At 37.6% G+C, this 144,179-nt stretch overlaps 6 protein-coding genes and 2 long non-coding RNA genes across 11 annotated transcripts; 3 read left to right on the top strand and 5 right to left on the bottom strand.

The window, feature by feature from the left end:
- Window positions 1-7,228: 7,228 nt before the first annotated feature.
- LOC307005529 lies at window positions 7,229-36,591 on the bottom strand. 2 transcript variants are annotated; one of them, XR_013799286.1, is made up of 6 exons: window positions 33,837-36,591; window positions 23,426-23,908; window positions 23,093-23,199; window positions 13,444-13,525; window positions 11,942-12,092; window positions 7,229-7,759 (listed from the first exon to the last, which is right to left on the bottom strand). It is a non-coding gene; the product is annotated as an uncharacterized lncRNA (long non-coding RNA). The 2 variants fall into 2 exon arrangements; XR_013799287.1 differs by lacking the exon at window positions 7,229-7,759 and adding an exon at window positions 11,049-11,548.
- On the top strand, window positions 18,937-19,740 carry LOC307006008. The gene is made up of 2 exons (XR_013799376.1): window positions 18,937-18,988; window positions 19,482-19,740. It is a non-coding gene; the product is annotated as an uncharacterized lncRNA (long non-coding RNA).
- Window positions 36,592-68,180: 31,589 nt separating the features above from the next.
- LOC307005807 (uncharacterized protein) lies at window positions 68,181-70,626 on the bottom strand. 2 transcript variants are annotated; one of them, XM_079626277.1, is made up of 3 exons: window positions 70,141-70,626; window positions 68,505-68,548; window positions 68,181-68,438 (listed from the first exon to the last, which is right to left on the bottom strand). In XM_079626277.1, the coding sequence occupies exons 1-3, from the start codon at window positions 70,452-70,454 to the stop codon at window positions 68,209-68,211; spliced, it is 588 nt and encodes a 195-aa protein (XP_079482403.1). In that variant the 5' UTR covers window positions 70,455-70,626; the 3' UTR covers window positions 68,181-68,208. The 2 variants fall into 2 exon arrangements, with proteins under 2 accessions (XP_079482403.1, XP_079482402.1); XM_079626276.1 differs by having other exon boundaries at window positions 68,181-68,548.
- A 1,588-nt stretch (window positions 70,627-72,214) lies between these two features.
- Window positions 72,215-81,728, top strand: tbx20 (T-box transcription factor 20). 2 transcript variants are annotated; one of them, XM_079626977.1, is made up of 9 exons: window positions 72,215-72,346; window positions 72,450-72,636; window positions 73,617-73,860; window positions 74,105-74,269; window positions 74,630-74,738; window positions 75,375-75,533; window positions 75,844-75,920; window positions 78,836-78,948; window positions 79,817-81,728. In XM_079626977.1, the coding sequence occupies exons 2-9, from the start codon at window positions 72,510-72,512 to the stop codon at window positions 80,155-80,157; spliced, it is 1,335 nt and encodes a 444-aa protein (XP_079483103.1). In that variant the 5' UTR covers window positions 72,215-72,346; window positions 72,450-72,509; the 3' UTR covers window positions 80,158-81,728. The 2 variants fall into 2 exon arrangements, with proteins under 2 accessions (XP_079483103.1, XP_079483102.1); XM_079626976.1 differs by having other exon boundaries at window positions 72,243-72,636; window positions 78,833-78,948; window positions 79,817-81,684.
- Window positions 81,729-86,825: 5,097 nt separating this feature from the next.
- herpud2 (HERPUD family member 2) lies at window positions 86,826-93,246 on the bottom strand. The gene is made up of 9 exons (XM_079627157.1): window positions 93,076-93,246; window positions 91,920-92,289; window positions 91,232-91,309; window positions 89,934-90,035; window positions 89,678-89,817; window positions 89,469-89,594; window positions 88,344-88,667; window positions 88,121-88,223; window positions 86,826-87,092 (listed from the first exon to the last, which is right to left on the bottom strand). Exons 2-9 carry the CDS (start codon window positions 92,064-92,066, stop codon window positions 86,916-86,918), a joined length of 1,197 nt encoding a protein of 398 aa, XP_079483283.1. The 5' UTR covers window positions 92,067-92,289; window positions 93,076-93,246; the 3' UTR covers window positions 86,826-86,915.
- A 697-nt stretch (window positions 93,247-93,943) lies between these two features.
- On the bottom strand, window positions 93,944-95,504 carry pkdc (protein kinase-like domain containing). The gene is made up of 2 exons (XM_079626366.1): window positions 95,397-95,504; window positions 93,944-95,131 (listed from the first exon to the last, which is right to left on the bottom strand). Exon 2 carries the CDS (start codon window positions 95,128-95,130, stop codon window positions 94,165-94,167), a length of 966 nt encoding a protein of 321 aa, XP_079482492.1. The 5' UTR covers window position 95,131; window positions 95,397-95,504; the 3' UTR covers window positions 93,944-94,164.
- Window positions 95,505-98,668: 3,164 nt separating this feature from the next.
- LOC307006123 (uncharacterized protein) lies at window positions 98,669-102,410 on the bottom strand (the record flags this gene model as incomplete). Its single annotated transcript, XM_079626768.1, has 5 exons — window positions 98,669-98,819; window positions 99,062-99,344; window positions 99,498-99,652; window positions 99,757-100,054; window positions 102,407-102,410. 5 exons carry the CDS (start codon window positions 102,408-102,410, stop codon window positions 98,669-98,671), a joined length of 891 nt encoding a protein of 296 aa, XP_079482894.1.
- An 8,735-nt stretch (window positions 102,411-111,145) lies between these two features.
- On the top strand, window positions 111,146-127,863 carry smarcc1a (SWI/SNF related BAF chromatin remodeling complex subunit C1a). Its single transcript, XM_079625683.1, has 28 exons — window positions 111,146-111,419; window positions 112,341-112,460; window positions 113,229-113,314; window positions 113,446-113,527; window positions 113,696-113,788; window positions 113,880-113,949; window positions 114,071-114,140; window positions 114,384-114,459; window positions 114,608-114,733; window positions 115,020-115,135; window positions 115,550-115,677; window positions 116,122-116,181; window positions 116,291-116,328; window positions 116,533-116,651; window positions 117,059-117,130; window positions 117,295-117,408; window positions 117,875-118,028; window positions 118,119-118,229; window positions 118,347-118,406; window positions 118,499-118,757; window positions 119,955-120,116; window positions 122,871-122,926; window positions 123,180-123,321; window positions 123,972-124,135; window positions 124,300-124,434; window positions 125,465-125,723; window positions 126,116-126,259; window positions 126,383-127,863. Exons 1-28 carry the CDS (start codon window positions 111,234-111,236, stop codon window positions 126,481-126,483), a joined length of 3,303 nt encoding a protein of 1,100 aa, XP_079481809.1. The 5' UTR covers window positions 111,146-111,233; the 3' UTR covers window positions 126,484-127,863.
- The last annotated feature ends 16,316 nt before the right edge of the window (window positions 127,864-144,179 follow it).

Here is a 144,179-nt window from a genome sequence, read left to right as displayed (position 1 = left end):
CACCCGCCTCACTTCCCATTCTTGCACTGTTAGTGAATGAGTGCTGGAAACAGATGGAGATAGCAGCACACTCGATGTTTGTTTTCCCACCTCAAAGCGAGCAAAGTAATTGTTTAGTTCCTCTGCTAGCAAGGCATCTGTATTAGAGAGCGTGGAGTAGCTGCTCTTGTAGTTTATAATGTTTTTTACACCCTGCCATGTCCGCCTTGGGTCGTTCTCTGTGAAGTGATCTTCTATTTGTTTTTTATAATCCCTTTTCGCCTCCTTAATGGCCCTTTTCAGGTCAGCTCTAGCTGAGCTGTACCTGGCTGTATCCCCAGACCTAAATGCATCATCATCTCTGGCTTTTAAAAGTGTCCGTACTGTTTTATTCATCCAGGGCTTCTGGCTAGGAAAAACTTTGATATTCCTGTTCACAGTAACAGTGTCCACGCAAGCTGTAATGTAGAATAGCACAGTTTGGGTGTATTTATCCAAGTCTGGTTGTGCAAATATATCCCACTCAGTGTGCTCAAAGCAGTCTTGTAACTGTGCAAGAGCCCCCTCTGGCCATGTTTTAATAGTCTTTACTTCAGGCCTAGTTCTCTTCCTAAGGGGTCTATATGCTGGAATAAGGAGCAGTGAAATATGGTCAGATAGTCCCAAGTGTGGCAAGGGAACTGCCCTATATGCATGCTTAATATTTGAATAAACATGATCCAGTGTGTTTTGGCATCTGGTTGCACATTTCACATACTGGATGAATTCTGGTAGTACAGTTTCTAAGCGTGCCTGGTTAAAATCTCCAGCTATGATGTGAACGCCGTCAGGGTGGGCCCTCAGCTGTTTATTTATTGTGACGTGCAGGTGGGCTAGCGCTGAGCTAACATTAGCATCTGGGGATGCTCTTCTGCTTCAACGTTCGACATGTTGTGTGTTCAGAGATGCTCTTCTGCTTTAACGTTCGACATGTTGTGTGTTCAAAGATGCTCTTCTGCTTCAACGTTCGACATGTTGTGTGTTCAGAGATGCTCTTCTGCTTTAACGTTCGACATGTTGTGTGGTCAGAGATGCTCTTCTGCTTTAACGTTCGACATGTTGTGTGTTCAGAGATGCTCTTCTGCTTCAAGGTTTGACATGTTGTGTGTTCAAAGATGCTCTTCTGCTTCAACGTTCGACATGTTGTGTGGTCAGAGATGCTCTTTTGCAGACCTCGGTTGTAACGAGTGGTTATTGACCAGTGAGTATAGGCCTATATATATATATATATATATATATATATATATATATATGAATGTGTGTGTGATTTCTAAAGGATCATGTGACACAGAAGAGTAGAGTAATGATGCTGATGAAAATTCAGCTTTGCATCACAGAAATAAATACAATTTTAAAGTATATTAAAATATAAAAAAACAATGAGATGAACTTTATGAGCATAAGATACTTCTTCCAAAAACATTTTCTAAACTTTTGACTGGTACATAAATATTTAATAAAAAATATATTTATAATATATATATATATAATTCAAAAGTGACAGTAAATCCACTTACATAAAAACTTAACAAAAAATATCTTGAACTTTCTTTGTATCAGGGAATCCTGAAAAAAAAAGGATCATGATTTCCACAAAAAAAGCAACTAAATGCAGCCTTGGTGCACACAAGAAACTTATTCTTCCTTCAAAAAACTTTTTTCTTTATTTAAATTTTTATTTGTTTATGTTTGCACGCTTTTGGGGACTATTCAGAGTACTTGTGAAATGATTTTGCAGTTGGCTATTCTCTATAACATCAGTGGTTTGAGCGCAGTGTGTGGTGCAGTGAGGTAATTGCGTTGCAGCTCCTGACTGCCCGTCTGTGTGACATGTTTATTACTGGCAAGAAACACATGCTGTCAATGATCACTTATTCTTAGGGCTTCAGTTATCTCAACATTACGCCCCATTAGTATTCTCTGGAAACCAATTCAATTAGAGCCCTCCTGGGTCCCACAGATGCCATTTATCTCCGAGAACAGAGCATCAATCACTGTGAGAGTTTATCAGCTGTCTGAGCAAAGCACAAGAAAAGTGTGTCTGTGCCTAATTCCCTTTGCGACGTGCTTTGTGTATTATTATTCAATTGATTATTAACTATGATCTTCAAAATTCGTTCTTTTGTGAATAAATCTTGATAGAATGATCATTTTTATGTGAACTATTCCTTTAAGGCTCTCCAGGCACACCTGCTCCGACTGATGCAGACCTTGCTTTAATCCCAATACAGCGCTTTCAGGATTACTGTCCTCCCAGTGTGTTACAGTCACCTGATGCCTCTCCAAGGTGATCACACACATGTTGATATCAGTCTCTGCTCCCTGTCTTATCCATAAGATACACACACAGTCTCTTTGCGAGGATTTGGACATTTTTAACTTGTTTTAAAGGTGTGGTGTGTGTATTCTATAATTTCTTAGTAAACAGAGATAATACACACACACACACACACATATATATATATAATAAAACATTCATAGGTTGATTTGTTCTGTATTGTTGATGTTCTGTATTACGTTTTCTTGTTTATACAATAAAGGTCAATTCAAATGACAATTTTTTGAGTTTTTGATAGTCCTAATATTTTTAATAATGATTCTCAATACCCTGATAATTTAATTTAGTTTTTTATTTAATAAAATGATCCATAAAGGCAATATATGAATCACTAAAACACTAACACTTAAATATATATATATATATATATATATAACATTTATTTTAACAAATAATCTATAACTGTTTCAGATAGTCTATCATTTTTAATAATCTAAAAAAAAATTATACGGGTCCAGTGTTGTTTTGACTTTCGTCTTATGAATAAAAACAGCTTTGTTTCACATTAGAACATACTTCAGGCTTGCAATGACATAATGGGGAATAAAATGATGTCCGAATTAAAAAATTTTTGGGTGAATATCCCGATCCTAATCTTTACCCAAATGGCTAGAATCTGTGGCACATGCATACATCAAAACTTCTGCTAAGTTAATGCATTGTGGCGATAAAAACAGGCCCCTTTCAGTCGAGCATTTAATCAGAGTTGTATCAAAAGCACTTTGCGGGTATAAGATGTGGTTGGAGGTTTGCGAGAGGACATGATTGGCTTAGTCCAGTGCAGAAAGATTGTTTCCTTTGGCCCCGTTCAGTGATTTCCTGCCCTGTGATCATCTCTTCCATATGATTAGACCGATGTGCAGAACATGCCGTCATGTGATGGACTTATGCCACAGGCCGTCAGTGGGTGTGAGCATAAAGAGAAATGAACTGCAACAGGCTTTGCAAAGAGACAGGGTAATTACTGGGAGAGAGCAGTAAAAACCCAACATAATTTACCAGAAGATATTAACATTGGGCCTGATGCCGCAAAAGCAAAGATATTTCTGTCAGCAGCCTACGACAATATTATTTGTTGAAATAGCACAGAACCTCCTCCCCTACACGCACAGAAACACATATGGCACCACAGCTGAGACACACACACACACACTGGGTCAGTAATGCAATTACTCCGACGAGATGTCTTTTCATTCAAACACAACACAATACACAGAAGCTTTGCTACAAAGTTGCAGCTGCTCCTCTTTAGTTAATACAAGCGCAGAGAACAAACTGTTTAGTAGTGGGGTGGTGCGGACACCGCGAGCGAACCGGTCGAGGGAGGATTTCGGATTGAAATCAATCATTGGTCTGACATTGCTCCTTGAATTTTTTTTGCCTGCTGCGCATAGCAGCTAATTATGCCAAATATTTTTGCACTAAGCCTTTTACTCAAAGATATACCTGATCGTCTATAGATGGAAATGTGGAAAGCCAATTACTTTAATTAAAGTGGAGGGCCTGGGATGATCTAGAACCCCTTGGTGTGTGACGGCTTCAGAATGCTTTACACACTAGAAGAGACTCCCTGTCACTTGTCAACACCCAAATGTTTTAATCTTTCCTTCCTCGGTGCGTATTAAAAGATTATGAGCTTTCTGCATGGCCGGGCGGCGCACAGTCCCCTGTTTTGCAGCTTTCTAAAGGTCCCGGCACATGTGGAGGCCCAGGCGGGGCGGGGGGCAAGGGTTTTCAGTTCGACTTCAGATGGCTAGATGAGGAGAGAACTTGGAGAATTACACAGAAATATGGTCTACTCACACACACAAAAATCTAAATTATATTTTGAAGGTATAACGACTTTTTGAAGGCTGTTAGGCCATTTTGATGATTTGTATTGGCTGTTATTATTTATAGCAAATAAACCAATTTCACCCCAAATGTTGTTAGTTCTATTATTTTTAATAATGATTCTCATTATAGTAATGTATTTAAGGAGTTATTTAACTATTAAATTATTGTTTTAAACAAAGCAGCATAAAGGCAATATATCAAACACTAAAACAATGTAACACATATCCACATGTGTGTAATATATTAACACTATAGCCTACCTAATTAAAATTGCAATACAATCATTTGTAATTTCTCAAAAAAAATGTAGGGGCAAAAAGTACATAGTTGTCATGAAAATAATGTCACAAGGCAAAAAAAAGTTGAATTATCTGAAAATACTATTTTCTTTAAAAAGGCAACAAATAATAATAATGACATTTTATTGGACCCCCCCCCCCCATTCTCTTTTTTTGTTAGTCCTATTATTTTTAATGATTCTCATTGCCACCATATAGTCATTTATCTTATAATTATCAAATTATGCATAAGGCAAGGCAATAAGGCAATATATCAAACACTAACATAACGTACTTCCAAATTTTATTTAAAAAAAAAACCTATTTATTTTAACAATAATCTATAATAGATTCAATAATTTCAATAATTTTGTATTTCTTTATAATTTTATTTGTGATTATATATAATCATAATTGTGATTGTTGTAATCTTTTAAATCTTAAATAAAGTTTGTGAATCCAAGTCATAAAAGCAAGAAAAATAGTATGTTGGTAACACTTTACAGTGCAATAAGGTTCATTAGTTAACATTAGTTAATTAACTAACTAACATGAACTAACAATGAGCAATACATTTGATACAGTTTTTTAAATCTTTTTTTTAATGTTAGTTAATAAAAATACAGCTGTTCATTGTTTATTCATGTTAGCTCACAGTGCATTTACTCATGTTAACAAATACAACATTTGATTTCCATAGTAGTTACATATTGAAATGAACATAAACATAAAGATGAATAAATGCTGTAGAAGTATTGTTCATTCTTAGTTCATGTTAACTAAAGTAGTAGTTAATATTAGTGTTAGCGTGTGAGTCTCAGGATAAGTTTGTGTATGAAAACTTTGCCGCATTACTCCCAGATTCCACCCTGACACTAGCCTCGCTTGTTGGAGCCCATTGAAAAAAAGAAAAGTGAGAAAGTGAGAGCACAGGTTTGCATTAACACCCCGTACAGGTAGAGAGCAGAGGCGTAATAGGCTCTTTCAGCACCTAAGCGAGCCGGCGTGCTGCAGTAATCTTTCAGCAACTTGGCTCCCCGCTAACAGGCCTTCTCTGAGAGCGCCTTTCAATTAGCAGTTTATTATTGCAGAGGCCCCACAGCACCGGGCGCTGATAGCCACATGCCAATACTGCTACTGACACTTCAGGGGTAAGCGCTTTCACCGGGAGAGGGGGGACTGACACCTCTCAGAGTCACACACACCGTCCCTGGCATCTACCAAAGTCACACCTTCGTCTTTTCATTCGCGCTCTCGAACTTGCACGAATACACCTATCGTTTGATTGCATTTAAATGGCTGGCGAAACACTGCGCTTCCCTGTCCTCTCTCTGAGACACTCTCGCATAAACACGCGTGCAGACACAAACACGTGCACGGCGCTGTCCCTCTCCGTCCGAACCCTGGGCTTCTATCTGCCAATGCGCTTGTAGAGATATTGTTAGCATTCCATTTGCCATTTACATTTTCTCTGCTTGACATAATTGAAGAATGGATGCTCTTATGAAAATTAAACTTGCGGTCCTCCTGGGTTACTGTAACCCTGTTAAAATGTAATGAGATTCTTTATGCGTCTTCTCGTGATTTTTTATTAAATAGAATATCAGTATGACTAATTCCCCGAGCCTAAATGCAGACTGGGACACAGCATTATTGATAGGCCAGTGCGTAAGTGGTCTCCCATCCCCAGCCTCTAATGGTCTAATAATGCATTATACCAGTATCAGTGGGCCTGTGGCTTGCAGTGCTTATTGTCGTTATTGAAAACACCTGGCCGGACCATTCATCAAGGTTAAATCAAGAGGGCCCATTTGTTCATTAGCCTGTCACTAAACATCTTTATTTAGTTTTGCCGTCCGAGGCAGATCGCCGGCCCTGGAATCCTGAGCAGAGGAGTCCCGGAGAACGGGGAGCGATGCTAAACGGTGTCATTCCGGACGAATGATAAAGAGAAACAGATTATAGCTGTTCCCGGAACACTGGCTATTTCCCTGTATATGAATTCACCGCACTCATTTATCTGGCCGTCCTGTTTATACGGGAGGGTGAAAAACAGCCCGTCTCGTTCTTCTTCTTCTTCTTCTTCGGTTCACCCACACTAACATACAAGAAACAGTCTCTGAGAAAATATTTCCCTCGAAATATTGACACGTGTAATTAATAGAATTGATAATTAGCAGACGTTAATTAATTCTCCAAAATAAATGAGCAAGTCCTCGGAAGCCTATTATGAAATTACTGGCACTGACAACTGAGGTCATTAGTATTAATTATCTTGCCCACAAAGAGGATAGAAGGCAACCATACGAGCGTTTAAGAGCAAATTATATCTCCCTTTAAGCCATTTATTACGAATAAAATCAATAAGGTCATTTTTTATCGTCTCCACTATTCGCAAATGTAAGGCTTCTTGTAAGTTAAACTGCACTTTTTGTATTTATTTCTCTTAAATTTAGTTATTTTTATATCATATTCTCATGAGTGTGTGTGTGTGTGTGTGTGTGTGTGTGTGTGTGTGTGTGTGTGTGTGTGTGTGTGTGTGTGTGTAAATATGAACATTTGAATCTCTTCAGCTATATGCATAAATAGGCCTACAGTATTTTTTTGGGCAGAATAATACTTTTTCATAAACTTAATATAGCCAATTCTTTCTATGTGATCAGATAAAATCTTTAATATTTTATTAAGAAGATTGTCATTAGAATAAAGCTTATTGCAATAGTACAGTGAAATATTTTCATTGCGATGACAATATATAATGATATATTTATATTGTTAAGAAGGTTTCAAAACAGCAAGCCTAACTGGTTGTTGGTGACAGAACAGGATCTATTGTGTATTTCTGACACTTTGACATACGAGGCTAAATCTGCTGCGGTTCGATATACTGTACACTATTCTGTGTGTTTGATTGTCAATATGCAACAGTCAACAACAGTCAGTTCCCACTTCCGGGTTCACAGAAACCTGAACAATGGCATCATAAAACGGCAGCATTTCACAGAGACTGTAAATGTCATGAGCAATAAGAAAAAAATAATACACACTCACACCTTGGCTATATTAGGCGGAAACCCCGACACGTTAGGCAATGGAGGGGCACCGCGTTGACGAACACATGCGCTGGTCCGAACCCAGATGCCAGAGAGGGACATGGTGTGAACCCAGTTCACAGAACCATATATCTCTCATGACCGTGGCACACGGGCGTCCACCAGCCTCAGCCGTCTGTCAGTGTCCTGGGTCACACAGACCAAAGACAAACAAACACAAGCAGCTGGACCTGCACCTTTCTCAGAAACACACACACACAAAATCACAATTACGGTATACATCTTCACCCACATAAACCTCTGGACACATTTGGACTTGGTGTGTGTGTATGTGTTTTTGCACAACTGCTGATTCTAAATCTTGCAGAGACATATACATGTACGGTAAAAAGGGAAAAATGGTATGCAGCCAAAAGCTGCAGGGATGCGGGACATAAGTATATGTTACGAGATAAATGGCTAATATAAATAGTCACGAACATTAGTGAGCAGAATCACTAGCAAATGCACCGTTTGGGTTTCTGTGGTGTTTATATTGCAGTGAAATGCCAGTAACTCTGGGTGGAGACTGTTCTCATGGACAAGGGAAAAGAAAACGGAAAGAGAGGTTGAGCACAAAATCATGTTGGCAATTGCTGACCGTGGTTCATATCTCAGTGATATATCCCTTATATAGATGGATGTTATATAGGTGTCATGTGCTGTTCTTCAGTATCTTCTGAAACTTGAATGAATATGAATAGATTTGTACTTTTAGTTAAGGTTGTCTTTTTAGAAAAAGACTTTCAGAAATATGCTCTGGTCAAAATCAGACATTTTATTATACATTAATTGATGATGAAATTAAAAAGAATGAAAAAAAAAAACTGAAAAGGATTTCAGGAATGGAAATTTCAGGATGGAAATAAAGTGCTTTCATGTTTTGAAATGCGAAGTTACCAATGATTTCTGTATTCTTTCAAACACGAGGGAATGTGTTAAAGTAAGACAAGCCAAACTGATACAAAAACAGCTGCGGAAGGACAGAATGAAAAAAAAAAAAGTTATAGTTTTCACTGATATTTATACTGTTGCTTCCCACAAAAAAATTCACTTCCTGGAGAATAAAGTCAGTAAGGAATGGCTTTTGTTAGTAACTGATTTTACAAATGTCTAACAGAATTGAAAACGATTTTCATTTTCGTATTCTAATTGCATCACTTTCTCTCTTTTTTGGATTTAAGTACGAAAGTAGAAAAAGCAGGAATATTTCTTAATAAAATGATAATTTCCCATTCTAGATAGTGTAGTGTAGCAACCGGGAACATCTTCAAACCAAAGGGAAATTAATTAAAACTGAACCATTATTCACCATTTAATTGTGATACTGGAACTAATATAAACAGATTTTAATATTTCATCCAAACATATTAATAAATGTACTAAATCACTGCAGGAATGAGCCATTTTTATCCCTGTTACTTTACCAGACCAGACCCACAAAAATAATGACCGTAACGCCATAATAAAGGAAGACAAATGCCTCACGTTCGAGTGGCTGTACGGTGTTTCAGAGAAAAAATGCCCATGTTTCTCACTCCAATATTCAAGTCTAATAGACTTGATTGTCTGTCAAAAGAGGGAGAAAATGTTGTGGTGTGGATTCATTTAGTAAAAAGGAGAAAATTATTCTTCATTCCTTTTAACAATTTGGCATGCGCTTGATGCAGGGAGAAAATTATTTTCAATTGTCTGCATCACTCAAGAAGCCCGAGGAGCTATGAATGGCCAAAAGTGATTTGATTAGGTTGAGCCTAATGACTTGAATCCATCTTCACATTTATCCTCTCTACTTAAACAGAGACAATGTTCCTTGTCAGCAAATTTTTACAACTGAATGGCTGTCTCCTGTTTTTCTGGCGATGACAATGAGGTTTTTTGCAGGCCTGTATGTTGCAGCGCACAGTAGCAACCTCAGCCATCATCATCTGTAGCACCACTCTCTCTCTCCATCTCATGGTCAGCCTCTCTCTCTCTCTCTCGCTCGCTCAGGGTCAGGCCGAGGGCCTGGGAGGGTGGGAGAGCTTTCCCTCAGGACTGTTTATTTTAATTTGCGGGGTTGCCGGGGACAACGAACAGTGGTTAGTTGTATGCCTTGGCAGCTCTTTTTAAACAGCCTACTTGTCTGATGTCATGACAGGATTAGGGGTAAGCGTGCGAGTAACGCGTCGATGACGCATTCGTAATTGAACAGATCATAATCGGGTCCATATTGATCAACACCTTCATATGGGAAAACACATGGCGTGATCTAATCAGCAATAGATAAGTCTGTCAGATATAATTAATTTAGAGAATTTATCAAGATGAGATGAAGTATGCAAAAAAACAGTAATGCAAAGGGAAAAGCTCAAAGCAAGAGAAAAATAACTAAAATGTTTGTAATAGAGGTTAACAGTCGGGTTCAGGAAGTAAAAACTGCCAGCAATTTCTCCATAAGGAAATTGATTTTGAACAATAACTTATACACCTTTAAAGATAGACCTATTGTGAGCTATGAGGATGTTAATCTGTGGTAAACTGTCAGCCCGCATTATTGCACTTTTTTTTTTTTTTTCGTGTTTAACAGTGGAATTCCTGTTGAAAAACTACATTACCCATGGTGGTGTACAGAAAATTACACCAATCAGAGAGTAGAAAACACCCACTCCCATGAGTCACTGCAAATCCACTCGATCTCCCTCAAAATACTGAAACGTTTGTATATATATGCATATTTTGCAATAAATAAATAAAACGTTTTTATACATATAATCAACATTTGTAAGCAAGTATATTCCTCCCTACCTTTGTCCGATATTTTAAAACTGTTTTGCTTCAAATCAAAGTTTGTAGTATTGTGATTCACCTCTTGGTTCATGGTTTATAAATCCCAGGAAAAATGAAGGAAAAAAATACTTCTGGAACCAACGCTGCTGAAAAAGGGGACGGGTGCTAATGAAAATGGACAATTAATGAATAATTTATGATTTAAGAAGAGTAAAAAAAGAAAGAAAGTAAATTAATCAAATAAGTTTAAACAAACAAACAAATACATTTTAAGAAAGTTATATTTAATCAATCAATAATTTTTTGTCTGCTGTAATCAGTCGGGAAACACTAATACATATAGCAAGAAAAAAAGGAAAATAAGTAAATTAATTTAAATAAATAAATGTGAATAAACAATCAAACTAAAAAATACATATTTCTGAGAAGTTTTTATAACTGTGTTAGAATTTATGTTGGCATTCATTTCTATTTGCTGAAATCAATCAAAAACACTAATAAACAGCCCAATAAAGAAAACAATTAAATGCCTAAATTCACAAAAACTAATTAATTAATAAATAAATGTTTTTTTCATGACCTGAGTTTCATGTTTATGTTTAAATTTGAAAAACAAACAAATAAACAAAAAACATATTTTTGAGAAGTTTCTATAACTATGGCATTATTTCCAGATGAAATCATTCAGAAACACCAAGAAGTATACCCTAATCAAATACAATAAACTAAACTAAATAAATAGTTTTAAGTTAGATTTTCTTAGACCAAGTTATATTTTATGTTGGCGATATTTTATCAATCAATTAAAAACAACAATAAATATACTGTAGCCCTACAATATTAGAAGTACACTCTAGACCATTTCCATAGACCATAGTTACATAGAGCTTTGCCCTGTGTCTCACTTGTCACACCAGCTCAGTGTTTTAGCATTTAAGATGGAGGCAAAGATGCCAGCTGACATCCAACTCATGCATTAAATCTAATAATGAAGTCTTGTTTTTAAGAAGGAGAGAGGTAGCACGCCGGTAGCTTTTATTAGATGATGCCATTGGAGGAGTCTGATTCGGGAATAACCGAAGAGGACACCAGAGAGCCTGTGAGACTGAGTGAAACTGCTGGTGTTTCAAAAAGAGGAACAGAGAGGAGAGGAGACAGGTGGCGTTTACGCCGCTACTACCGCAATCACATGAGCGTCTGTCGGAGGGATATTGCTCCTGGCGCAAGGGGAAAAAAAGAGAAACATTTCACCGCTTGCAGAGTAGAAAGTCTGTTGGTGAGGGGGACCCTAATCACATTACCCTAGAAAACTTTTACTTATGGCTAATGGAATTCGTTTAAAATTGAACCATGGGAGCATAAGTACATTTGCATTGATCCAGATATGTATAGAGCCAAAGTCAGTCTATCTATTTTGTGAGGGAATTAAAGCGGGTAAGCCCATAGAGCCAGACTGTATAATCCTATGTTAGAAGATCAATACGAGCTGGCCCGCTCGTAGGCCTTTTTTATTTGCTAAAACGTGTGTATGCGCGGGTGAGCGTTTGTCCGGTGTATATTTTGCCAGCGAATTCTTCTGTGTGTGGGAATTGGCCATCTCCCATGCTTACCTGCTTGTTGGGTGGCGGCCCGGCTCTTTCGTGGCTCTTTGGGGTTTTGCGCGCCTGTTAACGCCATACAAATAAGCAGCGCTGCCCTCCGTTTATTTAGTCTGACACTTGTGACATCCATCGTCTATAAAAGCCCCTGTGGCGGCTGGCCCTTAAGAGGAAAATAGGATTGCAGGATACCATCAGTCAGTTAAATTAAAAAAAAGTTTAAAAAATAAAATAAAAACTTTTGAAAAATAAATAAATAAATAAGTTAAAGAAAAAATAATTAAGAAACATCTACAATATTGCTAAATGAGTAATGAATGAATTTTTTTTTTTTAAATAACTAAATATGAATAACTTTTTTTTAAGTGTGCCACATTATCCAACACTGTCTGTACTCGTATTGGTAGTCTGCACATTATGCCATTGCTAATTTGCATAAATGTAAACTCAACAAAGCACAACTTTGTAGCATTTCCAATCGCTCACGTCGTGAGAAATCGCCAACTCTCAGTTGCTGTATTTCCATCCCAAGTTGAGAATTTAACTTATGTGCAAAATTGGAATATCGCATAAAACATTTGCGAACAAAGCACCGTTTCCATGACACGTGTTCAAGAGAACAAAATCATCACTTCCTGGGAAATCGGTGGAAAATATCTGTAATAAAAATGGAAGTTGTTGCATTCAGGGAAGTCACTGTGGTTCTTTTTGCTTACATTATAAATGACTTGTCTGGTGTTTGGGAACGCAATCGTTTAAGACACTGCTGGGAGGTAATTATGCCCAACTAGTGTCATGACAGACTTTCACTTAGGCCTTTCAGAATGAGCAAACCAACATTTGATATGCTGAGCAATGAGATTGATCCGCTAGTTAGTCCAGTTATCCGATCACATCCACTGTTGAGGAGAAGTCACATGAGATTTATTTTTGCGCATCCAGGAATTTATTCGGTAAAGGTATTTCCATCATAGTTTATGCGCATTTCTTCTTATCAAATTAAACAAATTATCTGCCTTAATAGAGCATATATTTATTTTTATTTTATTTAGGTGCATTTTGCTGTTTCCTTCTTTATACCACATAAAAATAGGTGGATGGAAACATAGCTATAAAGAATAACTGATGTCTGGATGCTATGCCATTTCAAATCACTGTAAGTATGCAAGGATGGAATTCACTAAGATTGACATGCAAACTGGCACAGCTTAATGAATTTTAAAATGTAACATCCAACCGCACCACAACTTCACACCTTGCCAGGGTCATCCACTGTTATTCATTTTCCAACTTTCACAAGCGTTTCACTAGACTCGGATAAAAACCACAATGACATTCACTGTGGCTGGCAGAAGGTAAATCTGATGACTAAGAAACCCAACTATGAGATTAGTCTCGAGCTCTCCTTCCCTAAGTGCTACTCACTACAAATGGGACCCTAAGAAGATAATAACCTTACAATTGCTTTTATAGGGATTGAGTTATTCTATTACAAGGCTATGGAAGAATATCACCTTTATCCGTATGACTGCAGCCTCACAGCCATCCTCCAGTTGTCCGGAATAGATCGGTGATGTTGGTGAATGCCATGGGAATCTGGATAATAAATAAGGATAAATATTACGAATCTTAAATAAAAGTCAACGTGACATAAAAAATAAGCCGCTGTGAAACAGAGGAAGAATTTTCTGCAGCATTTATCATCATTATATGCTAATATATGCCAACTGGTGACCTGTGAACCAATTTTGTGTAATTTAACCATTGGCTTTCAGGTATCTGTTATTATGAAATCACAATATGTTATAATGCTGAAATCAGATATCTCCTCATCCTTTACCTATAAACTCTGACCTCAGAGAGGCTCCTATATATTTTCCCAATCTCATAAAAGGGTCATGTGTGGAATAATCTCCCTATTCACACCCATAATTATAGCACTGTTGCCCTCATCCAGTTTAGTGAAGCCCCATGTGGTGAGTGTTGCCACCAAAGACCCTAATAGTATTTCATAGAATCAGCAAAGTGGTCAGTAAAAGTGAAAAGGGTCTAATGGCTGATATCCTTCCAATGGCACTCCTCTTAACACATAATCCCTTTTGTCATCATCTAATGGAATAAAAGTGGCAGGGCCTTTCCCAAACTCCCCCTCTCAGTTTGAAAAACATTACTCTGCAAGGACCAATGTGACCACTTCCCATACACTTACATTGAAAGAAGGACCCGAGCCAAAAATAGTGAGAAAAAAAAAGAGAATTGGGCCAGAAACCAAGCACCAAGAAGCCACAGCATAGCAACACTAAACTATCCAGAGCACCTTAGCAGAATAAATAAATAGGCCTAATAATTTTTTTTTTTTTCGTAAATACTTCAGAGAGTGTATTCTAAAATAGGAAGCGCTCGAGCCAGACGGGATTTAAACTTTGTCGGCTGAAGATCCAAGTTTGGTTTGAAGACGAAAAACGTACCAAGCACAATGTTCTTTTATAATTCCTGATTTCGAACACACACTCACAGTGTTCAGGTTGGTCTTGCGGCTGTTAGAGCAGAAAAACGAAAGCCGTTCTCCGTATATTTTTCCGTCGATTTCTTCAGGCGCGTTCATATTGTCCATTAGATCGAAAGATCTGGAAAAACCCATACATTTACCCACCTATAGACCCTCCTCTCGAAGAAATCAGGACAGAAGTGGTTGAAAGTGGACAAAAGAGATAGATGAAAACACCAGGTGTAAACGAGTATGTGTCTCCCTCGTCTACTTGTCATCCGATCGACCAAAATCCATCTAAATACCAGGTGTAAACAAGGCCTATGAAGGGGGATTAATGGAGGACTTATTGAACGATTTGACTTGACACCTCTCAGTCCTGCGGGTCCTGCTCGGGCATTAGTCATATCTGAATACAGTTAGCCTTAATGCTACTAATCCTTTTAGTGGCTCATCAATAGCTTTCAGTTGTGAGATGCTAAAATCTAAGTTGTTAAAAGTCCCCGGGACAGGACTTTAGGAGCACCGATCTGGGGTAAAATACGCAGCCAAAAAAAAAACAAAAAACACAGCAGAACAAATAAACAGCAGGCTGGAAATGAGCTGTCATGAGCAGAAATCATTTTCTGGCATGGTGACTGACATCTCCTCGACCACCCGGGAAAATCCACGTCCACGGTTTTCATGCTTATTTCGGCCCGAGGTTTAGGCCGTCCTCACAATGCCAGGATGCTGAGCTGTTTCGAGAGAAAACAGAGCATGAATCATCATGTACGGGGGTTTGGGCCGTGCATGAGGGTGGCGGGACAAACTGGTGTCCCCAGATGTGCTATTTAAAGCCTGCCACCACCAGGGAAAGGAAGAAGCGGTTGTATATCATTTCAAATGATGTCTTGTTCAGGAAGAGCGCGAGGAAATTAGTCTGGCAGGAAGCCACGGGGGTCCGAGTCCGACTCCCTTTCACACAGTAATGGCTACCGGGCAGTGAGCAGACCTGAGAATGCTATCATATCAGTTATAGGAGTCAAGAACCGTCATTTACCTCAGAACAACACGTTTAACACACAAAATGTTCACACAAAACGAAAACTCATAATTTCTTAAAGGGATAGTTCACCTTGAAATTAAATTTTGGTATGTTTTAGCTCACCTGAAGTGCATCCAAGATGTAGGTGTCTTTGTCTCCACAGTAGTTAAAATTTTGATATTTTTAGGTCAAACCGTTCTTGTCTGTCAGTCATATAATGCAGGTATATAGGCACTGTATCCAAAAGCATGCAGAGATGTCTCTAATAGCATGCAGAGAAAAGTCCAAATTAAAAAAATTCCCCATCGTAAGTGCACATTGATGGCCTAAGACACGAAACAAGCGGTTTGTGTGATAAAACGAACAGTATTTATATCGTTTTTATCTCTTTTACACAACCACGTCCAAGTGATCTGTTTACACCGGATTTCTTTCCCGGAAACTAATCTAACCGCCTTCAATTGGACATTGCATTTTTAATCTCAGCAGAAACGCGTGTGATTGGCTGTATGGCTCAACGTATGCCTTTGATTGACCTGAACAATGAAGCGAGTAGTGTGTCAAGATAGAAGGCTTACAAATTGGGAATAAGTGAAAACTCAACACTCCCGGATGAGTTCGCGCGAGCTTAGGCCATCAATGTGCACTTACGATGGGGAATTTTTTTAATTTGGACTTTTCTCTGCATGCTATTAGAGACATCTCTGCATGCTTTTGGATACAGTGCCTATATACCTGCATTATATGACTGACAGACAAGAACGGTTTGACATAAAAATATAAAAATTTTAACTACTGCAGAGACAAAGACACCTACATCTTGGATGCACTTCAGGTAAGCTAAAACATACCAAAATTTAATTTCAAAGTGAACTATCCCTTTAACACTAATTGTCTTCTGTGGAACACAAAATGAGAATTTTCATGCTGCTCAATTATGAATAAGACAAACAAGCAATTAGTCCATATGACTCCATGTGTCACTATATTACTAGTCTTCTGAAGTAAAACGATTAATCTACATATGAAAACCATTTGACATCTACAGCAGGTGTGTCCTATAGTATACATTAATCTCCCAACCCCACTTAAATCAACCTGAGCCAGCGAATCAAGGTCGTACTACTAGGCATATACAGTACTATAAACTTATGAGCAGATGTGTTGAGGCAAGTGGGAGCTAAACTCTGCAGGACAGTGTTTGGACAAAAGCATCGTAAGCCTTAAGATCGTATGCAATTGCAAAAATACAATATTGAAAATGACATTGCTTAAATTGATCAAACTCGGGTTTATGTTGCTACAGCAAATATCGCAGAGTCTATACAGTAAGTGGGGATTATAGCTAGCTTTCAGTAACTTGCAGCTTATCAAAAAGAGCACTTTTCTGCCAGCTACTTTAAGAACACTTATAACAAAGAGGGCAGACCTGGAGAATTTCAGGCAAGTTCACACAAACAGACACCCTTAAACACACACGCACCACTGCCTCCATCTCTCGGCCTCCTCTGTTTTGTTAAATAAACAAGGTTTTCTTATCATAAATGAGTATTTACTGCATGATTGGAGATAGATGCACATCCAAAAGTACATGTATACATAACTGTACACTGTTATAACAGTATTCTGTTTAAAAGATTGGGGTCTGTAAGATTTTAAAAGAGAAATCTCTTTTGCTCACCGAGGCTGCATTTATTTGATAAATACAGTGGGGCAAAAAAGTATTTAGTCAGCCACCAATTGTGCAAGTTCTCCCACTTAAAAAGATGAGAGAGGCCTGTAATTTTCATCATAGGTACACTTCAACTATGAGAGACAAAATGAGGAAAAAAAATTCAGAAAATCACAATGTAGAATTTTTAATGAATTTATTTGCAAATTATGGTGGAAAATAAGTATTTGGTCACCTACAAACAAGCAAGACTTCTGACTCTCACAGACCTGTAACAACTTCTTTAAGAGGCTTCTCTGTCCTCCACTCGTTACCTGTATTAATGGCACCTATTTTAACTTGTTATCAGTATAAAAGACACCTTTCCACAACCTCAAACAGTCACACTCCAAACTCCACTATGGCCAAGACCAAAGAGCTGTCAAAGGACACCAGAAACAAAATTGTAGACTTGCACCAGGCTGGGAAGACTGAATCTGCAATAGGTAAGCAGCTTGGTGTGAAGAAATCAACTGTGGGAGCAATTATTAGGAAATGGAAGACATACAAGACCACTGATAATCTCCCTCGATCTGGGGCTCCACGCAAGATCTCACCCCGTGGGGTCAAAATTATCACAAGAACAGTGAGCAAAAATCCCAGAACCACACGGGGGGACCTAGTGAATGACCTGCTGAGAGCTGGGACCAAGTAACAAAGGCTACCATCAGTAACACACTACGCTGCCAGGGACTCAAATCCTGCAGTGCCAGTGTCCCCCTGCTTAAGCCAGTACATGTCCAGGCCCGTCTGAAGTTTGCTAGAGAGCATTTGGATGAACCAGAAGAGGATTGGGAGAATGTCATATGGTCAGATGAAACCAAAATAGAACTTTTTGGTACCAACTCAACTCGTCGTGTTTGGAGGAGAAAGAATACTGAGTTGCATCCAAAGAACACCATACCTACTGTGAAGCATGGGGGTGGAAACATCATGCTTTGGGGCTGTTTTTCTGCAAAGGGACCAGGACGACCGATCCGTGTAAAGGAAAGAATGAATGGGGCAATGTATCGTGAGATTTTGAGTGAAAACCTCCTTCCATCAGCAAGGGCATTGAAGATGAAACATGGCTGGGTCTTTCAACATGACAATGATCCTAAACACACCGCACGGGCAACGAAGGAGTGGCTTCGTAAGAAGCATTTCAAGGTCCTGGAGTGGCCTAGCCAGTCTCCAGATCTCAACCCCATAGAAAATCTTTGGAGGGAGTTGAAAGTCTGAATTGCCCAGCGACAGCACTGAAACATCACTGCTCTAGAGGAGATCTGCATGGAGGAATGGGCCAAAATACCAGCAACAGTGTGTGAAAACCTTGTGAAGACGTACAGAAAACGTTTGACCTCTGTCATTGCCAACAAAGGGTATATAACAAAGTAATGAGATAAACTTATGTTATTGACCAAATATTTATTTTCCACCAAAATTTGCAAATAAATTCATTAAAAATTCCACAAATGTGATTTTCTGGATTTTTTTTTCTCATTTTGTCTCTCATAGTTGAAGTGTACCTATGATGAAAATTACAGGCCTCTCTCATTTTTTTAAATGGGAGAACTTCCACAATTGGTGGCTGACTAAATACTTTTTTGCCCCACTGTATATAAAACAGTAATATTTTGAAATATTATCTATTACGTTTTTTTTTTTTTTAAGATTCCTGTGATGCAAAGCTGAATTTTTTGAGAAGGTCCTCACTGCAGAACATGAAATCCACTGGGAGGAGTTGGATCCAGATCCAACTCCTCCCACTATATATACTTCGCCCCCACGCCCCATGCCCCACCACCAGATGAACCAGCATATCGGTGATCACCATTGTTTGCTCTCATCAATGTAAGTCTACATTTTGATTACTAATATAGTCGAGATAGATTAATAATTTAGTGTGCATCTTTAAGTAATGATCACACTTAAATATATGTTAAAGTTTTGACAGTGTCCATACTTTTTGATAACACCAAGACATGTTTAACTAGTCCGCTAAACTGGCATCCATTAATGGTAAGTTAGGTCGTTTGTAGCGTTAACGTTAGCACGCACGTGTAGAGGTGGCCTATCTATTTAGCTAAACTAATTAGCTTTGGATAATACTGTTGGTATGTTCATATGTTTATAGCTAGGATAAGCTAACATGTGGTGTTGTCTGTCAGGTAGCTATCTAGTTAGCCAGGTTAGCCACGCTACCCACTAGACAGGTTAGGCAAACACTGCACTCCAGGTATGCATTGTTAGTTGTTGCCATGGAGTGTTTTACTTTCAATGATGAATTAAAACATTTAAAAAAATAATGAACATTTAAATATTTGCTTTCTTTGCTAACCCACAGGATATGGAGGTCGAGGAAGAAAGGGGGAACTTTTTAAAATAATATGTGAAGACACCCACCCAGACTTCTGCCAGATCTGTGCTGACCTGAAAGGATGAATAGTTAATTGTGAATGTCCGGTGGTTTCCCTGTAATGTTTGTGTCATTTCTGCGTGTGCTCCCAATGTAGTTTCCTTATGTTTTGCCTTCAAAGTTTCCCTACTGTTTTCAAAATGTCTGTTTTACCTAGTGTGTTAATAAACTTGTTTTTTTTTCCCTATTTAATTGTGCTGGTAATGAATTGTTCATGCATTTATGTAAGTGAGATGCTCTTATGTTATGTAAATTAAGTCAGATTCCCTTGTGAAGTCATTTATAAGTTTAAAATTAGTGCTGCTATAATTTAGTCACTTACAGTTGCATAATCAGTGGAAAAGCACACATATTTTCTACATGAATTTAAACTTGATTTAATATTACTCAAAAGTAGACGCGCCTACTTATTAATATTATAATATTTGATTTAATATTTGAAATCAAAGTGCATGTGGACTACTGAGAGGGGTAAAAGATCAGCCAATCAAATAATACATTTCTTTTTAAGAGATATTTATTCTTGCATGTAACAAGGAACTACATGCTTTTCAGGGAAGATGAAATGTAAGAATTTTTAATCAATCTTTTTGTTTTGGATTATAATTTAACGCCTTTTCCAAATGAAAAAAAACTGCAAATGTTACAATGTTTGTAACTTTTTAAACTTCATTAAATAAGATTTGTTTTCAGCAAGTTTGTTTTTCTGTCAAAAGTCAAATCATCTTAATTTATATAGCGCTTTTAACAGTGTTGTTTCAAAGCAGCTTTACAGAGATAAACTTATAATTTAAGGAAATGGAGATGGTTTTGGTTCTTTAATACAATTATTTTCCAGCTAAAGTTAGTTTTGATTGATTCGCTTCCGTCGCAACGATCATTTGTTATTAAATTAGGTTCTTAAATTAGACGACACCATTCTCTCTACACAGACTTTAAACGCGAACCTGTGAGAAACGCTAGGAACCTGTTGACCAATCAGAATGCAGTGGGAGGAAATCCAACTCCGCCCCTCTGATCTGGATCCAACTCCGCCCATCGGATCTGGATCTAACTCCGCCCCTTGGATCTGGATCCAACTCCGCCCCTTGGATCTTATGTACTGCATTGAGGTGCTACTGAATTTTTTAGCATCATTTCAGTGTCACATGATCCTTCAGGAATCATTGTATGCTGATTTGGTACTCAAGAAACATTTCTTCTTATTATTAGCAATGTTGAAAATAGCTGTGCTGTTAATATTTTTGTGGAAACTATGATAATGTTTTTCAGAATTCTTTGATGAACAAAAGAACAACATTTATTTGAGATAGAAATATTTTGTAACAACATAAATATTATTTTAATCAATTTAATGCATGCTTGCTGAATAAAAGTATCCATTTCTTTATAAAAAAAACTAGTAGGGTAAAAATGTAATTGCGTTCGATAATAAAATATTGCAACAGGTGGCATCAGCTTTTCTAAGACATCTGAAACCCCATAAAGTGCCTTGACAAAAGCAGTTTTCCTTCCTGTGTTGATGTGTTTCCTTTTGAAGCAGGAAGTTTTGGTGGGACTTATGAAAGGGTTTGTGGCTTTTTAAAAGAGCCTGAAGGCTGTAATTTCTGTCACAGCCATAAACCATTACTTGATAACACTAGTCAGTGGCAATGGAAGGTGGTGTCAGGGGGAGGGACATTCTCCACAGAGAGAGAAAGAAAATTTGACTGGACAGATGAAAGATACATAAACAATACAATACACATGTATACATACACCTTGAGTGCAGGGTGAGTCTTTTTTGGTGCTTTTTCCTGACAAAAAGAAAGACTGTAAATTTAATGCTTCCATTTTTACAATGTAGATTCTCTACAGATGTTTGCATTTTGTGTCATTGCATTTCCTCAACTCTTGTTTTATATTCAGAGTAAATCAATTAACATTTTCACTTTGTTAGTAATTCCCTTAACATCAAGCAGGTACTGGTCGCACCGCGTCCACCACCGGCCCTTTAAGACTAACAGTCACGTCTCCTTCACTTTAGTCTCCTGATCTCTTCTCGCCTCCCCAATTACAGCACTAATTTCCCTAATGGAGCATTAATGGACAAACAGGCTGCTGAAGCGACGAGGGAATAAAGCTCACTGCTCAGCACAAAGCGAGCGAACACAACACAAGCCTATTAGATTTCACAAACAATGGCACTGCGATGCCTTTCCCGAGAGACAAACATCTCCCAAGTAGCAGTCACGGCTACTTAGCATGCGGGACAGGAAAGCCAGGGCTTGTTTGCATGTCACGGTGTGACCTTGCTGTGAGCGGCAGCTATTGATTGTGTTCTCCACGTGCTCGCTGTCGTGGTGATTATCTGTGTTGATTTTCAAACGGCTGGTATCCAGTGCCTTCTAGTGCTTTAAGGACCAACGAGTCGACTTGCGCAGTGTATTAGGAAAATTAACTTCATTGCCAGGTTACCATTGCAGGCTCTCATATCCAGAGAACCATGAGTGAGTGTTTTTTTGTTGTTTTTTTAAGATATGTGGTCTCTTGAGCTGATATGATGGCACGGGAGAGTTTTGAAGCTGTGCCTACTAAAACGGGAATGCTGAAAGATGAGTAGCTAGTTGTAAGATCTGTTGTACAGTGCTTAGATATTGGCATTGAGGATGGGAGGGTGTCAGGAAAGACAGAACTAAAAGATCAACACAGTGGCGCCAAGACCTTCTTCTATCCTAGTCATTCGCTCACACGCACATACACACACGCGCACGCACGCACACTGTTTTCATGGTTTATGGGGACTTTCCTTAGACATGATGATTTGTATACTGTACAAACGGTATATTCAAAATTCTCATATCCTAAACATACCCATCACAGAAAACATAATTTAGTATGATTTAGAAGCTGTTTTCCTTAGGGCTGCATAACGATTAATCGCAACTAATCGTTTGCAGAATACAAGTTTTTGTTTACATCATATATGTGTGTGTACTGTGTATAATAATTATGTATATATAAATATACAAACATGCATGTATAATTTTAAGAAAAAAATCTATTTATATATTATTTATAATTATATATAATATAAATTATATTTAAATATACAAAGTTATATAAACATGTAAATATTTTTTTAATATATTTTTTTTACATGCATGTGTGTGTATTTATAAATACATAATTATTTTACACAGTACACACACATATATGATGTAAACAAAAACGTTTAGTTGCGATTAATCGTTATGCAGCCCTAGTTTTCCTCATGGGGAATAAAAATGTCCCCACAAGATTGAAAATGTCTGGTATTACTATACTCATGTTTAAATCTTTCCTACTGTTTCTTTCTAATTATTTGTGATATTTACTAGCGATTTTTGAGTACATTTTTTAGTATCTATCCATCTATCCATCCACCCATCTTCCATCTACTTACACACACAATAAAAATATATAAATATACAGAATATAATAGGATAGTTTATGGTCTTTGTTTTTTTAACACCTGCAATAACATGTCCTACAAGTGAAGTCAGAAATATCATATTTACCAGTGGCCAGTGGGAAACTTTAAAACTTAATGATATCCATGTTGTTGAGTTATGACATTAGAAGGGGGGTGTGCGGGTGTCCATATGAAAGATGACACAGATAAACTCTGAAATAGATTTGATCAGAAAGAGAAATAAAAGTTATTTCAATTTCAGTAATGCATTTTATACAACAGAACTTAGTCACATGTAAGTTTAATTTTGAAGTAGTGTAAAGCTAATGACTCACTCTTCACTGCTTTATGCAACTAAATTAATTATGTGTTCGATACCATGCATAAATAAATCATATACTGTGTGTAGTGTAAAAGTGATGTATTTAATTATGCTTACCCACTGATGCAACACTGTTTGGCATCGTACAGTATTGATTTGTTGTTATTTGACTGTCCTTTCCAGAAGGAGGCGGCTCTAGGTGCACTTTAAAGCAGCTAAATTACTAAAAAAGGAATAAGAATTTTTTTTTGATTCAGTAAAAGTACAACTATTCACTTTTAATAGTACTCAGGTAAAGTACAATTCCAATAAATTACATAAATAAAGTAAAGTAATGAAGTAAAGTACTGTATATCCCTGCTGGAGTGACATATCTGGAAAACATGAACTGTGGGTGGGAGGAAGGGGTGACGGACAAGTTCAACAGAAAGAAAAGAAAGCAAGTCAGAGGAGCAGAGAAATGCAGCCGCTCTAATCTGAAGTCTGGCTCCACAAACAGTTCGGGTGAGAAGCTCCAGAGGTCAGCTGGACCCGGGATCCAAATCCACCTTCTCCGCTCCCAGATGACTCACACTGGAAGGCCTTCTCTGGTGACATCATCTATAGCGGAAGAGTTAATACGCAAAGACGCAAACACAGGACTCAGTATGAGCAGATAATCTACAGCCCTGATTTCGGGCACTGCAACCAGTAGTGGTCATCCACATACACTCATGCTTACGTCATTCAGGGTTTTTCAACTTTTTACAGGCCGATGACCCTTGCAAGGGTGCAAAATACTATTCTGGAAGAAAAAGAACATCAGGTATAGCTGATGGTCCGAATATGAACCCTGACCCTGCTCGCATACTCAAACTACATGCTTCTCTGGCTCTGCTGCGCTGGGGTGAATTTAAAGGGGCCTGATAAGAACTGGAGCCAAAGAGTTGTAAAGCCGACTGTCTGTTTGCATTCCTCACATGTCTCAGTGCCTCCTATGCTTAAACACTCACGCTACAACATACACATGCAACATGCATACTGATCCATTGGGAAGATCGACAGGGATGAAACATAAATCTTCCATTTTAAGTTGCAGCTTCTCGCTCGTAACTTAAGAAGTGGCGACAGCTGAATATAAACGGAAATATTAGCATCATAGATAAATTATGCTGGTTATGAAAATCAAACTGTAATAATGGTCAGAGTTAGCTATTCATTATATTATCAATAGTTAGCTATTGTGATAATAAATTAATATTTTATATATAAATATAATATTTAAAGAATATTGTTTTTGTCTATATTATGAACGTTAATTGGAACCCAAAAAGGTCACGTTCTGAAAAGGACATAAAGAAATAAATCCATGCAAGTTTAGCTAAGTGTTTTGAAGTGACACAATCACCGAAGTGACAAATATCTTTAACAAATAAAAATGTAAGATAAATAACCTCTGGCATAGCCGTAGTCGGAAAAGCAACAGGAGAATATTTACAGTATGGGCCGTTTGCGCACATATAGTGAAACTCTTCTCAAACCTGTACATATTTCTGAATCCTAAAGTTCTAAAGCATTTTAGAAATATAAAAATGCAATAACATCCACACAAATAGAAGAGAAGCAGTCTTGAATGCAAAGTTGAGAGGGTCAGATCCTGCATGAGCTATTATTCATTTTCTCTTTGGGACTTGTCCAGTTTCAGTCAGCTCTGTATGCTGGTTCATGAACTACAGCCCTCGTGCCAGGCTGGAGAAAAAATACAGTGAATACCCAAGCTGACATGAAAATAACCTCCCAGTAAAATACTACATCCGATTTCCCAGAGTATGAATGAAAAGGTTGCTGCTTTTACAAGCTACTTAATGATTGTGAGTGTTGCCTTAAACCTTTTGGCAACACTGTTTTGCTAAGGAACAGAAAGTTCCCTGTGTCAATAACCTTGTTAGAGCTCTCTTTTGTTCTGAACTTGACAGTTCGTCAACAAGTTCGCCAGGAGCAAAATTCGTTATCCCTCAATGGGAAAAGAGTCTGCTTTCCTCTGTCAACCTTTAAAATAATAATTCACCCAAAATGTTTAAGATTTCAAGCTTCAAAACAGGACGGCAGACCACTATAAAAGTATCATACATGCAAAAAAGGTTAATTTGACTCATACATGATTTTCCAAGATTTCTGAAGTCATTAAATAGCTTTGTGTGAGGAACAGACACACTTTGTCATTCTTCACTGATGTACCCCTTGAAATGAGCTGTTGCACAGCAACTGGTTTGAGTCAGTTGAACTCAATAAGATTAATAAACAAATCATTCAGAGTGGTTTTGTGAACCGAATCAATCAATTTATTGAAATGATTCTGACTCAAAAGAATGATTCTTTACATTGCTACTTCTACGCTGAAATATTGCAAGGAGTTCAAGGGCAGATGTCAAGATTTTCAGTGAATAATGACTTAATTTCAGTCATGACAACTCTCTGGATAGTTTATAACACGCTTTATCAATGTAAATGGTTTCATAAGTTTGATAGGCTTTTATTGGCAAACACATTCAATATATGCACAAAGTCAATACTTATATTTTTGACCCTTCTTCTTCATAACCTCTGCAATTCAGTCCGGCATGCTGGATATCAGCTTCTGGGCCAAATCCTGACTGATGGTGATCTATTCTTGTGCCTGCAGTTGATCACAATTTGTGGACTTGTTCACTAACGTTTGAGGATTGACCACAGGTTCTCAATGGATTAAGATCCAGGGCTACAGATAAAAAAATGTCAATGTAATTATCTCTGAGCCACTTCATTATCACTCTTGCCTTGTGATATGGTGCTACATCATGCTGGAAAATGCACAGATCATCACCAAATTGCTCCTGGGTTGTTGGGAGAGGTTGCTCTTGCAGGAACTTTTGATGCCATTCTTTATTCATGGCAGTGTTTTTGGGCAGAATTCAGAGATACCACTCCCTTGGATGAAAAGCGACCGCACACATGGATGGCCTCAGGATGCTTCACTGTTGGCACAACACAGGACTCATGGTAGCGTTCACCTTTCCTTCTCAAGAAAATCATTTTCCAGATGTCCCAAACAGTCGGAAGGGGGCTTCATCAGAGAAAATAACTTTGCACCAGTCTTCTGCCGTCTAATCCTTGTACTTCCTGCAGAATTTCAGTCCGTCCCTTATGTTTTTCTTAGAGAGAAGTGGCTTCTTTGCTGCCAGGCCATTGTCTACAAGTCTTGGTCTCACTGTGTCGTCTTCAAAACCCCTGCTGCTACTGAGCAAGATCTGGTGGTGACATGATTCTACAGCCACTCCTCACAAGGAGACCGGCCTGGTGCTTGATAGACGCTCTGGGACGTCCTGAAGCCTTCTTCACTGCAATTGAACCTCTTTCCTCAAAGTTATTGATGATTAAGTAAATGGTTCTTTTGGGGTGCAATATTCGCAGCAATTTCCTTGCATGTGAGGCCATTTTGATGCAAAGCGATGATGGCTGCATCTCTTTCTTTGGAGGTAACCATTACTAACGCAAGAACACAATGATTGGAAGCACTTCTTCCTTGCTTTTTATAGCAATGATTACGGATTACTTAATGATAGTGCTCGTTCAGACTTTCCCATGTGCTGATGATATGATTTTTTTTTTTTTGCCAATTAAGCTTTTTGCAATTATTTAAAATCATCTGATCACTTTGCACAATAACCTAAAACTCAGCAAAACACAACATTTATGTCACTGCCAACACTTTTGACCATAGCTGATCGGATTTATATTTGTTTTGCGGTAACATGTGGAGAGTTAATTTGAAAAGTTTTAACAAATTGGATAGCTCTCCGATCAGTAAAAATGCATGAAGTGACCAGGTGCAAACAGGCCCAGTCATCAGGTCCTGTACACTGTAAACATTTATTTTCACTTGTTATCACTTTTAAGGCACTTTTACACAATTCAATTCAACTTAGATAATTAATGTGGTTCGGATAACATAATATTTCGAATTTATATCTATTAAACAATCTCAATCATTGTATTAACTCAATTTTTTTTATTTCAATGAACTCACATTTTTTTAAGTTAAACCAACAATACTTTTTTACAGTGTATGAAATGACATGAGGTTTAGTAAATAATGACAGAATTCTCTCTATCTCTCTCTCTCTTTGTGAATTATTCCTAAGAAATTATTCTCCAATTAAAGGAAGTCTTACCCAAAGGCCAAAGCGATAAAATGTTTGAGCAAATAAGACATAAAATTGGCCTTCCCCCCACACACAAAACTCTTTAAACTCTTTAAACTGCCAAATAACACAAATGAAAGCTACGGAGTAATTATAGCATTTAGCTTTCCACACTGCCCTGAAGACTTTGGAATCTGTGTTTTGACAGGAATACATTTTTGTCAATACAGCACACCTCTGAAACCACAAAAAAACCACACCTCTGAAACCACAAGTTGCTTTTAACAAATATATCCAATCTTAAGTGTTAATTGATGGATGTAAGCAGCCCATTTATTTTATTTCTGATGGTTACAATAGATGAACTTGTGCTTGCGCATTCATCTTTGTCATACAGGAAGATAAGATTAGACGTTCATACATTCATATGAATCGCATTTCATCTGTGCCTCAAGGGTCACGTTCACTTTCAGTAAGAACATAAGCTACCCATGATTCCGGCTGTCATCGTTGCCATTGATGTATGGAATTATGCCATTTACATAGATAGGAACAGAGTAATGACAGCTGAAGCTTTGGGAGGATTTGGAGACAATGATGGAGCACACTTTGCACTTCTCTTTGCACTTTCTCACACAAAAGCTCAGTTTAAATGTCCTCTTCTCACTAAGGCCCCCAGGACTGGGCAAAGAACCTTGACTTTTGAGATAATCCACATGGACACTTTGGTCTCATAATTGTGAGCAGTTTTACATTACTAAATTCATACTGCAAAATAACACCTCAGGTTGTGAAAAGTATCAGATCTTTGTGTTTAAGCCAAGGACCAAATGTTACCTGTGTGCAAAGCTCAGGTGATTTAAGGCTGACACCCGGAGATTATGTGAAATTATGGAAAGAGTGTGTTGCATGAGGAGAGGTAATTATGTCTGATAGCCATCAGAGAGGGGGGCGACCACAGGTCTCCTCTGTTAATCTCGGACCAGTTGTGGCCAATTAAAATCCCACCCGGCAGCAAGACTGATGGAGCTGTGGAGGGGGGAATTATCTACTACTTTCATCTGATTAAAATGGCACAGAGAAAAGCCGCTAATGGTTCAGATGTGATTCACAGAGGGGAGATAGAGGATATGCATCACGTACACACTCATTACGTCAAGCTGCACCTGCCGAGAATGTCCACTTAGTATTTAAAAAGTCTTTAATTTGATGTTTCTGTCAACTTCAAATGCAATTGATTTCATTAATGTACACTACACCACAAAAATATTAAGCAGAACTGTTTTGATACAACATTGATAATAATAAGAAATGTTTCTTGAGCAGCAAATCAGCATATTAGAATGATTTCTGAAGGATCATGTGACACTGAAGACTAATGATGATGAAAATTTCAGCTGTCATCACAAGAATAAATTGCTTTTAAAGATAGAAAACAGTTATTTCAAAATGTAATAATATTTCACAATAATACTTTTTTTTTTTTTTACTGTATTTTTGTTTAAAGGCACACCGCGGACTTTGTGACCTAAAGAGTTGAAGCATACGAGTTATTTTAAATGATTCCTCAGGCCAATATACAGTGTTTGACACTATCAATGCTCCAAGCGGGGCTACCCTCTTGAAATACCACCTATGCAAGTTTGGAGAAGACGGACGGTCTTTGGCCAGGTCATGTGACCTGGAGAACGAATCACTTTACGACCGTCACGTGACCACAAGCTCTGATATACTCAAGGAGCTAACGCTTTTGCTACTATTTTTCTGCCTGTTCGACTTCTGGCCATGGCTGAGGCAAGGAAAAAGTTTAAACTGCTTCTGAGAAGGCAAAAAAGAGAAAACGCGAGAGGGATCGTGGATGTCTTCTTGACTTTTGCGACAGTGCTGCGGCGCTTGTGGCCTCTAGGGGTGCTAGACGTGAAAATTACAGGTCTAGCGCCCCTAGTGGCCAAAAGTTCCACGGTGTGCCTTTAAATTAAGCCCCGTTGAGATCTAACGACTCTTACTGACCCTAAACCTTTGAATATGTAATAATCAAATATTGAACTATAATTTCAATAAACGAAAAACTTTTATAAAAATAAAATATTGCTTTGTTCTGGATGGTTGCCAGGGTGTTGCTATGCAGTTGCTATGGTGTTTCAAGTTGTTTTTAGCATGCTGATATGGATTGTTAATGCGTTCTGGGATTATAACATTGCTGATATGTGTGGTTCCCAGAGAGTTGTTAGAGTGTTTGGGCTGCTAAGGTGTTCAGCTTTTAAGGTGTTCTGAGTGTTTTTTAGAACATTGATATGAGGCTGTTAGGGTGTTCTAGATGGTTGCCAGGGTGTTGCTAAGTGGTTGCTCGGGTGTTCTGGGTGGTTGCTTTGGCAATGCTATGTGGTTGCTAAGTCAAATACATTCTAAATATTCTGCTCAGATCCTTCCTTCAATATAACTGAGTTTTTTCACACCTTTTTTATTGTCTGCCAGGCGAAAAATATAAGTATGATATCTTAAAAAAGTAATAGCATCATCATTGATGCCATTATTGATGTCCGCAGCACAAACAGTGCAGATTGAGATACAAGCCAAAGTTTAATGCTTAGGGGTTTGTTCAAATCCATAACCATAAGTATGATGAGCAGTAGTAATAGTTGTTTGCCTGAGTCAATGTTCTCTCTAAAGACATTCCAGAAGAAGAACGTTAATGGTGACAGTAACTGTACTATATAAAGATGTGGCATGATAAAGAGTCGACTCCTGTCCATTAGCAGCTTCATGAGAATCAGTCAGAATCACAAACTGTAACGCACTAATCCTAGCCAAATCCCAAGCATACTTGAGGGGCACTAGACTGCTGATTCCTGGGCTAATGGGTAAAATGAGGGTGAGGGTACATTCCAGTGGAAGGACGGCCATTGCTCTTGGTCATGGCCTTCTCCAATCACCACCCTTAGGTGGAGTGATGCATGGGATCTATGCACGAGATAAGTTAGGGGTTAAAAGGCCTATTATGTCCTGTAATGCCTTTTGCTCACGCCATGGCCTCCAGAGGAATGAACTAATGCTAAATCACAAAGATCTATGTGGGAAAAACTTTCAAGCGGACTCATACTCGCGTTCATTCACACACCGAGAAATAAACACCTGACTCACAGAGAGGTTAAGGTGCTTGTGTGAGAACTTGGACGTCACAGGTTAACAAACACACCGTAAAGCAACAAGGTGGAGACAGGCTCCTCGTCGAGTGCACTTTTTTAACTCCCCCCAAAAACGAACCGAAAGGAGGTTTACACCTTCTGGTACAAGGGACGTGTTTACACTACACTAAAGCCTCCGCATATTTATTACCAGCAGCACGATCCCAGGTACTTAAGGGTCTGCGGACGGAGGGAGATCGGGAGAGAAAACAGAGCCGGCACTCTGTGCTCACCGCTAATCCTCAGGCATCCCGCTCTGCTATCGAATAAGAGGGTCTGGATTGCGATGAGAATATATATATACACTCGAAGAACATAGCTAAATTCAAAATATTATACAAGCATACCACAAAGTTCAATATTACGATTTTTCAAGAAATCAAGGAAAGATGAGCGTGAAGGAGAAAATGTGCCATCTACATCAGAGCCTACTTCACCTTTCCATGAGGAGACGGCGAGTGAAGTGACACCAGCGGCTTCCCGTTTCTAAGACACGCATATTTCATCACTGGACTGTAGTGAGACATCCACGACACAAATCAAATGATTTTGTCTCATAACAGCGGAAACAACATCTGGTCATACAAAGAAGAGTAAGGCATCTAGGGTTTATTTTTATTTGTGTACACTACACTCACAATAAAAACAAAACATTGTGCTTTTGTAAAATATAGAATATAAACAGGACGCCGCTTTCTGCCTTCCCGGTTTCCTTTCCGTGAAGTTTAGGCGGTTAGCAAAAAACATTGCATTACCGTGCGCGCGCCCCTTTCTGGATTGGAGTGTGGATCGCCTGTGACTAACTGTATTCGTCTTCTGACTGTATGCACCGAAGCATGACATCCGTACCGTGACTGTTCGGGATGAATGTACCGTTATGCCCCTAGTACATAAGGTAGTATGTTAGTATGCTATTTCAAACACTGCATTTGTGCGAAATATCGACACTTTTACTATTGCGATACTATACACAAGTTTGTAATATACATAATTTCCAAAAGGCTATGCAATGAGTTAAACATGTAACATGATGGGGTCATGTGACGAACCATATGTTAGCATTGGTGTCGGGGCACGGAGGTTTCCAGAATGATTTTCATGAAGACAAACAGCCCCCTCTCGCCTCACACGCCTCTTCTAAGTATGCTGAGGAGAGCGGGAGATGGAGTTAAATGGAGAGAGAGATTGAAAGCGAGGGATGAAGATAAGTGGGACAGGATTAAGTTGTCTTGAGTCTGTCTGAGGGTCTACATGGCAGAATGGCAGCTGCTGAAGTGTTTATCAACAGGAGTCCTGCTCCGACGCTCTGTTTGTTTTCAGCTGTTTGCAGACAGCTCAGCAGTTCACACGCAGAGAAGATCAGGAGGGCGCGAGCTGCTTGATACAGTTATATTGTCACTGACGGTGATATACTGTACACATGCTCATATCTGCTGTTGTTATGTGATGTACTGTAGCTGTAGGTACACTTTAAAGTCCCCATGAAATAAAAATCGAAGTTTAAGGCTTAAGGCTATCCATAAGTGTGCTCCAAAACAATGACAAAATCGCATTTAGAATATATGAGCATTCACTTACTTCTGCCAATATGGATCAATGATTTTGATGACATAACTCTGCACCTCAGCTTCTCGTCCAATCAAATGCTTTGTAGAATCTGCAGCGTCCCGCCCCCTACATTATAAATAGACGCTGAAGCTGAGGCTGAAATCAGTCACTTGTTCACACAATTACAATTTTTCTATATGGTGAATGGCACATAGTGCACTATATTGGGGATAGGGAACAATCCAGACAGTGCAAAATATGCTTTCCATTGGGGTGAATGAAGTCTGGTTTCACATTAGTGTCACGCGAACCGCCGCAGCGCACACACAGTCTGCTCCGGTCCAGAGACGCGATAGTAGAGTGGATCTTATGCATGAGTCGGTGCAGACCACAAAACATCTCAGCCATTTGAATTCTACACAAAATGCTATATTCTAAAGCGATATGGAGACTAAGAGGAGAAACATTTAGAAAGAGATAACAAAGGTGCCAAACACCAACATAAATTACATAATTTTCAAACTACACATCCTCAGCATGATTATCATCACGGTTTTGCTTTAGTAATTCATATTACATTTAAAAGGGTTAGATTCTATAAGACTGTGACTGTCATTAGCTGTCAAATGCGGCTTTATTGAGCTCAAGGCCCTGGCTGAGCTGTGACATAAACAAAATACTACTGGCTATTTTAAAAAAAAAGAGGAGGAGCTGCTCGATATGTCCCGCCCAACAGTCAACATGCAATCAAAACTATCCATTTAATTCCAAATAGATAAAATTAAGTCCTGTCCAACATTTTTTTCACTGTAAAATTTTTAGTTCGTTGTAATTAAAAAAAATAAGTTAATACAATGAAGAACAATGGTTTAATAAACAGAAACTCAAAATAGTATGTTATCTTCACACATTATCGAAGTTGATTTGACAAAAGATAAAAAGTTGTGATAACAAATCATGAAAATATTTTTTTACAGTGTGGGAAACCTCACATCACATCAAAACAAATGTTTTTTTTGTTTTTTTTACTTTTTATATGTCCTTGTTCCTATTTTTATTTTTAAACAACGGATCAGACAGTGGTTTTAGACTCCGTAGTGACACTTATCTGCATGGATGAAGAAACACGCAAAAGCAAAAGGTGAGTTAGGCTACTAATGACATTGTAAAACAGGGATTCACAAACTTTTGACCTAAAACAATTACTTACTAGTAACCAAAGGAATTGTCAAAAGTTATTGTTAATAACAATACATGTGCATGTTTATGGTTCTCTGATGTCGGTTAATGGTCACATGACATAAAGGTTAACAAATAAAATATATCTTTAAGTGCTCTATTTTGATTTCTTTCATTTTAAATTATATTAAATATATTATTAATAATTCATACATTGTTTAATTAAGAAATTAATTTAGCTTCTTCTTTTTTTACCCCAGGGGGTTGAGAAATGTATATTTTTTTGTGTCAATTATTAATTTATTCCACAGCTGGTTATTTGGAGATGGCAACCCTAATGTAGAATAAAACAGCTTCATCTTTATTTTATGCACATGTGCATCATTGTACAACGTCCAGTATTTGTCAAAAGTTAATTTATTCACTGCTTTATGCGTAAAGCTTTTAACTACTTACATTGAGACGCAAGTCCACATTTTAAGCTGTCAGGCAGCAGACTGAAGTCTCTTATCTGGTGGCCCTTGCAGTGGTCTGGGTTTCTGGTCCTGTGGTCAGCATGGACAGTGTCCTACAGTGGCATCGGCCCTGCTGGGATAAGAATGGCAGCGGTGAGGTGAGGGATGAGGAAGGTGACAGGATCCTGTGTGAACTGGCTGATAGAGGAAGCTATTCCTGCCCATTCCCACGGACAGGCCCAAAAAACATACGCATGGGTGTCAAGAACGCCGGCAACACTGCTGACAATGCAGAAAGTGACAAGTGTGTTTGCTGCCACCTCACTGAAGAGGCACAGCAAGGCCCTCACGTGTGCGTTTATGTGTACTAACAGACATACACACACGCACCACGAGCTGTGCTGATGCTGTGCTCTCCAGTGGCTGTTCTATGTAACCTCTCAAACTAATTTAATTGAGGTGCTGATGGCCTTTTCTGCACACTTTGATCATAAAATCTGTAAGGAAACAGAACAAAGCACTGACAGGAAGACAGTCACCATGCAGCCAGTCGATTGCGTGTGTTTGTGTTTTGAGAGGTTGTTGATTCGAAGCATCAGCACCTTTGAACTCTGCAAATATAGCATTTACACTTTTGGGGTCGGTCGATTTTTAAAAATGTTTTTGAAAAGTGTCTTATGCTCACCAAGGCTGAGTTTATTCATTAAAAATACAGTAAAAAAGTGATATGAAATATTACACTCTAAGCATACTGTATATGTTAATATGAAGGAATTTTCCATATTGATTTTACACAGGTGTTTTACCTACATTTTGAATTGCGCATTGCATTGTGTTGTTCTTTTTAGGGTTAAAGGAAATGTCTATAAAACTTATCGGATAAACAATTATCGGGAACATTTTCTACTGCTTTATTCTTACAAGTGTATTACAATTAAAGTTAACTGTTTTCTATGTTAATATATTTTAAAATGTAATTTATTCCTGTGAAGCATAGCTGAATTTTCAGCATCATTACTCCAGTCTTCAGTGTCTCATGATCCTTCAGAAATCATTCTTGCTGGTTTGCTGCTCAAGAAACATTTCTTATTATTTTCAATGTTTAAAGCAGTTGTTCTGCTTAATATTTTTTTTGTGGAAACCATGATACGATCGCAGGTATGACGTCAGATTCAGAACCCAGAAAACAGGCTATTCGCCGCTGGTTCCATCGAGATTTCCGTATATGGTTTAATTAATTAAATGGGGATTTTTGATTTGTGTGTAGAATAAGGTCTGCCGGTCACACTAAATGCGTCTCTATCACTTTATGTGTTTATCGTGCAATTTATACGCGAAAATTAGTTTTTACGTGCATAGGATACGCATTGGTAGGTTAGGGTAGGTTTAGTGGTGTGGGCTGCGTGTGTATTACACGCAATGAGTATGAAGTGAATATCAAATGCACGTGAAAAATGCGTATCAAATGCACGTAAAAACTAATTTTCGCGTATAATTTGCATGATAAACACAATGCGTGCTAAAATATAATTTGACTATACATTTTGTTTTACAACATAAATAGAAAAAACCCACCCATAGCAAAAACGTGGATTTTAAAGTTGTTCATTTTTGAAAACTTAGGCTACGTTTTTAACTAGATAAGACAGCTTGGGGTGTGAGTGTGTGCAGTTTATGTTGTGGAACAAAATGTCATATTATCGTCAAGTTTTGTTTACCACATACTTTATTTTACTCGTGAATTGAAAAACCCCATTATAAAACTGCATAGATTAGGAAAATCTCGAAGGAACCAGCGGCGAATTATACTTCCGGGTTCTGACGTCAAACCTGCACCACTATATAACATTAGAAATGTCTCTACTGTCACTTTTGATACATTTAATGATTCCTTGCTGAATTAAAAGTATTAATTAAAATCACACCCCAAACCTTTGAACAGTAGTATATATTTTTGCATTGTTTAAAACTGATCTCATCTTGTTTTTAATGCACAAAAGGTTAATGCATGATTTCTGTTCCAGTTGATGCTCTTTTCTATTTTCAGTTCTGCTATTTGCACTAGAAAAACAAGGAGTGACATGCTTTGTCTGGCACTGAACTCGTGGTACTAGAGAATGGATGCGCTGGCAGTGCGGGAATGAGCTAAGTGATGTTTCACTCTTTGCCCTGCCTTTTTGCTTTCGCTCCCAGTGTCAGCCGTGGATAGCGTCCTCTCATTCAACCAGTCTGTGGACAGATCCTCAGCCTGCAGACAAAACATTGTCACCCATCAACATTGACTGCAGCGTCCATGCCTCTGCAAGAGACCGGCGGATCGGCCCCTCTTTGGCTCGGCTCAAACCCCCAGCTCCGCTGACAGCTCCTGCTTTTGTCCATCACTCAGACCGCCACAAGCCACCCCTGCACGCAGGCCAAAGCGCAAACAAGAGGACAAAAAGAGAAAGGAGGACACAGATATAAAAGCCCTCCCCCTGGCTTCCTTTAATCCAATTAGAGGGCTGTAAATTTGATTGGGGCCCTGAGAGTGTGCCTTCAGCTGTCCGTCATTAGCGAGTGGTGAGAGGGGGCTCATACCTCATAGCAGAGGTAAAGACTGAGGACAAGGAGACACGCATGTGGAAATGGAACCGCAAAGGACATGTTTGGATATTGCACAGTGTAAGGAAAAAATCTGTATTAAAATGGAAAAGATGCCAGGACATTATGAAAAGTTGAATGAAAAGTTTCGGGGCATTTAATTTAACCCTAAAACACAATGCGTAATTCAAAAACATGGGTAAAACACCTGTGAGAAAGCATTATAAAAATATGAAACATTCAACATGCATGTTAATAACTTAAAGTTACTTAAGTTACTTAAACAGACAGAAATTTATATAAAATCTGATTGCTAATCAAATCTAATTTGCAATATAAAGCAAAGCAAAAAAACAAACCAAAGCAAAATCTGTGCCTGACACCATAATTTTTTTGTACAAAATAAAAAGTGTTTCTGTGGCCAATAATAGAAACTATTAATAAATAAACAAATAACATCTGTAAATTCATCAGTTACCGTATCAATTAATTGACTACAATTAGTCGTAAATCCAGCTATTTAAACAGCTACATTGAATTGAATGAAACAATATAACATTTTTGTGGATATTTTTAGTGTTGACAACTCGGACATAATGAATGAAAGTTATTGTAATTTTGCTTGGTTACAACATCCCTTTACTATATGATAAAAACAACTAAAACACAAGGCCTTCATTATCATAGACTTGCATCACTGAATTCGACTGATTCTTTTAACTAAAATGTAAACATTATCAGAAACAATACAAAGACAGAGGAAATAACTTAACATAAGATCTGCCATAGACGAGTATACTATACTGCGGTAATTTCAGCCATCTTGTTAGTAAAACAAGAGGAATTGATCAACATTCAACGTAATGTCTCCTTTGTCACACGAACACATGTGTCTCAGAGTGGCTTTGTTGGAGCTGGTGGATTATGGGGGTAGCGCTGGACAGAACCTTGGACGCTGCGGTAACCAAGTTTACTTGCCGCACATACAACGGGACAGCAGGGCCCTTTCTTTAGGTCATTGTGTAATTATTGTGTCAGAGCTGCATTAGTCTGATGGCTGTCACAGGCCTGTCCTCAAGCTCTTAGGGTCAGACTAATGGATGTAGTTACAGTGGGCGGTAAACAAATTGACTGTGGAATCCATACAGCAAAATAAAAAGAGAAAAAGAGAGAGAGAGACCGAATGAGCAGACAAGAGTTAAACAATAGAGAGAATGACAGGAGGATGAAGAAGAAAAAAAGGAAAATGCAAAAGAAGAATAAGCAGGAGGGAAGATGAAGAAAAGACTAAAATCAATAGAAGTCTGCGGGATCAATAAGAGCTACATTTTCATCTGTAACAGGATTGACTCTCTGCGACCTTATAGAACTATTCCCAGTGCATACAGTGCTATGCATAAGTTTAGACACCCATGCTAAAGTTGACTAAAAAGAGGAATAAAAAATCATCTTTTGGAAATTGAACTTAATGCCTTAATTTAAAAAAATAGGAAAAATCCAACCTTTAAGGACACCAATTTTCTTTGTGAATGAATAATGTATCGTAAATAAATAAATGTTCTTCCTTAAATCACAGGGTGCATAAGTTTGGACACCCCTATGTTAAATTCCCATAGAGGCAGGCAGATTTTTATTTTTAAAGGCCAGTTACTTCATGGATCCAGGATACTCTGCATCCTGATAAAGTTCCCTTGGCCTCTGGAATTAAAATATCCCCACATCATCACATACCCTTCACCATACCTAGAGATTGGCATGGAGTACTTTCCATAAGATCATCTCTCAATGCAAATCAAACCAGCTGTTAGGCTAACTGAAATAAAACCATGCCAATCTCCAGGTATGGTGAAGGGTATGTGATGATGTGGGGATATTTTAATTCCAGAGGCCAAGGGAACTTTATCAGGATGTAGAGTATCCTGGATCCATATAGTAACTGGCCTTTAAAAATAAAAATCTGCCTGCCTCTATGGGAATTTAACATAGGGGTGTCCAAACTTATGCACCCTGTGATTTAAGGAAGAACATTTATTTATTTACGATACATTATTCATTCACAAAGAAAATTGGTGTCCTTAAAGGTTGGATTTTTCCTATTTTTTTAAATTAAGGCATTAAGTTCAATTTCCAAAAGATGATTTTTTATTCCTCTTTTTAGTCAACTTTAGCATGGGTGTCTAAACTTATGCATAGCACTGTATGGTGAACAGAGGGAGTCCTGCCCTGGGGACGTGACTGACAAGTCTCAATCATTCCACTACAGTTTGATAGGAATCGTAAGAAAAATAATGATAAAAACTATGAATTAGCAGAGCTGTGCAATTTAGAAAACTAAATTGTCCTGGTACGTTTATTATTTTTATCATATATTCACCATAAAGTAGAGAATACACGCAATCCAATAAATCACCCTTATATGTTAAATAAAAACAAACAAAAAACTGCGGTAACATATTTCAGTCATTTATTTTTATAAGACGCTAGTGACAAAATGTGTTTCTTTAACTCAATTTTTTTTGTGAACAACTTGCTGTAACTACACAAATTTAAAGGGTATATTTCACCAAAATACGACAATTTAATCATTATTTACTCACCCTTATGTCGTTCCAAACCTGTATTTTTCTTTCTTTCTGTGGAACATGAAAGAAAGTATTCGGAAGAAAATTGCCAACCAAACAGTTTCTGTCCCCATTGATGTCCATTTTATTTTTGTCCATAATGGGAAGCGAAACTGCCGAAATTCTTCCAAATATTTTCTTTTATGTTCTGCAGAACACATGAATTCATACAGGTTTGAAACAATATGAGTAAATTATGACAGATTTTTTTGGGGGGTGCACTAAATAACCTGTTCATAAGAGTCATTTGTTTTAGAACCAGATTTGATTTGCTGTGCTGTAATAATTTGATTCACTAAAAAAGATTTATTTGTGCAGTAAACCAGGGTTGCGAGGTCTGCATAACAAAACCAGCAATGGTCAATCTAAAATAGCCCAAAAGTAGCACATGACCATATCCCAAATATCAAAACTCAAAATATGCAGCTCCTTAAAATACATAATACATTGTTATCATACATATCAACACAGCTCAAAGGCTCTCTAGTTTTGTGGCCCTCCTTCACAGTTTTATTACTAGTATAACATAAAATATTTAGAATTTAAGCATTGCAGTCAAATATAATGTATGCAATATGTCAAACCTTTAACCCACGAGGGGGAAAATCAAACAGTGCCAACAGTTTAAAAGTACCCAAACTTGGCAAACCTGCAGGAAACAGACTATAGACTGGTTGCTTTTAAACCAGCTAACAGACCAACAAACCAGATGTTAAGCCATCTTAAACCAGCCAACAGACCAACACACCAGATGTTAAGCCATCTTAAAGCAGCCAACAGACCAACAAACCAGATGTTAAGCCATCTTAAACCAGCCAACAGACCAACAAACCAGATGTTAAGCCATCTTAAACCAGCCAACAGACCAACAAACCAGATGTTAAGCCATCTTAAAGAAGCCAACAGACCAACAAACCAGATGTTAAGCCATCTTAAACCAGCCAACAGACCAACAAACCAGATGTTAAGCCATCTTAAACCAGCCAACAGACCAACACACCAGATGTTAAGCCATCTTAAGCCAGATGTTAAGCCATCTTAAAGCAGCCAACAGACCAACAAACCAGATGTTAAGCCATCTTAAAGCAGCCAACAGACCAACAAACCAGATGTTAAGCCATCTTAAACCAGCCAACAGACCAACAAACCAGATGTTAAGCCATCTTAACCCAGCCAACAGACCAACAAACCAGATGTTAAGCCATCTTAAACCAGCCAACAGACCAACAAACCAGATGTTAAGCCATCTTAAACCAGCCAACAGACCAACACACCAGATGTTAAGCCATCTTAAACCAGATGTTAAGCCATCTTAAAGCAGCCAACCAATGTTGTTTTCGTCAACGATGACGATAACGCAATTATTTCGTTGACGCACCTTTTTTTTAGGACGATAACGTTACGATGACTAGCTAAAAATGGCTCCAAGGTGACTAAAACATGACGAGACGTTTTCTAGTTTTCGTTGACGAGACGAGATGGAACGAAAATGATTATAAATCTGACGTTCACAATGCATGTCATTTCTGCCTATAAATACGATCATTTTGACCTCTGTACGATGTACGATCAATAATGAAAAAAATCCCATTTTTTCTGGCAATTCCCAACAAAGAATTGCCAGCAAATTAGTTAAAATGTCCCGGAATCTAGATCGAGCGAGCAAGAGCGCGCGCGCATGTGTAGCGCGCGCACAGCAGAGAAAGGGAGCGAGAGACCTTGCGTGTGTGTGCTAGTGTGCGTGTGTGCCTCACGAAGCGCATGTAAGCAGCACCCAACCAATCGAATTATTCAGAAAGTCTAGTTTATTATGCAAAGGTTTTCAGGTTAACTGTTGTTTTATGAATTGCAGCACTTGCTGCAACCTGTCAAACCTAAGCCCATTTCCAATACTTTTTAACCTAAATTAATTAGTTAAAGACTACTTTTCTTTTCTTTTTTTTTTACTAAAATTGACTAAAACCTTTTTGTGTTTTCGTGGACTAAAACTTGACTAAAACCTTTTTGCGTTTTCGTCGACTAAAACTTGACTAAAACTATCAAGTTTATAAGTGACTAAAATGTGACTAAAACTAAAAAGCATTTTCGTCAAAAAGACTAAGACTAAGACTAAAACTAAAAGGGCTGCACTGTAAAAAATGTGGCTGCGATTAGTTAAAATTTGTTGAGATAACTTAAATATCCAACTTAACCAAACTAAACTTAAGTTAACTAAACTTAATATTTTAAGTCAAGCTTGAACACATACTTTTTAAAGTTGAAACAATGTTGGATTTTAAGTTGTGCTAAATAATCGCAGCAATTTTTTTTACAGTGTGCCAAAAACAACACTGCAGCCAACAGACCAACAAACCAGATGTTAAGCCATCTTAAACCAGATGTTAAGCCATCTTAAACCAGCCAACAGACCAACACACCAGATGTTAAGCCATCTTAAACCAGATGTTAAGCCATCTTAAACCAGCCAACAGACCAACACACCAGATGTTAAGCCATCTTAAACCAGATGTTAAGCCATCTTAAAGCAGCCAACAGACCAACAAACCAGATGTTAAGCCATCTTAAACCAGATGTTAAGCCATCTTAAACCAGCAGGGTGGATGAGTTGCAAATTCAAAATCGCTGTAAAATACTTGATACGCACACGTGTGAGTTATGAGTCATGACAGCATCAAACTGAATACTAATAACAATATCTATCACCACAGTTAGACTAATGAACTATTTAGCTTTGGCGGGGGGAGGGATTATTATCATTACTAAATGTGATTGCTTGGGTATTGGTATTTTTTATCATCTTGTAGGTGCCATCTTTTTTTACAAAAGTTAAATCAAGTGGTCTGTCTCACGCTATAGATTCAGATGTTGCCGTGCTCATCATGGAAGAATGCAAGCATGAGAACCGCTCACAGAAACAAACATTCAAAAACGGAAAGAATTCTGAATTAGAACTGGTGCTTGGTTCCCAATTGTATGATATCCTAATGGCTCAGAGAGTATTTGTGGCACTAATATCTGCAGTGTACTGTTTGCCACGGTTTGCCTTGGATTTTGGCTTGCTTAGTTGGGGACATTTATTATTCAACAATATAATTGATCTGCCTTGCTGAAGGTGAACAATGATACAATTTTCTTCTAGAAACAAACTGTGTTGTATTATTTTCATGTTATCACTGTGGAGCTGCTTTGATACAATCTGTATTGTAAAAAAGCGCTATATAAATAAAGGTGACTGACTTGACTACTGTACTCTCCAAGGAAATCACAGATACACTCTCAGACTTATCTTTTATTGGCTGGCTGCTCCTGATGAGAACCAATAAGCTGAGGCGGGCCTGCCCGACAGCAGAGAAGTCTATCGCCACAGTCTGCGGAAGCAAGCCTGTTTCCACTTTCTCCGTCTCCTGTGCTTTTCTTTCTTCTTCTTCAGTGTCGGGTATTTGTGGGGACAGAGAGGCTGGACAGGGATTAGAGTCTGCAACGCTCGTACATTCATCATCGCCCTCATGCTCTTTTGATCTCGCTGCTGAGAGACAGTGAGGGAAGATGTTCAGAGTCAGGACGGGTTCCGCTAATTAAAGAGACATGTAAAGAGAGGTCGTTTTTAATGCACCACTTTGTCTGACATGACCTGCTGGTTTATGAAAATCTGCAGATGACATGACATGCATAACATACAGTACGTACAATTTGTACCCATGCTATTTTAAGGGCTCAACAATAAGGATTTTTTTTCCTGCTAGGTCAGATTTCTACTTGCTTGGTCAACATTTTCATCGCCCCCCAAAACCATATTTTATAAAGATACATTTTCAATTTTTATGTATTTAACTTTATAATTTTATATTTACATTCATACTTGTAAATAATTAAATAATCTTAAATTACATTGTTAAAATACTTATTATAGACAATCCAGCGCTCAATAGTATGGATTTTTTTCAGCGATAGTTTCAGTATATGTCAAGAATAGCCCAAAATTATATTCAATTTATATCTTTATACATTTATACTTGTGATTTTTTTATGCACTTTTTCATCAAATTATGTTTTTCCTTAAAAAAGGTAGAAATTATGCATTTTATATTAAACATTATACTGAAAACTAAAAGAAAATCATATATTCATAAACACTTTTGCTGGGAAATGGTGTATGCAGACAAGTATCGAATACAAAAAACAGCAGATGTGATTGCGCTGGAAAGACAAAAACTTAATATACACTAGGAGCAATTTTAGTGCATTTTGTGTCTGGCTGAACTGGATTGTGGGTGATTAATGAGCCACGTTTTTTTTTTTTTTTTTTACAGAAATAATATGCATTAAAGAAGTCCAAACGTTTAGTGAATTCACCCTTTAGTGTTACCATGTCAGAGATCGGTCAAGAGCAGACACCAAGTCTCATCCAATCAGTCAGTGACCCCAGACCCCCAAACCCCCAGCCAGTGGAATCTGGAGTCAGGAGCCAAAGTTAATCCCTGGCTCTCATCAGGATCTCTAAAGTTGAGCTGGGCAGAGGTAGTGTACCATGGTTGCGTCTCTCTCTCTCCACTCACTGACATATGACAGAGCAGTAAAGAGCATCCTCAGCACTCATCTCCATAGCCCTAAATCACCCTAAACCTAAACAAGACATTCCGAACTCAAAGCCTTTTCACCACAGTAGCACCACAGAGCAGAGGGAAAAATCATCACGTCGGCTTTTATCCATCATTCCCCCTGACACCGATGCATTCTTCTCCTGTCAATGATTGAATCACTGTCAACATTCGTATGTTGCTTAGAACAGGATTTTTTTTTTTTTTACTTTTTGATGCCAAGGACCCATAAATATGACAATCACCTTGCAAGAGATTCCTAAAATATAAACATGTTTATTGGGTGTGAGACAAATATTAAGTGCAATGTTGACAACTAAATTAAAGGGGCTATATGTAAGAACTGTGTACTGTTTTAATCGCTTTTTTATTGCCAATGTGTGAACAGCTTGTAACAAAACCTACTAGACCTTCCCAGACTTCCTATGAAAGCCTGCATGTAGACTGATTTTTATTTGAAGGACTCAGGCGTTTATGCACGCTCATAATCAAACTATCAAAACAGTGTAATTTTAATGACCTAATCTGTCCACATGATGCTGGTGAATTGCAGAGCTTATGTAAACATATCCACATAGCTAGGATCAAATGTTTTTGTTTTGTGTTTATTTTTTTTATTGAGGAAAGCACTCATAATTACATAATTCCTCAGCATTTGGATGTTCGTTAAAAGTAGGCTATCGTTGGAAAGGGTATAGCCAACTTCTTTTTACTTGTAAGCAAAGAATGACAAATAACTTCACCATGAGTATACATGACCAGGGCCTTGAATCACGTTTAGTCTCTTGTACGTTATGTGTGCACGAGTGCGAGCATGAGCTGTAAGTCACTGGCTGCAGTTCACTTAACGGCCACCGGTGTCGCTAATAACAAGGGTTTCCAAATTCTACATTTAGCCCCTTTACATTTTTTTTATATTGTCTTTTCACTAAAGCAAATGATAATTATTTTTTTAACCTTTTTATTCATATTTTTTATTACAAAACTATATGCAGACTTTATTTAATGTTAAAAACGAGTGCGGTCAATAAGACAAAATTATTCATTATTAATTCATTTAAACTTCAAAAAGCAGAACTAATAAGAAATATTATGAAATTTGGTTAAGGTGAATGATTAAATACTGTCAACATTCATTTTGTTCTTTACAAATAAACTTTTTGATACCAAGTACTCTAAAAATGTACCCCTTCTTAAAATATATAAAAAAATATTCTGGGTGAGATAAGTGCAGGAAAGACACCTAAATTAAATTATTGTTTTTATAAGTAAATAACTTTCTGTGTTATATTGTAATTTCACTAAAGTAAATGATTAAATATTATCAGGAAAATACTATAAGTAACAACTTGAGTTTGACCTGCTACACCCCACCACCTGTCTGATTTCTTGTTTTTCACTATTCCTTTTAATAATGCAGCTGTTTCCTTCACTGGCCAAAACTGTTATCTCTTCTCTTAACTGTTAGCAATTAGTGAGTGGATAATGGGTCCACGGCCACACCAGACACTCCTGGTCCTCATACACACCAAACCTGGTTCTGCCAATGACGCACAATCAGCAATATGAGTTTTTGCGGCTGCGGTGCAGGTTGTGCGAGCAGGTGCAGCTGTCAGGGAGACTTCTGGAAGAACTGGATCTGTTTCTTTGTTTTGGACAGAAAGGGTGTCATGGCCCTTAGGGCTTCACTGTCCAATATCACAATCAACAGTTAAAGCCAGGTCTGTTTTTAATGAAGATGTTAAAAGATACTTAAAGGAGAACTCCGGTCAATTTTAACATTGAGCTCAATTTTTAGTAAATTTGGAGTGCTGTCAATACAGAGAACAACGACAAAAAATCGGTGTTGCCTACACCGTGTTATCCTCTTTTTAAAATTTGCACCCTATTGACTTGAATGGGGTCTAATTTTAAACCTCCTTTTATTTCTCTTATCATCCTTGATGTGTCATACAAGTGCTCAGCCATGTTGAGTGATTCCTTCAGAGTGAACACGAGTGAATCTGTTCCTGTTTTCGGTCGAAGGCCAAAGTAGTCGATTGTCGAGTTCACGCGCATATGTTTAGTTACCTATGATCACGCGCGTGAACTTGACAATCGACTACTTTGGCCTTCGACCGAAAACAGGAACTAAATACAGGTATGTGCGCTGGCTGATATAACATCATTTTTATTCATATCTTTCACATCTACTGCAGTCAGATTCACTCGTGTTCACTCTGAAGGAATCACTCAACATGGCTGAGCACTTGTATGACACATCAAGGATGATAAGAGAAATAAAAGCAGGTTTAAAATTAGACCCCATTCAAGTCAATAGGGTGCAAATTTTAAAAAGAGGATAACACGGTGTAGGCAACACCGATTTTTGTCGTTGTTCTCTGTATTGACAGCACTCCAAATTTACTAAAAATTGAGCTCAATGTTAAAATTGACCGGAGTTCTCCTTTAAGAGTATTATAGGGTATTTCCCTGCTCAAAAGATCAGCAAATGCTCCTTGTATTAACAAACGCTCAGTATATAACAGCAAGTTGATCTTTTTGTGTTTAAATTATCCATCCATCCATCCATCCATCTATAAATAAAATAATGTCAGACATAACATTGATCATTAACGGTGCACAAAAACTGACCATACACACACACACACACATATATATAATGAAATAATATTTCCTATCTGGAGTAGCAGACTGATTTGGTGAATGGGAGCACTTGAAACCCCTTTCACTAAGATGTGAGATAAAGAGAAATTTGACTGACTTGACAGAAGACGGAGAATGATGAATGTGGGACACTGAAGCTGAGACGAAACAAAGTGAATGACCTTCATACGGCCTAATGAAATCCAGCTTTGAGAAACTGCCACCATCATACAGTGTTGGCTGAAGCAGTGGCATAAAAAAAAAAAGAGTTTAACACTGGAAATGAGAAAAATAGCTAAAATATACATTTCCACACTTTGTTCACCCTGAATTGAAGCATAGTTAGGCCAAGGTCACTGGACAGATCATAGCCTAAGACAGGAGCTTGAAAACTTTTGATGACAGATGCACAATATGATGACAAAATGAAAATGATAAAGTAAAATTAGAATTAACATTAATTACGTAAATTCAAAAGTTTGTGGTCAGTAAGATTTGTTTAAGTTTTTGAAACGTCTCTTATGCTCACATGCATTTATTTGATCAAATCAAAAAATATTGTGAAGTATTAATACAATTTAAAGGAACGTTCTCTATTTCATAGTTTTTAAATTTAATTATTTCTGTGATGACAAAGCTGAATATTCAGCATCATTACTCCAGTCTTCAGTGTCACATGATCCTTCAGAAATCATTTACAGTTTTTTACAATCGCTATGACAGTTTTTTCAATACATTTAACAAGTTTCCTAAACTCTTAACACGGTTAGCACAACATCAGTCTTTGTAGGCTATACAATTAACACATTTCTTGTTGCTTTGACACAAAATGCATACAGTTAACACAAATTTAAAATGCTTGAACTTCTTTTACACTCAAGCTCAACAAATACCAAAACAATGTAATTTTACTGCCAAATTTACAAATGCTTTCACACTGTATGTCAGAACAGATAACATCATGTTCTAAACATAACTCATAGGCTAAAGTCAAAGTGAACAGCTGTGCATATTGTGAATTGAAACACAAATATATGCCCTATATTGTATTCCATTGCTACTGAGAAACAGCTTATTGAAGTTTTGCACATATATAAATTACAGCTGATTCCCATCCAGAAGCACACTCGGGTGTTGAGGTTCTTTCAATCGCATGATCAAATGTTCTAAAAGAGGACTCTAGGCTGATCTTGTGTGGATAAGGAACAATATGGAGCAACACAAAGAGAGAAAGAAAGAAAGAAAGAAAGAAAGAAAGAAAGAAAGAAAGAAAGAAAGAAAGAAAGAAAGAAAGAAAGAAAGAAAGAAAGAAAGAAAGAAAGAAAGAAAGAAAGAAAGAAAGAAAGAAAGAAGCCTATGAGGGAGAGGAAGACGAGTACCAGGACAAGGGAGAGGAGTTGGGCAAGGACAAGGGAGAGGTATATGTTAACAAAATGCATGTATTTACTAAACCCAACAAAACAAAAAATGTAGATAGGCTTAAAAGAAACTACAGTGCAAAACACAATCTATGATCAATACAATACACTGTCTATTGTATAAGGGCAGACCTGACACATTACACAATGCAGTTTCTGTAATTTCAGCTGATGTTAGTGTTTTTTCCGTCATTGTGTTATGATTGACTAAACGTTCCTGTTGGAAGAGAACATGTGTTAGTGTTTTGAATAATTATTTGATTTTGAAACATGTTTGCAGTGTTTTGTTAGACATGTGTATTGTGTTAGTGTATTATTGTATTTTGAAAATTAGTTTTGGAGTTTAGTTTACAGTGTGTGATTTTGTGCATGAAATTAATCGTTTTGCCAATTGTGTGTTTTAGGTGTGTTGGTGCGTTAAGAGTTTAGGAAACTTGTTAAATGTATTGAAAAAACTGTCATAGCGATCGTAAAAAACTGTAACCCAACAAAACAAAAATGTAGAGAAAAATTGATATTCAATACAATATACTGTCTATTGTATAAGGGCAGACCTGACACATAACATAATGCAGTTTCTGTAATTTCAGCTGATGTTACTGTTCTTTTTGTCATTGTGTTATGATTGACTAAATGTTCCTGTTGGAAGAGAACATGTTAGTGTTTTGAATAATTATTTGATTTTGAAACATGTTTGCAGTGTTTTGTTAGACATAGTGTATTGTGTTAGTGTATTATTGTATTTTGAAAATTAGTTTTGGAGTTTAGTTTACAATGTGTGATTTTGAGCATGAAATTAACCGTTTTGCCAATTGTGTGTTTTAGGTGTGTTGGTGTGTTAAGAGTTTAGGAAAATTGTTAAATGTATTGAAAAAACTGTCATAGCGATGAATATAACGTTTACTGGAAATATATATTTTTTGTAACAAAAGTCTTTACATTTCACTTTAGATCATACATTCTAGCTGAATAAAGATACATAAAATATATAATTTTAAAGACTTTTTAAACCTTTTTTAATAGTGTATATGTATAAGTTTAGTAAGTTTCGGAGTCTTTCACAACAGTAAAATATCCTTTTACAACATGACTTTTATGATACATCACAAACCTTTTGCGTCTTTTGTTGGTATTTTTGCCACTTTTTACAGACAGAACACAAAGGACACTGGAAATTATTTGGGTAGAGACAATGCAGACTATATTCAAACCTACATCTTCTAAATGATCACTATGGATTACATTTTTTGGAGGGAGCACATGCTAACCACTGCGCCAAGAGTTCGCCCTGTTTTCTGATCAGTTTCTTTCTGAATCTGACCAAAATGGTGCCCACCCTGACCAGGGTGTGAGAGCCTGATGAAGGAAAGTTTCCTTCTATCAGTTCTGCTGTTTCCCTCTCCAGCCTGCCTGTCTCCCTCTTATCAGAGCAGACCTCCCCCTGCCGGCTCCTATCAAACCCTGCTGCAGCCATTCTCTAACCGTCTACCACTCCGCATTCTCTCTCTCTCTCTCTCTCTCTCTCTCTCTCTCTCTCTCTGGAATATCTCTCTCTCTTTTGTCTGCTGCCCCACTATAGTTCAGCATAACACTGCAGTAAAGCTCTGGTCCTCTCTTTGGCTTTTCATAGCCTCTCTTGGGATTGGCCTGGTGTCCGTGCCGCACTATCAGAGTGTGAGGGAGCGCTGTGGCTCTGCACAGTGTCTCAGAACTGCAAGTGTGCGCACATACACAAATATACCGCTTAAAACGATATTTTGTTTTCTTTTTTTTCCTGAGAGAAATGTATACTTTTATTCAGCAATAACAGATTAAGTGTTACAACTATATATTACAAAAGATTTCTATTTCAAATAAATTTGAAAAAAATGTAACCTGGTTTCCACAAAAATATTAAGCAGCAACAACATTGATATTAAATCTGCATATTTGAATGATTTCTGAAGGATCATGTGACACTTGAGACTGGAGTAATGATGCTGAAAATTCAGCTTTGCCGTCAAAGGAGTAAATTGCATTTTTAAATATATTATATTAGAAAAGTTATTATAAATTCTAATAATATTCCCTGTATTTTTGACCAAATAAATGCAGCCACAAGACTTTATAAAACATTAAAGCTACAGTTTAAAATAAGTTCTCATTATAGTTGTATTACTCAAGCTAACATGATCAATGAGCTATTTGGCTAAAAATACAGTAATATTGTGAAATATTATAAACATTTAAAAGGACTGTTTTCTACACTTAAAAAAAATGGCCTTTTGATTTTACAAAAAAAATGTAAAGCAAGTGGTTACACAAAATCTTTCAAATTTACATCTTCATTTTAAAGATATTTTTAGTTCAATTTAATCAACGTTTTTTTTGTTTTTGTTATTTCAGTTAAAAAATATTATTCCAATATATTCGAGTCAGTTGATTATGTTGTACAATTAAAAGACTATCTTCTTCAGCAAGCACAGCATAAGGTACTTGTTACTACACTAACATTATCAAAGCTATTGCTCATTGAACAAAGCAACATACATCTTTGTACATGTAGTTATCCACAACCATAAGCTCACAATGGTAACATGAAAACTTCCACCATAGAAACTCCTTGAAATGTCAAACATAAATAATAAACATTAACACAGGTCTTTCCATTCACTCAAAAACACATAAAATAACATTAAAGCATTTTGGGAACTAAAAATCCCCTGAATGTTTTAAAACCACTTGAGTCCAATATCCACACATCTACAAACGAAGGCGGTAGCATTAGTTAACACATACATGTTTTTCATCCACATGAACAAAAGCAGGAGACTTTATCAGAGCTCTGTAACCAATCCTAAGCAATCTCACTTCTTGTCACTGAACAGACAAAACAGTTTTGGTCACCCTGACAGAATTGTACGGTCTTCCAAGGATACCTTCGTAGTGACGAGATCCTTTTGAATTTCACCCAGTCTGGTCTGATTTTTGCTTACACACACATAACACACAAACGTCCCTTTGACCACCCACATTCCCTCCCCGAAACAAGCTCGGCCAGCAGACGAAGAGCTGCCATGCTTCGCCTCAGTCAGCGTTGAGCTGTCATCTTCCTGCGTTACGTCACGTCGTGAGTGTGGGAGCTCGGTTCTGCTCTGCACTTCAAATGTGTGAGAAACAAACTGATGTACATGTCTGTGGACCACCCTGCTTCTGTTCAGATAGCGCCAAGATAGGATAGCAAACCTAAAGCGGAGACTAATCTGTTGTATATTTGTAGCTCATCGTTGATAGGGACACCACTTTTAACCCCCATAATAATATTTTAGTCTCATGCAAACTCATGTTGCACCATCTCATCCATACAGCACTGTAGTTGTGGGATACTATAAAAAAAACAGTATATCATATAGGCCTACTCTATACTTTCAATAGTTTGAGGTAAGAAAGATTTTCAAAGAAATTAATATTTTTATTCTGCAAGGTTGCATTAAATTGATCAATTGACAGTAAATACTTTTGTAATGTTACAAAATGTTTTTATTTGAAATAAATACTGTTCTTTTGAACTTTCTATTCATCAAAGATTCATGGGAAAATGTTTCATGGTTTCCAAAAAAATATTAAGCAGCACAACTGTTTTCAAAATGACAAAATCAGCAAATTAGAATGGTTTCTGACTGAGGGATCACGTTTCTGAGTAATGACCGCTGGAGATGTAGCGTATAATTTTGATATGATATTATATCTACTGTATTGTGACACTATCAAAACGGCACTAGCAAATGTGGATTTTTTTGGGGTCCAGGGACGCCCAGAGGGCCACGTCTGTACTCGGGGGTCTGTGAAGAAGAAAAAACATTAAAAGAGCTAACCACATAAATCAGAATTAAACTTAAAATGTTTCTCTTCATTTTTGTACATATAACACTGCCGATAATATTTTCCAGATATTTTGATTACTAAAATTATGTAATTTATCCAACAGCATGCTGTCTCTATAATATCTTGTTTCCTATTTTCACACATGCTATGATGCGTCTGCATAAATTAAAATATATTTACATTTAGGGATGGAGTCCCGCAAAAGAAGATAATCATATTCGGTGTCCTCGGCATTGAAAAGTTTGAAAACCGCTAGAGAAATCACATGGCGTGCAATAAATACGGCATGTCATCTACAAAGAATATATCATCATAAACTGTAGTTCAAGTTTACTATATTACAGAATTGTTTAAATGGAGTTTTGTTCTGGTTACACAAGCTGTTTAAAGAGATAGTTCAGTCAAAAATGAAAGTTCTGTCTGTCACATGTGATTCCACAAGTTTGACTAATTTTCTTCTGTGAAAAGTTTTTAAAAATAGTTTTTTAAAAAGTCAGTTCTTAAAAATATCATCTTTTGTGCTCCCGAAAAGAAAGTCATGCAGGCTTGGAACAACTAAATGATGACAAACTTTTCATTTTTCGATGAACTATTCCTTTAATTATCAACACGACTGACCACTTGCCATTCTGCACAACTAATCAAATCCATCGAGTTTTGGGAAATTGCAGATTATTCCCAGCGGTGCTGACAATGCTCCATCCTTATCCCCTCCTTCCTCTTCCTCACTGTGCAGTACCTTTGCCCTGTCTATCTGCCTGGGCCAAGGAAGAGCGTGTCACCCAGTCACTCAGGGGGCTCAGATAGGCCTGGCTCCCTGCTAGGCCTGGGACGCGGCTTATCAGCCAAGCCTGGCTCCATTTGAGGGGGAGCGGGCAGACAGCGTCTCCACGCCAGGCCTGAGCGCCCCCACCCACCATCACAAAAAAATACTGATAACACAAAGCAGGGAGTGTGAGAGCGAGCAGTTCCCATTTCGTAGTGTCCGCTTATAGTTTCCACAAAAATGATTAAGCAGCACAACTATTTTTCAACAACCAAAATCAGCTTATCAACATGATTTCTGTTGGGTCATGTGACACTGAAGAGTAATGATGCTGAAAATACAGCTTTGCCATCACAAGAATTACATTTTATATTTATATTTATAATTATATTTAATAATAGAAAACAGCTATTTAAAATAAAAGTTATTGAAATGCAATAATTTTAACATTACTGTTTTCACTATATTTATTTGATAAAAAAATGCAGCCTTGGTGAACATAAGAGACTTCTGTTGAAAAGCATTAAAATAATATTACCGAGGCCAAACTTTTGAACGGTATATTGCATCGTATACAGATATTTTGTCATCAATATTACACTATGCTAGTATTTAAGTTATAGAAAAAGCATCTGCTTATAGATAACATAATTTTAAGTATGTTTCAGAAATCAGCGCAATGTGTATCCGGTCGTTCTGAAGCCAAATCAATAAACCAAGTGCAGAATCCATCTTATATGACAGAGCTTCAGAAAAAGGAAAGTTTAACTAAAGGAAATGGGATTGTGAGTAAATGGGTTAACCAACCATTACAAAATATTCCCGTATTCTCCTATTAATACACTGGTGAAGCCATTTCAGTGTTGTCATTTCTCCGTTATACCCTCGGGCCATTCAGCAAGCTCTAACTTTATGGTGGTGCTTTTCATAAAATTAGCATCGCGTAATGTATTTCCTGTCTGACTCATGACTAGAGAGAAAAGAGGGAGTTTATTAGCCAATAATGCTGCGGCACTGCAGAATGTCACTGTGTGCTGTCAGGCCTGATTTCATTACCTTACAGGATAAGAAATGCACTGTGATATTGAGGAGAAAGTCCATCATTCGCGGAGGGCATTGACAGGCGGGGAGGAGAGCCGAGGAGCCTCGGCATCTCCTGGGGGCCATTTCCTCCTGTAATCTGCGGGACCCAGGCTGTTAGAGCATCCTTCCACTGGTTCTCTGTCTCTGATCCTGTGGCGCTATCATCTGCTGGGGCGTCTGTGGGTTACATGTGACCCCATGTATCTCGCACACATACAGAGACGCAGCCGGTCAGCTCATGTCTTATCGCCTCGGCCTGACGGCATCTTTAGAAGCTAACTGTCTACAAATATAGTGATTGCAGGAATTGTCAGCACCAGCCTTGTGGCCTGATATCATTCGGACACTCACTTAGGAACCGTTTGGAAGCACAGCTCCAGCATTTTATCTATACCTCTATTGGTCGAGCCAATGTAACAGGAGAAGACGTTACATATCAAGATACAGCCTAAGCCAGTTACAGGCCAATGTTAATCTTGTCAGCCACAACTATTCAAAAGTTTGGGGTCAGTAAGCAGTTTTAATATTTTTTTAAATAAGCATTTTATGTTAACCAAATAACTGCTCTCTATTAAAATATATGTTTTAAAATTTAATTTATTCTTGTGATGGCAAAGTAAAATTTTCAGCATCATTGCTCCAATTTCAGTGTCACATGATCCTTCAGAAATTATTCTAATATGCCGATTTGCTACAGAAACATTTCTTATTATTATCATCATTGTTAAAACCAATTGTGCTCCTTGTCCTTAATATTTTTTTGTGGAAACCGACGTGTTTTTTTTTTAGAATTATTCGATGAATGGAAAGTTGTGACGGAAATCTTTTGTAACATTAAATGTCGTTAGTCTCACTTTTGTTTCAGTTTATACGGGGCTGTTGAATGCTTGAATCTTATTGGTGTGCAATTATTTTCAGAGAAAAGCACAGCTAAAGTAGTTCCAGACAGGTCTTTACCGCATTACAGTTCACGTCGTTTCAAAGGTCCTTACAGCCTACAACAGCAAAAGAACCAAAACCCACAACGACACTGAACAAGCAAATAAATATAGTAAACAATAGGATAAAATTTAAAATTTTGTTTACATGTTTTTGCCACAAAATGATGTTTTATTATTTTATGGAAAGTACATCTCTTTCTCCCGCCCTCTCAAACATTTAAATGCACACGTGTTGTTAATTCTGCTCTGGCAATTTTATAAATAAAATTGTTTAGCAACTTAATAGCTACAGGACATTCTCACTAGCGAGGTAATAACGATGCTGTTCTTGGAGCAGATAAACTTACAGGCTCTTAGTAAAGACGCTGCTGCTGAACACTGTTATGAGAAGCACAGATTCAGGTAATAATCTCTCTCACTTTCTCTCTAATAACTGCATTACTCTGCAATCAATGTTCTAAGCCTCTTTTACCAAGTCTGAAATGACGTTTTGGAATTAGCAACAGAGGTTTGGGATTAGATGCGTAAGAAATTAGTCATAGAGCGTTTTAAGGACAAAAACCTAACACATGTCTTGAAATACAACATCTGAACAATGTTTTGAGGTGTGGTAACCGAAGTATAAACGGTATAGACTCCAGGCCGTTGAATTATAGAAAAATAATGCACACTCGAGGTGTATCGGTTCAACGGCCCGTCGTCAATCATTCCTTAATGTATCCTGGCTGAAAAAAAGCATTAATTTCTTCTTTTTTTTTAACACCAAAGTATTAGTGTAGATATATATTGCAACTCACATCTGTACAAAATTAAGCGAATGCCAAGACAATCATAAATTAAGTATAAAGAATTTACAGTATTGGAATTTATATCTGAGCACTGTGTTCTGCGGGTGCAAACTTCTGTTTTAACTATTTGCATGTGGTCAGTTGTTATGCTCTGGTGAGGGAGGTGGTAATTGGGGTTTTCTGAAGGGTTAAGAAGAGCAGGATTAGCCCCTCGACAGACTGCAAGCTTCCAGCCCTCCTCCCTCTGCCTGACCCCAACACATGTACACTGGGTCTAAAGTTCAAGGTTCTAAGAAAAGAGTTCAAATCCACAGTCTGATAACACTTTCAGTCCAGAGACATCAATGCTGTGGTATAAAAGAACCCAAAGGTTAAGGTCTCAGAGACATCTATCTGTACATTCATCCTCAGACCTGGAAAGATAAGGAGAACCCTCACATGACGACTCCAAGGGGGTCTGATGGGAAGCAGATGAAGGTCAGAAAAACCACAGTGATTTCATCACAAATATGATTATAACATACTGAATTCACGACAAAAACTTGGTAACAGACACTGGCACAGACCCCCAGCAAAAACCACAAGAACCAGACAAGTCCTCTGCACAGACCTATGACCAGCTTCGTCTGCATACTGGCGTGATGAGTCCGATCTCAAAGCAAAAGAAACTGGAAGAATATTTGAATGCTCCACAATCTGGTTTCTGACTTGTGATGATAATGATAATATCCCTGTGTTTATTCATTGGCCAGAGGAGAACTGTCTCATAGATGAAATTAACTAATTTAATAATTATAAGTACTGAATCAACACTGAACTGACTTCAGCTGAACAATGACACTATATATATATTTTTTTTTTTGGCTGTACAGCCGAAATGAACTTTGTTTGCCTCATTGAATCATTTTCCTTTTATCAGTGTAAAGCTGCTTTGAAACAATCTGTATTGCATAAAGTGTTATTTAAATAAATATGACTTGACTTTTGGTTGCTAAGGCATTGCTATAGATTTCTGATTGGTTGCCTACTCAAAAGTAAAAAAATATGACAATTTACCTAACCTAATGTCATTGTAAACCTGTACAACTTTCTTTCTTATAAGAAACACTGCCACTGCTATTCTCCTACCACTGCTACGCTGATGACACACAACTCTACCTCTCATTCCAGCCGGATGATCCGACGGTAGCCGCTCGCATCTCAGCCTGCCTGACAGACATTTCTGGCTGGATGAAGGACCACCACCTTCAACTAAACCTCGCGAAGACAGAGCTACTTGTAATCCCAGCTAACCCAGCACTTAATCACAACTTCACCATCTAGCTAGGCTCGTCATCCATAACTCCATCAAGATCAGCCAGGAACCTTGGAGTGGTCATTGATGACCAATTGAATTTCACAGACCACATTGCTAGCACTGCCCGGTCATGCAGATTTGCCACATTTGTACAACATCAGAAGGATCAGGCCCTTCCTATCAGAGCATGCTACACAACTCCTTGTTCAGGCGCTTGTTCTATCCAGACTGGACTATTGTAATGCTCTCCTGGCTGGTCTCCCAGCTTGCACTGTCAAACCTCTGCAACTGATCCCGAATGCTGCAGCTAGAGTGGTCTTCAACAAGCCAAAGAGAGCACACATCACTCCTCTTCTCACGAAATTGCACTGGTTGCCGGTTGCCGCTCGCATCAAATTCAAGTCACTGACGTTTGCCTACAGAACAACCACTGGCACTGCTCCCCTGTACCTGAACTCATTACTTCAGACTTATGTACCATCCAGAAACTTGCGCTCTGCAAGTGAGCGGCGTCTGGTGGTGCCATCTCAAAGAGGCACGAAATCTCTCTCTCGGACCTTCACCATGACTGTTCCCTGCTGGTGGAATGATCTGCCTAACTCAGCCAGAGCTGCTGAGTCTGTAGCCATCTTTAAGAAACTGCTGAAGACGTATCTTTTTCGGCAGCACTTGAGCACTTGATTTAGCACTACTAACACTTTCTTATCTATTCTATTCTATTTTATTAAAAAAATAAAATAATTGTACTGCATTGTACTGTGAAGGGTTATAGCACTTACATACTGTTGTCCTACTGCTAGTTTAATTGCTTCTATTGTTTCTCATTTGTAAGTCGCTTTGGATAAAAGCGTCTGCTAAATGAATAAATGTAAATGTAAACATTATCTTATTAATTATTTTGTCTTTATTTTATCCGTACATTGAAAGTCAATGGGGTCCAGTGTTTTGTAAATTATCTTATTGTTAACTAAATCTAAAACTATAACATAGTTTTTATTCATTAAATTAAAGCTGACAAAAAATATAAATAGACTAACTAACATAAAACAAGTTTAAGATGAAGTACTGATAAAAAAAAAAAAAGTAAACTAAAATTTAAATGAAAAATGAATATCCAAAAATAAAAGCCCATTCAAAATATTAAAAGTATAATAAAAATGACAGTGGTTTCAAATGACATGAAAGTGAGTAAAAGGGTGAACTTCCCCTTTAACAATAACCTACAGGTACAATTCACTGTGTCTAATGGTTCTCTGTTATGTTCCATCCCCATCATGTGAGGTCCTAATCCCATTCACTTGACATCATGCTATTTAAAGATACAAGATGTGCACAAGTTGTAAAAATACAACTCAAATAGACCTTACCGCATCTTAGTGTTCCTTATTCTAGTCTTATTCTACTCAGACTCATATTTTGTCAGAGAGCAACAGGAAGAGCAAAGGAGACATCTAGCAGTTTGTAATGGTGTGAATGTCCCTGTCTGTGTTTACTTCACGCCTTTCATGGAGTGCTAATGCAACCGGAGTATTTGAGAGCTAAATGAGCCACACTCGGGACGTCTGGGAAGCAGTGACACTCTCGGCCCCATGTGCCTGACAAACAACGGTGGTAATGGACGCTGCCCAGGGGGGCGGGGGGGAGATTTAGTTATGACCCCCTGCCACGACAGATGAAGGCCGTCTGCACGTTAACCAATTTCAGAGAGATTTTCTGCTCCAGTGGAGGCACGAGGAAGCCCTCCTGTACCTCGGCCTCACCTCCCCTCCTCCCTGTCTTCACATCCCCCTTGGCACCCTCTCTCCCACCACTTGTCTTATCCTCGAAGTTTTTGGTTCTGTCCCTCCTCACAAAAAAACTAAATCATTGACTAATCAGCAAGATTTCCCCTCCGGAGAGAGGCCAGCATGGGCATTTCAGGGGGAAGTGGGCTCAACGCCACACTCCCCCACACCCTTATAGCATATTTTAATTGAGAGCATATTTAAACTAAAGAGAACATTTCATCATGGTAACAGAGGCTTGACCTCAGATGTCAGTCATGGAGTGATGAATACCAGTGCATTGTCTGTTTCACACCTTCACTCTTGGTCTCACCCATACACTTGACAGACTACAAAGGAACTGAGGTTACGCTAACTGAAATCTACCAACATTTAAAAACACATTGGATTTTTTTAAACAAATTTAAAATGCTTCGCCATTTCGCCAAAATCTAAAATTTTAAAATATCTCATTTTAAAACATTTGTTATTTTGACAGACTAGAGGAACCGAGGTTACACTAACTGTAAAACCAAAATGTAAAAATCACATTCAAAATTGTAAATTTTAAACACAAATTTTAAATCCTTTGTCATTTTGACAGACAAAGGACCTGGGGTTATGCTAACTGAAATGTACCAACACTGAAATATCACATTTTAAATTTGTAATTTTAAAATCTTTGACATTTTGACAGATTACAAAGGAACTGAGGTTACGCCAACTGAAATCTACCAAAATTGTAAAACACATTGAATTTAACAAATTTAAAATGCTTCGCCATTTTTCCAAAATCTAAAATTAAAAATATCTTATTTTAAAACCTTTGTTATTTTGACAGATTACAAAGGAACTGAGGTTACGCCAACTAACACTGTACCAAAAATTGTTTAATATATATTATAAATTTATGTCATTCTCATTAAATAAATGTCATATTAAAAAAATAAACCAAGTATTTTGATATTCTACTCAAGGATAAAAATAAAACATAACAGAAAGTATTATAAACACCCTGAACAGAGTAGCAGGAGTTCACAAGCTGTGCTAATACCTTCAAAAGCCTGAAATAGTTTTTTTTTTTTTGTCCCTTCAACACTCACATTGTGCTGTATTTGACCCTGTAAAGTGTATTAGGGCAAATCTCTGAGAAAATCTCTGCTAAATACTTAAGAAAAGGCTTCAGTGTGAGACTGACATTGGTTAGATTCTCGAGGTAACAACACAGGGAAACAATGGGCCTTTATTGGAATCTCACTGAACTACAGTTTCTCAAATGTTATGTTAGTGTAATGACTAATTCCACTTGTGCTATGCGTATGGTGGATACACTATGTAGCGGCTCAATCCGACAGCCTGCAAAACCCTACATAAATCAAGACTGAGCTCGATTAAACCTCACAGTTCTTAAATTAATACAGTTCATGTGTGAGAAAGTGTGTGAAATCCGCACACATAAACAGAGCCAGATAAACATTTTCACTCCTTCACTCCAGAAATTCTTTCTGTTTTTGTCCCTTTTAAACAAGACACTTTCCTTAGCTCACCCCAAAATGAAAATTGTGTCATCCTTCACTCACCTTCATGCTGTTGCAAACGTATATATCTGTGAAAAACAAAAGGAGAGGTTTTGGAGATGTACATTTCAGTCTGTTCAAAACACAAGAAAATATACAGAAAAAAAATGCATGTGGCATATTGGAATATGCACATAAGACTTCAGAACTATGGTTGGCGAAACTATTTTTTTGTCAATAATAACAATGGTCTGTTAATGCATTTCAAAAACTCGTAACAATGGGAATAGCACATATCAAACATTCAATATTATTCACTTTGTGTTCCACATGGCAAAAAAGAAGTCTCGATAAATAATGACAGAGTATTCATTTTTGAGTAAACTAACCCTGTAAATACAGTTTGCACACTTATCCAGTACTTCTTTGACACAATCTGTATTGCATAAAGTGTTATTTAAATAAATATGACTTGACTTCAAGGGAACTTGGGTGGTTGCTAAGGCATTGCTATGGAGTTCTGATTGGTTGCCTACTCAAAAGTACAAATTATGGCATAATTTACCTAACTATCGTATAATAGACAGTTGGACATGTTCTTCGGTTTGTGCTAGTGAAAATTTGTGGAAGTTAAGAGAAAAGATCAAAAGCAGAGGTCAAAGTAAAGAAAGGACACCAAGTCAACGCCCAGAGTTTAGAGCGTCGAGTACGCTTACCACTTTAGTCCTTTTTAGAAATGTGATCACCGCTGGAGAGACACAAGGGGGATGGGATAGAAGCGGCCGAGTAGAAACACAATTAAAGTGCTCCTTAAAGAGATGTCTGTGGGCTCCGGTCCCTCTGCAGTTTGCAGTGTTGTATTACCGGAGACCTGCTAGTCTTGATGGCTTTTATCACCGCACGCTCGCCGCTAAAACCCCAACAACATCGGTGTGATGCTGCAAAGAGGCTTTCAGCATCACAGACATCCTCTCTCTGTCACACCCTTTCCCCCCCGTGGGATGACCCGCTCATATTCTTCCTTCGCAAGTGTGTTAAACCACATTAGTACAGTTTTAAACCACCAGGCTTCTCTATTATTCATGGCTGTGGCAAAGTCAAACATTCCCATTTAAAGATTTTACACTTGTTTGACCAGGAGAATGTCCGATAGTCATGTACGGACAGGAGAGCATCTCAGAGAAAATGAGCGGAGGGGAGGGGAAGGACAGACGCCGTCTCCTTTTTTTCCTGCCGCGTCCTATTGCCAATGCGAGAGAGGGAGGAAAAGAGATAAAGAGAGCTGAAAGACAGGCAGTGAGAGAGATCCAATCACATCTCTGATGGGGACCTTTGAAGGTTGTGAGGAGCACATGCTGACCGGTGTGACCATGGAGAGACTGGGCTGCCCATGCCAACGCTTTTATCACACTCTCGCAAACACACAAACACTCTCTGGAAGGACACTGACGTGGGCAGATATAGGATGGTTCACTCTGGCATGATTACTAAAGTGATAACTACATTGAATGGGTTAGTTCACCCATAGGTGAAAATTCTGTCATCATTTACAGTACTCACCCTCATGTCTTCCCAAACCCGGAAGACTTTTGTACATCTTCGAAACACAAATGAAGATATTTGAAATTAAATCAGAGATTTCTGTCACGCAACTACCACTTTTGCGCTTCAAAAACTGGACTGTCAATGGAGGGACAGAAATCGCTCAGATTTCATTAAAGACCCCCTGTGATGAATATCACGTTTTTAATGTTGTTTGTGGTGTTTTTAATATGTTTTTAAGACAAACCATGTGCAAATTCATAAGTCAACACCATTGCGGAGTATTTTCTCTTTAAAACTGCACTGAAAAAAAAGAGTCTCAAAACACAGGTGTTTCTTACGTCACAAACTACCTTGTAACCAATCACGTCAACATGCTGGCAGGTTTTAGCATATCATTAACTATGATGTGAAGCAGGGGAGTCTCAAGAGAAGCCAGGTTATCCAGTTATATTTTTCTGATGATATGAAAATTGGGTACATTTAGCAGCAGGTGAATTATGTATATGATATACTGTATATTACGATGTTATGATGAACTATATGCCTTTTTCCACTGATGTTCTGAATTGTTCAAAGCATTTCTGATGATTGTTAGAAGGCAGACTGAGATGGTGAACAGGAACATGGTTTGAGTAACATTTGCAACACATTATTAGCTATTGTCAAGCAAAATAAAACAGTAAAGTTGCCCAAGTGGATCTCTGAGCTAGTGTGAGTGAGTAGAGGCGGGGATAAATTGATAAGGGGATACATAAGGAATACAATTATTGACTACAGGATGACTTTACAATATCTTAACGTTTTGAAGATAAACAAAAGTGCTGAAAAGACTTGAGGGTAAGTAAATAATCACAGATTTTTTTTGTTAAACTAACCCTTTAGGTTAGTGCGTCGCAGCGATTCTAACACTTTTTCAGGTGGAAGACCACTTTTATACTAAAACAATTAAAACTGTAATTTTTCTGTTTATACTAAAACAATTAAAACTGTAATTTTTCTGTTTGAGAACCACTGTATTATTGTAATTGTGAAAGATGATTCATGTTTTAGAATTAAATAAAAATTAAATCCAAATTTCTGAATAAAAAATATTTGGGCCATTAGAGTCATCCTCTAATAAAAGATGTAGCTTTGATTGAAATAAACATAACTCAAAATACAACAATGACCACAGAAAGTAAGGGTGTAAACTGAAGACAACTGTTAATGCTGACCCTCAAGAAGTCAAAGCCACATCCATCATTGTTATTGACACCCTGTTTACTTGCGCCGTTGCACCGGCGTTAACCAAACTATGAGCAGCACTCTGACAAGTTCTCACTCACTCACACAAGACTAATGACTTAAAGCTATTTTCAGTCTTACTTGGGGCCGCCTTCCCCCTCTGATGGGCCCTGATACGAGCTGGAAGTACAGAGGGGTCTGAGGTGATGAGAAGGCAAGAGGTCAGACTCAAACTTCCTGGGTTGATTTATCCCTGCTTGAGCAAAGACACCTCATTCGCTTTCAGTTCTTAATGAGCCTAATCTGAGATGCGTCCAACACATTACCCCTCCTTCTCCTCCGAACACTTATCCTCTGCAGTCCGTGCTCCCTGCACACACACCGCCTGATCCCAAGCCTGTCCCCAACAGGCTCCGGTCCCGGCCCAGGTCAGGGCAAAAAAAGGGTAGAGGGAAGGGGCGGTTTAAACGGCGGGGTGGAGGAGTGCAGCGAGCCGGCGCTGCATTTGAACTTAACCTCTATGTGCCCCAAGACGGACGTGGCAATTAGCACTAGAGCTCAGCATCAAAAAGAACAGCGCAGCGTGAAGCTTGTCTAATTAGTCATATGAACGGAGGCACTGGCTCGGCCTATGCATGCCTGTCAGCCCGGGCTAGCTTGGGAAGGGCATGCCTTCACTTGGAAGCGAAGGGGGAACTGGAAAAGCTTCTCTACTTTTCTTAGAACTAGCCTGATGCAACACGACTTATTTTGCTGCCCTAGAATTTTAAGGTCATTACTAACCATGGCAACTTAGTACAGCTGACCGAATGTTTTACTTTTCCTGTTGAGGCCTCTGAATGAAGGATGATTGTTGTATTTCACGCCTCTGGATTAATCCACCATATAATTAATCCACTTAATATAGGCCTAACAGGAATTTTAATGGTGACAATATAATTCACACTTCATGAGATAACTATATTAAAAAAAGACAATGAGCATATGCATAAACATAAAATATTTTGTTGATGCCTATTTTGTTGATAAAGCAATACTCTAAACACCAACAAAATGAACACCAAATCTGAGATAATCTGACAGCTCAAAAAGTCAAGTGATTTCACAACTGTCCAAAAATTATTTCAATATTGTACCTGGTAGGCTAATATATATATGCTACAACATGCATCTTAGTCTGAGGTTAGGCTTAAGCCTTTTCTGTGAAACCGGGCAAAAATTCTATGAAACACTCATCCAACAAAACAAACAGCCGTAAAGTTTCTTGGGCCAATATGATTTGAAAAATCATAATGAAATTAATGCACTTATATGAATTCCGTTTAGACTGGACTCCATAATATCCTAAATAAATATCAACATATTCATAACAACATTGTTTACCTATAACCACAGACAGCACATAGTTATAGGCCTATTCCAAAGTAATTGTAAAGTTTGGCTCACCACCGTTAAATGATCCCCGTCTGATGTACAGAAATGATTAAAACAGTCGTTTGTTAACTGCAGACATGATACAGCAGTTCTCCTCGAAATGTATCCGTCAGGTGTTTTCCTGTTCGTTACGTTCCTACAATTTTTTCCAGTATGAAAAAGGCTAAGGCCATTCTCTCTGGCTAGGCCTAGCCTACTACATGCTTAAACAGTGTTGCCAGATCTCACAAGAAAACAACCAAAGTGGTTCGATAAAGTCATAATAAGAGAGTTGCAACATAATATATATATATGAGGCCTATATATAAACATAAAGCATACAAAGTTGCATAAAACATAGGCTAAATTAAACACTGCTAAACTGTAAATAACAAACCAAGGTTTTATTTCAATATGCATATCCTCTAAAACACACACACACACACACACACACACACACACACACACACACACACACACACACACAGAGAGAGATTATTAAAATGCATGAGGGGAAAACTACATCCAATAATAATGCTATAACATGTTGAAGTTGGGGATATTTGGCAACTACTTTGGTCACTTTCTGCCAAGCGCTAGCAGAGTCGTGACTGTAATGGTGCGTTCACACCGGACGCGAATAGCGCGTCAGGCGCGAGCGATTTCAATGTTAAGTCAATGCAAAGACGCGTTACGCGCGTAAAAAATTCCTGCGGCGAGAATGAGGCGTAGAGTGCGGCGCGGTAGACGCGAATACGCCTCATTCGTATGGCGTTCCGATCGGTTCTTTAATATGACTTTGCAGCACGCACTCGTCTCAATGAACGTCTCACTCAACGTCTTAATTTTTTTTTATTCTGCTATTTATTCCATTCATTTTAAGACGCAGACGTGACGCAGACGTCACGCTGACGTCACGTAAATCACGCGTAGCAGTGAAGTGTCAAGTCAGACGTTACACGTCATTCACGTGTGGCAGTGAAGTCATTTATTATAATTTTCTCTAACACGCACTGCACACGCTACTCAGCACTGCTCAGTGCAGTGCGCCAGCGATTGCGATCGGTTCTTTAATATGACTTTGCAACATGCACTCGTCTCACTTGCGTCTGCCTTATAACGTGACGTCTGCGTCTGTGATTTATATATAGGATAGTGTGTGTGTGTGTGTGTGTGTGTGTGTTCTTGTTTAACCCACATTTTGAGGGCGAAATGCCCCCACAAAGATAGAAATATGAAGAAACAAAATTGATATAGGCTATTTCATTTTTATAGCTTATTGTTGGGGTTGTTATTGTGTTTTTAATTTTTTTATAGTTTTAAAAGGCCTAGGCTACAGCACTAAACTGGAAAACAGACAACTCGATCGCACAACCACTGTTTCTGTAAATCATTTAAATAGAAGAATAGAATTGAAAAATACTATTTTTATTTTTTATATAATCCGTTTATAAACCGTTCTTACGAATTCTCAAACTGTTCCCTCGGTTTAACAAATCTTGCCCACGGATTAATAACCCGTATTAAACATTTAAAATATTCACAAATTAATATGAATTTTTTTTGTTGTTGTTGATTTTACTGGTTTTCTAATGCAAAATGTATTTTCCCCGCAGTGCTGAATGAGAATAGCCATCTCTGGAACCATACAGAGAGGTGATTTATAGGTGGTTTATAGGCAAATGATAGGCTACTAAATGTGTCTGAAAAAATAACGAGGCATTTTAATTGTTTTTATTAATAAACTATATTAATAAAAATAGCTGCAAACATATCTCCATCTCCGCTGTAAAGCGGCTAGATAAAAATTCATACGGATTACATAATCAGACAGTATCTGCTTTCGATTCGAATTTGTTCGTTTAAAAGTGGACATTTCAAGCTTTATTTTGTTTCAGTTCATTTTTTAGACTCATTCCAGTTCAGGGAGATCATGAAAGCGCGCCTGATTGTTTTATTTTACGAAATCAAAACGTTTTCTTGTTATTGTGAGTTTACTAAAAAAAAAGTTGCGAATGGTGTATTATTATTTTCTGTATGACCATAAATTATGAGTATTTTAAGTTGTTTCCTGTTGATAGGAAAATACAAGTGTTCGCGCCCGCGCCTCCGTGCGCGCGCTCCACTCCGCAGAAACCATTGGATATATGCGTCAAAATCTTGTTTATTTGTGATAATCAAATAAAACCCTGTATTATTATTGTTTGTTCTTTATTTATTTATTTTTTGTCATTGTTATAAATAACAACGAAATAACATCAGAGAATCCTACAATATGTGCAATAAAAAGTCGATAAAGTGCAATCCGTTGTATCACAGTCCACTGGGACATAATTATTGTCCGTATAAACAATAATAGACAGTAATATGTTTATCATAAAATAAGTTATGAATGTTTTATTTTTATATCTATGAACTTTTACAGTTTTGGAAATGTTTGTTATTTTTTTATGTTGTTTTTTTCGGATTTGTGGCCCGTCCTCACTTTAGAAGAACAACAAGCGGTTGTTAATTATTGTATATTGTTTTATTGTGTATTAAGTGGAATAGGCCTACTTCAAATTGTCATGCTTAAAGTGATTCTCAATTGTAGCGGGTATGAGGTGAGGCGGCCCTTCAAATAAATAATATACATGATCATTTGCGTAAATTAATATTTAGCTACTATTTGGAATAACAAGCTATACATAAGCAAGGTAAAATCACTTAATTGCTAATAAAATACAATTGAAGATCAGTGGGGAAAAATAATAAAGAACGAATAAGTGTGTGGAATGTGCTGGAAACCACCTTGCCGCAGACGCAGACGAGACGTTCGGCAGACGCAGACGTCACGTTCTGCACACGAACGAGTGATGTGGCAGACGCAGACGAGACGTTCTGCAGACGCAGACGAGACGTTCGGCAGACGCAGACGTCACGTTCATTGAGACGAGTGCGTGCTGCAAAGTCATATTAAAGAACCGATCGGAACGCCATACATTCGCGCGTCAAGGTCGCGCGAATGGCGCGAATTGAGCGTCTGGCGCGTTAATGCTGTGTTCACACTGGACTCGAATAGCGCGTCAAGTTCCCGCGAATGGCGCAAATTGAGCGTCTGGCGCGTTACGCGCGAATGATTTATGTTGTGCTTTTTGTGCATTCACGCGTTTGACGCGAATTCGCGTCTGCCGCCCGAGTTGAAAAATCTGAACTTCTGCGAAAATTCGCGCCTGGTCGAGGCCTGGATCGGAGAGGACAACCACCTCCAGGACCAGGGACACCCCAAAGAACAATCAGGGGAGACAGTGACAGGTGTGTTTCCAATAAAGACACATTACAAGGCATATTATATGTTATGTTTACAGATCAAGAAATGTAATCTCTCTTGAGTATTGTTACCAATGTGTCGTATTAATATTTAATATTTTCTTGACAGAACCATATCAGAGATTTTGATTTTGAACCATATCTCTTTCTCCTGTCTCCCCAGCCCCTTTTTATTCCTGTCTCTAAAAAATTTTTCTGTTCTTACTATTTCTTTTACAATTTTCCTTTATAAATCATTTTACAATCTGTTTAAATGCCTGGTGTGGTTCTATGCACAACAAAGCTAATATTTTATCACATAACTTGTTTTTTTAATATACGAGACGTATTCATTTTGTATTTAATGCTATTTATTCCATATCTAAATATAGATTATATGAAACATCATTGTAATGTGTGATGGCAATTTTATGATATTCATTTCTCTTTAGTAAAATATAGATGATTCAAAGAATGTCACATGTGTGTCTCTCACTTGTAGTGAGAGAAGATTCTGTTTATGAAATGAATGTATGTTTATACACCTGAAGTGAAGGAGTGAGACACTGAGAACGGCTGGGCAGAGGTCAGAGGTCATCTAGTTTGGGTGGGGGCTTAAGGGTCAACTAATGATAAATTGAAGCTAGCAGTAATGAGTCCTTGGTCTGTGGAAAACTACTAGGAAGAGCAACTGAAGACCTTGAAATGGGTATAAAATGTGCGCAGCCCTCCACTTCTGGGTCTCACTCACTTCACAGTGTAACTTCTGTGTGGTGACGGCTGACGGGGAACTTCTTGCAAGAATAAATCATTTTATAAAATCTAATTTGATTCAGAGTGTCTCTTACGCAGTGATGATGTTTAAAAAGACATTTTTGCCACAACAAATGTAGACAACCAACAACAACAACAACAAAAAAAGGTTAATTACTTTTGGAGGCTGGCTCCATTTATTTATAAAAAAAAAAAAAAAACTTGTATACAAACATGGAAAACCTGTAATTTTGCAAAGGTTAGTGACTCAGAGTTTAAACTTAATACATGTGCATGTTGTGTAAACTGCAAGTAGAACGGTGGAGAACGTTCCCTTGTAGTTGTGGAACTGGGATCCTGAGTTGGGGGGTGCCTTTATCACCACATGCTTCCCATCCACCGCTCCAACGCACAGAGGGAAGTTCCACCGCTCCTGAAACCCCTCTGCGATGGACCTCCAGTCATCGGTGGTGGGCACAGCCATGTAGCCCTCCACAAGGCAGTCCCAGATGGCAGTCACTACCTGGGCAACGATCTGGCACACTGTGGAGACACCAACCCTGTAGCTGGACGCTATCGTCCTGAATGAGTCCCCAGTGGCAAGAAACCTAGAAAACATTGTTATAAATATTATTACAAGTACACTTGTAGTTTCATATTCAACAAGTATACTATTAAATGCTTTATGGTATATTAAAATGCCAATAATCAAGCACTATTGCTTACAGATAGAGATATTTAATTTCTAGGTTATAGCAGTTAACTCAGTCAGTATCACTAGAAAGATCACTGTGTTTATACAGAACAACATGATGTTGCAGGCCCCGTGCAGAAAACCTTGTTTACAGATTAGAAAGTCCTGTGAAAACAGGGAAAATTGAAGAGACCGAAGCAAACGTGTGTGCGTCGCACATAATCTCCAGCAACTGTCTATTTAATTGGGGTTTTTTCCACATTGTTTTCAAATAAAGTATTTTTTTTCTAATTAGTGCATAAGTGTCATTCTTTCATTTTCTCTATTATCACAACAATGCACATTTCACATTTTCCTTTTTTTTCTCCACACAAAATTATACATTATAGCTTTTCACATGGCTCCTTTAAATCTACTCAGAATGAGCCAAAGGGTATTTTATATAAAATCAACACATGACTAAACATGTAAGGCCTAGAAACTCGAGAAATATATGTAACCCATACGTAAACATTATAGTTACTGATTTTAAAATCAGCACTGCCATCATGTTACATTAGCATTAGTTTGTTACCTCTGAATTGCCAGGAAATAGAACAGTATTAACTTACAGTTTGCACTGAAATGGCTGTTTGAAACATTTGGCTGGAGAAATACATGGATATTTATACACATGAACTCTAATCAACCAATACACAAATTTAATACAAGTTAACTAATAAATGAACGCTATACCTGGTAACTGGAGCCTGTATGAATTGAATATAATGCATTACACGAGTTAGGCCTACATAAATATCACAGCGTCCACAAAATGGCGGACAATCTACACACATTCACTATTTTCACCAACCAGAACATTTATGCACAAAATATTTACACCATGAACATACACAAAGATCTCACATAACTCATATGCATATTGTTTAGTTGTTGCGAAAGGCATACCTGTGAAAACAGGAAAATTTTAAGAGACAGAAGCAAACGCGTAGCCTATGCGTCGCACATAATCTCCAGCAGCTGTGTGTGAGGGCGCCGGCGCAATGACGTTACAGCTCCTCCGTCACAGTCCTCAGTTCACTTTTTAAAATAAAAGTCCCGATCTCTCAGACCCAAATAATGCTCTATTAAAATGAGCAAATAAAATAAAAGAAATTTCACCCAGAACCACAAATTGACATATTTTAGGATGTCACAATGACAGTATCACGTCTGCCAAGAGAATATTTTAATGTCTAGGTTATAACGTTAGCAGTTAACTCAGTATCACTAGAAAGATCACTGTGTTTACAGAAAAACATGACAGTATTAACGTTACGTCTGCCAAGATAATATTTTAATTTCTAGGTTATGTCTAACGTTAGGTTATAGTTAACTGAGTATCACTAGAGCACCAACAGTGGTATCCGTAGCCTAACGTTACCACAGTTTTTAAAGAACATTGATACCATAGCATATGTTAGCATATTGAATATACTGTATTTAAAGTATCATACATTTACTAACCGAAGACAGATGGACAGGCGCTCCGCAGCTGGGATAGATCGCCTGTAGTTGGTGTCCTGGAGGGTGATCCTCGCTCCGATGCGGGACAGCAGGTCATCAAACTGTGTGCGAGACAGGCGGAAGTACCGCTGAAAGCGGCCGTCATCCAGGCGCAGCTCCTGGAGCAAATGGTGAAACTCGCCAAACTGGGATCGCCTCCGAAGGGTCTGGTGGACCCAAATACGGCGACAATGACCCCTACGCCGCTGTTCTGCTCTCCAGAGCAAATACAGAGCGGTGACTCTCTCGATAAATGATCTATCAAGATCACACATCTTGTAAAAAGATGGCAGTCAATGGGTTTCGAAACTTTTGAAACTTTCGCCTCTGACGCGCGTAAATTTCGCCTCAAATTTGTTTTTACGCGCGTTCATTTCGCTCTTGACGCGCGAATGGACACAAAGTGATCAAGCGTCAAACTAGACGCGGCAGGCGCGAATTTGACGCGCTATTCGCGTCCGGTGTGAACGCACAGTAAGGCCAAAGTCGCTGATAACATGCGGACATGGCAACACTGCACCTGACGGGCATGTTTCGGGGGTTTGCTGTAGCCTATCTTTAAAAGTAGCCTTTGGCCGGCTGGCACATCGGCCCCGAAAGTGTGAATAATATTCAGTAAGAAGTTACGCTAAGTGGGAAAGCTTTTAGCACATTATCCGCTGGCAATTGCAGAGTAATCTAATTTTTCCAGCCAAGGTCCCTTATAATATATCTGCAGCATTGGATTTGCATTTGAGTGTCGCCTTAATGGGTTTAAACGCTGTAGATCTGGGGCTCTTGCGTCTCTCCAGAGAGAGTGACATTGAGGATGAGGTGATTCCTCAAGCGGAAAAAACACGAGTCAGCGCTTTTACGTTATATATTTGTTTACAGACTACAAAAGCACATCAATGGTGAATTAACAGGAAATAATCAAAAACGGATAGGCTACATTTATTGTGTTATTCATATAGGCATATAGCCGATGCCTATAAATAAATTCAACGTGAATAGCCTATTTAAAATTAGTGTAAAAGTCTCATCACGCTAAATTGAACTCTGGTTAGGCATAACCCCACAGACAAGAGCTTTATTTGTGGGAAACGTGTTAGTTCTGCAGTAGCTAGGCTAATTTCACCAAGCTTGATCGGCATAAGCTTACTAAGTGTTTGACTTGACAAAGGGCCTGTGTCTCAATTTTGGCATCAAGAAAGAGCAGTGGCTTGAGGTGGCGTCTAGACAGGATTTGTTCTTATCAAAAGTTCAAAAGGATAACGCAGAAGAAGAAGAAAAAAAAACACAGAAACGTAGCCTAACTGTAGGCTAGTTCTACTAATCAGATAAAGTTACTGAATTAGTGAATACAGGAAATATAACAACAATAATAATAACAATATAGCCTATATACTATTTTATTCTTGTTTGTTTTCTTGTCAAATAAATTTATCAATTACAAGCAGTATAAATTGAGAATTTTAAATTCTTACAATAGGCCTATTTTTTTTAACTGAAAAAATACATTTTAAAACGTCTGGATTTAAAATAAAATAAAATGAGTTCAATTGTGATAGGTGATAAAACATTTGTCTTCTTAAGAATGTCTGTAAATTTCCTCACAAAATGTGGACATTTAGGTTTTCAATAGCTAATTCATAACCATCCTTTTTGTAGACAGATGTGACTTGTAAAACTGATGAAGTTTATTTAGTATTGTGACGGCTCTCTCAGGTCTGCCCATGATGAGATCCTTTCATTGAAATCATAAGCATAGCGCTCAGAAGGCGCAATGATGAACTAATGAATATAAATAACGTAATTTATGACGTTGAATGGTAACCTTGAGCCATCCAGTCACAAAAGGTCATAAATATTCATGACAAGCCACGCCTTCACAATAAAGTATTCGTTATTATTCGCCAGCTCACTGACGCCCTCTCACTAACGTCACTCTTTCAGCGAATCAGAAAGACATGTGTCACGTGAATAAATTAATATTCATGAACCGGGCCTTCATCGTAGTAGGATTTGTAAATAAACTCACATTGGAGAGTGTTGAAGAGCCAATGATCTGAAAGCAGCACAACGATTGGTCGCGTCTGTGTAGGACGGAGGAGCTAGTGAAATTAAGGAGACTGCAAGTGTCCTAACACTTACAATGAAAACCTTGCTTGTGCAAGAGAACTAGAAGGTGACTGGAGCAGGACACACACACAATGTCCCAGCCGCTTTGGAAGTAACAGCCTGTTGTAATCGTCTCAATCCTGACTGAAATATCATCTTGCGATTTAAAGTAACTTCGGGGCTTCATCTGGACATTTGTGCTGTTGAGAATAGTTTTGAGGACCCGCATCATGGAGTACACCTCTTCCCCAAAACCACAGCTCTCTTCCAGGGCGAACGCTTTCTCCATAGCCGCACTCATGTCAAGTGGGAAATCGAAGGACAAGGAGTCGGAGGAAAATACCATCAAGCCGCTGGGTAAGATCTGGCTCTTTAACGAGTGAAAGTTTTCATGGCGAGTGTTTCGTGTTTTGTTTTGCACGTGAGGCGCACGGTAACATCAGTGTCAAACTAGAGCAGTATTAATATAACGGCAAACATCCTATATAGGCTATGTTCATCGGTCGAATAAATAGGCTACTTGCATAAATAAATTACATGAGTAGGCCTATTTACACAGTCTTTTGGTGCTCTTGCGGTCATACAATTGTAAATATTGCATATGGGGTAAACTGGTGACCTGTCAATATGAGGAGTAGCCTAATTCTGTTCCTAAGCTTTTTAAAAATAACTAAAAAAGATACAGGCTAAAAGAAAACATGAAATTAAAAAGTTTTTGTAGGCTATCTGACTAAAGATTTTGTATGGTTTCCTGGCAAATCAATAGATCTAAATGTATAGGTGAACAATAAACCATCTCATATGCCTACTAGTAAAAAAAAAAAAAAAAATTACATTGACACATTACAATCAAAATAAGAACGATGTCTTAATTGACCTATCGCTAAATATAATATTCAAAAACATGAATTGGTGTGTTTAATGCCCACTGCACTTTACTATTTTTTGGTGCTTCTGTTGGCTAGTTTGTAAAAGGCCTATTCAATTTCAGAGAAATTAATTAAAAAGTGTTTTTTTTTAAATATCAATGCATAAACATAATAAATATGTATAAAATAATTTGTATTTATATTGGGTCATTATATTGTTGTTTTATAATAAATAATATAGCGATATTAAGTGTTTCTATGCAATAGCCATATTATTTTTTCATTTATTCTATATTAAAGCAAATAATGCAAACGGTATTAGGCCTGTAGCTATATGTTTATTTGATATTTTATCAGAACCTATACAGTCCCAGACTTTAATATATTTTGTAACACCAACTGCAATAGCCTACATTTTTGCACATATAGGCTATATATTTCTAATAATTTATGGTCTTTAAATCCTAGAACAATTCGTGGAAAAGACGTCGTGCCACCCAAACCTCGGCGACCTGCCTTCGCTGGAAACCCACGGGGACTTCAGTAGCGGCACCGGAACCGGAGCTCCGTTATGTACCGAGCCGCTCATCCCGACGACCCCCGGCGTGCCCAGCGAGGAGATGGCCAAGATCTCATGCAGCCTCGAGACTAAAGAACTGTGGGACAAATTCCACGACCTCGGCACGGAAATGATTATCACAAAATCTGGAAGGTAAAAATGATTTGACTTTTTTTTTTAGACGATATTAGCCTATTAGATTAATTGAATTATTCGATTTTTAGGTTATTATTTTTAAAGGCTATTATTCTTATTTAAAGACCTATTTCTGTTGTCAGAATACAAAATATGCTACTTCAGTAAAACATTTTGCATGTCTGTTTCACATAGGCCTACTTTTATTCTTTAAAAAAATATGTTTACTCGCGTAAATTCCACTTTAACTTTGCTTCAACAGGCGAATGTTTCCGACAATTCGCGTGTCATTTTCCGGAGTGGATCCGGACGCCAAATATATCGTACTAATGGACATCGTTCCAGTGGACAATAAAAGATATCGATATGCCTACCACAGATCCTCATGGCTTGTGGCGGGAAAGGCAGATCCACCTTTACCTGCTAGGTAGGAAGCTTTTCATATTACATGCGTTGTTTTGCTGTTTTTATTTTATTTTATTTTATTTTAATTTATTTTATTAATTTAATATTAGTTGCTTTCTAATTATTAAATTGTGAACGGCCGCTGTAAAAGGGAATAAATCATAACGAAACAGATTTGTTTATGTTAATGGTTAAATGTGATCGGATAATTCGAACAAATTAAAATTCCGCACGTTCTGTTTCTATTTTTACGTAAAAAGCGTTTGTTTTTAGATATTAATTCAAATGCAGATCGAATTTTGCGAAATGTAGGCCTAATATAGCCTAAGGATAATGAATATATAAATAAACAAACGATGTTTTTTCTGTTATTATTTTACAGGTTGTACGTGCATCCAGATTCGCCGTTTACAGGAGAACAGCTATTGAAACAGATGGTTTCCTTCGAAAAAGTGAAGCTTACAAATAACGAACTGGACCAACACGGACACGTAAGTTAAAACCGTTGAAATAATCAGTGTGCAATTGCGGCTTTGTATTTTATTCTGTGTATAGGCCTATATGTAGCCTAAAATAAATACGAATGCGTAGGCCTATAGGTTAGGCTACCTGTAAATGTAGTGAACAGAAGATATTTTGCCTGTTATGTCCTGTAAATTTGTGTTCTTAAATAATATGATTCAAAATATGATGTAGCCTACAGATTTGCCAGTCAAACATGCATCTAAAAACATTCGTTTTTCAATAAGCCAATATACAACACAACATTTTGATATACAACAGCATATATTAGGCTGATGACGCATAATAGTGTTTTTTATCAATATATAATAATGTTTAATTAATTAATATAATAATATTTAATATATAATATTTATAATGTATAATTATGTAAATGCACAATAGCCTACACTCCAAGGGTTTGGGAAGGATGAAACTATTGTTTTAATATGTATTTATATCACAAATTCTGATTAGACACATTTCTTTACCTTATAAACACGCAGTTCTTGCACAATTCTTGCTTATTAAACTGTTCTTGGTCTTTTATTGAAATACACTCTATTATATAATATACAATCGCCTAAATAGCAAATCATAATTTTTTTCTCATATTCCTTTAACAGATCATCCTAAACTCCATGCACAAGTACCAACCCCGAGTTCATATCATCAAGAAGAAAGATCACACCGCGTCACTTCTTAACCTAAAGTCTGAGGAGTTTCGTACATTCGTCTTCACTGAAACCGTTTTCACTGCAGTCACTGCTTACCAGAACCAGCTGGTGAGTACAAATCAACCAGTTTACCCATTTCCTAGTAAGGCACCAGAAAAGCCAGCATTTATGCAAGAATGCTAGATTTATGTTTTTTATATACAGTATTTCCCCCATTAGCTCTTTTTATTCTGCTGTAAATTATAGTCCTACGTATATTTTGGCAACAGTTTAAAATTGATTCACTTTTAGCAGAACAATTTACTGGAAGACATCAGTCATCCCATCCGGCCTTATGTTTAATTTAATACTTATGGCATCATGTGGGAGAGGAAAAGATCTGCTGGATTAATTTAGTTGTTTCCGATTTTCGCTACAGATAACCAAACTGAAGATTGACAGCAACCCTTTTGCCAAAGGCTTCAGAGACTCGTCCAGACTCACGGATATGGAGAGGTATGAGGAATTCTGCTGCTGGTCGTGTGTTGATTTCTGACCCACTCAGTGAGTGATTGCAGAAGGAGGAGCAGCTGCTCCGGGGAGTGAAGCGTGTGTGTGTGTGTGTGTGTGTGTGTGTGTGTGTGTGTGTGTGTGTGTGTGTGTGTGTGTGGTGGGGGGAACGTTCAGCGAAACTCATTAACAAGTGCACAAGTGGCTTTTCATTAGACTCTCATTAGACCTAAACATGTGTGGGATGGTTTGTTCAATGAAGGGAAGAGAAAATAAGCACAAAAAAAAGTTAACTTAAAAGTTTGACTCATGTGGTAAAATTAATAAATGAATCAAGAATAAGATAAATTTGATTCAAGTCTAAAATATTGTTTAGCATCAGAATCATATCTATTTATTTATATTTTTATAACAATTCACTTTTTGCCCACCAGTGAATATTATATGATATATTGTATCATATATTTTCACTATATATATATATATATATATATATATATATATATATATATATATATATATATATATAGCTAGAAAATGTGTGTGTATATATATATAAAAAAAAACAAGAAAATGCCCTAGAAATGTCACTCATTTGTCACAGTATCACTCATTTTCTGATCTAAGACTCACAAGCAAAAACAATACAATGACCCACATGCTGGAAATTACAAATTTTGGCAATGTGCTCTCAAATTACACCAACAAAAACAAATATTAGGTTTATATATCAGATGGAGCTAGCATCTACAGTGCTATGCATAAGTTTAGACACCCATGCTAAAGTTGACTAAAAAGAGGAATAAAAAATCATCTTTTGGAAATTGAACTTAATGCCTTAATTTAAAAAAATAGGAAAAATCCAACCTTTAAGGACACCAATTTTCTTTGTGAATGAATAATGTATCGTAAATAAATAAATTTTCTTCCTTAAAATACAGGGTGCATAAGTTTGGACAACCCTATGTTAAATTCCCATAGAGGCAGGCAGATTTTTATTTTTAAAGGCCAGTTACTTCATGGATCCAGGATACTCTGCATCCTGATAAAGTTCCCTTGGCTTTTGGAATTAAAATAGCCCCACATCATCACATATCCTTCACCATACCTAGAGATTGGCATGGTTTTATTTCAGTTAGCCTAACAGCTGGTTTGATTTGCATTGAGAGATGATCTTATGGAAAGTACTCCATGCCAATCTCCAGGTATGGTGAAGGATATGTGATGATGTGGGGCTATTTTAATTCCAAAGGCCAAGGGAACTTTATCAGGATGCATAGTATCCTGGATTCATGAAGTAACTGGCCTTTAAAAATAAAAATCTGCCTGCCTCTATGGGAATTTAACATAGGGTTGTCCAAACTTATGCACCCTGTATTTTAAGGAAGAAAATTTATTTATTTACGATACATTATTCATTCACAAAGAAAATTGGTGTCCTTAAAGGTTGGATTTTTCCTATTTTTTTAAATTAAGGCATTAAGTTCAATTTCCAAAGGATGATTTTTTATTCCTCTTTTTAGTCAACTTTAGCATGGGTGTCTAAACTTATGCATAGCACTGTAAAAGTAATAGTTGTAGGTTGCCCCTTTTTTATTGTATATTTATTTTTATATATACACTTATGAATACACTTTTTTTGCCCACTTGTGTTATATGATCTCTAAATGTCATATATTTTAATTAAGTCAATATTAACATATATATAAATACTTCGAGGAAATGCACAAGAAAAATGGTCAGTATATCGCTGACTTTTCTAACCCAAGATTCACGAGCAAAGCAATTGAATGACCCAGAAATAATTTGATAAAGCTAGAAATGCTGGAAATGACCGATTTTGGCAATGTGCTCTCAAATTAGCATTCCAGTTAAACATTTGCCAGCGAGTTCCATTTCAGACCCCAACGAAAGAACAAGCGAAAGTCAATGACTGCCAAAAATACCACACAAAAATGCACCCTCTCTCTCTCTCTCTCTCTCTCTCTCCGTCTCTCTATTTCTTTTTCTCTTTGGAAGGGCTGTGAATTAGATTGATCAATTGATCTTCAGGGAGCTGCAGAAATCGCATTAGTCTGGAGTCGGGCACTGCACTAAAACACAGCGTAATTCAATTGGGCCCCGTGACTGATTGAAAACAGCCACCCAAGTTGTAGGGCTGCGAGGCCCTTCTCCTCGGGAGCGCATCGCAGATAAAAACACACATATTTGTATTGCGCTGCTGACAGATATTGCACTTTCCTAACCTAATTGGGAGGCTAATGTGGACGCATGGCTCTTGTGATGCAGACCATCTCAGCCTGTCTGAGGAGTCTAATCTAACAGGAGCTAATGCACTTACTGCAAGGCTAGCAGACACACTTCTCTCTGTGTGTTAACATATTTTTATGTGCATGTTGTTCAAGCTAGTTTGAACTGATGCAGTGAACGCAGAACCTGCAGAGGGATCAATTGGATGTGTTATTTGTACCAATAAATTAGCATATTCACACCATAATGTATGGTTTCAAAAGTTATAATGGTAAATAAAAGTTTGCTCACTTTGTGTTGCTGCCAAAAGGAGTTAGAGCGTATACCTTTTAAAGGAATAGTTCACCCAAAAATTTTAATTCTGGCATCAATTTACTCACCCTTATCATGTTGTTCCAAACCTTTATGACTTTCTTTCTTCTGTACATACAATGAATGTCAATGGGGTCCAATTTTGTTAAAACTTTCTTTAAAATGTGCTCATTTGTGTTCATTTTTTGGATGAACGATCCCTTTAAATGAGAAGATATTTTGTGATGCTTTGAAAAATAATGTTTTAGTTTATTAAAAAGCAATATATTTAGGCTATTTAACCACATCACATGATTTTGTGCAAGCGGTTGTGAATATAGAGATATATTTTGGGCTGTTGTCTTTTGGTTTTGCTGTAGGGAAAGTGTTGAGAGCTTGATCCACAAGCACTCTTACGCCCGGTCGCCCATTCGGACTTACGCTGGTGATGAGGACACCTTGGGGGAAGATGGACACTCAGCACACAGTAGAAGTAAGAACATCTTCCTGTAACAGTCCTGTACACTGTAAATATGTCCTGCTAAATTTACTTAACTACGGATGCCAAAAACTCACTGTAAAAATAAGGTGACAATGTCTTATTGGTGCTAACTTATAACCGTATATTTCATCAAGCAATATAATGTTAATACCAAATTACCTAAATCTGCTTCGTACCTTAAAATGTAGTGAAAACTACTATAAAAATACAGGTAAAATAGAAAAACATGATGAACATGAGTTCATCGTATAGACGGTACACCATCAGGGTAACACGCATGACACTAAAATAATGCAATAAAATAAACATTAACTTTATAAATAAAATACTAGGGTGTTTTGTGTTACATTTTATATTATTTAATGTAATCATGTGTAATGCCACAGTTTCAATACTGTAAATTATATGGCAATTCATAATTTTTTACTTCCATTTACCATAAAAAGTCAATTACATATAATACAATGGTATACCATTCACATTTCTTTTCACTGTATATGGTACACTCTTAAAAATGAAGGTTCTGTATTGGTATTGATGGTTCCATGAAGAACCTTATTTTCATTATTGGTTCATTATTTTATTTTTTTGATGTTTAAAATATTCTTTACACTAAGATAAAATGGTTATTTTAGGAACTGGTCACTGAAAGGTTCTTTGGGGAACCAAAACAGATTCTTCTGGGGGGAAAACGCCCTTTTGAACCCTTATTTTTAAGAGTGTAAACTATCAGTTAACCAATTAAAAGGTTTCTACTGCTGCAAAAATTAATATATATATATATATATATATATATATTAAGCCCTAAATATGCTCATTTTATGGTACAAATTATACATTGAATTCTTTCCCTGTATAGATTCGGCGTTCACTGCATCGGACAACCTCTCTCTCAGCTCCTGGGTCACCACCACATCTGGTTTCTCAGGCTTCCAGCACCCTCAGTCTCTGTCTGCCATCGGAACCAGCACGGCGTCCCTGGCCAGTCCTCTTCCTCACCACATCCAGGGTTCTCTACCCCCTTACAGTCGACTGGGCATGCCTCTCACCCCGTCCGCCCTGGCTGGCTCCATGCAGGGCAGCGGGCCTACCTTCCCCTCCTTCCACATGCCACGCTACCACCACTATTTCCAGCAAGGGCCCTACGCCGCCATCCAGGGACTGCGGCATTCTTCCACAGTCATGACACCGTTCGTATGATTCCTGCCCCTTCAGCCTGATAAGATTTCCCTATCGCCAGCATGCGAAGACACCCTTACACACGCAAAACACACGCTTACACGAAAGGAAGAACCACATGTAAATAGCATTGACTGACAGGGCATTACCAAACGACCCAGACGTGCTGCTTCTCGCAGTTGCGCTGGAGAAAGTGAAGTGAACGAATGAGCCCGACGGACACGGATTCTTAGAACTTCGAGGTTTTAGCGTTGATAAGAGTCTTCATCTGCAGACATGTTTATGCTACCTGTAACGATTCATCTCACGCCTTTCCCGCCGCTCCGAGCCAAATGAGGGAGAACGCAACTCGCTGAATGTTACACTGGACAACTGCTGTTTCTCATTCCACATGATCCATCACCTCTTAATGATATGATATGATACGATATCTGTGGAGCTGCCAACCACTCAGCCCTGCTGTTCAAATGGTCGACACTAGAGGGCGCTGTGCTTTCTGAAAACAGCAATACCGGATGGAAACATTAGATATGTGGACTCAAAAAATGTTGGACAGGTTGGTTTTGTCTTTCTGGCCAGATCTTCTTTAAAAAACGTAAAGGCATTTAATTGTATTTCATATTTAAGTTGCTATTCTGTTCTCAGCAAGAAAAACTATAAATGAACATAATTCTGTTAAAATGAGGGTGAACTGCAACTGATATGAACCAGCGGACACTGTGAGGCGACAAGTCGCAACCAGGAAATCCAGAGGAAAATGCACATATTTCTGTTTTGGAACTGGCTGATAGAAGAGCGAATGCTGATCTTTAGCCACTCAATGCTGCTTGCCGACAGCCAGCTTGCAGGAAGTCTACACCTGTAAATAATGGGCTAATTTTTAAATAATAGGCTTGTCGTCTTCTCCAGGGGAATGAGGGAAATTGGGTGATTTGTGGCTGGAGTGGTCCTATTTGTACAGTCACATCGACGACAATTCATCAACATCCTGTAACCAAATCAATGAGAAACAGCACTAGCCGTAATAGCCAGATGAAGAGGAACTGGTGCGTGTGTGTGCGTGTGTGTGCGTGAGTGTGAGTGTGAGTGTGAGTGTGAGTTAATGATGATGGCACTGTCTTTTATTTATCCTTCAAATTTGACCAAATCAGGACAGATGAGCATAAATACACAACCATCCAAACAGAGCCAAGTCAAATTTTGTGCATTTTAGGCTTAGGGTGTTTTATTCAAATTCAATGTGAAATTCAAGGTAAAGCACCATTTTCAAGCCCTTTGATTTGTTATGTTATGAACAGACTGTACAAACAGTTATGTAGTTGCAATATATTAGCAAATGTTTTCTCTTTATTTCATTTTTTGTTTGTTTGTGTGTATTTTTTAAGTCAGACGTATCCTAATCATAAGGAGATGTCTGACGATTTTTTGTTTTGGTGCCTTTTTTAAGTGCAATATATTTATTTCAGCTATGAAAAAGATATGGCTAATGTAATATTTGAAGCAATGATAGATGTTATTTGTAAACAAAAAGAAATATATATCACCCCAAAAATAATGTTGTGAGAGTGTGATTTTTACGTTTGCATTTTTGTGCTACTTCACAATCATTGTATAAGCAATTATAATATACCATGTTGAAATTAATCTACAATTTAGGTGTACACTATGAAATTTGCATAGAATTGATTTATAGTATATTTAAAAAAAACAGGGAGTATAAAATCAACAAATTTAATCTATGCGTAATCTATAATAATGTAAAATGATATCTTATTGAAAGCTGATTTATTTTTTATATGACTGAAATGTGAGAAACATTAATTTAAGCATCAATTTATTTAATAAAAAAACAGCCAAAACTATCAATTTATTTACTTTCTTTTTATTAAATATACTTAGTTTTAATACATTTGACTTTTTTTTTTAAAACGAAGATGAACAGCAAACATAAGGAATTAGCCTTAACCTATATTTAACACTTTTTATTCAACACTAGTAGGCCTACGCTAGTAATTCCGTAAATCAGGGAGAGCTTTAGCCTATCCCTGTATGGATGTCTGCATATATTCATTCATAAAATCATTTGAATTAATTATTTTACGATCATACATTATTTGAAGTCTGGTAGCCTACATTAAGCAGTTAAAGGGATAGTTCACCCAAAAATGAGAGAGAGAGAAAAAAAGTCATCAAATACTCACCCCAAATTTGTTCTAAACGCAAATGACTTTCGTTCATCTTCGGAACACAAATAAAGATCTTTTTGATGAAATCTGAGAGCTTTCTGTCCCTCCATTGACAGCTACACAACTGACACTTTGACGCTTCAAAAAGTTCATAAAGAGATCGTAAAACTAGGCTAATCTATATAAATTGAGGGGTTTCGTTCAAATTGAATCCAAATCCGATAGCTTTATATGATGAACAGATTGAACTTAATCTTTTATTATATAAATATTGATCAGCGAACATAAACAGAAGCTCAACCGAACCTGCTTGAACGCGCGAGAACAAACCTCATTGGTTCTCGCAGAAGCTCAAATGTGCTGCACGAGAATGAACCTCATGGTTTGAGCTTCCGTTTACCACAACTGATGTGTGAGTTGATGAAAGCTTATGTAGGCTATAAAAGCCTAAATTTAATCCGTTCATAAAGTGATCAAGTCTCTTGAGAAAATTTAGACTAGACTCTGAATGATTCTCGTAAGTGCATTGGGTCAACTACTAAATGTTATTTCCAATATCACACACCAATAACATTTTGATTGAAAAGAATGGTTTTAAAACTAACATTAAACCTTTTAATTATTTGGCATTGTAAATAAATAAATGAATTAATTAAAGAAATTTTAAAAAAAAATTGTCATTTCAGAATCTTCATGGTCTATTATTTTTAACAGCGCATTTATTGATTAGCTCAAATAAATGGATTTGCAAATCCCCCAAAATGATCTGACTGTTTCTGACTTATCATCCACAGAGGTGACACCAATTATCATTTATTATTCTGCTTGCGTTATTTGTTTGGCCGGACGCTGTATGGCTGAAAATGTCTAAGGTATCTCCAGCATAATTCTAAATATAAAGATGTGTCCTCTCTATCACACAGCCATCGCTATCATGGACAAACCAACAAATCGATAGCAGGTCGTTAGTCACCGTTTCACCAGGAAGAAAAGGCACTTCTATCCTCTGATAAAAATCTGTTACATCCTTTGAAAATAAATAAGCAAATAAATAACATCCAGTGAGAGGGTGATTGGATTAAACAGATAGAGAAGGGCGGTCTGAAGACCGTGAGGTATGGCTAAAGAAATTGGAAGGAACAGTTCACCAGGGAGTCCATTTTAAGGAATAAGAATTTACACAAGGACTGCCAGCTAAATCTAATGTAATTTCATTCAATTCTGCATGTTTTCCCCCCTCCCCTCCATGTTACTTTAATTTGTACGCAAGACAAAAAGAGCACTTTTCAATGGCAGGAATGGAAAACCGTCTGCTGTCTTTGCAGTGACCCACATCCCTGTCAATACAGTCCACGTTGTTTATTGCCTCTATTAAACACTGGTTTAGTAAGAGTTTCATAGATGCTTCACTTAATTTTATTTGAAAAAGAAAAAAGGAAAAAAAAAACCATAAATAATTAGATTCAATTTCAAGAGTCAGAGTCAAACAAAACACTTCTTGAATACTTAGAACATTCTTCTTACACTCAACGAATTTGCAAGGGTCTATATGTTATGCAAAAATCTTTTGTTGCTAATTTAGGAGAGACTAGGGCTATAGTTGTCACACACTTCCAGTGAATATTTCTCAGAGTGGTTTATTTTATCTATCTATCTATCTATCTATCTATCTATCTATCTATCTATCTATCTATCTATCTATCTATCTATCTATCTATCTATCTATCTATCTATCTATCTATCTATCTATATCATCATTATTGCCTTGGATAAATAATGTTAACTGAACACGTTTACCTTTTGTGACAAAATGCCCCGATATTGTCACAATATGGGGTAAGTTGTCACAATGGAAACTGCCAACAGCCTTTTCAGCAAAATGTAAATAGCACCAATTATGAAAGAGTTCATTTTAACAGAATGTAAGAATTTTCCTCAATCGCTTTGGCACATTTTTCAAAACAGACTTAACATTCTCTAAACTGTAAGTTCAAAAGTCACAGCTGTTTGCTGGAATTTCAGCGCTCTATTGCATGACTGTAAAGTAACTCACACAAAACATTTACAGTAATTCATGCCTCAAAATGATTGTGTGAGTAAATTGATGAATGACAAAATAAAATGAAGTGTTCAAAATGTTTAGATGGTGTTGTTTTTTTACCATGGAAATATTTGTTATTACTGTTTTTACTGTATTTGTGATCAAATAAATGCAGCTTTTGACAGATAGTGTAAATAGATATAGGGCACAACTTTTTCCTATAAAGACAGCATGAAATCAAAATTGACCCTTTACACTTTCTTAATAAATGTCCCAATTTAATGTGCACAATTATTTACTATATACTACTACGCATATGAATGTCAGTTTAGTTGAATGCTCTTATTTACCACACTCAGCTTTTTAGATACAGATTTCAACTTAGGTAAAATGTTACTTATTTATACAGGCCTACATTTATTTTTGCAGAAATGTGTTACATGTAAACTGAATTTTTATAAACTCATTTTACACATTATGTCTCCCTGAACTACATGTCTTCATGTTGATCTTCCGCAACAAGCAACTGTGAGTTTTCAGTTTGCATGTAACACATTTCTACTAAATTATATGTAGGCCTATATTTATACTGCTGTACCTTCTGCTGTTTAGGGTTGTGCTGTGAGCAAACTCCATAGCCTATATGCTTCCAAACTTGATTGGCAGATTGGTAAGATCTTTTTTTTTATTTAGCAGAATTGCATGTCAGATATGTAGGCTATATATGGAATCAACATGCATGTCTGACAGATTTTGATAACTGAATGGACCGTTTGCATGTGATGGCTCATATAAGAATGTTTAGAAGTTCTGAAGAGTATACTCATCAGTTTTGATCAACAACAAGCCATGTGCATTTAGTTATTGTGCAAATTGAAGACAATTGCACTTACTCTTTTGCACGTTCCAAAACCCATAAGAAATTAAACGATGTGAACAAAAAAATATTGTTCAGAGAATTGTGCCAAAGCCATTGAGAAAGCTGTACAAAAAATAAAGGTTCCCACAGGGGGATTTCACTGTGATGCAGATAAGAGAGCTGTTGTGAATTATAATACTCACACACACACGCACGCACACACGCACACGCACGCACACAGTCACACACGCCTTAAAATCTTCCTTTATTATGCACTATTAAGTCTTATCTGAACGTATTTCATTGTGACTGTTGTGTTTTGTTTGCCCAACAGATAGCCCATAATAAAAAGATGATGATATTGACCGTTTTGTTCGGAGGACAGGATATTTTTTTCTTCTTTTTTTCTAATTAAGACTATTTGATTTTAAAACCCACATACAAAAAACACTTCTATGGAAACACTAAACCTTCTCAGAAACAACCTCTGTGACAACTAGCCCCGTCTCCGCTAATCGATAGTTATAAATCACGTTTTTTTATTCCTTTTTTTTTGTATTCCTGGAGAAATCCACTTCGATTCAAGTGAAATATTTTCAACAACTGCATTTGTCTAGGTCTCTATCCAACCAAGGATGGAGTCATGATGAAATCATCGTCTGACAGACAGAGCCCTCCTCAGAGATCTGCTCTCCTGATAAGAGTTGTCCTACCTTGGGAAGAGGGACTATAACCCGATTTGTCCAGTTACTTAGCGGAGTCCGGGTGAAATGAGCCCAATAAATGTCTATGTCATGCATAATTAATTGTGTTGTTACAATGAACCGTACAAAATCCATCTTCATTTGATTAGAGGTTTTCTGAGGGCACTGAAGTGCATGATGGTCTACTTTGTCTCAATCTCACCTCAGTGTCTGTATATGACAGACGGAAGGGTGTAAAGGCTGGCTCTGGCTTTCATTTCAAAATGTAAAAATTCAGATATTCATATATAGCTTACTGTACGTATATGTGCACCATCTCTTACCAGTGCCACCCAAGCGTGCCTACAATAGGAATCACAAACACACACCAAAAAATATTTAATCTGAGAAATTCTTCCCTGAGGAGAAATAATTGCACCAAATAGCTTGTGAAAAACGTTTAATTACAAATTATTGGGCTAAACATAGTGCATATATCACAGGGAAGAAGCATCTTTAAAAATCTGTTCATTATGTACATCTATATGTAGATGAAGCAGTTTTTAAATCAGTGGCGCCCACTAGTGGAGCATCAGTTGAGCAGCTGAAGGAAATAAAAACTACATATTACGATTGAAAACCAAAACCTGATTTTATTCAAAAACACACCTTGTTTCAATGAGATGCATATATTCATATCTGTAAATATTTACTATTTATTTACACACAAGGAAGAAAAAAATAGTTATGCACTAAAGTAACTGCATGATTCACTAAGTCTTATGGTCTTATGAGTTTATCAACCAGCCTTGAGAAGAAAAGTCTTTTGTAACAACATGGACAACACATCCATGAAACCTCACCCCGACTTATTGATAAAGGCGGGAAGAGAAGCGCTAGGCAATGGCATGGGGGGGGGGTTATGATTTTATTTTTTTAAAGTCTATTTTCATATATATATATTTTATACTGTCCACAGACAAGTATATCAGATGTGCAGACATCTGAGTTCAGTTGGCAGCGTGTGCAGGTCCCTCAGGGATGAGGGAGGTGAAGAAAGTGCTAATGAACGACCACGCGGCCGACAGGAAGCCCGCCTGATGCGGGCCTGCGTTCATGGGATCTTCAGGACCTTCCTCCCCGCTGTCCCCCTCATCATCCTCCATCCCCTCATCCATCATACGCTCCTACAGAAAAACAAAAAGAAAAGAGATGGCTATGTTTATTTATTATGCTTTGGTTCACAAGTAAGTTGTGTAATAAGTCTCATAATGAATTAGTGAGAATGATATGTGACCATTTTAAGATTATTGGTATCAGTTGATAATTGTGAAATGGGTCGGTTTTAAACTCCTGACGGTCTTAACAATATATATTGAGCATTTTCTTTTATATATCTGATTCTATAATATACACTAAAAACAAAAGTTTGAGGGTTGTTTTCTAAGAAAATAATACTTTTATTAAGCAAAGATGCAGTAAAATGAATATAAGTGACAGTAATGACATTTATGTTACAAAAGATTTCCATTTCAAAGAAATGCTGTTCCTTTGATATTTCTATTCATCAAATAATCCTGAAAAAAGGTATCAGTTTCCAAAAATATATAAAGCAGCATATCTGTATCAACACTGATCAGCATATTAGAATGATTTCTAAAGGATCATGTGACACTGAATACTGGAGTAATGATGCTGAAAATTTAGCTTTGCCATCACAGGAATAAATTACATTTTAAAATATCATAACATTTAAAAACATTATTTAAAATTGTAATAATATTTCACAATACTACTGTATTTACTGTATTTGTTTAAAAAAAATGCAGCCTTGATGAGCATAAGAGACTTCTTTCAAAAACATAAACATCGTACCAAATGCACCACCCGTAAAAAGTTTAGACACACCATGACGATTTTTGTGTTTCATTTTTTGAATAATATAAAAATGTAATTATACAGCGCAAATGGAAGTATGGGGATTATATAGCGAGACCAAAATAAAAAGAAAAGAAACGAATAAAAAAAATTACAAAAGGAAATTCATATATAGGCACAATTTCCATGTCTACAAAACTATTTTAATGTTTTAGAGCAATACATTTTTAAGATCATAGAAAACAAATTCAGTCAAGGGTGTCCAAACTTTTGAGTTCAGTATATCGTGAACCTTGCTCTCTAGATATCTGCAACAATATTGGCCACTATTACTAACCATCTCTTGCAGTTCCTGGTTTTGCTCAGCCTCGTCTTGTGGACCTTCCTCAGCTCTTGGATTCTGCAGTTCTGCTCTAAAGGGAAACCAGCCAGCCTGGTGCCTAGAGTACACAAAAACACACAAACTATAAGACAATGAAGTGCAAATACAATGTTAACCTTCCTAAAAGAACAAGTCAACTTCTGCTCATCAGAAAGCTTCTGTTTAGTATGTGACCTACAGATAAACCAGCAGCATGGCACCGATCACCATGACGAAGCGACCGAAGGAGGAATAGAAATAGACGATGCTGAGCAGGATGGCGGCCCGTGACACGGTGTACATCCAGTCCAGCCAGTCACGGTTGAGCTCATCGTCGTTCAACATGGCTCCTCCCTGAGCGTTCATCTGGATGTTGGGGTTGGCAGGGCGGTCCTCAGGGGCGGGGTTGGGCCCCATAGGGGCTGCAGGTTCGTTAGGCTGAGCTGGCTGTGTGGCGGGACCAGCGCTGGGGGCGGGAGAGGGGGTCGCGCTGGACACCCGGGAGGCTGCCATGGCTGCTTGACTGAAACACAGAAGATGGAGATGAAAGATCAGGAAATTAAATTATGAATTGTGCACATTAAAATGAGACATTTATTAAGAAAGTATAAAGGGTCAATTTTGATTTCATGTTGTCTTTATATATAGGAATAAAGTTGTGCTCTATATCCATTTACACTACCTGTCAAAAGCTGCATTTATTTGATAAAAAAATTAAGTAAAAACAGTAATGAATTTGAATATATTCTAAAATTTTGCTTAAAAATGGCAAAAGAACAGCATTTATTTGAAATAGAAATAATTTGCATTATAAATGCCATTACTGTCACTTTTGATCAATGTAATGCGTCATTGCTGAATAAAAGCATACCCTTTTTTTTTTAATCATACTGACCGCAAACTTTTGAATGGTAGTTTATCATGATTTCCACAAAAATATTTGGCAGCAAAATCTGTTTTCTACATTGATAATAATAAAAATAGTTTCTTGAGAATCAAATAGAATGCATATTAGAATGATTTCTGAAGGATCATGTGACACTCAAGACTGAAGTAATGATGCTAAAAATTCAGTTTTGCATCACAGGAATGAATTATATTTCAAAATATATTAAAATAGAAAACTGTTCTTTTAAAATGTTTAAAAATACTGCATTTTGATCAAATAATAGAACTCTTTCAAAAACATTAAAAATAAATATTCTGAACTTTTGACAGCCATTGTATGTTTATATTGATTTATTTCCTGAAATGGCAGTCTGAGAGGATTCAAAAACATTTATTCAGGGTCACATCTGATGACAACTGGGCTGTAGTAACTTACTATTGCACATAATAATGGCGGGCATACATCTGCTGCCACCAAAACATTTGCATCGGCATATACATAGGGTGGGCGGGGAAGCCAGCAGCAGGACCACCTTGCATGGGAAGAGGCATTCCTTCAGGCCTAAGTGGGACAACAAAAGGCCTCAGAACCCAACTCAATTCAACATGTTTTGTCTTGAGCGGTAGTGTTATTTATGCGTTTACCTCTGCATCACACCAGTAGGGGCAGGATTGAGGCCATATGTTTGCACTGGGTTCCCCCGGTGCCGTAGACCATCAGAGTTGGCTGGGGTTTCAGGACTAGGGCTAGAAGATGAGGAAGATGGACCAGCACTGTCTGACGTCTAGGAATAAGAAGGAATAATGGACATAATAAAAAGCGAGAAAAGAAACTGCTCTTCATGGAATGATCCATTTCTTTTTTTTTATTATTCAATGCATTGTTCTTCTAGGCACTCACTGAAGAGCTGGAATCAGTGGTGCTAATAGGGCTGCTGAAAGTGGGGGATGATGGGGGGCTTCGTGAAGCACACACCAGGTGGACCATGTGGTATTCATCTTGCTGTTGGGGTTGAACAAATACAGTGATTAGAGCTCTCGTCAAATACTATACAATAATACTGTACATTAAAAATAAGACAAAATGAACAGCATTTTCTGCGCTATATAACCAAAAAAAGTGTTCACTCTACAAGTTATTGCATTCGGTTTGTGCCATTTTTAATTATTGGTCGATGTAGAAATGCATCAAATGAATGTCTCTGTCTAACTACTGCGTCATATCTCTCAATGTTTTTGAAATGTAACGGAAGTAGCAACAGATCTTTTATTCAGCATCGTGACATACATCAGAGTGAAACAGATTATCGGGGGGAAAAGTAGCGCAGGGACTTTTATCCAAATTGTTGATTGGATGGAGGCAGATCTGAAAGCATTTGAAGAAAGGGGCAGGTTTTAATCGGACTAAATGACATTGGCATTGTGATTAAAAATCATGAGCTCAAACTTTTTTGGTTAAAGAAAGGAAACATGCATGGATGAATCATTCACAATACAATCTATAAGAAAAAGATAAAAAAAAATTGTACGACTAATTGCACATTTATATTAATGTAATTACTTAAAATATACTGGGGGGGGGGGGGCATACTAAACCATAATGAGCCTTTAATATACTATATATAGACGCAGGCATAAAGCTTGCCGCAAAGCACTGGGAAAAGTATATGTGCCTAATAATAGCTCACATTTATCTAGGTTAACCTTAGAGCGAGCGGCCATGTAAAGTTGCTACTACTTGCATGTTTCAAATCATAAGCCATATGGATGATGGGCGAACGTTTGGATTTCCTGCCCTACATACTGTAATTACCAGAAGGTCCCGCTGTTAACGATGTGTCCTTCATGGACTGCATGACTTCACCACTTCCTGTGGAGTTTCTGTGGATAACCAACTTATAAAATTTTGGTTGACTAATCCTCTTGTCGACTAGTAGGGGGCATCCCTACAATTACTGAGAGTAATATCACCCCAAGATGGTCAGAGAATGGCCTAATAACTGTGCCATCAATATCAAAATTATGATGGTGACATACAAACGATTTGAGATCTTGAAATAAAACGGCAGCTTTAGAATCTCAACAATCAGAAACACATACTGTTTGACACACTTCTCTTTTCTACAAGAAACTTGACTTGTTTTTGTACACGTTGCATTTGATTTGATGTTAAACCGAAATCAGAGATTAGTAGTGTACCTTTCTTAGCACATCCCTCAACTGCAAGTGATCCAGCAGAAGTCGTCCAGAATAGACAAGTCTCTGGTCCTTGGATGACTGAAAGAGGAAACATTAACATGGACTTTATTATTACTAAGCTTGTCTAAATGCAAGAAAGGCATTGACAGTTTCGTAAGAAATACATTCAATGAAATCTCAGATTAAAATGTCAGAAAGGCATCTAAAACAAATTGTTCATCAGTAATGGCAGCAGTATAAGGAACTAAAATGTGAAGTGCATGAGGCTCTGAGGCAAAATACCAGTGATGCCACCTGCTCTACAGGAATGTTTGGCATCTAGCTGCCATTTCCTGAAGTCAACGCACAATGTCATAGGCTTCTTCTGCGTTTCAAATCAATGACGACATTGCCTAAAATGTTAATTTGGTGATTTACAATTAGAAAGCTCTTTAACAGGCAAAAATGTACGTTTTTTTTAACACAACAGCAAGAAAGAGGAATTATGACACACTCAACAGCTTATTTTAGTTCTTGTGAATGAAAATAAGCATTAGTCCTTCTCAAATCTATGGAAATACCTAAAATACTGCACTAATGATTAGTGAGACACTAAACACTTGGTCATAGAAATAAAACGCAACCCTATGGTGGCAACAGACCTGTTTTTTGAAATAGAATAACAATCCTGGTAATTATATAAACTCACCGGCTTGCTAGGATACACTTTGGAAATGTGTTTTTTCAATTTCTCAACTGTCCAATTCAAAAAACAATTGATGGTCTGGTCATCATATTTCTGGTTGGGTGCCTTGATGACAAGAGTAACAGGGCTGTCAACTGTACCCTGGTCCATGTTTCATAATAAAGCAGCTCTTGAGCTCTGAAACGGAAAATCACACAGAACCGGGTGTCCTGTTCAAGGGTAGGGATATTTTCCTTCCTCAGACTAGATTCATGGCTGATAAACTGTGAAAGTATCCTTCATGTTGCTTTCCAGGCAGTCTTAGCACTTAACATTAGCCATACTACTTCAGTAAGAGGAATGTGGTAGAGACGGGCAGATGCACTCAGTCAGCCTATGAAGAAGAGGGAGAAGAAATATGTTACTCATAAATGAAAACGTGACACTTCCTTTAACATAAAATACCAGTTTTGCATGCAAACATGCCTAATAAATCATACACCACATACTGGCATGAAGGCACTATGTGCTAGCTAGATAGAAATCTTACATAAATAATGCAATGAGCTAATTACATACTTTATAACGCCTGACATAAATGTTGGCAGCAATGTAATGGGTCAAATATTCATTTTGTGTGTTAGATGTGTTCAAAAGCAACATCAAATATTAATTTGCCTAAATGATCCCAGAAGTTGGATGAAATCTGCATCTACATAGCCTATGGTGAAACTATTCATTATTTGACATTTTCATATATGATGATGACAGAAAACTTTCAGTAAATTATAAAAAAAATTATCATCGTAAAAAAATACGATGTAAAATTAAGAAGAGAATAAATGCATTGTGCTCGTGACAGTTACTAGGTAACTAAACACAGCACTAACGTTACATCACATATAATGACCCCAGGATAACTGTTGGTTTGCTTGATAAAAAATAAATAATTATACAAGTTTTCTGTTAAATATGACTGTTTACCCGTAACGTTATATTAACAGTAACGTTAAACACATAGAAAACAAACATCAGACGATAATGACCAGCAGCTAACTAGCCAGTGAGCTACAGACTACACATTAATCCCACAGACAGCAAGAACGCTAAATATAAGTTAATATTAAAACAAAGATAGAATCTTGAAGGCATTTAAAAAGAAAACTAAAATTATACGTACCCGAGTAAAAAATATCTTGCCCTAAGATTGTTTTCGTGTAAAATGGAGTCGGGCGTAACTCCGGAAATGTCGTCATCTGCACAGGAGAACAGAACAGAGCGGAGCGCGGACAGTTCCGCACATTTGGAGATGTTTCCACATACATAAAAGGAGAACGAATGCACTGACCCCAGATCAGCTTTGCGATTCAATTCTCTTATAGAATAAAGATATGGGGTATTGTTGGCTGTTCCTAATTCAGCATGGAGGAGGCTTCTTCTCAAAAGACTAATGCCGGTTCATGGAAAGATTATTATACAACACAACTCTTTAAACGGTGGGAAAAAGGCAAATAAAACATGATATTGTGTCTAATTAATTACATTAAATGCAGCCAAACATTGTAAGTATTTACTGGGTTATAACGTTAAAATAAACAGGGAACTTATGATATTTTGCACATTGTAAAAAAAAAAGAAGAAAAAAAAGAATATCAGTCAATCAAAATGAGTAAATCATACTATCTGAAATCATTCTGCTTAAATTTCTGATGAAGAAACGTTCTAATTACGCCTTTAGAATTTTACTCTAATTATAAAATCTTTCTATGAAACATTGGTGGCGTTAATTCAACATTAAAAATTAAATGTTAAATACACATTTTTAATACAGAAATAATACAACAAATTCTAAATCAACTGTTTTAATTTACAAATACAATTTTTTAAGTGTTTTCCCCCCTAACTTTATATGCACTTTGTTTCAATGTTTGTTTAAAATAAATCAAAGTATAGCATAAAATAGTAAATACCCCTTATACTGCATTGAAAAAGGTTCTTAAAGATTAAACTTTAATCTAATTACAAAATATATATATGAAAGCGAAAGGTGAGAGTGTGGGAATGCTTTATTGTTAAAAATGAATATAGAATACAAAAATTAAATAGAAATAAGTATTTTTTTAATCTCACAAACAAGTGTTTACATTACATTACATTCAGAATAAAGACAGTTCTGAAATAATCAGCATCTTGCAGTTCAGCCCTAATGAGGACCTTTACACTCCACTGTAATCTTAATAAAAATCTTTCTTCCTCTATTTCACATTGATTAAGATTGCTTCAGTTTGTTTAAAACCTCCTGAGTGAGCCTTTTGCTATACTTATTAATCTTGTGATGTCCTGGCATCCATCCAAGGAGAAAGCGATGAAAGTCTGTCCAAGCGAAAGCGAACATGCTTCGCCATTCTTTCTCCAGGTCTTGAAAGTTGGTCTTCATGTCCAAGGATTTACGTAGCTCAAAAAAATAGTGATCCAGAAGGCCAGGCACTCTCTTTTCACACTCTCTCTCATCCATGCAGCAGCCCAAAAAGTAAATGACATCCTTCATCCCACACCCTCCACCAACATACTGAAAATCAACAGCTGCAACCTGTAAACCGTCCTTGGAGAAGCAGAAATTTGCTAGCTTTGCATCACCATGCAGAATTGTCTTAAAGTGGCAGTTGTTGAGGATGCTGTCTATCTCTGCAGCAGCTGCTTTGAGTTTTTGATCTGACACAGCTTCTAGCTCTTCAGGTCTTGTTTCTAAATGCCAATATGTGCCTGTAGGCCAAAGTCCTTCTGGGGTGACATCAAGGAAAAGGGCATGAAAGCTGGCAATCCAGCTGAGGCAGGCCTTTATTTCAGCATCATTAACATAGGTTTTTCTCACAGGGAATCCTGCAACATCAAGGTCCTCTAAAACAATCAACTGTTCATCACCAAATGCCTTGGCAGCAAGACAAATGGGAACTCTGCAGCGTTCATTGGTAGCGTAGTTTTGGTACCAATAACTTTCTACTTGATAGGAGCGCACTTTGCGCTGGTGAGATATGTCTGTGTTCCTGCCACCTGGATGTTTCTGGTTTTGGGGAAACATCGCATGTTTGACAACCACAGAGGGCCGGTCACACCCCTCCAAGTGGACTCTTAATATTTCACCATAACCGCTCCACAAAGTCTGAATCTTTGCACCAATCTGCAGAGACTTTGCTCCACATGCTTTCAAAACGAGATCTTCGTGTTCCTGCTTCATTCTAAAGATTCAAATTAGCAGAACATTTGTTTGTATTAATGTATCATCAGCTGCAGTGTCAAGTGAGCAGTTAAGTATTTACTAGTAATGGAATAAAAACATATTTAGTTACTTTAGATTTTGGGCTCAAATGGACAACAGAGATAATTTAGGAGAAGTGCAGATAACGATATCTTATTGTCTTATTGTCAGGTCTCAAACAGCAAGCGAGGAATCGAATAATTAGCAAGCTGTTAATTTTACGATACACCTTTGTTTACATTTACCTTCTTCTGTATCTTGAAGCGAAACGTGATCGGCAGAGGACGATGAGGAATGTAGGCAAGGTTGAACTTCCGGCATACGAGACAATGCTTTCTGGGAAATGTAGTCTTTGTATGAATTAACTGAACCTTACTATTATTATTTCTCAGAAAAGATAATTGGATACCACGGGGGCTTCTGCTAAGTGTGGTGGATAGTTATTGAAGGGAGGAACAAAATATGTCTAAGTCTAATCTAATTGTATTAAGTCCCTGACCCTGAGTGGCAATGATGAGTAGGCCTATATAGCAAAAGTCATTGATGCTTCTGATTAACTTCTACACGGCATGTTACGATCTACAATGACCTGAAATGCTGGGAATCCTCTAAAAGCTGAGTAAGAAAACCATAATTGTTTTTGAGAAATTCCGATTATTAATGAAGCTAAAATAACATAATAATATAATGGCTTTGTAGAGTTAATTTGATTTTAGCTCAAGGATATGATTAGCTCTCTTTGTATTTTTCTGTTTGGAGAGTCTAGTGAAATCGAATGAGGCTATCAGACAGAGAGAGTTAGCATATCCATATAGCACAGATTCAGTTCATCAAGACAAGGGAATATCACATTTTATCAGGTGAGCACGAGTGATCGACTATTTCAGTGGGTTTAGCTGTTGCCATCATTTTCTTGAGCTCCATCAATCTTCATCTTTTTTCTTTTCTTTTTTTACAGTCTGGGCTTGCTTGGTTGTTCGTCTTCTTCAGGTCAACCCTCCACTAGGTGTCAGTCTGGGCTTTAGTATTTTTGTCCAGTGAGATAATTGGGTTGCCTTCTCCTTCTGTAGGCTACACCTTATTGTACAATAGCATTTCATAGGCTACATTAAAAACATTTGAATACACTGCAAAGTATTTGTTTGGAAAACGTATTTGATTTTCTTGACATATTTTTTTGTGTCATTTTATGTTTAATTCCCCTTTTAGAAGTTATTTTATTTAACACACACACACACACACACACACACACACACACACACACACACACACACACACACACACACACACACACACACACACACTACTTTATTTATTAATATTATTTATTCGTTTTATTATTATTTATTATTATTAGTCTTATTTGACATATTTTCACATTTCGCAAGATAGGGATACTAGATACTAGCCTTAACGAAATAATCATTAATTTCTCATCATGTGATTCTCACAATTCTCTCATTACAAAAAGTGTGACCCATATTGTTCATTGTCAAGTTTTGTTTGATTAAAAATCACCTATATCCGTTTTTTTTTTTTTTTGTGCTTGCATTTCATATATGCTGAATATCAATTGCAAGAACAAACATTACAATAACAGCTAAGAAATAAAATACTAAGGATTACATAAGATAATACTCTGCTTGTTAGTTTTCCGGGTTCTGTTCGATTACAGAAAAGTCCTCCAGACACAATTAGTATTGAAACTTTGATTCGGTAACTTTTGCAAGATTCTTCTCAATCCAGTGGTGATCCGTACACTTCAACCTCACACAGTAAAAGATAATCTTTCCGTCCTGGAATAACAACATTAATGTAACGTCCTTCCATCCCATCACAGTCAAAAGAGGTGGAAAACCCAGGAGGAATGGAGGAGATCGTAGCACACCTGAAGAAAGAGTGAGTTAAGCATCTTGAGAAACTCTGAACCACCATTTATATTCAAAGCAAAACACAGACTGCATCGAGTCAAACTTTAAATTTCTCTAAATTCTTTAAAAATATATATTAAGATTATTTAATTTACATGGATTATCATTGCTATTGTTGTCCAGACTGTTTCCAATTCTGATTTCTGCCCCATTTAGTCTTGTAGGAACATTGTCTAATGTGTTTGTAATTACCACTGAAAACACGTTGTGTCTTTTCAGTAAGTTCAGTCTCTACTAGGGATTGACCTCTGCTGAAGTGTGGTTCTTTATTGCCATTGATGGTTCCATAATGAACCTTTAACATCCACAGAACCTTTCCATTGCATTAAAGGTTCTTTAGATTTTTTTAAATGATGTTAAAAAAAAATGGTTCCTTTAAGAGCTGTTCACTATGGTTCTTCTATGGCATCATTGCAAACCCCACCCTTTTGAAACCTTTATTTGAAATGTATCAATTTATTACGTGACCTTTAATCTGTAAAAATGAAAAACAGCCCGTCAAAATGCCAAGATACAATCAATGTTGAAACCATAAAGTCGAATTTAATGTGACCCAGTTTATATGCATGTTGTTTACAGTCCTGCAGTGTTATTTATTGCTCAATGATAGTGTTTTATTCGAAGTCACCATCATAAAAAAAAAGTGTCTTCTTTTTTTGAGTACTTTATTTATAGACATTTATGTTAAAATATATACATAAAAAAAGACAATTGCAACATAAAGAAACATTATAACAATACATCTCACAGTGCTTTCTCATTACCCCCTCGTGCGGCTTAACAACAGGAACACAGCTAACAGTTCGAAGACATAAGAAAAGTGTCTTTGGCACAATAGCAGGTCTTAGTTTTGCCTCAAGACTCTTTGGTTTTGTACATTTTTATATATTTCTCCTGCAAAGTAGAATATTATTTATTCTATTATTTTTGGGATGTTTTAAATGCCATGTATGTATACTTAAAATGTTTGTTCAATATAGAGAAAAACACAGTGGGTGCAAGGTGTTTCAAATTCATAGTATTGTTTGACTCCCATATTAGGCTGGAATAACAGGACAAAAACACTTCAGAGTAATTTATTGGAAAATATCCATTATATTTGACCTATTATTTCTTAAAGTAAAATAAAAAGAGTATAACAATTTAATGTATCCCAATAACCTTAAGCAATGAATGCATTGCTTTTTGCTGGGATGTTCCCAGATTTGTGTTTTTTGTTTTTCCTGTGACTTTTGATTTAGATTTGTCCATAAAAGCATAATTTTAATATTTACAATTTTTTATTTTTCATAGACATTTGCAAGACACTACAGACTTAATAACAAAAGGATCATTAATTTTACAACATTACATTTTCACGGCTGAATTTCATTACAATAAAGTGTTGTCCAGTATTGTCCATTTCCCAGTGTCCTTTGATCAGTCACACAAATCTGTCTGATACTTTCTGCAGCAAGCAATGCATTAAAGTACAGAGGCTTAAAATAATACATGTTTTGCAAACTCTGGTATAAATGTCTGATTAAAGTAAACCCCTACAGCCACTAATATTTTGTTTTTATCTATACATATTGTTTAAGTTCTTCTCAATCTAGTGGTGATCCGTACACTTCAACCTCACACAGTGTAAGATATTCTTTCCGTCCTGGAATAACAACATTAATGTAACGTCCTTCCATCCCATCACAGTCAAAAGAAGTGGAAAACCCAGGAGGAATGGAGGAGATCGTAGCACACCTGAAGAAAGAGTGAGTTAAGCATCTTGAGAAACTCTGAACCAACATTTATATGCAAAGCAAAACACAGACTGCATCAAGTCAAACCAGTTCAATGCAAATAAACAGAATAAACAAAAATGCACAAAATCCAAATCACATTTTACCAATTTGTAGGCAAATTATATGTCACATTGCAGACTGCAGTAATTCTGAGAACTTCACTAAATTCTCTAAAAAGCCATATTAAGATGAATTTATTACCTGGGATTATCATTGCCATTGTTGTCCAGACTGTTTCCAATTCTGATTTCTGCCCCATTTAGTCTTGTAGGAACATTGTCTAATGTGTTTGTAATTACCACTGAAAACACTTTGTGTCTCTTCAGTAAGTTCAGTCTCCACCAGGGATTGAGGTCTGCTGCAGTGTGGGTACAAGATCCACGACCGAAAACACCATCTCTGTTCCCATCAATGGCATTGAATGCAAAGTTAAATGCGTGGAGGGAACTCTGTGTAGCTACTCCTCCTAATGCCACATTTTCACCTACAACGACAGATGAGGTTCACTTGAATTCATAATTTTGAATAAATTACTTTTCTTACAGTCTAATGGAATGTACAACATTGCTAAATCAAAAATATCTGCTTATTTTTATTAGTGCCAAACTGATCAAATCCTGATCATAAATGTTCTCACCATCAGGAGCTGGATAACCGTAAACCTCAACCTCGCAGAGAGTAAGAAGCCGATTACGACCAGGTATGTCCACAATGATGTAACGGCCTGGAATGCCTTTTTCCCATTTGAAAGTGAGGGATCTCCCACCTGGAATGGATGAAATCTTTCCAGCCCTTTAGAAAAATGACAGCATATGGATAATATTTGATTTCATGTACAGTATGTAACCTCATCACATTGTTCTTTAAGAGAATCTTCTCTTGAAAGGCTTTCTTACAATGGATTGCTGTTGCCGTTGTTCAGCAGAGAGTTTCCGATTCGTATCTCGGCTCCATCAAGCCTTTCAGGACAGCAGTCTTTTCTGTTCGTGATCGTTATGGAGGTCACTACGTACTTGTCTAGTAAATCTAACCTCCACCATGGGTCATCTTGTGTAGGAGTAGAAGTACATGATCCATGTTCATAATGTGAGTCACGATTTCCATCAATAGCATTACTGGCGTGGCCAAATGGTGCCCAAGGATTCCCAACCAGGCTCGACTGTGTGGCCTTGCCATATAAAGCCAGATTTTTAGCTGAAATTGATAAAGCATAGTCAAAATATGTAATAAAAACAAGTAAATTAATAAATCTAAATTATATAATTAAAAAAATATGAACCATATAATATTTAACTTTTGACTTCAAGATTATTTCTCAGGGTTTATTTATTTATATTTTTGACAGTACATTTCTAGATGTATCTACCTACTCAAAAAGTACTACAAAACTACAAAAAGTAATTACAAAAAGTAATTGTGCACTTCCACCTTTATTGCCAAGGAGAAAAGGATTTTAGAGACATTATGCCCCAATCTTGAGTATTTTTTTAAATATGAAATGCTATCTAAAAACATGTTTCACATTATAAGAAAAGCATTTTAAGCTAAATATAAACTATTATGATTTCATAAAACAACAATAAACACTTCCTAAAAAAAAAAAAAAAAAAAAAGGTAACATGCAAAAATATCAAAGTTTTGTCCAGAAGACATTTAATGCATTATATAAAAGTAAAATATAAAAATCAGTGACAACTTACCCTGACAAAAATGACATGTTCAGTGATCAGCAACCAGTGTTTATAATGTATTGTGAGTGTGTCTGTATAATTGAAACTATCTGTGTAATTTTGAACTGTACCTTTAGCTGTTGTTGTGTCTGTAAAATAAGGCATCACAACAATCCAAAGTAGGAAAAACATGTTCATTTCCATTATCCTACATGGGAAGGAAAATAAGGAAATAAGATAATAACAAATCTGATTAGTGTTGTTAATATTGTTTGTTATTCTGATTTTATAATAAATTTTCTAGTGAGAGTTTGTTTTAATATTTAACATAATGTAATTGGACTTATCTTATAATTTGATAGACAATTAAGTAAATGATGTAATTCAAATGATAGCATGCACATGAAAACATAATCTTACATTAATTTTGATTCTTTTAAAAAAGCAAGTCACTCACCTGTATTTTATAATGTACAAAAAAAGGTTTTCAAATAGACAAGATGAAGTTTACTCTATGGTTCATCACCCTTTAAATAACAAAACCATCAATGGGTCAGCTATAAATACAAGACAACTTTTAAAGCCTGGATGTTTTATCTAAACAGGTCATCTGAGATAAATGTGCTTTACCAGAATTGTGATAAAAAAATGATGGTTTGTTTGTTGAGCTGGCAGTAACTTTACGGAAGCAGATTATGTTTTTCATCTCTTTTTTTGGTCATTTCCGCTAATTTAAGGTGATGTGCATTTTATTGCAGTGCATAAATCCATCACGTTTCCCTTCCGTACAGTATATGCATGTACAGAACTTCTGGCTCTGTGTGTCGCACTCTGAGTCTCGATTTGAACATTTCATTACATGTGCAATCTGTTAAACAGAGCAAACCAACAGATTCACCCAGCCTGTCAAAATGCCAAATTACAAACAATGTCAGTTGAAACCATAAAGTCTACTTTAATGTGACATAGTTTATACACTTATGACTGTGTTTACAGTCCTGCACTGTTATCTGTTCTATTTTGTGCTCAATGATAGTGTTTTATTCAAAGTCACCATCATGAAGAAAAGTTTCTTCTGCACAATAGCAGGTCTTGCCTCAAGATTCCTTGGTTCTGTACACTTTTATATTTCTCCTGCAAAGTTAAATTAATTATTCAAGTATTTTTGGGAGGTTTTAAATGCCATATTTGTATATTAAAATGTTTGTTTAATATAGAGAAAAAGACAGTGGGTGCAAGGTGTTTCAAATTTATAATATTGTTTTACTCTCTCACATTAGGCTAGAATAACAGGGCAAAACCCTTCAGACTCAGAGTAATTTATTTCAGAGTAATTTATTGGAAATCATCGATTAGATTTGACCTAATATTTCTTAAAGTAAAATAAAAGACTACAACAATTTATTTTTTCCCAAGAACCTTAAGCAGTGCATGCTACTTTTGCTGGGATGATCCTATAGTTTGTTTGTTTTCCATAAAAGCAAAATTTTAATAATTACTATTTTTTATTTTACACAGGATCATTCATTCAACAAATGAAAGATCATTCAACAAAAGGTTACTGTCTTTTACGCGTAGTTTGATTCCAATGAAGCTTTTATCTGACTCCATTTGATCACAACCTCGAATTTAGGTTAGAATGCCAATTGTTTATTGGTCATTTATATAATAGTTTAGCAATACATTTGATTATTCTATTTAACTCCTTACTTTATATTTTATTTGTTTAAGGAATCTATGTCGCTTAGAAAGTCTCGTGCCGGCCGTTACTTTTACGCGGATCTCATGATCACAAACTCCTCAGTTTGATCAATAAGAGGTTATGGCTAAAGCAGTTTAACAATGCCACAACACGCTTGCTATTGTTAAAAAGTACCCATGTAGCCCCCTACAGTCGCCCATTTAACAACTTAGTTAAAGCCCAAACAATAACCAGAGGTTATGGCTAATACATTCCGATAATGCCGCTCCAATCCGGCCTGTGAGGGGTGTGGCGAGCAGGACGAGGCCGAGGGCCGTGGGAGAACTGCGCGAGGCCGGTGGTGTGATTGATAATGAGCGACACCTGCACGACCATACTGTCTATATGTGCACGACGCACCGGTCGTATCTCTCACGGAGGAGCGGAACCATAAAAGGGGGAGCGACGACGGTGAAGGACGAGAGAGGCCAGGCCTGCACTATTTTATTTAATGTTTTGTTTTATTATGTGTGTCTTTACTTTCGTTTTTGTATTTGTCTAATTATTTGTTATTAAAATTGTTGAACGTTCGCCGGTTTCCGCCTCCATCTTCCCATAACATCGAACATTGCTACAACATCTTTCACATTAAGATAAGCAATTTCTGCAAAATGTAAACAATTATGATTTCATAAAACAACAACAAAAAATACTTCTTTAAAAAAGTCAAAAAGGAACATACAAAAATATCAAACCATAGTTTTGTCTAGAAGACATTTATTTTAAAAATATAAAATATATAAATCATGGGTGACAACTTGCCCTGATAAAAATATGACATGTTCAGTGATCAGCAACCAGTGTTTATAATGTATTGTGAGTGTGTCTGTATAATTGAAACTATTTGTGTAATTTTGAACTGTACCTTTAGCTGTTGTTGCACCAATGCTATATTTTCTAAATGTCATAATCATTTGTTAACAAACAAGTATACATTACTTCAATAAGCTCATTGTATCTGCATTAAATTACTACAATTTTTAAACCAATACATTTTTAGCTAACTGCGATTTTGTATATGTACATTTCTGAAATACATAGGCCTAACTTACACAGTTAGCTCTGATAACAGAACACTCTAAATTGTAATATGGACTCAAGCCCTTTCTGTAAAGCTGCTTTGAAATTATGTGTATTGTGAAAAGTGCTATACAAATAAACGTGAACTGAATTGAATAGTTGTTGTTGTGTTCGTAAAATAAGGCATCACAAAAATCCATAATGGAAATGCACATGTTTTTCCTACTTTGGATTTTGGATTACTTTGGACTCATGAGAAGGAAAATAAGGAAATAAGATAATAACAAATCTGATAAGGGTTGTTAATATTGTTTATGTTTCTAATCTCATTTTATAATGGATTTACTGTGAGAGTTTGTTTTAATATTTAGGGTGAATGTCCAAGGTTTACGAGGACCAATTAAACGTTCCAGAGTGTTTTCTCATCTTAAGAATCTGAATTCTGATATAAAAAAAAAATTCAGGAAACCAGCTGCGAGTCAAAGACCATTAGATTAAGAAAACCCTGGATAGGCCAGCCGGACAGGTGCTTCATTCTAATTTTAACAGCAGAGCCAGAGGTACAGATATTGTTATGCATAAACAAGTTAATTTCTTAACTTCTTAATTTCTAAATTAATTATTGCGGCTCCTGAGGGTCGTAATGTTATAGTCGTTGGCATTCTCTTTCATATGTCAGTTGTGTTTGTAAATATTTATGCCCCAAACTGGGATAATGCCACTTTTTTTCCATTTCCCGTTTTTCACCTAGGCCTATTCCAAACTTAAACTCTCAATGCCTTATTTTGGGAAGTGATTTAAATTGATGGACTCAAGGTATGAGAGCAAACAGCTATGGCTAAAGCTGTGTCAACATTCAGGGATCAGACTGGTTGCGCTGTTTTTTTCCAGTGTTTACCAATCTTGCTTACGTATTGACTATTTTTCTTAGATAAAGCTCTCTTGCCATTAGTTAGTTGTTCTGAATATTCAGCTATAGTCATTTCCGATCATGCACCACACTCTCTAAATTTGAATTTTACTGGGTAGGGCAAACCAGTGGAGGTTTGATTCAGGATTATTATCTGATAAAGAATTTTAAGTAGGCTATATAAGTACTAATATTTATATGTTTATTGAGACTAATAAGTCAGAATCTGTTTCTCCTTTTTTATTGTGGGAAACATTAATCCAAGGTTATATTATTTAAGTACAAACTAAGAAAACAAAAGTTACAGAACCTGGTTAATTCCATCATGATTGATAGGCAGCTTCTTAATAATCCTATACCCTTGAGCTGCGTGCTAAGAAATTGGAATTAAAATCGGAATTTGATTTGGTAGTACAAAAAATGCTGAATTTATGCTGCGAAGAACTAAACTATGAGCATGGAGACAAAGCTGGTCGGTTACTGGCATCCCAGCTTAAGGGACTAACTGCCTTTTGTCTAATTACTCAGGGATATGATTATTCTGGTTCCTTAACTAGAAATCCATCGGATATCAATTATGTTTTTTTCTCTTATTATTGCAGTCTTTATAAATCAGAGCCTCATAAAGATGATTCCATCATGGATAATTTCTTTAAATATTAGGCTACTCGTATTGATGCAGCGGTAGCAGATGATCTTGGCAAGCCTGTAGTGTTAGATACAATTTTGAAAGGTTTCCAGCTTATGCAAAGTGGTAAGGCAGCACGTCCAGACGGTTTTCCGATTGATTTCTACAAAAGATTTACCAAAAATCTGGCACCTTCATTGTTAGATATATGTATAGTGATTCTTTAGAAAATGGTTATCACTCAGGCCTCTATTTCACTCATACTCAAGCGAATCCAGAGGAATGTGGCAATTGGAGGCCCATAAGTTTGTTAAATTCGGATTTAAAAATATTGGCTAAGGTTCTGGCTTGCCGTCTGGATCCCTGTCTTCCTAAAAAAATCTCTGAAGATCAGACCGGTTTCATTAAGGGGCGACAATTATCATCAAATATTCGACGAATTTTAAATATAATTTTTTCTCCATACACCTTCATCCAGTAAGATCATCTCATTAGATGCAGAAAATGCCTTTAACCGGGTTGAGTGGAATTATTTATTTATATTAGATTTGGCTTTGGCCCCTTTTTCACGTCATGGATACGCCTTCTGTACACTGACTGCCCCTGTTGCTAGTGTGAAAAAAATGTTTTTGTGTTCCCAATATTTCGCCCTTACAAGAGGTGCTCGTCAAGGTTGTCCTCTTTCCCCACTATTGTTCGCTTTATAGAATCTCTTTCCATAGCCTTGAAAAAGTCCCCGCTCTTTACAGGTATTTTTAGAGGAGGGACAGAACATCGTGTCTCGCTCTACACTGATGGCCTTTTGCTTTTTGTTGCGAACCCTGTCGGCTCACTCTCAGATCTTTTGGATATTTTTTAACAATTTAGGATAGTTTTCTGGTTATAAGCTTAATATAAACAAAAGTGAATGTTTCCCAGTAGCTAAATAACTTGGCTAAACAAATCCCAGTGCAGGCTTGCCCTTTCATGTATCCTCCACAAAGTTTCGTTACTTGGGAGTAAATATTTTGCACTCCTTTGATCTATATCAATATAATTTTTCTAAATTGCTCACTCAAGTTAAATTAGATTTGTAATGTTGGGATAAGATGGTAGAATTAATATTTTACCTATAGGTTTTTGTTCCTTTTTCAGACCCTTCCAGTGTTTTTATGCCATTGCTGTTTTTGCTGGGATGTTCCCACGCAGGTTTGTGTTTTTTTTCTGTGACTTTTGATTTAGATTTTTTCGTAAAAGCATAATTTTAATTCAAATTTTTTATTTTTTCATACACATTTGCAAGACACTACAGACTTAATAAAATGATCATTCATTTTACAACATACAATTTTCACAGCTGCATTACATTACAAAAAAGTGTCCATAGGCCTATTGTCCATTTCCCAGTGTCCTTTGATCAATAGTCACATAAATCTAATACTTTCTGCAGCATGCAGTGCATTAAAGTACAGAGGCTTAAAATAATACACGCCCTGTTCAGCAAACTCTGGTATAAATGTCTAATTAAAGTGAAGCCCTACAGCCACCTATATATATATATATATATATATATATATATATATATATATATATATATATATATATATATATATATATACACACACACATATATATATTTTATCTATACATCCTATTGTTTAAGTGCTTCTCAATCCAGTGGTGATCCGTACACTTCGACCTCACACAGTGTAAGATATTCTTTCCGTCCTGAAATAACAACATTAATGTAACGTCCTTCCATCCCATCACAGTCAAAAGAAGTGGAAAACCCAGGAGGAATGGAGGAGATCGTAGCACACCTTGGATTATTATTGCCATTGTTGTCCAGACTGTTTTCCAAAACTGATTTCTGCCCCATTTAGTCTTGTAGGAACAGCATCTAATCTATTTGTAATTACCACTGAAAACACTTTGTGTCTTTTCAGTAAGTTCAGTCTCCACTAGGGATTGACCTCTGCTGAAGTGTGGGTACAAGATCCACGACTGTAAACACCTTCTCTGTTCCCATCAATGGCATTGGATGCAAAGCCATATCCACCAAGGGAACTCTGTGTAGCTGCTCCTCCTAAAGCCACGGTTTCACCTACAACGTTGGTTTCACATGAATTAATAGCTTTGAATAAAATGGGATATGTGTCTACAACATTGATAAATCTGAAATATCATCCAAATCAATGTCAGAAATTAATTGCTTTGATCATACTTATCAAAAATACACATGCATGTCATTATTGCATGACATTTTTAGGTTAATTAAATTTAATTCTGTTAAGTCTTAAAACAAACTCTTAGTAAATTGGATTATAAATGATTATTTATCAGAATATCAGAAACAGAAACAATTGCAAAGAAAGCTTAATTTTTTTAGAAGCTTTATTTTTTCTGAACTTATTTAGTTCTCACTTGCAAAACAATGGATATGCATGTGCTTTTCCTGCTTTGTATTTTTGCCATGCCTTATTTTACAGACACGATGACAGCTGAAGGTAAAGTTACAGTTTACAGTTAGTTTCTTTCAATAATGTAATAATGTAGACATGCCTCAAAATACACTGTACACACTTTCATATTTTTTGTTGCCTGAAAAACAAAAACAGCAGAAATTGAATATACATGTAAAAACAGCTGGTTCAGAAGTATAGGTGAAAATGAACACAAAATGAAAAGAAGTTCAGATGAGAATTAACAAGACATACTTATTTCTAATCCAAGAGGAAGAAAGATTAGTAGGCCTACAACGCTTGAATAATATAGGAATCGACATGACACAACATTACACAATTTTATAAAGTCATCCCACACAAGGTTCAAACCCACTATCTCTGCGTCAGACGCCTGTCCCTTATCCCACTGTGCCACTGGGCAGTTAAGAATTTAAAAAATGAATTTGCTGTATGATGTATTTATTGGGTTCCTTCACATATAGACACCATGTCTGGAACAGAAGCAACTTCTGCTGCCACAGTACCTCATGCGGCACTTGTCACACTGAGTTGCGAACACACGACGCAAAGCGTTCGGGATCTGTGGCGTAACACGTTAAGCTAATCACTCATGCATGTTCACCAGCCTGCTGAGGACAGGTTTCAGTGTGAGAATGAGTTCACAAAAAAGTTCCATAACATGTTAACCAGATTAGCATGATATGCTAATGTAGCTTATGGTTAACTTGCTAGCTGAAGACCCACATTAGAAAGAATGGCAACTGGTTAGCATGCTAACCAATTAATATGCTAAGCTAACAAGCATAAGGCAACACACACAGGCTAGGTCGACTTCAGAGAGGAATATCTCAGGAACGGTAGCGAATATCAAAAATCTGCTCACTCCTTTCTGTGCGGCTTGGTCCAAAGATCATCTGATCACATTTTGGACAAAATTGGGCAAAATGTGTAGGAGGAGTAGCAAAAAAACTGTTCATCATTTGCTCCAATATGGCGGACAGTCACATTGTTGGAAAATGACAAATGAGATATCGTCGGCATCGGCATAAACCAAGGAACATAACGACATAAAGCAATCAGAATTTGTTCGCAAAAAAGTTTCCAAAAGTTATAGGCGTTTTTGCAAAGAACCTTATATATCTGGAACACTAGGTGGCGCTGTGTTCAAACTTATCATCTCCCTTTAGGACATGGTGTTGATCATCCCTACCAAATTTTGTGAAGATATGTCAAAAAGATATAGCAAATTATGACAAAATTAAAAATGCTGGACACGTAGTACATCCTGGCAAAATCAGTATCCACGGATTCGACATGACACAAGGAATCCATAGATATCACATGTATTATTTTCTGACAATTTGTTCAAAAGTTATTGGCCAAAATAATAATTTTCCATATCTCATGACCTGTTAGTGGCGCTGTTCCCAACTTTGGCATGGACCCTCAGATAAAGTCTTAATGTAAATTATATTGATTGTGATCATCATAATGAGTGGATTCAGGTGTACTAAGTTTCTAAAGTGTACTAAAGGGTTCAAAAGTTATAACCATTTCAATGTTGAATCTTTGAACTGGTGGTGGCGCTATAGAGTTGGTACTGGACACTCAAATATTGGTCCAATTACTATTCATTACCATCACTAGAAGTGTGCCAAATTTCACAATTTTCCAACTTACGGTTCATAGGGCTGCCATTGACTCCCATTCAGGAAGAAGAAGAAGAAGAAGAAGACTAACATATACAATAGGGGCTATCCCCTTCGGGGCTTGGCCCCTAACAATTAAATCAGTGTCTATATCTTAAGAAATATTGTGAAAAAGGAATTGATGAAACTTGAACTTGCAGAGATAGCAATTGAATAATGGTAATGGGATGCTGTTGCTTTTAATTGTAGATTTTTTTTTTTAATGCAAATCGCTAGCCCTTTTATAGGGTTTAGCAATTAAATCATAAAGAACTATTACACAACAAACCGTTTTACAGTCCTTATCTTGGAACTGAACCTTGAAACTTTTGTCTCCATCCCCATATCTTATCTATATTTATATACAGTAGTATTATAGAAACATGGCCTTAATACCTTCTCAAATTGCCCATTGCCTTATGTTATGTGCACAGGAAAAATGTTTTAACCTATTTTAGCAATAGCAGTGTTACGTGTATTACTGCTCGGAGACGTGACTGAGATCCAAATGCAAGTCAAAACCACAGAGCAAACCATCCAGATAATGACAGAGTCCAAGGCACGGCACAGGCAAATCCAGGGACAGGGAGCCAGGCAGAAGATCAAGAACAATGACACAAAAAACAGAAGTAGCACTCAGAAATGCAGTAACACAGACAGACTTCTCAACAAGTGAATTAACCCACAGGCCAGGGTTTAAATAGGCAAACATAAATAAGATAATGACTAACAGTTGGCACAGTAATCAGAAGATCCAGGCAATGGTTTAAGGGAAATGTAATTCATGAAGCAGTAAAGGAGACGGAGGGAGTGCCCTCTGGTGGCTATCATGGGCACTCCGGCTGGCTGGTGTAACAAGCTCATTTTGCTCTTTTTATTTAATTTAGCTAAATAATATTAAATAGTAAAACATTGGAAATCTTTTCCTTGTAGTTTTGTCAGTTAAATAAAGTTGAAAGAGAAGTAACAAATCACAGATTCTTGATTTTATGGCATTTTACAAAATGTCCCAATTTTTCTTGATTTGGGGTTATAGGCTATAAATTAACTGTTCATATTTTTAAATAGAAAAATACATTTCTAAAAGAGAATAATTATTTAGAACTGTCTCTAAAACTCGTCTTTGGGTAGCCTAAATACTGTATTAAAACTCAACAGTCCAATCATCACTATAGAGATCTTGTATCGTCAATATGACGTTGATATTGTCAATTGATATAGACCGAGTCAGAAGCTAACAGAACATGGGCCATGACAGTTAAGATAATACTTGTTTTTTTAATGACACATTTAATGGTGATACATGCTTACACTGCCATACATAGGCAAAACAAAGTAACTACACCTCTTGTCAAAAATTAGTTGACTGAATTAACTGAAAACCGGGTGACTTATGATGTTTAATAAGCACCCCTGATGCTTCTGATTAAATTCTACAAGACTTTTTACGATCTACGTTGAATGCTGGGAATCTTTTGAAAACATCATTATTTGGAGAAACATCGTTTAAATAAAATAGTAACATAATAGATGGCTCTGTCAAGTTAATATGATTGGCTCGCTGGCTGTTGCCCTTTGTAATGTCTCATCAAACACTTTGTATTTTTCTGTTTGGAAAAAGAATAGAAGATAGAGTGTTATGCCTAACACAAGTCTATATCAAACAAGATTGAACATACTTATATTTTAATGCCTTTTTGTTGCATGAATGTGTGTCTTTTTTCTTCTTCAAATAAACTATTAATAATGCCAAATTAACAGGGATTGGAATGTTAGTTGTTAACAGCAATAGACATTTTTTTCAGTGATAACATATTACAGTTGCTTGCTGTAGTCATTTTATTGAACTAAATACATCATCTCAGGTTTTCCATTCTCTTGTTTGGTGATGATTTTCTGCTGGTCCATCCTCCACAAGAGAAACAAGCAAATAGTACAATATTGTAGGTGGAAGTGGTGATGTAGCCTAAATACATAAAAACATTGGATGTGCATAGCATATGCACAGAGAGGATCTAAGGGAAAACTAAAATTACAAACATGATATTACAAAATGAGTGCTGCCTCTAATTTTATTCGCGTAATGCGAATTAATTTAAATTATAATATTTTAAATTTGTATGTCCTCTGGTTTGTCAAAAGAAAAAGAAAAATTATGACATCTCGCGAGATTTCCCTCAAGCAACGACTCTAGCGCGTCGACCGTTGCGCAGGCGCAGTGTCATTTTAAAACAGTTTCCACAGACTAGCCTCTATCGCTAATAAAGAAACAATGGCGACAGCGGCGACTGCAGCGGGCGGAACGGGCTCCGGAGGACCATCGGCCGGCCAAGCGGGAGCCGGTTCCTCAATTGGACGGAAAAAGGATGGAGGGCCATCTTCCAAATATTGGGAGAGCTCGGAAACGGTGTCTCAGTTGGAGACAGTTCGGCTCTGGATCGGGAAACATTATAAGAAGGTCTGCGGCTCATGAGGCGCCCGTTGAATGGGGGCGCGCGCGCATCACACAATAGCTACAAGAAGCGGCACGCGCGCTTGCTTATAATGTATTGGCTATTATAGTCGGTTATTTCAATATGTCGACACAAACGCTTGTGCAGATGTTGTTTGGGTTCCGGGCTGGATTTGTAGCCAGCAAGTATTGCTCTTATGTAGTTTTAAACGGCAGTGTTGTGGACTGATGAGTTAGCTCGCGTGCTAACGTTGGTGACTGGGACGCGCGATCTGCCATGAATATGCCTGTCTTAAAATTTGTTAAAATAATGTCTTCGTTTTCAACATTTTTGGGAAACGCTCTATTTTTAGTAAAATCCACTGGTCAACAACTTAAAAGTCAGAGGAAACTTGGGTGTCCGCGCCACAGACCCTCGGTTGTTGATGGTGAAGTTTGTTTACTGACTGTCTAATGTTGATTCATTAAAAGTATTGGTGGTACTATGATACAGTGATGGTAGCGTTATACGATTAGGTGCGTGCTGAATAATTAACATTGGTATTACTTAATGGTATTTGCATGGTAGTCTTAAGTTATGTAAAGAATACCATGATATTATAATAGTACTACCCTCTCCATGCTTTTTTGTTAGTGTGCTATTTAAATCAACGGATTGTTGTCCTTTGCAGATATGATGCACTGGATCATTTCATCTGTACTCTTTATTGTCCAGCTGTGTTGTGTGATGCACTTTTTTGTCGCTGAAGTTTGTATTTTGCATGTTCAGAATGAAGATAACGTTAATATTGTAATGATTGCTAAATATCTAAGTTGTTTTTGTTCTTGTATAATTATAAAAAAACAGCAACATAAATGTTCAGTAGGTGCATCGTTCTGACTGAATTGCTGGTATGTATTGTGACTTTTCTTTCTTTTTTCCTGAAGTATGTCCAAACCGACTCTCCTACAAGCAAAACTTTGGCTGCGCTGGTGGTGCAGTTGCTGCAGTTTCAGGAGGATGCATTTGGGCGTAGGGTCAGCAATCCTGCCCTTACCAAACTACCTGTAAGTCTGAATTTGCAGCATTTACTCTTCATGTTCCAAATTCATAATACGTTGTTCATCTTCATAACACAAATTAATGGATTTTTAATGAAATACCAGAGATTTCTGTCTGGCAGTCCATTCACCAAAGTTCATAAAACGTAAACAAATGTAATCCATATGAATCCTGCCATTAAATCAAAGTATTCTGAATAGATTGCGTTATATGATGAACCGATTTAATTAGGCTTTTATTCACATATTAACTGTGATCAACGCTCATGGAGCACATTAAATATGGTAAACACTAAACAAAAGCTGAAACGTTATCACTTGATGCACAAGACACGCATGTCAAGCAAGCATGTTTGAGCTTCCACAAGACCAGTGAGGTTTATCGTGCATCAAGCAAGTCTGATTGAGCTGCTGTTGACCATATCTAATGTGTGTTGATCAATGTTTTCATGTGAATAAAATGTATAACTGTAAAGTGAAAGTGTCTGTTCAATGCATATGGATTTCTTTTTTTGAAGCGTCAGTTTTGGTGGAATGGACTTTGAGTTGAGTGACAGAAATCTCTCGGGTTTCATCAAGGTTAATATCTTTTGTGTTTCGAAGATGAATATAAGTCTTGTGAGTTTGGAACAAGATGAGGTAGAGTAATTGATGACAGAATTGTATTAAGTGCAGAGCTGCATTTTTATGGTGCAATTTTGCAGAAATGTATGTTTGTAATTGCTCCCCAATTGTCTAGTTGATATTTTCCCCTCTTTTTTTCTGTCGTTATAGGCAAAGATCTTTCTGGACTTCAAACCTGGAGGAGCCCTTTGCCACATTCTGGGTTCTGCATACAAGTTCAAAAGCGAGCAGGGCTGGTGAGTAGAACCTCAGAAAGGGTGAACAAGAGGTTTGGGATAATGAATTACGTTCTGTGATTCTCAGAGCAATAATGCTAACAAGATAATGCTAAAAAATATTTAATTTTGATGTGCCTGTATTTCTTCAGGAGGAGGTTTGATCTGCAGAACCCATCCAGAATGGATAGAAATGTGGAGATGTTCATGACTATTGAGAAGACCCTTGTTCAGGTAGAGATCCTCTTGCTGATGTCTATGTTTCTAAATCTATATCGGCTAATTGCACTCAGTGAGAATGTACTTTAGTAATTTTGTTACATTTGGTCTTCCCAGTCCTGAATATGTGGTTACAATCATGGTTTCTAAACGCAATAATGCACATTTCATTCTTGCCTGCAGAACAACTCTTTGACCAGACCAATTGTGTACATTGTGTCTGACGTGGAGCAAAAACAAGCCAATAAACTCAAAGACATCATTAAGAGACATCAGGTTAAAAAAAAGAGAATCTATCAAGTCGTTTTAAAATTCTATCATTTGTTTTCTGTGCTTCTCTGATGTTTTGTTTTACTTGCACATCTAGGGAACCATCACTGAAGATAAGTCAAAGGCCACTCATATTATTTACCCCTCCCCAGGCCAGCTGGAAGAAGGTTGGTATTTTTATAGTATCCAACCTGGGTTTATACAGTGTCATCCTTCCTCAATGATTTTGTTTAATTTGACACTATAATTGGTGTTTCATGATCTTGCCTTGTGAATTCTGCTTTTCAGAGGAATGGCTGCGTCCCGTCATGCGCAAAGACAAGCAGGTGCTGGTTCACTGGGGCAATTACCCTGACAGGTTGGTAGAGCTGAAAATTATAGTGATAAAAGGATAGTTCACCCAAAAATGAAAATTTCCTCATTTTTTTACCCTCATGCCATCCCTGATGGATATGACTTTCTTTCTTCAGATTAACACAAACGAAAAAATTTAGGCAAATAATCCATCCTTGTGAGTCCATATAATGCAGTTTTTAATGAAACAGGAAAGGAGATCTTTACATTTCAAGTCGTCTTATATTTTTATGGTTTTACTCTGCAGTTATGACACATGGGTATCAACAAGTGATGTGGATGGAGATGTTGAGGATCCACCAAGTTCTGAGAAACCATGGCGGGTAAGACGGTTACGATAAGTTCCAAATTCACAGTTTCAAAATGAACGCATTTCAAAAGCCTTACAATTTGAAGATTATTCATATTGTAAGTGATGCATACAGATTACATTTTCCAGTGTTTTCTCAGTACGCTCTGTGATTCCCTCAGGTGCATGCTAAATGGGTCATCGACACAGATGCTTTCAACGAGTGGATGAATGAGGAAGATTACGAAGTGGACGAGAACAAGAAGCCTGTGAGTTTCCGCCAGCGGATCTTTCCAGGGGAAGAAGTGGTAAGAGAGCCAGAGACATGAGTGCTAAAGAAATAGATATGGTACACATTCAGATTTGTGTTGTATGCTAAGCCAGACCTTTAAGGTCTTGGCAAGGTTTGTTCTGTCACTGTCTGTCAATCATCCTCTAAAGCTCTTCCTCGCTGCCTCACCCTCACGTACCTCACCCGCCCTCCTACCCAAATATCCCCTCAGCAACCCCGCTCCCCTTTGTGTGTAAAACCGTTCCATTCTCTCATTCTCTCGCTCTTTCTCTCATCCTTCACCCCTCCATGGTTCTGATCAGTCTTCCCGTACACCCGATCGCAAGGACCGCAAGTCCCTGGTTGGCGGCAAGAAGAGGAGACGCTCTCCATCCCCACCCAGCACCCCTGCAGAGTCTCGCAAAAAGGGCAAGAAAGGGTAAATATTAGCTCATTTAATGTACACTATCTTTCAAAAGTTTGGGGTTGGTAAGATAAAAAAAATAAATAAAAAAAATTCTGAAAGATGTCTCATTCTCACTAAGGCTGCATTTATTTGATCAAATATACAGTAAAACTGTTATATTGTGAAATAATTGGCAATTTAAAATAAGTGTTTTATATATATATATAAATGTGAATAGAAGCTTCAAAAGAACAGCATTTCTTTGAAATAGAAATGTTTTTGTTACAATATAAAAGGTTTTACTGCCCCATATGATCAATTTAATGCACCCTTGCTGAACGAAAGTTTATTTCTTTTCTCAAAGTTTAGATTACACAAGTACAAAATGTATTTAGTCATGATCATTTGAAGTGTAGCATAGTTTCATTCATTTACATAAAAAAACAGGAATCCTGGAGCACAGTGGAGGCGCCGTGGACATCAAAATGATGACGAGCAGGATGAAGACCTCACAAAGGACCTGGAAGATCCCTCCCCTGTGCCAGGAATGGAGGAAGTTACATTGCCAAAAAATGGTCATTCTTCTTGATTAATAATCCCACAAATTTAATTGAACTGGTGGTTGTTGTTTTTTAACAGTGCAAGGGGTAATTGAAGAACTACCACCATTGTATTCTTGATCTTAACCCCAGGTTACCTAAGGTGACCTTTCCCTAATATCAGTAGTATGCTTTAGTAAGTCTTTGGATAAAGGCGTCTGGTTGATAAGCACTTCCTTGACATAATTTGCTGAATTGCCTTTTTTTATATATATATATTTCAAAGCACCTTTTTTAAAAGCCCTCTGGCTGCATGGAAATTCATTGCATGGCTAAAATAGACACTCTAGATATTACATGCTGCAGCCCTACTTTCATTGTCCTACTTTACACTGAAAGCTTTTAAGTTTTATTGTATTGGAGTTGTCTGTCTGATACATCATCTGCTCTGCTTGATGTCCTCTGCTTTTCTGTCTGCAGTCAATCAGAAAAAGGACAGCGAGAACACACCAGTGAAGGGCGGAACTGTTGCAGATTTAGGTGAGTATTTTACTTGTGATTTGTTGCAGGCATAAATGTGATGGGTGACAGGTTTGCACATTGTGGAAGGAAATGCAAATGATTACATTAATTTTGTTTTCTGTCTTAGATGACCATGAAGATGATTCAGTAACGTCTGGTGGCAAGGTAATATCTCTTTATACTTTAATCCAGATATGTTCAGGTCCATTGAATCTCCATTGTTATATCTGATGCACAGTATCTGGTGACAACAGCCATTATTTTTTGTTTTTTTACCCATAAATTTTTTTTTGTAATGGACTAAAAATATTACTTTAGTGCCAAGCATTTATAGTGAGTCAAAGGGTGTTTACAAACTGTAATTGACAGGAGGATGATGAACAGTGCAAAACGGAGGTCAATCGTCTGATCGACTCTGAGGACAACGTGACTGAGCAAACCCATCACATCATTATCCCCAGCTATGCTGCCTGGTTTGACTACAACAGGTATTGAATCCCTCCTTCCATATTCTGCAGTGTTGTCTCGAGAAATGCGTGGAAATGATGTTAGTGCTCAACCTTTTTGACTTGAAGGCTCTTCATTGTCCAACACAATATTTAAAGACCCCTCATATAAGCGATGATATTTCCTTTGGTATTTTCTGCTGTAATTATGATGCTGCTTGTTTAAAAACTTTTATTAAGCTGGAGGTGTAAGTTTAAAAAAATGTTTATTCTTGTTAAAACAGTTAATACTTATAAAAAAAAAAATCTTTGTAAAATTGTAGTAAAAAAAGTACCTTTTTTAAATTCGCTTACACTTCACAATTCAATTCTTTAAATCCTGAAAAGTCCCGCAAAATGATTTGTTATTGTCAGCGCATATTCACATCATTTTTGTTGTTTTTTCCCAGTATACATGAAATTGAGAGACGTGCCCTGCCAGAGTTCTTCAATGGCAAAAACAAATCTAAGACTCCAGAGATGTAAGTTCACACTAGTGCATTTGTCGTGTACCCAAGCCTTTTTAATTCACATCAAAATATAAAAATGTTTTACCTTGTGCTCCATGTATCTCTGTGGTTCTTCTATGATGCATGTATGTTTTACTGCTCCGACTGTCATGCTCTGTTTGTTACCTCTTCCTTAGATATCTGGCTTATCGTAACTTCATGATTGACACGTACCGGCTGAATCCTCAGGAGTACCTGACCTCCACCTCTTGCAGGAGGAACCTCACTGGAGATGTGTGTGCGGTCATGAGGTCAGAATTATCATATATCGTCTGTGTACCATTTTAAGATTATGCAGAGAGCCTTGCATAAAGTTAATTAGGATTATTTATTTTAAGAAATTATTTATTTGAACTATATAATTTTTTTTAAATTTCCAATATCTTTTAGTCTGTGCGCAATTTAAATGTTTAAATTAAAAAAAAACTAACTGGAGTAAAAAATGTAATTATATATCATTAAAAAGTAGTTTAATTAAATGTTTTGTATTCAAATCATTTAATTTTTACCTTTTAAAATGTATGTATCAACTGGGTTCCCTATAATTTATAGTAGATGAGATTTGGGTAGTAGATGAAATATTGACACACTGTGCCTGATGTATCCAAATGAATTGAGATTGAATTAGAACCTTATCACAAGCTTGTGAATTGAATCAAATTAGTTTAAATACCCAGGCCTTTTGTATATTTATTTTCAGTGTTCTCTTTCTCCCAGAGCGCATGCCTTCTTGGAGCAGTGGGGGCTGGTGAACTACCAGGTTGATGCAGAAAGCAGACCCCTCCCAATGGGCCCTCCACCAACCCCACATTTCAACGTTCTTGCTGATACTCCCTCTGGTTTGGTGCCGCTGCACCACCGCCCCCCACAGGTGAGACTGGGGTTACTTCCCTATTAATTCCCAGAAGGCAAAAGCTTTCTTGTGAGACAGTTGCAATAAAGTGTCTGCTATTCTTTCCAGGTTCCCCCTGCTCAGCAGATGCTGAACTTCCCAGAAAAGGGCAAAGACAAGCCAAGTGACCTGCAGAACTTTGGCCTCCGTACAGATATTTACTCAAAGAAGAATCCCAAGGCATGTCACAAACCCTATTTCTGCTGCCAAACCTAATACTTGGAAGTTGTTACTGTTTTTACTTTTTTTTTTACTTCATAGTTTCTTGATGTGATCATTTACTCTCTTGCCTTACAGGGTAAAGGGGCTGCAGGTGGCAGAGACTGGACTGAGCAAGAAACGCTACTTCTGTTGGAGGTGAGATTCAAATCATGGGCAACATAAACTTCTCAATGTTCTTTCATAAACATTTTCTTGTTAATAATATTTTTTTTAATTGATTATTCCAGGCTCTGGAGATGTATAAGGATGACTGGAATAAGGTTTCGGAGCATGTCGGAAGCCGTACACAAGATGAGTGCATCTTGCACTTCCTGAGGCTGCCCATAGAAGATCAATACCTGGAGAGCTCTGAAGCCTCTCTGGGCCCTCTGGCTTACCAGCCGATCCCCTTCAGCCAATCAGGAAATCCTGTCATGAGCACTGTTGCGTTCCTTGCCTCTGTTGTTGACCCACGTGTGGCAGCAGCAGCAGCCAAAGCAGCTCTTGGTATGTCAAGTTTTGATCCATATGGAGCTTTTGTAGATACGCTTATGAGTGACAACATTGTGCAATTTTGGATGGAAACAGCTACTAACATTTAAAGGGACCCTTTAATGCTATTTTAAAGGCTCCTAATTTTGTTTTGGAAGTCTCCTACAACAGGTTTATATGCATCAAAAGATTCATTTTCATTTTGACACAATATTCATTGAGTCACCACATTCATCACCACATTTTTCAATGATTCTCAAACGACTCGTCGGATGAATCAGTCTCTCTAAATCCCTCCTCACAGTCCCATTTTTCTAATCACATGAAGTTGTGATTTTTTTTTTTTTTTTTTTTTTTTGCTGTTAGGCGTTGAGTAATTTATTTGGTAAATGTGTTTCTATTATAGTGCACCGATTGATCGGCTGGTGACCGGAAATGGCTGATTTTCACATGATTTTATGCCGGTCAAATGCACTCGGCCGCTGTATGATTAACTTTGCGCAACATCAGCATCACACATGCACATGGAACGCACATGTAGGAAACCTCGTGAATTACGGCCATTTCACACAGCGACGTGAGGTATTGTTTTCAGAGTGCATGACGCGTGAGCAGCAGTGAAGCGGGGGTTTCTGCGCCGAGTCTATTTTTGCTGCGCTGCTCACACCCAATTAAAGTGAAAGCATACTTTTGATGGACAAAATAAATATTTCACACAAAAAGTGCCCAAACTGCACATATTTTGCATGTCTAGTGTGTTTTAACAAGAACTGGAGTAGGCTATGTCAGAAAAGAAAATGAAGACTCAAAAATATTTATAGAAAATTTAAGTTTAAAATTTAAACTTGTTTTATTATTCAGTTTGGGTAAAAGTATATGGTGTTTTATAAATAAATAAAAAATAGAAAAAAATGTTGTGTGCTGTAAAGTTAGAAAAAATTAAATCGGAATCGGCTAAAATTGTTATCGGCAGGTCAAACTCAACGAGGAATCGGCCAAGAAAATTGTAATCGGTGCATCTCTAGTTTATGCGCATGTCATCTTATTGGGATTTTTTTTTTATCTGGCTCTTTTTTTTTTTTTTTTTGTCTTATTTTATTGAACATCTAATGTTTTTTAATGTGAAATCCCAAAATGTGCATAAAATTTCTATAAAACAAAATTGTCAATTTCTTAATTTAAGATGGCATTTCTGTCCATTTGCATTTGTAGAGGAGTTCTCCCGTGTGCGTGAGGAGGTTCCCACGGAGCTGGTGGAGGCTCATGTGAAGAAGGTGCAGGAGGCCGCACGCAGCACAGGAAAAGTGGACCCTGCGTTCGGCCTGGAGAGCAGTGGCATTGCTGGCACAGCCCCTGAGGAGCCAGAGAAGACAGGTAGGAAACTAGGTTTGGGTGGGGTTACGATGTATATCTTTGCGATCGTTAGAGTTTTTGCTATATCGTTTATTTTGCGGTATGTAAATATCCACGTAGCACAACATGTTAAAGTTATTGTCACTTTAGAATGATGGAAAAAACATTCACTAATGAGAAAATAAAGAGCAGGACATGCATAATGTTATAAAGAGTTATAGGATTATAATAATTTACTCACCCCGATGTCATCCAAGATATCCATGTCTTTCTTTCTTCAGTTTAAAAGAAATTAAGTTTTTTGAGGAAAACATTCCAGGCTTTTTCTACACAGAATGGACTTCAATGGCAACCATCTGTCCCAATGTTCAAAAGAAGGTTCAAATGTCCGTCTCAATGCAGATTCAAAGTCTCTACACGATCCCAGTCGAGAAATAAGGGTCATATCTAGCGAAACGATATTTTTTTCTAAATTTATTTTTTAAAGTATATACTTTTTAACCACAATTGTTCGTCTTGTGCTGGTCTGCGACGCGCCACACATTACGTCATCACGTTGGAAAGGTCGCGTTCATGTCATCTATCTAAGTTATTTGTCTGTGTACTCCGGTACAAAAAAGTAGGGAAGGGCGAAAACAATTTCTCATTGTGAAATATGATTTTGCATATTGCATATCCCTAGTAAGAATTTTCATACAGTGAAATTGGGAACCTCATCGAGGGCTCTGATAGGCAGCCTTTCAATCATACCTAGTTGTTCCTGTGTAGTTGTAGCTCCTTCCAGCAGGTGGCATTAAATCAGTACTTATGAACAAACCAGGTCTAGTCAAACCCAGTGACCCTGATCAGCTGTGTGTAGATTGGTCGTGATCATTTAGAAATGATTTAAGTCGGTAAAAAAACAAAACATACAAGTCTCCCCTACTCTTCTTTTGTTTTTTAGCACATTTACTGTGTGAGTCGACACAGTACTGGAGGCAGCGTGTGCGACTGCATACAATGGTAGCCGTTGGCTTTATGCAGCGCTGGCAGATGGGGCACAGACATGGGAGGGGTTGAAACTGGGTCAGTGGAGTGACCTAATGTGACATGATTTGCCAGTGCAGGCTTTGCCACACGTACCTTATTAAAGGCTCCAATGTTATATGTGCCACAACTCTTTGTTCAGTCGAATACCTGCACATACGGTCACATTTTTCACCCTGTTCTCGTCTCTAATTGCTGGTTGTGGTTTTTTTGCTTGTCTGTGTGCTGTCAGGCTCTTTAGTTTTGACTTTGCAATGCATTGGTTTGACAATGTTCACAGACATCACTATGACTATATTCACCCACATTGACTGCATTAAAATGATAAAAGGTACAGTGAAAACTTTTACATTAGAAATTTTATTTTAAATAGAAATTTAACAATCAAATCCATCAGTTTCCCAAAAAATATTAAGCCGTACAACGGTTTTCAACATTGATAATAAGAAATGTTTCTTAATCACCAAATCGGCATATTAGAATGGTTGCTGAAGGATCATGTGACACTGGAGTAATGATGCTGAAAATTTAGCTTTGCCATCATAAGATGATTATGATGATAATCATATTAAAATGTATCAAGATAATTTTGCAATATTAATGTTTTACTGTATTTCTGACAAAATAGATGCCTTGTTGAACAATATTTCAACAAGGCATCTACAATATTTCCTTCGGATGAGACATTAAACCGAGGTCCTGACTCTCTGTGGTCATTAAAAATCCCAGGATGTCCTTTGAAAAAGAGTAGGGGTGTAACCCCGGCATCCTGGCCAAAATATGCCCATTGGCCTCTGTCCATCATGGCCTCCTAATCATCCCCATATACTGATTGGCTTCATCACTGTCTCCTCTCCACCAGTAAGCTGGTGTGTGGTGGGCGTTCTGGCGCAATATCATCATCCAAGTGGATGCTGCACATTGCTGGTGGTTGAGGAGATTCCCCCTTCTATGTGAAGCGCTTTGAGGTCTCAGAAAAAGCACTATATACATGTAACAAATTATTATTTCTTTCAAAAACATTGGAAAAAAAACATTGAAATGCTGTGTAATTAAGATCAGGGTTTATTTGATAAATGACCCTGGATCACAAAACCAGTCACAAGTCACACGTGTATGTTTGTGGCAATGGCCAACCCATTGTATGGGTCAAAATTATCGATTTTTCTTTTATGCCAAAAATCATTAGGATATTAAGTAAAGATCATGTTCCATGTAGGAATTTTATCAATTTCCTACTGTAAATATATAAAACATTTATTTATTGTGAGTAAATGCAGACATAAATGGACAACTTAAAAGGTGATTTTCTCAATGTTTAGATTATTTTTTAATTTTTTTGCAATCTCAATCAAATATTTTCCTATCCTAACAAACCATACATCAATGGAAAGCTTATTTATTCAGATTTCATGTGATGTATTACTCTCAATTTATAAAAATTGACTTTTTTTTTTTTTTTTTTTTCATTTAAACTGAGTTTTTAATTGTGCATTAAGTTTGCAATTTTGGAACTAAATGCGTTAATTTCTGCATTTATATAATACAAATATATCTGTTATGAACTCTTTGTTGGCAGATATGGGCTACATTTAAAAGTCATAATTTTGAACAGAAAATTGTGTTTTACTGGAGCTGAAGTACTTTCTAGGATATATTTCTTTGTCTTTAGGTTCCTTTTTTTGTCCAGTACACTCCACCATCTGACATTTGATGTTTTAATCAATGTTTGTTTTCCTTTACTCGCAGAACCTACAGAGACTGAGAAGATGGACACAGACTCTGACTCCCAGCAGCCTGATAAGGTCAGATTTAATTCTGTCACCAGTATCCAGATCTGCCTGCTACTGTCATGTTTATTGGAATAAGATGTGATTATCATTTCTATGCACTATCGGGATTCCTTGCAATGCACCCTTTTCCAGTCCGTCTCTCCATATTAAGTATGGTTCTTCTAGACTCAATATGGACTCAAGTTTGCTTTCTATACAGCCATCTGTACCTGTTCTTCATTTGCACTTCACCAGTCTCATGCTGTCCTTGTCTCATCTTTTGCAGGCGGAGGCGAAGGATGAAGCTGAGAAGCCCAGCGAGTCTGCAGAAAAGCCTACAGAGGCAGAGAAGGAAAAGAATGAGACTACAGAGAAATCTGAGCCACAGGAAGAGGAAGAGAGTGAGGGAGGAGAATCCAAGACAGCAGGTACTGACACTGACTGCCAAAGCTGCACCGAATGCTCATGGGCTTGCCTGAAATCTGACACAAGCCTACTTCATGCCTTTTATAGTTTGAACTTTGTGATAAAATGGGCAGAATTTGATAGCTGAGACTTTTATCACGTAACAAAGCACAAATCTCTTTGTGATTATTGGATGGGAATAATGTTTGGTGTAGGGAAAAACTTCGGACCTGGAAACCCTGGCTTGAACCTCGGGCGATTAATAGAGTTAATGCATTGTTGTCGCGTTAACTTGACCTAAATTCAACACATGATTTTCTTCTAACACAGTACGAGTAGCAGTCTAAATGTGTTTTTCTGCCTCTTTTTCATTGACAGGATATAATTGGCCCTGTTCAACATTTTAAAGAATAACCATTTTGACCGTTACGGTTTCAAGTTTATTTAAATAGCACATTCCACAATACACGTCATTTTAAAGCAGCCTTACAGAAAATGTGTATTAGAATTTAAATGTCTTTAGACCCTAGTTTACAGGAAATCCATTTACAAAGTAATTAAAAAAATAAAGTATCAGGGAATTGAAATAAACTATAAAATGTCTATTTATTCTATAGTTTAATTTAATTCTCAGCTGTTGGTTCTATTGGACTAATGATCCTGCACATTTTAGTTTCAGAGAAAGAAAAAGAGGAGGACATGGAGACCACAGAAGAAGGGAAGGAGGCTGAGGAGGAGCCGGAGGAAGGAAAGAAAAAGCTTGAGTTGGATATCGGAGAGGGCAACATCGCCACTGCTGCCGCTGCTGCTCTGGCCTCTGCTGCCACCAAGGCAAAGGTAATGCATCCCAGAGATGTTGATGTTTACCAATTCTTCAACTTCCTGTGGTGGCTGCAACACACACTGTCCTTTGTGCAGCTGATTCCAAACAAAGTGTTTTATCACCCTGGTGGTCAACTTGTTTGCATGCACTATCTCTTACTCGTTTTTCTGTGTCTCAGCACCTGGCTGCAGTGGAAGAGAGGAAGATCAAATCTCTTGTGGCTCTGCTGGTAGAAACTCAGATGAAGAAGCTGGAGATCAAACTACGACACTTTGAGGAGCTGGAGACCATCATGGACCGTGAGAAGGAAGCCGTAAGTATTGCTGATTATTTGGGGGATTCTGGCTGTCAACCACGTCACACCAAAATCAGATATAATACATTTATTTATTTATTTTTATTATTCACTTTTATTATTTTATAATTCACTGTATTAAAAACTATACATTATGGTTGAATTAGCTTCTTTTTTTCATCTGTTTGTCTATCTGCACCATTACAAAATGACTGATGCTTTGTTGCAATTCACTCTTCTGCTAAACACAGTCAGTACATTTGTTTGTGTACAACTTTTTTTTTTTTCATATGAAGCAGTGTTGCAGAACCTTTTAATTAGTGGCACTATGAGGCTGTGATTTACACTCCCTTTTACACTATTTCGATTGTTTTGTGTTGGAAAAGAGTATTCTGGGAAATATATTTACAACTGCCAATTTGCATAGTTCACGCATCCTCTGAATTGTGCTGTGCATTGTTCTTTTTTTATCCTGTAGTCTTGTGTGTGTGTGCACACCAGAGGCACTCTCCACAAGGGACTTGAACAGCTCTGCAAAATGCACAGTTCAAAACCATTGTTGGTGACTTTTGCCTATGCAAGCTCTGTTCCGGGAGGGCCACAGCCCTGCAGAGTTTAGCTTCAACCCTAATTAAATGCACCTGATCCAGCCAATCTGGTCCTCCAGGCTCATTTGAAAACTACAGGTGTGTGTTGATGCAGGGTTGGAACTAAACTCTGCATGGCTGTGGCCCTCCTGGAACAGAGTTTTGCACCCCTGTTCTACAGCAGTAGCTTTCTACTCTTTTATTTGGCATTACGCTCCCATCTATATCAAACAATGTTGATATACCAGATGTTAGCTACACTGCTCAAAAAAATAGATCAGAATAGAATGCTTGCGAAATAAGTGCAGGCATTCCATTCTAATGATTGGATCTGAAAAACAAATCGAAATTGTGTGCCGTGTGAGTAAACCCTCAGAAATCAATTTAAACTTTCCCTCATGTGCCATCAAGCTAGGGGCTGATTTTACAGGAGTTCTTCTCTCTCTTTTTTTTTTTTTTAGCTGGAGCTCCAGAGGCAGCAGCTTTTGACAGAGCGACAGGCGTTCCACATGGAGCAGCTGAAGTATGCAGAGATGAAGGCTCGTCAGCAGATGGAGCAGCAGGCAGCCGCACAGCAGAATACAGGAGGACATCATGGACCTTCTCCACATGGCCCGCCTCCAGGCATGCACCCTGGACACCCAGGGCATCCCGGGCACCCTGGCCCTGTATATCCCCCCATGCACCATGCCATTGGTCCCCACCATGCCCCTCAGACAGGTCAGAACTCACCCTCATCTTCTGATTTATAATGTAATCTCTAGTATTTAGCAGGAAATATGGCTGCGTACTAATATATATTTTAGATATCAGTGAAATTTAACAGTTCTCAATGCCAATTCTGTCCTGAACATGTGCACAAATCCTCCTGGGGAACAACGCAAATTTTTTTTTGCAGCTTAATGCCCAGTTGATGGCAATTTACGACAGTCACATAGCATGTTTGACTGATTTGGATGATAAATTTGGGATTTTAATTAATGTTTGAAAGTTTTATCTCAATTAATCAACTAAAATTCAGTTAATCACAACGCCCTAATTATTCTCAAAGCAATTTTGTAGAACATCAATAGGCCTACGTCTCTTCAAGTGTCTTTTGTTGCTATATACAGGACCAATGGTTGGACCAGGCCAGCCCATGCCAGGTCAACCTATTCCAGGTCGAATGATGCCTGGACCTCCCCCAGTTGGACCACCACAAGGTGTCATGCCCCCCATGATGGGACCTCGACACCCTGGACCACCCAACGGCATGTGTGAGTGAATGCGTCACTAGTTCAAGTCCTCTTGTTACTCTGCATGGCACATTTGTCCTGGGCTATATTTGTTTTTTTTGTTCGGGCTGCGTTTTTGAAACTGCATTATTTTTTCTCTTCTAGACCCAGGTCCTCCTCCTCCAACCGCACAGCCTGAAGGGATGCCCCCTGGCCCAGTGGGACCTTCTGTATCTGCGCCCCCTCCTCGTGCTGCTGAAAACTAAATATCCCCCCCCGTTCCCGCACACATGTACACATCCACACGCAGATACACATGCGCATTCAATTTAACTCCAGATTAATCTGGGATACCCGCAGACCTGCTGTCGTCGCCCTCTGTAGATTTGCCTTGCTGATGGGTGGGTCATCTCTAAATCCTCTCTTTCCCTTGATCGAGCTGAGCACTCGCCGCCTCACCTGTAAACATTCACACGCTCAGGGCACAAAGTCAAGAGTGCAGTCGTTCTGGCGTCTCTTGGCTAGTAATAGCACTGGCTTCTGTTCTTTTTCTCTCTGTGTTTGTTTTAGAGAGCGTGCTGCAGGCTCATACGTTTGAGGAACACCGCTGCTGGTGTCCGGCTCCTCCCTATAATGTGACCAATAGAATCATATGTGTATATTGTGCTAATCCACGTAAGCTAACGCTCCAAGATCTAAATCGCACTGTAGCTACGAGCCGTCTCCTCCACAGACCTGGAGTCCTGTGGCGCGCAGAGAACCTTTCCACTGCCTTACGCGTCTCCATTTAAGCAGGGTTCCCGGTGGCTTCCTTGAGCTTCCTTTTAGTATTTACATCCTCATCTAGTTGATAATCTACCTCGCTGGTGAAATTGTATTTAATCTGTGCACAGTGTGTAAAGCAGGCTTGCTTTATGGTGCTCTGCTTGGTCAGTCACACTGTGGCACAGTCTCAAACGGAGATCGTAACTCACACCGACCGAGTGCTCCACTGGTCAACACGTGCCCCCGAGTACTGTACCGCCGAACGAGAGCACACCAAACTGCTGTTTTTAGAGATGTACCCACACACGCATTAACCTTTTTTGCTTCAAATACTGTGCAAATATCGAAACACACAAACACAACCTCCGTTTGTGTTCTCTCTGAGATTGCTAATGGAGGTGTATATATGGTATCACACTGAAGTGATGGAGGAACTTTGCTTATCTTAGGTGTAGCTGGCCTTTTGTGCTCCTCCCTTAGGTGCTGACAGAGTAGCTGCCCTGCCTCGCTCTACCTCTCACTTTACTACCTCTCTTCTGTCCTTCCCTCTTTCTGTTTTGGCTGTTCTCTCTCTTTTTTTCTTTGTGTGTGCCCGCCCATGTGACTGCTGCATTACTGCTGTGTGGAGGCTGTCGTCCTCCTCCTCCTCAGGTGAACCAAGCCCTCACTTCAACATGGCCCGTCCCGCTACACTACACAAACACACACACACACACACACATACACGCCGATACATGCATTTCCTCTTCCAAAAATTTCCAGGCTGTATATCACAGAAAAATGGGGCGAGACCCTGCCCTCCTGATCCCCCATATATATCTTTTATTGCTTTTTATTTTATGGTAATGTATTTTTAAGAAAATAAAGTTTGTGTAGACTCAGTTATCGCTGTTCTTGGAAGTTTGTAGCTTTCTCTTTTCATTTTTACCTGGCACATTGATACTGAGACCTGAACACTGTCTAAATAAAGTGGGTTTTTGTTTTTGTAAGACTGCTTTGTTTCAGTTCTAGCGATTTTGGTTATGATGTATAGGTTTCTAGGAGTTTGATTATTAAGAATGTATGAATCTCACGAAAACAGGCGTTTGACCCTGAAATCAGAGGGAAAAAATATTGCATTTATAAAGTCTATTTTTAGGGCTATTTATATTTTTTGCATTGTGATTTGTTCATGGCTTTATTCCTATTAATTAACTGTAATGCAGCTATTAAATGCATTCATTGAAATGTACTATTTTCAACCCTCATGATTGGTTCAGTAGTGGGTTTATACAATTGCTCATTTGCTCTAAATGCACTTTGGCAAATCCTGCTCTGTGAGGGAAAAACATGCAGGAATTATAACAACCTCATGTAATGTAATCTCTAACCCGTATAGTCCGGCATGTGGAGAGCTGGAACGTGTAAGACTGTGCCTGATAAGGCTGTTTATTTTATTTTTTTATATAATTCATAACGGTTTTCTAAAGATTGCCACTTTAAAATAACTACGTGATGTGTTAACATTTTGTAAAACTGCAGAAATGGCAACATGAGATAGCTTTATAAATCTATTTTAAAAATCTGTCAAGTATAATTCATTAGACTAATTGTTGCCTGTTTGCAGTTACATAACTTGGCACAATAATAGTGTTGTCATACATGATTCTGTTTGGACTTGGATAATCTGATTGTTGCGGCAGTTTCAACGGGTTTTAATACATTATCTGATCTGAAAAAAGTCATTTTAAAACAAATCTTCATTGGAAACAACTATTTTTACATGTATAGAGAATTTGTCATTTATTCGTTTAGCCATTTTGAATGAGATTCTAGAATATTTATTTTTAATGGAGGATGATTATTCTTAGATACAACCTAATAGTGATAATTTAAGATGTTTTCTTGTATAGATTGGATTTTGTCACCTTGGTGTTTGACTTTGAACACATCACTGCCTCCATGTGGAACATTTACAGCTGTTATTTACGTTTGGTGTAATGATACCAGATGAGGCCCAGGTCATACAATTGTGCTTGAGGTGTACCTAAACGCCCCTCTGAGAGCCATTACGCTTTGGTAAAGATGAGCACAGGGCACAGATTACTCTTGGTTGAGAGTGAGACAAGGTTTGGTTCCTTCACTTTCATTTCTTTCTTACTGCCTGAATAAGAATTAATGGTGTTTTTTAAAGAATGTAAGCTTATTATAAGTGTTAGTTCAGATTACTGATAGACTGATTAATCGGTCAATATCTGACCACTGTGAGATTATCGGCATTAGACAAGCTTGCTGGCTTGTTACCTGAGAAATGCTTAGTTTTTGTTGTTGTTGCTTGTTTCCAGTTACTGAAATAGCAGCCTTGACAATGCAGGTTTTCTGTTTTCATGGTTGGTACATTTTTAATGTTTTTGAAAGTCTCTTATGCTCACCAAGACTGCATTTATTTGTTCAAAAATACAATAAAAAAAAACGTAATAGTGTGGAATATTATTACAATTTTATATAACTTTTTCTTTTTTAATATATTTTAACATGTCATTTATTCCAGGGATGGCAAAGCTGAATTTTCAGCATCATTACTTCTTACAGTCTTCTTCAGTGTCCCAAGAAACTTCAGATTTGGTGCTCAAGAAACTTTTTTTATTTTGTTTTTTTATCAATGTTAAAAACTGTTGTGCTGCTTCATATTTTTCTTAAAACTGATACGTTTTTTTCAGGATTCTCTTATGCATAGAAAGTTCAAAACAACAAAATGTTTTAATAGAAAGCTTTATAACAATTGAAGTGTCTTTTACTTCAATTGATAAAGTTAGGGGCCATTTAAACCATTTTAAACTAAAAAAAAAAGTTGTTCTTTTTAAGTTGGTGGCTGAACCAAACAGATTGACACAGGACAGACTCCTTGACGGCTGAGTAGAACTGCGTCAGCAGCTCGTGTGGCAGGTTAAACTTCCTCAGCTGCTGAAGAAAGTACAACCTCTGCTGGGAGTCAATGGGATTGTCCCACTTCAGGTCCTGAGAGATGGTGGGGCCCAGGACCCTGAATGACTGGGTCCTGGATGTGAGTTTCCTCAGTCTCACAAGCGGCTGCCTATCTATCAGAAAGCTGGTGATCCACTGACCGATCGGGGTGGGCACGAAAAGCTGGAGCAGTTTGTATGATGGAAGATCTGGTCTGATGGTGTTGAAAGCCGAACTGAAGTCCACAAAAAAAGATCCTTGCATAAGTCCCAGTTCTGTCAAGGTGTTGCTGGATATAATGCAGTCCCATGTTGACTATCATCCACAGACCTGTTTGCTCTGTAGGCAAACTGAAGGAGGATCTCGCAAGGGTCCAGTGAAGTTGGCCAACACCAGTCTCTCAAATGACTTCATGACCACAGATGTGAGAGCGACAGGTCTGTAGTCAATGAGTCCAGTGATTTTGGCTTTTTTGGGGGACCTGAATGATTTGAGCATTTGAAGCAGAAGAACTTCACACTGTTCCAGTGATCTGTTGAAGATTTGTGTGAAAATTTGGACCAGTTGGTCAGCGCAGACTTTTAAGCAGGTGAAACACTGTCTGGCCTGAAGCTTTCCTGGTCTTCTGTTTTTGAAACTGTTCACGTTCTCCGCATAGACCTTAAGCGCAGGTTGAATTGGTGTATGTGTGAAGTGTAGATCAGAGCGGGTGTGGGGTGTGAGACTGGGCTTTTCAAACCGGCAATAACACACGTTCAGATCCTCAGCTAGTTATTGATTCTCTATAGATCGTGATAGTGTTTTCTTGAACTTGATGTTCCTCAGACCTGTCCAGACGTCGGGTTGTTGGCTAAGAACTGGGGGGTTTTTTTCCAGCTTTTCAGATTAGCTTCTTTTAGCCACTGATCTCATTTTCTGTCTGTTTTAGTAATATTTTAAACGGGGAAATATTGTATGAAATGCTTAAATTCAGTAAAGCAGCAGACACCTTATTTACTAAAGTCAAAATGAAGCGCTGTTCTCATTTAATTTCTGATGTATTTTTAAGGTCATTCAGTAAGGAAATATTACTTAAAATCCACCAGAAATAGCATTGGATTGTGTAAACTGATCATTATAGTGAAATGTAAACGGGATTTTGAGACGTCTACAGAAAAGGCAAATAGTCTAAGGTATTTTGGTTTAAATTCGCTATTTCTTTGTAATAATTGTACATAATCGGATCATAAATGTGCATTAATGAAGTAAATCAGGTCAAATGTATAATGATGGCTTTAAATTGTATAATGTATATAAACCCCTAGCTTTCTGGATAACATATCAATCCCATATTGGTCGACCACTCGTTCAGATGTTTCAAAATGAACACTTCTTTTCTTGAGCTGCAGTAGCCCTGTCATCACATGACACGATGAGGTCACTCCACAGCCGCTCAAGCGAACTTGTCACTTCATTTCTCTCTCATCATCTCCCTCTTTTCAACCAATTTCGTTTCCCCAGTTTCTTAGCACGTTTCCGCTTCTTCTATGACTCCATTTTCCGCCCTGGTTCTTTTCTTCTCTTTCCCCGCCTCTGTCCCTCACCTCTTCTTGCTTGTGTGTTCTTCCATCAGTCTTCATCCTTCACCTCCGTAACCATGGTGGCAGAACCAGAGATGTGTGGAAAAAAAAAAATAGGGTGCTCTGCTCAATGCCACAGGCGGTGTCGCTGCACGAGGACAGCTTTGCAAAGCCCATTTTCGGCTAGTCACGTTTATGTTAAAAAAATGCTATGATTTGTTCCTGGAAGTTTATGAGGGTTGATTCCCAGGAAACATGAATGCTGTATACCTTGAATGCACCGAATGCATCTCCAGATTTTGATCAAACCTGCCTGGTTTACAGTTACAGCTAGTACAGGAGGCTAACGTACGGTACGTTCTTCAATGTCTTCTGAATTTCAAATTGATTGCTTTGCGTTACTCCCCGTGGAACTGCAAAAACCCCAATTGTAAAGACTTTGAATTAAAACAACAAACATTGACAGCCTGTGTGTGATGTACAGATGGCTCAATCTCTTGGGCTGCCAGAAACAGTTGGCGCCTGTGCGTTCTCAATCGAATATAAAGGATACTTCCCTTGTATTCCAAGCACCGTCGTTTCAGTTCGATACGTGCTTGATGGAGGCATTTAAGCATTTCATGTTTGTGCACCCGCACTATCTCTGAGGACGTTTCCATGGTAACAGGTCTCATGGTTCTGCATGAAGAGTTGCTGAAGAGGAGGGGCTGTTTTGTGCTTTAAAGATTGAATGTTAAAGCAAGGGCTCCGGCAAATCTAACGGCGGAGACTCCATTGCCGGGAGAATGACTGTCTGAGACGGTAGCCGCCCTCTCTAGACACACAGAGCTGCGACTGTATTTGTTACGCAAAATTAATTACCCCCTAATCAGCATTCCTTGTGTTGAGTTCCATGCGCATGACCTTAAATATGCACCTTGAGGGTCATCGAGTTCACATTCGAGTCTCTGCTCTGGATGGTCTTGATCTCAGCTCCATTCTGAGAGACTTGAGCGGGTTTATTCGCTGAATCAGAGAAGCAAGCGTAAATCTTTAGCCTTTCAGATTGAAAGGAGCAAAAGTGGGACTGTGCCACCAGGCTGCCAACAACCTCTTAATTAGGCACCTTCTGTGTTTGCACCATGGGCATTTGGCATCCTGAGAAATCTGTGGAACTTTTTGCATGTTCTGGGATTGCAGATTCTATATGGGTGTGCACATGACTATTGACTACGTTTTGTAGATTTGTTTACTTTTATTTTCAAGGGGTCAATTGTAATGCCTTATGATTCAATATTTGCAGATTTGAACCGCCGACCTTACAGCAGCCATAGGCTGTAACTATTACACTCCACCAACCATTATTGAATAGTAGTTTAATAGAGCACTTAGGGAACCAATTATTGCTTGCATGAAAGTATGCTAATTACGGTAGTTGTTTTATTCGTTACTAAACATCAGATTCTACAGCCTAAGACTCTCTTAGCCTCTATCTCTGGTGCATGGGATTTCTTAATGCTACTCAACGAAGTTGACGATCATTGGAAAATGTTGGAGTTTAAGGTAAATTTGTTAAAGTAACCAATTTGGTAATGTTGGTTGAATGGCAAGATCTGGCCATGTGATGTAGTCCCATTTAACCATGTTAGCAGCCTTTTTAAGACAAGTAAAAGTTTTTTTTTAATTACACGTGGGTTATTACCAATGTATTTTAGTTTGTAGAATAAAACGAAAATATCTTGAGTTTGTGTTTAGCTCATACTTATTTTAACAAAAAACAAATACAAAAAAATATTGGAAAGATTTAACTAAAACAGGGCTGTCCTCCAAACCTGCTTCTGGAGGGCCACTGTCCTGCAGAGTTTAGCTCCATCTCCAATTAAACACACCTAACCAACTATTAAAGGTCTTACTAAACATGCTAAAAACTTCCAGACAGGTATGTTGAGGCAAGTGGGAACTAAACCAGAGATGGTCTTATTATTGGGAGATACAGGAGTCCGTGGCTCGAAAAAAAAGCATAATGGGTAACTTGGATGACTTGTACCTTGATAACAAATCACATTACAGCCGTGTTGTCATTGAATTGCGTTCAGTTGTGTGACAGTCAATCACTGTTTGTGGATACCATAGAAATTAATGAGACGTGCCGTAAACGGAATCATACCTGTCGCACAACTGTCTGTGACTTCTTTTATAAAACAGCATTTATTTCCCTGGTGTAAACTCTAAAAATAGACTAATCCAATGTTTTAGAGCAAACATGTAGAAGATTAGCCGATGGGTTGTCTATTTATTTAATAACAAGCTATTTCCTTACAAAAGCGGTTTATCCAGCATGTGAAGCCCCTACTCCATTGACAAAAAAAAAATAAAAAATGTCTCTTGTCTCCTTCCCTGCTTATACCGCAGCGTTAGCAGGCATTACGTTTTTTTTCTTTTCGACTAAGGTTTTCTTGTTGCTGGCTTGTTGCCTCGCTGCCCTATCAGGCAATGACAGCCCAGGCAGCGTTTGCGCAAAAGGTATAAAAGGTACCTCATGAAACTGATTTCAGACTGGCTTCTGGAGCAGCGCAACGGTCTACAACATCTACAACCAAATAGAGTTAGCTTTGATAACTAAGCAAATATTTAATTACTATAATAATAATTTCCCACTAGAAATAAGAAACTGACCACCAACCGCAACTTTCAGACGCCATCTTGATTAACGGTCACAGAATGAAACGCACAAGATTTTGGGACATCATAGGCAGCGATACATCAATGCGGCCTTCAAAAATCGATCAGGTGAAGGTATCTCTAGAGACAGAAAGGGAAGCCATCATTGGATTTGTACGTGCCTTGATGCCTTCCTTCCTAGGCGGCATTTTTCAGCTTTTGGACGAAGCCTTAGATACCCCTGATATAGTATGCCTAGTAAGACCTTGATTAGCTAACTCTGCTTAGAGTTTTAGGACTACCACCTTCTCTCTCTTTTTTTTTTTTTGCAATAGTAAAGTCTCATGCACAAAGCAAGTGATTTCTGTTCCTCCTTTCCTTCCAAAGCCATGTATCTCACTTGCTTGAGTCGCATGGCCAGATGAAACAATATTTTACAATACAGAACCCTTAGTTTTGCTTATAATTCCAATGGTTTAAAACACCAGACATGGATAAGCTTGTGATGGTCTGTTTTTGTTTATGACTCATTGTACTGTAGTTTAGTTTCCCAACTCAACACCTTAGTCATGCTCTGTGAACACGTCAAGCTCCTCCCAGAAAAAAAAATGTATTTCATTTTTGATGGGTTAGAGCGAGAACATGACACCCTCTCTCAGCTAAAGAAGATTGTGGGGCTGTGTAATGTTTTACTGGAGAGGTTCCTTTGCCCTGAAGTTCTGTGCTTTGACGCATTATTAGCACAGGTGTGACCTCCAGTCTGCCTGCAGAAAATAAGTTGGATCCGATGCCAAGCTTCCAGCAGGAGGTTGAACACATGTGTAAAGGTAAGTGTGATGTCTTTCGTTTTAGCGCGGCCTGTTAATTCACCATGTTTCTTATGGCCTCATTTGTCCTGAACTACCCTGTTGTTATCAGTTGCATTTGTGTAAATCTGTTTTGGTTATTTCTCAAGACTCTTGCATGTAGGAAAATCAGGAAAACAAAGTGATAGACTGACTTTATTCCACACATCTGGAGCACTAAAGGTCAACCGTATTCTTTAATGAAATACACTGTATACTTATCCAGATACCACACTGTTCTCTGATGGCATTTCCATAAATTTCATAGGGACCCAGAGCTGGGAACCAGCTGTTGGCATGTCTGGAGGCCACTAAACTAGTTGTCTTTCAATATTTATTACAATTACTCTGTGTTCCTTTCTCGTGGGTTTCTTGTGGATGTGACAGGTTGTTGATTGGTGAGCTCCGGTGCGGGTGTTGGAGGAACTCATTAAAAATGGAAGCTGTGAAAGTAGGCCAGCGGTTCACTGGTGTGGAGGCAAGGGGTAAAGGGGAAGGAAAGCAGTTCCCAGTTCTACATCGCCTATCCCATGTCATTGTCTTCTCTTGGTCAATTCTCTGCATGAAGAGGTTAGTGTCTCCCTTTTCCCAATTACAGCTAATCTAGTAAAACTACATCTCATACAAACAACGTGCACTGTTGAGAGTGAAAAATAAAGCCTACTTAAATGAGTGCTTGGAGAGAACAGGAGAAAAGTCACTGCAATATTTATCACTGCTCTAAGTTATCCAAATATTGAAGCCAGTTTTTTCTGTTTTTGAAGCTGAGGAATTAAGTTTAGTTCAGGGTCTGCCAAAGATCAATTTGTTGTAGAAATTCCATCAAGAACAAGTGATACTTACCACTTCTGTTTCATAAACTGTTTTTCTCGGTTCAATACAGCATGTATGAAATGCTGGTCACTGTGATTTTGCCAAGACATGTTCCTTGATCAACATATTTGATCCAGGAAAAACATTCCTATCCAAAAATTTTGTCCAAACCCTATCCCCTATCCCAAGCCTCATCCTACCTATAACTTCTCCCTAAAATCAGAGGGAAATGATAGGTGAATAACACTGATTTAGAAGCACCTAACCCTGGTTGTAAGCCTAAACTTGACAAACTGTCCCTCAAATCTGATTGGAATGTTACTTGGAACTCGGTGAAATCACATTCACCTTGAAATGCTGTCGATGAAAAAATACTTTGAATTCGACAAAATTGCTAAAATACACTAGCTTGGGTTTCCCCATACTGCCTTTGCGCAGCGCGATTTTATTCACGCTGAAAGGCAGTCTGGATACCATGGACCAGATTTTCGCCTCATCTAGGGAACCAATCACAGAACGGGGAGGGAGCAGCAAGACGATGACGACATCTATGCGACACAACTAAGCAGTTTGTTTATATCCATATATACCTTCGACCCTCATGTTTATCTTGCACAAACGGCAATAGTCGCTGAACGTCATTGTTTACACAAAAATATCTTACCCATCGTCTTCTTCCTTGTCTAATTTCTGTCGCTCTACATACGTCATCTGGTATAATGGAAACGATTGGCTATGAGCTACGTACCGGCGCATTTGATAGACATTCTTAGCACCCAATAAACGGCGCCGGGCATTCGTAAACCACGCCTCAAATACGAGAAAATGCACATGTGGTTCCCAGACCCAAGTCTCAACGAGAATTGGGTCTGGCGTTAGCCAGGCTAAAAATACACACTAACATACATAAGACTATATAGTACGTGTGAACATGAGACAAGTGTGACAGAGTTGTGTTCAGTAGAACATGTAGTTAGCAATGCCAATGTAATGGGTTTGATTCATTATTAAACTGATGAAAAATGTATAGCATGAATGCAATGTAACTCTTGTGAGTGTACATCAATGTAAATGTAAGGGCCTGTTTCCCCCGAAATGCGCTTTGGCATTTAAAAATGTGAGATACAGGACATTGGAATGGAAAAATGCGTATAGAACGCCGTGTCATGTGCAAGGTGTTGAAAAAGACGCAATGTGATGCGATCACAGCATTTAAAGACATCAGTTTAGGGCGTGTTTACTATAGAAAAACAATGGGAAAGCAATGCAGTGTAATACAAAAAAAAATATATATATATATATTCTTTGCAAATGGCTCCTAGCAATTGTTCCATGGAATTGCCAGCAGACCAGAGAGAACATATGTGTTGATTTCTTTGCAAAAAATATTCCAGCAGATTCTGCATGATTAACACATGGCGGGAAGGCAGTAAAAAAGTACACTTGATGCCTTGTCCCTGATGGAGGACTAATGGATTTGCCTCAGTAAAAAGAAATATGAATAAGCCTGAGTTTAAGACTTTAGTGCTTTTCTGTGGACTTGTCATCTTATTTATCTGTCTAATGCCATTTTATAATATTTCTCAATAGCTCATTATTACAACAATGTGAACACTGGGAAACATGCTTAAAGCTCTAACCGGCCATTTTGATTTACATTTGCTTCCTGGTGGATTAAGGAAGTGCTGTTTGCAAGTTTTCTTAAATTGATTTATAGGCCTACTTCCTAATTGAAAAAGAAAGCTGGCCACTATTGCCATAGCAGACCAAAGCATGTGCACATGTGAAGTGAACTTATTTGACCATCCTCAGTGTCTGACTATTATAACCTGCATATAGCAAGGCTGAATGCCCTTTAGCCAAACAAAGAGTGACAAACATGCCATTGTGCTATGATTGTCTCATTACCTTCATTCCCTTTGTTTCCAATTATCTGAACCCTTCATTAGAAGCTTTAGTGCCTTACATAACAATGGACTTCATTGTTTTCTCAGTCGTTCTGTGACTTAGTGAGAGTTAATATAGGCATCTGTTTAGCTGCGTGGGCCATTGCTGGCAATCAGACTGCACCGCGCAGGACGAAAAGATCTGTTTAATTTGTTTCGTGGTATTTGTATATGGAAAAATGACTGTGTATTTTTTGGTTTAATGTACATATGGCCTGTGCTGTTGGCATTTTGCAGCAATTACACCTCATTTTCCTCTTCCCGTATTCCTCAACATTTTGCCAGAACGCAGCACTGCTTAACAGTAGCACTGTTGAAATTGGACAGCAATATTCCTACAGTCCAATATTGAGATTCCTCTCTCCAATGGTCTGTGTACCATGTGCCACGATTAGCTCGCAGTGTGTACCGTGTTCTATTCCTGCTCAAGTGTCGTATTTGTTCTATAGTCTGCGGTAGGAGCGTCATAACCGTCTCCTATACTCTCGCTGTCTCTCTTATATTTGATGTCCATTCCGGTTGTCACCTCTTTGTATCTTTGGTTTGATGCCACAGCTAAAGCACACTTGGCCTGCCTGTATCAGCCCGTTCTCATTGCCATTGAGTCTGACATCTGGATCTGACAGGTTTCTGATTGGTTGTTATGATTCATATGAACCATATGTTGTCCTTGCTGATCTGTCATCTTTTGTTCTCTTCAAGCTAGTCCCAGAAGGATTTTTTTTTCTTGACTGAAGAATTAGACCGCCACAAAGTGTCACATTTTTAAAAATGTGTCATCAATATCATCTATTGCTAATAAAAAATATGCTGTTTTCACTTAGTGTAAATAGAATCTAGTTGCTATATTAATATAGGTTCAAATGGTCTAGCAATGCATTAAAAAGAAAACTATATACAGTATATATTATTTTTAATGTCATTTATTTATTTAAAACATTTACATATATACATATACACTACCGTTCAAAAGATTGCAGTCAATACGTTTTTTTTTTTAAGAAAATCTTTTCAACAAGGACACATTAAATTAATCAAAAGTCACAGTAAATACATTTATAATGTTGCAAAAGATTTCTACTTCAAATACATTTTTTTCCTTTGAAATTCATTAAAGAATCCCGAAGACAGTTATGTTATATTGTAATAAATAATACCTCACAATATTACTGTTTTACTGTATTTTTGATCAAATTAATGTAGCCATAAGAGATTTTACTTTTAAAAACAGTAAAAAAAAAAAAATCTTACTGACCCCCAAATATATATATAATGCTCCTTGGAAATGTAACTCTTGACCTTGGCATTGCTAATGCTGTGCAGGGCCACTTGAACCATAGGAACACTGTTCAATGTTCATATTGTTTCCATTTTTCTGCTCAGCATATTGGTACATAAATGGAACGAGGGGATATCATTGATCATCATGCTAATCCACAGTGCTGTGTTTCAAGCTTGTCAATAAATACATGGAGCCAGCGATCATGTTCCTGTAATCTGTTAATATGGCATTAATGTGTCACCGCTCGCACAAGTCAACATGAGTGTGTATGAGATAAAAACACTGTCCGCTGTATAGCAATGGAGCACAGCTGGGCTGAGAGGGAGCACAGACGGGGGGATGGGCCACTGCTAATGGTGGGGAGGGGGGCTGCACAAACAGTTTAGTTCTGCTCTGGTTGGCAGCACATAAGCCTGTATGATCCAAGCTCCAGCCTGTCCAGAGCCAGGAATAGCAGCAGTGCGCTAATGGCACTTGAATAAAGGGAAATGAAAGCGCTGAAGTAGGTGTAGGAGAAACAGGAGGAGGGTCTTAGCTCTGGCCTCATGCAGGAACTGGATTATAATATATCTTGCATAGATACTGCGTCTTAGTATAGTGTGTGAGTTTATATGGGAATGTAAATCTGAGAGAAAGACCTAAGGGGAGAGAGATTTTACCTGGCAATGAAAAAGGACTCCTGAACAAAGAAGTAGTTTGTTTTCATACCTCATACATGCATCTGATCATTCTATTTTTTTTTTTTTTTTTTTTTACCAAATCGTCATTGCCACCATGCCAAGGTGTTGTGGGTGGTTGCCAGGATATTGCTATGCCGTTGCTAAAGGGTCCTGAATGGTTGCCAGGACATTGTCGGGTTGTTATTAGATTGTGGCTCTTAGGACGTTGCTATGGGGTTTCTGGGTGCATCTGGATTGTTACCAGAGTGTTGCTACCAGGGTTGATTAGGTTTTCTAAGTGGCTTTTTTCTTGTTGCTATGTTACATAGTAGCTTGTTATTATGTGGTAACCAAGCATATGGGTGGTTGCCAGGGCATTGCAAAGTGGTTACAAGAGTGTCTCTGCATTTGCTAAGATGTTGTGAGTGGCAAGACCAACAGTGCCTCTAAAATCGCTTACTGTAGTAGGTACTACATTTAAATTTGAATTTACTTTACAACCGTTAAAAAAGTATGCTCTGTATAGTATGAATATGGGTAGTATGAATGAAATTCATATGTACTACATCCGCCATGTTGTTACTGTCACGTGACCTAGCAGCGTCAACTGCGTCGCTTCACCTCCATTTATAAATCGCCTCCTGTACGGGATAGTAAAGTGTCCAGCGAATGCACACTTCAGAATCTCGCCGGAAGTAGTTGGTCATCTGGGGACTTTTCGCCCAATCATTTTTGAATACTATGTATTCGGAAATTATTATTTTTTTCATACTGTTTTTTTCATACTATATAGTACGAAAGTATTCAATTTCGGCCGCAGCACTATTATGTTACACACGTCCTGAAAAGTGAAGCCAAAACCATAGATTGTAAAAAAAAATATGGACGTAGTGTCCGTGACGTCAACTGTAGGTTTCTGAAGAGCATTTTTGAAGCCAAAAGTTGGCGGAGCCGGCCGTCGCCAACTTGGCAGCGTGTTACCGCATGTCACTCCCGGATAAACGAAAATTGGCAAAAAGGCGGAATTAGCTGAGGTGACGTGACGGCTAACAGACAGCAGACAAACAGCTAGTTGAGACAGCAGCAGCAATCCACCTGTCACTCAAGTGGCCACGCCCTTAATTATTCAGAACTTTAAGACTTAATATAATTTAAACAGATGAGTTTAAAAATAATAATCACCCCCCTCACAGTTGTCATGAAGGGCAAAATTAGCTATATAGACCAAAACCACTTTTTGCACCAGGCTGTAAAAAAAAAACTCTGGGATATATGGGATATATATATATATCGACTCTCTTTTGCAGCCTGTCTCTAGCGGCCAGTCGATGAATTGCAGTTTATGTCACTTCCGTGTTGGTTTCAAGAGAGAGACAGGGAGGTTGCCATTTGGCCAAAACATTTTGATCGCCCCCTTGTGGCTGGCTGCAGTATAGGTCATACACCTGCCCTCTCCATGTAATTGTCAATCTAAAAAATCCAATCACACTTCAAATAAATTTTTTCTAAACATGGTTTCTGCCATTTTGGATAGTTTTTATCACGCTGATGTATATTTAAGTGTTCGTTTTTTAAATAAGTTTGGTTTTAGTTATTTGATGCCAGTTGAGGTGTAATGTCATTATTGACAGTTGTGCTTGCAACTGAGTCTGTGGGAGTATGGGCAGAACCTGGAAACCGCAGCTCCACCTCACGATCACTTCTGCACAGACTCCAGCTCCAAATGACGTAATCGCCGCAACATGCCAACAGCCATTTCTGGGACATTTTGGCTTAATATTAGAAGAAAGTGGAGACACGCCGTCCATCTTTTTTTCTTTCTTTTTTACAGTCAATGGGCAATATCCATTAGTTCATGGAGCTGACAAAAGAAGGCCTTTTTTTCATAGGCCTTTTTTTGTTAGCAAAATAGGAAGCTTGTATCATGAGGTGAAAGATGTACGGTATCAAGATGATTTTTGGATCTTGAGACATAATTGTATTTGGGGGCAATTGTTTTTGTTATTTTTGGGATTAAATATGTTTCATGTCTTGGTCCATTTGATTTAAACCAACGGAGCTATGGCTATCAAAACAACACTATCATGTTGAAGAGATGAGGGGATTATGATGGATCTTTAACCTAAATATTTTTTCTTGGCTGCCCAGTGCCCAGTGTTATTGTGACATCATTTTTGTAGGTAATCTTTAGATGTTTGGGCTTTACATTTTTTTGTTTGGGCTTGGATTTAATACAACTTGTTTTGATAACTGCTTGTCCATCTGTGGAAATGTTGCATTTAAATCAACTCTTATTGTTGACAAAATAAATTCTTGTCTCTGAAATATCCACTGAAACAACAACGTGTGAAAGCTTCTGTGACCGTACAGTGCGAAAATATTTAATGCATGCATTTATGATTGGTTAAGTGACCTTTACCTGGGGTTAAAAACAAGACGTTAAGGGTTAGACAAAGGTATACTAAAAGTGTGAAAAAAAATCGTGCTTATTATTTTTTGAGGACATTTGTTTGTTTGTGTAGTGGTTAGAGCTTTCAACAAATCCAAGGACAAAGTGAACCACCTGATCTATTTGTGTCTTGTTGTGTGGTTGTGTGTTTTCCCAGTGGGGTGTTTTAGCTTTGAAAGAAGAAAAGGCATAGAAGGTGTTGTGCCAGCAGTGCTCATCAAGGGACCTCGTTCTTTACTGCTTTTACACTTCACCCAATCAATAATGGATTACAAATAGGATGTTTGCATAATTCAGAATGTAATCCTTAATAAATGTGTTCACCAACATTAACATTTTCCCAAAACCATATATAGAGCAAAATAGTATTTGAAAAAGGTTTAACAGAAACATCTCACGTGTTCAGCTTCATCAGCGCACTGCCCTTAACCTTTCACACAGATGGATAATCATCACTTTTATACATTTTTAATAGGCATTCCCACTGTGTCTCTATTTTTAAACCTAACCTTATTAATAATACTCGTTTCTCATGAGTGCATTCAAAGAAACCTATACAGCGTTCATTCATAACCAGATAAATGTTTGTTTAGCTGGGAAAACAGGTGCCATCTCCAGGCAAGTGTCTTATTTTACTACTATGTACACTGTCTAAAAGTTTGGGGTCAGTTTTTTTAAAAAGACAACCTGTGTTAAAATCAAGTTTTTGATGTTGTTTAAGTCTATGTGTTTTTTTTTATATGCTTTAAGACAAACCATGTGCAAATTCATAAGTCAACACCATTGCTTCTCCTTAATTTTTTCCTTAAAACTGCAGTGAACCAAAGACAGTCTCAAAAACGCGGTTTGAAATCGCAGTTCTTTTTTACGTCACAAATGCTGTCGTGACGAATCACGTCAACGTGCGGGCGGGCTTTAGCATATCATTAACTATCTCGGTATATTTTTCTGTTGATTATAAAAAATGGGGTATATAGCGGGTTAATTATGTATATTATGTATATTACAATGTTCTGATGAACTATATGCCTTTCTCCATTGACGTCTAAGTTGTTCTAAGCGTGTTTAAAGGATACTGATTTTCAGAAGGCCGACTGAGATGGCAAACGCTAACATGGTTTATGTAACATTAGCAGCACATTATTAGCTGTTTGATAACGTCAAGGCTAATCATATTAATTACCATTATGTGTCCGACATTGTAGAGAGCGATACATGCGCTAAAACGCATTACCATTCTGATACATCGATTTGTAGACGACCCTATAATTCACTCTTCGTTCCACTCATCCACTCATCTTCTTCTGAATGCAGTTTCTGGTTCAAACATAAATGGCTGAATTAAACCAGTATTTCTACTTGCCATTGTGTAGCATTTACTACAAGAAAGTTGACCGAGTGGGACAGGTAGTCCGAGCTGGTGTGATGCGGGGTGGAGGCGGGGCTAATTTGCATATTCATGAATTGACTACAGGGGGACTTTAAGAAATGAACTTAAATGCATTCAATCGATTAAAAAAGGCATTAGAGACAGTTATGCCTTGATAAGCATAAGAGACTTCTTTAAAAAACATGACAAAATCTTACCGACTCCAACATTTCGAACAGTTGTGTATTTTTGCTGTATTATATCTTTATCTTATTTGAATTATTATCAGGCCAACTTATAATATAATAAATGTAAAATCTATTACATTTGAAATCTAAATATTCTATCCATCTTTTTCCTACGCTCCATGACGGTTTGCACAAACTATGGGAGTAACTTCCATTAAATTGTGAACAGTCAGTGAAATATTTGGTCTATGAATGCAGTAATAAGCTTTCTTTTTTTACTGGTGCAATGAAGTGGCATTATTCTACTCACCCTTCAACCATTGAACATTAAAAGGGAATTTAAAAGTGTAAAAGCATTAACAAATTACTATAACAGACCATGAATAACCCCAAAAAACTCTACAGCAATATTACGGACGTGTTAAATATAGTAGTAATATTATGTAAAAAAGTTCACTATCCTTAGCATTGAGTGATAATATTTCAAAGTTCTTTCTGTCATTT

Source organism: Phoxinus phoxinus, assembly GCF_949152265.1.
Source record: "Phoxinus phoxinus genome assembly, chromosome: 10".
NCBI classification, from domain to species: domain Eukaryota; kingdom Metazoa; phylum Chordata; class Actinopteri; order Cypriniformes; family Leuciscidae; genus Phoxinus; species Phoxinus phoxinus.
Note: the sequence above shows the minus strand (reverse complement) of the source record. Positions and strands in the feature narration are given on the sequence as shown.

Coding starts and splice junctions, on each gene's coding strand:
- LOC307005807 (XM_079626276.1), bottom strand. CDS start 70,454: ATGTGTGATCTTGATAGATCATTTATCGAGAGAGTCACCGCTCTGTAT. Junction 68,549..70,140: donor CGCCTGTCCATCTGTCTTCG/GTTAGTAAATGT, acceptor AATGTTTTCTAG/GTTTCTTGCCACTGGGGACT.
- tbx20 (XM_079626976.1), top strand. CDS start 72,510: ATGGAGTACACCTCTTCCCCAAAACCACAGCTCTCTTCCAGGGCGAAC. Junction 72,637..73,616: donor AAATACCATCAAGCCGCTGG/GTAAGATCTGGC, acceptor TTTAAATCCTAG/AACAATTCGTGGAAAAGACG. Junction 75,534..75,843: donor CTGCTTACCAGAACCAGCTG/GTGAGTACAAAT, acceptor TTTTCGCTACAG/ATAACCAAACTGAAGATTGA.
- pkdc (XM_079626366.1), bottom strand. CDS start 95,130: ATGAAGCAGGAACACGAAGATCTCGTTTTGAAAGCATGTGGAGCAAAG.
- herpud2 (XM_079627157.1), bottom strand. CDS start 92,066: ATGGACCAGGGTACAGTTGACAGCCCTGTTACTCTTGTCATCAAGGCA. Junction 89,818..89,933: donor CCACTGATTCCAGCTCTTCA/GTGAGTGCCTAG, acceptor TCTTATTCCTAG/ACGTCAGACAGTGCTGGTCC. Junction 88,668..89,468: donor CGCCATTATTATGTGCAATA/GTAAGTTACTAC, acceptor TCTGTGTTTCAG/TCAAGCAGCCATGGCAGCCT.
- smarcc1a (XM_079625683.1), top strand. CDS start 111,234: ATGGCGACAGCGGCGACTGCAGCGGGCGGAACGGGCTCCGGAGGACCA. Junction 112,461..113,228: donor CTGCCCTTACCAAACTACCT/GTAAGTCTGAAT, acceptor CTGTCGTTATAG/GCAAAGATCTTTCTGGACTT. Junction 113,789..113,879: donor ACATCATTAAGAGACATCAG/GTTAAAAAAAAG, acceptor TTGCACATCTAG/GGAACCATCACTGAAGATAA.